Below are 144,179 nucleotides of genomic sequence, written 5' to 3' on the forward strand. Positions count from 1 at the left end.
ATGAGACCTTGGTCTGACTGAATCTCTCTGCGGAGCCCACAGTGAGTAAAGAAAGATACCAACTCCTCCACCTCCCTTTTTACCTTAACACTCCATAATAGAATTGCCTCTGGAAATCTGGTAGACACATCCATTATGGCTAGCAAATAATGGTTTCCACCTTTTTTTTAGATAGGGGAGCGACACAACTAATCATAACCTACGTGAAATGTTCTTCGAATGCAGGAATTGGTAACAAAGGTGCTGGTTTTATTACTGCCTGTGACTGACCTATCGTTTAGAATGTTTGACATGTGCAACAAAAAAAAACCACGTACTTGTGCATTCCAGGCCACTAGAAATGCCTCTGTACCTTAACCTGATTCTTCTGTCCACCTAGGTGACCCCCTGCAGTTAGTTTATGTGCTACCCGTAACACTGTACGTTACTGCTAACACAATATCGTGCACTTCAGCCCATTTCCCTTCTGCAGTAACCTATCGGGGTCTCCATTTTAATTTTATGATTCTATCTTTAAGTTAATAATGTTCGACAATATATTCTGATTCCTTTTCTGTGTGTGTGCATGTGAATGTGTGTGTGAATGTGTGTGTATATATCTGTTGTAAGTCCATGAGCCTTTCTGGACTAAACCCCTCTGCCTGATCCTCTGCCTGTTCAGGTTTTTCCTGCACCGTGACATCAAACAGGGGGTCAGTTCACTAAGCATCAACTCCTTTGGCTTTTCATTTCGGTTTTCCTTCCTGCTCTAACTTATGACAGTGGAATCTTGTTACTACACAGTTTGGAAAAAAGCCTGGGTATTTTTCTTTTAACTCCCCAATTCCCTAGTTTTCCTTTTGCCTTCTCCAACACAAGGGGTGCCACTCCCACCTTGGATCCTGTTAAATTTTTCACAAGAATAAACTATATTCCTGGAAATGACACTCTGTTACTCACTGTCACTGTTACTGCCCCAACCTTGATTTGGCATTCCATCCTGATGTCACACAAGGGAATGCTTAATTTCTAACCCCATTCCACAAATTGTCACGATCTTGATTAATATGACAGAAAGAGTGAAAATACTTTCATCTCTCACTATTCGAGGCCGAGAGAAAGTGAGGGCTGCAGATGCTGGAGGTGAGAGTTGAAAAGTGTGGGGCTGGAAAAGCATAGCCAACCAGGCAGCATCTGAGGGGCAGAAAAGTTGACATTTCAGGCATAAATTCTTCATCAGGAAAGTGGGAGGTGGGGTAAGGGAGGGGGAAGGGGGCCGAGAAATAAATAGGAGAGTGGGAGTGGAGCTGGGTGTACGATAGCTTGGAAGGCGATAGGTAGACGCAGGTGGGGTGTGATGGTGATAGCTCGGAGAGGAGGGTGTTGTGGATAGGTGGTAGGACAACTAGAACCCTCAAACTAGAACCATCATCCACGTTGACTTCACCAAATTCCAAATCTCCCCTCCACCAACCTCTCCCATATCCAACCGTTCAACCTAGCACTGCCCTCTTGAACTGCCCTAACTGGCCATCTTCCTTCCCACCTACCGACTCCACCCTCCAAACCGATATATCACTATTACTCCAACCTACATCTTCTTATCGCCTTCCCGGTGACCCTCCCACCAGCCCAGCTACTGCCCTCGTATTTATCTTTCAGCCCCCTTGTCTCCGCCCCCCCCCCAAATTCCTGACGATGGGTTTCTGCCTGATATTCAATTGTCTTGCTGTCTGGATGCTGCCTGATCTTTTGTGCTTTTCCAGCGTCTCTCTTCTCAACTATTAGAGACTGAGCAGATCCCGCATCTCACAAATTTATAACTTCTTGTCCTTCTCCCCCGATCTTTCTAAGTAAACTTTATCTACAGAGGTGAATTCTTTCAGAGATCAGGTACCGACTCCATACCCAGACCCTGCCTCGGCTGTGCACTCTCCTGCAGCTCCTCGGCTCTACTTGGGGTCTCCTTTACCAGTTTCACTAATGCCACTGGCTTAGCCTCTTCTACCGCATCTTTCCCCAAAGTGCCTTCCTTCAACGACCATCACAGTGTGTCCCAGCTTACTTCAATGAGAACACCTTTTCCCAGTGCCCTCCTTAAACCATCAGCACTGTCATTTTATGTGTTCCACTCCCTTATACTGAGAACACCTGAGGCCTTTCACCTCCTTTCAACCCCTTTGGGCTTCTTTTTTCACCTGTGGTAAACTATTGTGCGCTACTGTTTGCTTTGTAATGTGTGAACTTCCCTTCTCCCAATTTCTATCCCTCATTGCATGTAAATTCTCCCGGAAGCTAAATTTCATCTCATGCACCAATGCATATTTACCTGCCATTTCTGCCGCGCTTCTCGCTTCTTGAACTTTCTGTTCGTGCACATGAATTCTTACCATTTCTGGAAGTGAGTCTTTAAACATCTCCAGCATAATAATCTCCCTTCGAGCCTCACAGGTCTTATCTATTTTTAAGTCCAGCACACAACTATCAAAATGACTGCAGTTAATTCTTTCAGACTTAACATAAGTCTGACCTGGTTCCGTCTCTATTTTTCTGAACCTCTGTCTACATGCTTCTGGTACCAATTCATAGCCAATCAAAATAGCCAATTTGACACCTGCATAATCTCTTGATCCCTCATCTGACAGCTCTACACATACCTCACCAGCTGTGCTTACCAGCTTAGTCTGAACGAGCATTCCCCACAAGTTCACTGGACACGTCATTTGCCGAGTCATTTTTTTCAAATGAAATAAAAAAAGTTTTGACATTTTTCTCACGGAAATATGGCAAGGTACTAATATATTTGTATACATGCCGACGTTCTCCCTTCATCTCCATCCTGTTAATTCAACTTTCTTGTCTAATTCCCAACTTCTGAATCTCAAATTCTCTCTCTCTTTCTTTTTCCTCTCCTCTTTTTTCTCTCTCTGTTTCCGTCTCTTTCTTTATCTTCTAACTTCAGTTGCCATATTTGCAATTTAAGTTTTTTCTAACTCGACTGCACTTGTCTGTTTCTTTGATACATCAAATTGCTTGACCAAATCCATTACGATTTCAGCTTTCCTTTTGTCCCTGGTTAAACCCAATTCCAACCTATTTGCTAATTCTAAGAAATGTCCTGCTTCTGTCTTTCTAAACTTTCTTGGCAAATTTGGGAACCTCTTTAGTAATTTTAAAAGCCTTTTCCCTCACTTTTAATTTAAACAACCACCAGTAAACAAAATTAAACAGATTTTCAGACCGGTTTTATTTGAAGATCTACGTCACTAATTGCAACGTGTTGGAATTTGCTGGGACATTTTGTACCTGAAATCTGTTCAAATCTGTCCCAGTCCATTACGGCATGGCCCCAAACTGTGGAGACATCTATGTCGAGCACTTCTGTTAATTAAAACCACAAACCCAAGAAAGCTCACCTCACCTCGTAATCTGTTAATACATGAGTGACAAAGAACTCCCAAATTCCACTAATAAAAGAAAAATAACAGTTTGTATGTATGCAAGTTAGCTCGCTGTGCTTGAAGGTTTGTTTTCTGATGATTCGATACTATGACTAGGTAACATCATCAGTGAGAGTCTCTGCTGAAGTGCTGGTGGTATGTTGCGCCTCTCTATTTTTAGGTCTTGGGTTCTTAAGATGGGTGATGTCATTTCCAGTTCTTTTGTTTTACAAGAGTAGGTAGATAGGATCTAAATTGATGCGTTTATTGATGGACTTCTGGTCAGAATGCCTTTCCTCTCAGAATGTCCTTGCGTGTCTTAGTATATGTGTACTTTGTCTCAGTCAAAGTGGTGCCCTTCTTTGTCTGTATGTATGGAACATAGTGATAGTGCGTCCTGTCTTTTGGTGGCTAGTTGGTGTTCGTGTATCTGCGTAACACAACAACAGGACAGTTTCAATGGTGGAACAATGATTTTATATGCACTGTTTAATCAATGTGTGTGTGCAGATAAGTAACATTTTTCATATGTGCACAACACATTCTAAATGAATAACGGAGACACAGTTAACAAAAAGTGATGCATATGATGTAAAGAATTTATAAAACATTAAAACATCATTTGATTCTCATCTAAAATGATATGTTCCCTTTCTCTCAACGATCCCTCCTTTTCTGGAATTCTCCACTCCAATCTCTCCTTCTTATCAGGATGTGTTATAAATGCTTGCTTCTGGTGTCCCAACTCATTTCAGTTAATCCCCTTTCTACCAGAATTCAATATGTTGGCCTGTTGGATATTTTCCAAAGCTAGTGTCTGTCATATTATTGGAAATAAAAATTCTGGCATCAGAGCCAGCATTTGAACACATTGCTCTGTTGTCCATGCACTGTACAAAGGACCACAGTGCACAGGAATTGCCAAAACATTGAGGGATATGCATCTACTTCTTTCGATGATCTAGTTTTCTCATTTTTCACATTTCCTCATCTATGTTGTCTCGCTCTTTCTCTCTTTGTATCTAGTTAAGAAATTTACCAATTATTCTTTGCGTCTCTTCTCTCAAAGCTCCTTCTTTCAGTTTATATCTATTGCTCTCTTCTTGATGTAATGTGATTATAAATGTGCAATGTAACTTCAAAGGCATGCGGGAGGAGCTGGCCAGAGTTAATTGGAAGGGGAGCCGAGCTGGGCAGACCATGGAACAGCAAAAGCAGGAATTTCTGGGGATATTTTGGAGGATATCAGAAATTCATCCCAAAGGAGATGAAACATACTCATGGCAGGACAAGGCAACCATGAGTAATAAGGCATCAAACCAAAAAAAGAAACATACAATGTGGTGAAGATGATTGGGAATCCAGAGAATTCATTGGCTCTGAAACTACATAAGGCTGGCATCACTGACACTACAGAGCTCTTAATCATGGTCAGGGAGAGAAACAGAGGAAACGCATTCACTTTAAACACAGAAAATGGTATTACTCAAGGAAAAAGATTCAGATGAATTAAACAATTGAATTAAAATCAGTTAATTGTTTTGCAGAATGTGTCAGATTGAAAGCATGACCCGGGAAGAGGCCCTCAGCAGAATGACAGTATGAAAATGGAAGTGTTACCACATCAGAAACCAGAGTAGGTCACTGAGTACATGACTGATGGGTGAATGGGTCTCGATGTGAACTAAGGGACAGACAGCAGAATTGCATTGCAGATATTGCAGATCAAAACTGCGTATTTATGTAGTGCTGTAGACTACAGCAGCAGGAGAAGCAAAACAGCATTCAACCACAACCTGTAACTTTTAGCCTCGAATAATTTCCTCAGTCTGCCATTGCCATCAATATGATCTATGTTTCAGTAATGACTGTGGGTGAACATGACTGGGTCAGAACCACGTGAACCTAAACCTGATGCTCACCCATTAAAGCTACCACATTTGACCAACAAATCTGATCAAAGCTCCGCAATCCTGTCACATTCTGACATAACTGGTGATGGATGATTAAACAAATGACTGGAGCAAAGGGCTCCACAAATATCCCCACCCTCAGTAATCGAACAGCTCTGTCCATCAGTGTAAAAGACCAGGATGTGGTATCTGCACCACCCTCAGCCAGAAGTGTGGAGTTGATGATCAACCTCACCCTCGCCATGATACCCACAGAATCACAGATGCCCGTCTTCAACCAATTCAATTTGCTGTTCGTGACATGAAAAAACAGCTGAACACAGTACGTACGAAAAAGGCAATGGTCCCTGACCCCATTCCTGTAATAGGACTGAAGACTTGTGCTGCACAACAAGCCGTGTCCCTGGGGAAACTGTTTCAATCCAGCTCCAACTCTGACATCTCCCTGGTAATGTGGAAAATTACTCAACTATGTCCAGTTCCTAAGAGGATTATAATTACAATCTGACCAGTTACCTCCCCCTCAGACCCACCTCGACAGTCAAATTGGTGGGAGTTCTTTTTGACAGAGTTATCAAACAGCACAGAAATAACCTGCTCAGTATGATTTCAGATAGGTCCCCATGTAGAGATGGTGCAGCTGTGGAAAAGTCACTGGATTACTAATCCAGACCAGGCTAATGCACTGGCATCTGGTGGAAGTTAAACACAATTGACAAAATATTAGGATGCAAAATCTGGTGTCCGTAAATAGTGACCTTCAAGCCAATGTCGATTGTTCACACCAATTTGCTTCACAAATGTCCTTTTAGAAAATGAATCTCCCGTGCTTTCCTGGTCTGGCCTAAACGTGACTGCAGACACACAGACATGTGATAAACTCTTCAATGGTCTCTGAATCCGCCAAACAAGACATTCTATTGTATCAAACTCTTCCGAGGTCTAAAGGATAAAACCGGACAGAACACCCGGGCCCAGCCTCAGTATCGGAATAGGGAATGAGAAACACAGTCCTGTTGACCCTGCAGAGACCTCCTTCCTAACATCTGAGAGCTTGTGACAACATTTACAAACTACATAGAAACATCGGGAATGGAGTAGGTCATACAACACATTGAGCCTTCCCCCATTCCAGTTCATGTTCAAATATGTACACACTGCACTTTTCCCACACACTGTACACATCCCTTAATGTGATTAACTGTGGGAAGCTATAAAGTAGGAAGTGCACTCGTCCCTTTGGTCTGTCGAGTTTGCTACCCAATTCAATATAATGATACCTGGCCCTTTATTTCCATATCGTTCTCCTTCTCTCCCACCATTCCTTTACTGTCTCTACGTCCGTATTTATTTTCAGTGTCTTGGCTTCCAGGTTCGAGTGCATTCCCCAGGTTCACCAGTCGCTGAGTGCAGACATTTATTGTCATCTCATTGCAGAATGGTCTGTCTGTACCTAATACTGTGGACCCTTGTTTTAGATACCACAGCCAGGGGAATTATTATCCCTGCTTCCAATCCATCTCACCCTGTCAGAGCTTGATATATCTCACTGAGATCTCCACTCATTTTCCTAAACCCCATAGAATACAGGCCCAGTCGCCCCAACCTCTGCTCCCACAACAAGCCTGTCATCACAAAGATCGGTCTGGTCATCCTTCACTGCTCTCCCTCAATGTCAGGTTTGTCCTTTATTATGTACAGAGACCAAATCTGCACAGAATACTGCACAGTGTTTGAGATAGGGTCACACCAAAGCCCTCTACAGCTGCAGTAAGACACCCTTACTCCTGGACTCAAATCCCCCTGAAATGAAGGTGAGCACATCATTGATCTTCCTATCTGGTTCTTGCTCCTGCAATATTGCTTTCAGTGACTGGTTTACAGGGAGATCCAGATCCTTTGCAATGTTGTAGCTCCCCAGTTGGTAGGGCTATGTACACTGGGCAGCGTGTGAATGCCATTCCCAGTATTGACTTCTGGCTTCAGAACTCACTGCGCTGTAGGGACCTCGGAGGGCCGCGCAGAAGGAAACAACAAAAAGACCCATACGTCGCTTTTTAGATCAACATTTTTCAAACGATCCCTTTTCAAATGAAAAGCTGCCAATCTCTTGTTCCCACTAAAGGGTACACCGTCACCTCTACCCACCTTGCTCTCCTTCTGCCACGTATTTGCCCATTCACTCCTCTTGTCTTAGTCATCTTGAAGCTTTTTTACAACCTCCTCACCCACTCGCAATCCAACATCCTTTAGTTCTCTCAGCAGGTTGGGATATATTGTATTTGATTCCCGCAACCAAATGTTTAATGGTTATTGTGAACAGATGGGACCCGAGCACCGATACCTGTGATACCTCAGCAACCTTCCTCTGTTCAAAAAATCTGGTTTTTCAATTAATTTATTTTGTGAATCTGGGTGTGACTGGCTGGGCCGGCATTTATTTCCTGTCCCTAGTTGCCCCTTGAGAAGGTGGTGGTGAGCTGCCTTGTTGAACCACTGCGGTCCACTGTGGATTCAGTGATAGTAACACCATTGAATGCCAAGGGCAGTGTTTAGATTGCATTTTAGTGGTGATGGTCACGGTCTGGCAATTGTGTGATGTGAATATTACTTGCCACTTGTCAGCCTGGATACTGTCCAGATCTTGCTGCATTTGGACATAGACTGCTTCAGTATCTGATGAGCCACAATGTTGCTGAATATTGTGCAATCATTGGCGAACATCCCCACTTCTGACCTTAGAATAGAGGCAGGTCATTGCTCAAGCAGCCCTGAAGATGTATGGACCTAGGCCACTGCCCGAGGGACTCCTACAGACTTGTCCTGGAGCTGAGTTGACTGACCTTTATCAACCATGACCACCTTCCTACATGTTAGGTATGATTCCAACCAGCGGGGAGTTTCCCTCTGATACCCATTGATTCCAGTTTTGCTAAGGCCCCTTGACACCACACTTGGTCGAAGACAGCCTTGATTTAAAGGGCTATCGCTCTCACCCCACCTCTGTAATTCAGCTCTATTGCCCATGTTTGAACCACGGTAATGAGGTCAGCAGCTGAGTGGCCCTGGTGGAGCCCAAACTGAGCGTCATTGACCAGGGTATTGCTGGGCAGGTGCTGCTTGAAAGCACTGAGACCTTTCACCACTTTACTGATGATCGAGAGTAGACTGATGGGTTGGTAATTGGCCGGATTGGATTTGTTCTGCTTTTTATATACAGGAGACACTTGGGGTAATTTTCCACATAATCAGGGAAATGTAATTGTTGTAACGGTATTGGAACAGCTTGGTGAGGGCAGTGACAAGGTCTGGAGAACAACGTTTCAGTACTATTGACAGAATATTGTCAGAGTATGTACCCTCTAGGGTATCCAGTATCTCCAACTGAATCTAGATATCGCATGGAGTGAATCAAATTGGCTGATGACTGGTAACTGAATTGTTGAGGACCACTGGAGGAGGCTGAGGTGGATCACCACTCAGCACTTCTGACTGAAGATTGTTGCGAATGCGTGAATATTATCTTTTGCACTGAAGTGCTGGGCTTTTCCATCATTAAGGATGGGGATACTTGTGGAATCTCCTACTCCGACGACTTGTTTAATTGTCCATAACTATTCTCAACTAGAAGTGGAAGGACTGCAGAGTTTAGATCTGATCCGTTGCTTGTGGAATCACTTAGCCTGTCTGTCACTTACTGCTTATGCTGTCTGGAGCACAAGTAGTCCTGTTTGGTGACTTCATCAGGCAGACACCTCATTATCAGGTATGCCCGGTGCTGCTCCTGCCATCCTGCACACTCCATTGAACCAATGTTGATCCTCTGGTTTGATGGTAATTGTTGTGAGGAGGATATGCCAGGCCATGAGGTTGTGCGGGAGTACAATTCTGCTGCTATTGATGACCCGCAACACGTTATGGAAACCCAGATAGATCTGTTCGAAGTCTGTCCCAGTTAGCACGGTGATAGTGCCACCTAAAATGGTGGAGGTTATTCTCAATGTGCAGGTGTGACTTTATCTCCACAATAACTATGCAGTGGTCATTCTTACCGACACTGTCATGGACAGATACTTCTGCAACTGGCAGATTAGTAAGGCTGTGGTCAAATATGGCTTTTCCCTCTTGTGGGTTTCTTCACCACCTGCCGTAGACCCAGTCTCTCATTTATATCCTTTAGGATACGGCCAGCTCAATCAGTAATGCTGCTGCTGAACCACTCTTTTTGTGGACATTGACGTCCCTAACCCAGAGTTACCTTAAATTAAACCTTAAATCTTACCTTAAATACAATGTCAGGCTGTTGCTCCACGTGTCTGTTTATTTCTATTCACTGTTTCTTGCCTGCTGTCCCATTCTAGAAACATGACCATATATTTGCCCCAATCCACTAAGATTTGAATTTGCAAATTAGGCTGGGAGCTTTATCAACATTTTTCTGAAAATCCACGTGTTTTACATCCATTGTTTCTCTTTCATTTGTCTCCCAGTCTGTTTCTCAAACATAATTCCCATTTCATAAATCTATGTTAGTGTTGTCTATGACCATTACTTTCAGTCCCAATGATTTCTCCCAAACCATTTATTTACTATGTTCTGTGTTCCATGTACTATTTCGTTTTCCATACCGGACTTGGTTTTCCTGGTATTGTCAGAAAGTTCTGTAAAGACAGAACTGAAGTTGTGGATTCATAGTTTTGCCATTTCCCTGTTTCCCATTCTCCATTCTCTGGTTTCAAACTGGAAAGAAACTGCACTGTTTTTTCATACTTCTCACATTGACATAATTTGACAAGCTATAACAGTTCACTCTCATAACCTTGTGAACATTATCTTCAGAAACCCATCAATTCCTATCTTAAGCTGCTCAGCTCCACATCAGACACGCACAGGAGCATAGTCTCTGTACCAACAGAAATACAGCACGATCTATATTAGTCCCACTTTCCAACACCAGGCACATAGCCTGGAATGTTATGAAAGTTCCAAATGCTCGTCCAAGTACTTTTAACGTTGAGAGGTTAGCCGTGATAATTCCCCACTCAGGAAGTACATTCCAGACCTCAACACCCTCTGGGTGAAAAAAAGTAATCTTTAAATCCTCTCTGAACCTCAAACCCTTCACTTTAAACGTGATGTCCCTTGTTCTTGACACATTGTCTAGAAGGAACAGTTGTTGTCTGTCCACACTGTCCATGCCCCTTGTTAACTTATCCTTCTGAATCACATCCCCCTCAGCCTCTCCGTCCAAAGTAAACAACCCGAGCTTATCTCGCCTCTCCCCATAGCTGATATGCTCCATCCCAGGGAACATCCTGGTGAATCCCCTCTGCAAACCCCTCCAGAACAATCACATCCATCCTGTAATGAGGCTCCCAGAACGACATACAGTACTCCAACGTGGACTAAACCAAGCCCTGTATAGCACTTATAATCTACTCCCTGCTTAATAAACGCTACACCCAAGGTTCAATTCTCAGCTAGTCTATTACCCTGTTCAGTCACATTCAGGGATGTGTGGAGAAATACCCTCTGACCTTCCTAGTGTGCTGCCAATCATTGTGTACACCCCATGTCTGGTTCCTCCTTCCAAAGTACATCACCTCATATTTATCAGGATCACATTCCATCTGCCATTAATCTGCCCATCTGATCATTCCACTTGTATTTTCCTGTAAAATCAGAACTTCCTCCTCAATGCCAACCATTCGGCCAATCTTTGTGTCAAACACAAACTAACTTATCACAATTCCCACCCCTCCACCCACTCCCCCTCCAGATTCACATCTATACCATTTATGAATGCTACAAACAATAAGGGACACAGCACTGATCCCTGTGGTACACCAGGGAACACTGGTCTCCAGTCACACAAACAGCCTTCTCCCACCACCCTCTGTCTCCTGACACTAAGACAAATTTCGTTGTAACTTTTCAAGTTATCCTTGATACTCTGAGATTTTACTTTATGTTTTTCAGTTTCCCATGTGGAACTTTGTCAGAGGCCTTGTTGCAAATCTAAATAAGCGACCTCCTCAAACTAATTCAATCAAATTCATTAGATGTGACTTCACTCTGATAAAGTCATGATGGTTATCCCTGATCAAACCTTGTGACTCTGATTGGAGTTCGATTTTCTCCTTCTCTATTTTCTCCAGTAGTTTCCTGAACAGTGATCTAATACTCGCTCGTCCATAGTTACCTTGGCAAATCTCTACCACCCTTACTGTGAAGTGGAATCATATTAGCTGTTCTCAAGTCCCTCTGGCACCTCCCCTGTGGTCAGATTCCAATTAAAGTTTCCTCCCTTGACTCCAACATTATCCAGACCTGTGGATCGGTCCAATTTTATACCAGACACAGCCTCACACCCCCGCTCGTATTTTACATCAATCTGTTCAAGAGCTTTCCAGTCCATCTTCTCGAATTCTGTACCTGCATCCTCCTTCTCCCAAGTAAAACAGCTGTGATGTTTACATGTAACAATCTATCAATGTTCTCCGGCTTGACACACTGATTGCCCCCCTTTGGTTTCTGATGGATACTAACTATTTGCTGATTATTCTGTTCTACTTGCCCGTGTAGAATACCGTGAGATTCTCCCTAATCTCGCCTGCTTGCCCTTCTCCATGTCTCTCTGTTATTCAGTCCCCTCTATGTTCCTAAGTTTCTAAGTTTCACTACAATCACCTCTCATCTTTTGAAATTCGAGATCACAGGCTGAGTTTCCCCATCAGACGATCTTGCCATTATATGGATTAATCTGGAGAATACCTTTCGCAGTTCCTCTGTAGTCAGTATATTCTATCTTAGATTGGGACTCCAAACGGTACGCAATACTCCAAGTTTAGTCTCAGCAACACTGTATGCAGCTGGTGCACGACATTTTCTATATTCCAATTACATTCACATGAATGTAAACCTAATTTTTAGTTTCCTATTTGCATGCGTTCTTCCCAATTCCTTTCACTTTAACTTTCCTTATGATGTTAGTGGGAGAGTTCTTAATGAAAGATCCTCCTGAATATCCAACGATACGTTATCCACTAGCTCCTTGTTGCCTACGTCCACAAGAATCATCTTCCAACCATTCCAAAAAATGTTTGCCACTTATGGTTTTCATTTCATCGATGCATTATCATCCTCCCCAGTTTTCCAATTACCTTCTATATATCCAGTAACACGTTCTTTGTAATTCAGCCCAAGAGACACCCAACCGCGGAGTTAACTGATCGGTAGTTCACCACTCTCCATCTTCATCCCTTCTTAAACTGTTGGATAATATTTATAACTTTTGCCACATCCAGATTGGCTAAACATCTTTCCGGAATGTATTGGAAAATAACGTGATAATCTGCGATGCATTCAATATGCCGTTTGCTGCTTCCTCTGGAATTCTTGTATGAAGTACATCTGATCTGTCAGATTTATAGATACTCAATCCAGCTTTCTTTTCAAAGATGACCTCAACACTGATAAGAATGGTCTTAGACTTTACTTACACAAGTCCCATGGTCACTTGGTATTTCTGGGAGAATTTCTGGATATTCTGCCTTGAAGATAGACCCAAAGAAATTGTTTCTTTCCCCTGTGATTTCTCTGTTCTCTACAATAAATTACCCTGTCCGCACACCTACTGTTCCACATGTGACCTTGTTTTTAGTTTTGTTTCATACACTGATGTACTTTTTTTTAAAGCAGTCTTTATGTTTTTTTAGCAGTCTTTATGTTTCTCTTCAGCAGTCTTTATGGTTTTCTTTAGCAATCTTTATGTTTTTCTTTTGTTTGCATTCTGTTTCGCTTTTTGATTTCCTTCTCATTTTCTTGGTCATCCTTTACTGGGTCTACATTTCTCTGAATCCACTGGCTTACAACAACACTTGGCATTTTTCTAAGCTGCCTCCTTTGACCTAATAGGTAGTTAAAGGTGAGGCTGAAAGGGTTAGGTCGGAGAGGAGGGTGGACCAGATTGATGGGAAGGAAGATGAACACATTGGAACGTTCAAAAGGGGGAGTGTGCTGAGTTGGAATATTGGACTGGGATAAGGTGGAGTTACGGGAAATGGGGAAACTGGTGAAATCTACATTAATTCCCTGTGGTTGGAGTGTCCCAAGGCAGAAAAGGAACCTTTCTTCATCCATGCTTCGGGTGGTTAGGGTTTGGTGATGGAGGAGGCCCAGGACTCTCATGTCCTTGGAAGAGTGGAAAGGGGCGTTAAAGTGTTTAGCCACAAGGTGGTGGAGTTGGTCAATGTGGCTGTTCCAGCGATGTTCTCTGAAATGATCCACATATGTCTCGCCAATGTAGAGAAGACCACACTGAGTTTAAAGGATGCAGTAGATGAGGTGTTCTGTCTCCCTTCATCACCTATCACTTTCAACACCACCTTCATCTACATATCGCATTCCGAGCTACCTGCCTCCTGCCACATCCACTTCTCATTTATCTCTCAGCTCCCTTGACCCAGAAGCCTCATTCCTGATAAAGGGTTGTGCCCGAAACGTCAATGCTCCTGCTCCTAGTACACTGCCCGACTGTGCTTTACCAGCGCCACTGATCTCCACCATCTGCAGTCCCCAATTTCTCCTCACACCTTCAGGACTTGCATGATTCAGATTTATAACAGTTACTTCAAATAAAACAAACACTACCGAGTACTCAAACAGTATAAAAGAAAAACAATACATTGTGTTCACAGTTCCCAAAAGGTCCTTTACAGCAAAGTTTTCAATTATCTTTTCTGATCATCCAACATCAATTTCTAAATAACCTGATCTCTAGCCCCGTGCTCGACAAAATGTTAATGCCAGATATCTAACACATGCTCATGAAATCCATTTTTCCCAGCATTAGCATTCAGTTGGGTTAACACAGTTTAGATATAATGTAAACAGTACATTATTACTGCAGTACCCACAAATGTGTATATCTCATTTTCCTGTTTTATAACATGTCCAGCATTTGTATAGCAGCTTTCACTTTGATATTTCACTCCCATCAATGTTTCCTTCTGCTTGCTGTTTTTATGCTCCACCTTACAAGATTCTGTAAAATCTGAGTGACGTGGACTTTGGGGAGATTAGTCGTAGAGATCATCTTGCCACATCATTTATGATCTTCTTAAGCATCATTGTGACATTTTCTCTAGATTTCCCGTTATCCTAGTGGAGTAGAGAAGAACAATGATCATTCAACAATGCTCTATATTTGCCCCAGCGTGCTGAGAAGCTCTAACCTGGGTGGGAACCTTACAACAGGCTGGTAAAGCATTGCTGCTGCTGTACAGGATCTTAGTGAGTTCACATCTGGAGTAGTGTGTACAGATTTGGTCTCTTCAATGAAGAAAGGATGTTGTTATATTGGAAGCAGCTCAGAGATGATCCCCTCACCTGATTCCTGCAATGAAGGTGCCAACTTATATTGAAAGGATGATCAGGTTGATCCAATAGCCATTGGAGTTTACAAAAATGAAAGAAGATCTTATTTCAACATAGATGACAGGAAGGAGTCAACAACTGAAGAGAATTACACAGATAGTGGGGGAATCCATTCCGTTCTCCAGCCTGATACACACGAACAACAGAAGGATATTCAGGCCTTTGACACTGTTACACCAGAATAGGACGAGGCTGTTCAGCCCCTGAAGCCGAATGTATATTTCCAGGAGGACAGGAGGAGGCCAATCAGCCCCGTGATTCTATAACACTGGCCCCAGAGTTGGCCATGCAGCACCTGTATCCTATTACACAGCAACAGGATCAGCCCATTCAGCCATCTCAAGTCCGTAACATAGGAACTGAAAGTGGTCACACAGTGACTGGAGATTTGTTACACTGGGATAACAGGAGGCCATTCAGACCCACTGAGTCTGTTGCAAGAGAATTGGATAAGGATAAAAAAAATCTGAGACTTATTTCATGAGAAAGGAGGAGGTAATTCAGACACGTGTCTGTTGTGTGGGAACAAGAGAAGACCAATCTCTCCCTTGGTCCCATCTCTGGGATACATGAGGAGACCGTTCAGTATCTTCACCTATTATGGAGAAATATGAGAAGACCCATCAGACCCTCAAAATGTTACACAGTAACGGGAAGATTCCATAATCCCCCACCCCTCTAACGCATCAACAGGAGGTGGTCATTCTGGCCTTGGAGATGACAACTTGGGAACCCCAGAAAGACTTCATCCCATTGATTTTGTACACCAGCAGGATGTTGAGTCCAGTCAGCCACACATACCGCTTATGTAGCAACTGGATCACATCTCTTAAAACCCTTTTGCCCATCAAACAGGAATTCAAAGAAAACGTAAAGGGTTTAGAAAGGGAAAAACTTATAATAACTGAATACATTAGGGAGTAAAATGTAACAATAAAGTATTGTAATTTAAGGCAAATTATTCGAATCCATTGTTGTGGACATTTGCAAACGTAAACCACAATCCATCGGAGTCAACATGGTTTTACAAAGGATAAATCATGATTGAAGTGTTTTCTTGATTTCTTTAAAGATGTGACAAACAAGGTGGATAGTGGGAATCTTGGAAATGGAATATATCTGGTCTTCGTGAAGGATTCAGATACGTCACTTCTCCAAAGAGTGAGTGGTAAGACCAGACAGCATGGGTTTAGAAATAATTTATTGGTTTGGATGGAGGATTGGATATCGAACAAAATGCAGTCAGATGAATAAACTGTGTCAATTTCTATTGGAAAATGCAATTTGTTGGGTGTCATAGATTTCAGTTCTCATGCTTCAACCATTTGGGATCGATATTATTACTCGGTTGACGGGATAGAAAATACTATAGCTACATTTTCAGATGACACTAACATTGGTGGGAAATTACTTCGGAATGATGATGCAAGAGATTTAAAAACTATATGAATAGATTGGGTGAATGGGCAAACATTTGGCAATGAAAATTAAAGTGGATAAATATGGGGTTATTCAAGTTGGCCAGCCTAATAAAAAGGCAGATGATTATCTAAATGGAGAGAAACTTCAAAGTGCTTAAGTGCAGAGGGAGCTGGGTGTCTGTTTGCATATCACAGAAAACTTGCTTGCGGGTACTTGAAGTAATGAGGAATGCAAGCATAACTTCAGCGTTTATTTATAAAAGGATAGAGTAGAAAGGTAGGGAGTGTTGCTGTAGCTATGCAAGATATTAGTGAGGCTGCAAGTGGAGTACAGTTTGGGTGTCCTGCAGAATGAGGTATTTCCATTGGAGGCAATTCAGAAGAGCTTCATTAGATTGATTCCATATTTGAAGTGTTTGTCTTATGAAGAGAAATTGAGCAGTTTAGGCCTATACTCTCGAGTTTATAAGAATGAAAGGAGAGGTCATTGGGGTCTGTAAAATGCTAAACGTAATTGAAAGTGTAGCTGTTGAATGGATATTTTTTCATGTGGCGCAATCTACAATAAGACACTACAGTTTGAGGATCGAGAGAAAGTAGGGATGTCGAACAGAGGCCGCGATGACACCAGCCATGAACGTATTCCATGGCGGAGCAGTTTCGAAGGGTTGGATTCCTGACTGATGCTCCTTGTTCATATTCAGCTTTACGACTGTGTTACACAGTAATGGGGGAGGATTATGTATCAAACAGGAAGCAGGTACAACGGATAAAACAGTCCAAATCTGTTTGACACAACGTCACCAGTGGAGTCACACAGTGACCAGTGCTGGGTCCTCAACTATTTACAATCTATATCAATGATCAGGAGGATGGAACAGATATACAGATACTGATTTTGGTCATGTTGCTGTGATAAGCAAGAGATTAAATTATCAAGAGAGAGTGGAGGGTCTACAGATAGATACAGAGAGGAAAAGGCAATGGAGAATAATTTGGCAGCTGCAATATAACATGATATAATCTGTCATTTCATTTACAGGAATAATGGAAGGCAGTATGTTACTGAAATGGAGAGGGATTACAGGGATTAATGAGACTGTGTACTGGGGGGTTCACTCAGCCCCGTTCAGACATGGGAGGTTTTGCTCCATCCCTGATCGTCTGCTCCTTGATGGTCCAAGTGACCCCATTGCTCTCCGTACACATGAAATGTTTTGAAGTGTTTGGTTGGTGATGGGGGATGCTATTTTTAAACGTGTATCAAGGGATGGCCTTTATCCAAGATACATTCATTCTTTTATACATAAAGATCTGAAGACGATGGGAATGGCTGCCTGCTTGTGAATGAAGAGGCTGTGGCTGCAGTGAGGACAGCGGTATTCACCAACATGATGCACTGTGATGGGCACGCTGCAAGATTAATACAGACAGTGCTCCTTCAGTTCCTCTACCTCTCCCCATTGACATGGCTACTCCGCAGATACCATGTACACCATCGGGAATCCCATTATACTGGATACACCCGGCAGCTCCCTGCTGAGGGTGAAACAATGTATTTACCTCATCCACCATTTTTATCCTCCGTCACCGAATGGTTACATTGATGGCAACATACTGGGAGATGATGGATATGTCACCCAGTCCTGTTTGAAAGTTCCAGAACATAGATTTTGAATGAAACTGTGACCCGAACAGCCACTGGCAGCACCATCCTCCCCCTGGTGTGAAGCTGCAGGACATGTTAAAGGAGGTGACACCGCTCTGTGACCAGCTCCTTGTTCAGTCAGTGTCCTCTCACACTCTGCTCCTGGGTTAAGTGGAGCTTGGGAAGCTGTTCCTGGAAAATCCGGGGTGGACACAGCAGATCCCTTTCCCCACACACACTGCGTGGTTTCAAAGCTTCCCCTCTCTGCAACCTCTGCTCCATTTGTTGTTCATGTTGCAGATCCAGATGTTGTAATTACAGTCCCCAGGCTCCATCCAAAGTTGGGTCACCAAATCCAAAGGTCACCCTGAATATCTGAGGCAGCTCAGAGCACAACCGCCAGCAAACCATCCCCAGCTGCTGCACTAACATTTCAATAACAGGAGTCAGTTAGAAACCCCTCGTCTATAAGTGTTGTGGACCAGATCAGATTCCCGCAAAATATAATAAGAAGGCCGCTTAGACCCAAACCTTTCCTTATTTTGAATATAGATGTGAAGTATGCTTTCCAGATATGTTGTGACTGGTCAAACCACTCGACGTTAAGCAAAACATAATCTAATTAAATGCTTTAGTTAAAATACAATCAAAGAAAAGAACATTTCCGGATGGCTTATATGTTGGAACAGTTACACAAACAATAGATTCCGTACCTTCTTGGTATACACCGCTTGGCACAACGATATATTCAAATACAGATTCTTACATGCAGTTTTCTGATCCAGGAGAAATCAACATCAACAGAGATCTCAGAGAGAAAAGCAGCTGGGGGTCCTGTATTGAAACTCCGAACATATTTGGGATCCCCAGCAACTTCTGAATGCTGCAGCTAAAAACAAAACGAGGAAACCTGGTCTGGGAGAGCTGGCCACTGCCCTTCCATTGTTACCACCGTTTTAATAAAACCTAAAGGCTTTCTCAGTTATTTACTTAAACTGTTTTCAGACAGAAATTCTTCACCTCTGCCTTAAAAACCTCTCGTCAAAAAAAAAACTAAGATAAAGTAATCTCAAAGTTTGGGAGAAGATTTGTAGCTCGGGTGCTGGTTGTTGTGATTCTGTTCGCCGAGCTGGGAATTTGTGTTGCAGACGTTTCGTCCCCTGTCTAGGTGACATCCTCAGTGCTTGGGAGCCTCCTGTGAAGCGCTTCTGTGCTGTTTCCTCCGGCATTTATAGTGGCCTGTCTCTGCCGCTTCCGGTTGTCAGTTCCAGCTGTCCGCTGTAGTGGCCGGTATATTGGGTCCAGGTCGATGTGTTTGTTGATAGAGTCTGTGGATGAGTGCCATGCCTCTAGAAATTTCCTGGCAGTGCTTTCTTTGGCTTGCCCTATAATGGTAGTGTTGTCCCAGTCGAATTCATGTTGCTTCTCCTCTGTGTGTGTGGCTATCGAGGATAGCTGGTTGTGTCGTTTCGTGGCTAGTTGGTGTTCATGGATACGGATCGTTAGCTGTCTTCCTGTTTGTCCTATGTAGTGTTTTGTGCAGTCCTTGCATGGGATTCTGTACACGACATTGGTTTTGCTCATGTTGGGTATCGGGTCCTTCGTTCTGGTGAGATATTGTCTGAGAGTGGCTGTTGGTTTATGTGCTGTTATGAGTCCTAGTGGTCGCAGTAGTCTGGCTGTCAGTTCAGAAATGCTCCTGCTGTATGGTAGTGTGGCTAGTCCTTTGGGTTGCGGCATGTCCACAAGCTAGGGACACAGCCAGGCAGAACGGATTCAGGATGATCCAGGTAATGATTACAGACGCTCACAGCAGACTACACAAATACAGACAAGAAACTGCGCGTTAAAACCGTTAATTTCAAAAACCACCAATCAGGAAAGGACCTGGACCATAGAACAGGCCGTCGCCATAGGACAGAACAGGTCCACACACCGCAAAAAAAACGTCACTAAAAGAAAAACTGGTCAAACTAACACACAACGAAGAGGACACCACAATACACACCTGGGTTAAAAACCTCTCCCACCGACAGCTCACACACAAGGAAAGAACAAAACTGGCTAATGGGCTCAACTACAACCACAGGGACGCCAAGACAGCAGACTTCCTAGCAGCACTAGAATGCACACTCAGGAATAATGGACTGACAGAAGAGACACAACAGTGAGACAAAATATCGTACATCTGATAACTAGAAAAAGACAAACACAACCTCAACACCAAGGAGAGGGAAGCACTAAAATCACTAAGAAATGATAAGAACATAATCATACTACCAGCAGACAAAGGCAGAATGACGGTCATCCTGGACAAAGCAGAGTACATCCAAAAAGCACAACAACTACTTGCAGATATCAACACCTACCAAAAGCGGGAGTTTGACCCCACCCCACAGCTCACTAATAGGATAAACACACTCAGGAATCTACAAAAAAGCGGACAGATAACCAGGTCTGACCGACAAAGAATGAAACCTGAAAGCAACAACACCCCCAGATTCTATGGACTACCCAAAGTGCACAAACCAGACATCCCACTCAGACCCATAGTATCACTACCAGGGACACCATCACACAAACTGTCCAAAGAATTACAGCAGAAACTGAAACACCTGATCAGCGGATCCAGACAATCTATACAATCGACACAGGAATTCTTGGACATCATCAGAAATAGTCACATAGACAAGGAAGAAACTCTGGTCTCATTCGATGTAACGGCACTCTTCACCTCTATCGACAAAACCCCAGCCAGAGAAACAATAGCCCACCCTTCTAGACAGACATAACAGACAACAGGACGTTAAATCTATCAACAAAGACGGCATACTTAAACTACTGGACTTGTGCCTCACAACACACTTCACATTCAACAACCAGATGTACGAACAAATCAACGGAACACACATGGGCTCACTGATCTCTGGAGTCATAGCAGAAGTGGTAATGCAAAAGTTAGAACAAACAGTCTTATCGCAAATTCAACCCACACTCTGGGTCAGATACGTGGATGACACCTTTGTAATAATGAAAAACACAGAAAGAGAGAACACACACCAGATCATCAACGCCACACTCACAGGAATCCAATTCACTAGAGAGGAAGAAAAGGACAACCAACTCCCATTCCTAGACGTGATGGTACAGAGAACACCGAACGGAGAGTTCACCACAAAGGTTTACAGGAAAGCCACACACACAGACCAAGTCCTAAACTATGAAAGCAACCACCCCAACACACACAAACGAAGTTGCATCAAGACACTATTCAAAAGTGTCACAACACACTGCAGCACACCAGAACTGCAAAAAGAGGAAGAGGAACACCGATACAAGGTATTCGACAAAAACAGATACTCTCGCAATTTCATCAACAGATGCCTAAGGGAAAGACAACGGAACGAGGACATGCTGCAACCCAAAGGACTAACCATACTACCATACATCAGTAGCATTTCCGAACTGACAGCCAGACTACTGCGACCACTAGGACTCATAACAGTTCACAAACCAACAGCCACTCTCAGACAATATCTCACCAGAATGAAGGACCCGATACCCAACATAAGCAAAACCAATGTAGTGTCCATAATCCCATGCAAGGACTGCACAAAACATTACATAGGACAAACAGGAAGGCAGCTAACGATCCGTATCCATGAACACCAAATAACCACGAAACGACATGACCAGCTATGGTTACTAGCCACACACACAGATGAGAAGCAACATGAATTCGACTGGGACAATACTAGCATTATAGGGCAAGCCAAACAGAGAACAGTCAGGCAATTCCTAGAGGCATGGCACTCATCCACAGACTCTATCAACGAACACATCGACCGGGACCCAATAGACTGGCCACTACAGAGGACAGCTGGAACTGACAACCGGAAGCGGCAGGGACAGGCCACTATAAAAGACGGAGGAGACAGCACAGAATCGCTTCACAGGAGGCTCCCAAGCACGGAGGATGTCACCGAGACAGGGAACAAAACGATTGCAGGACAAATTCCCAGCTCGGCGAACAGAACCACAACAGAAAATAACCTTTTTACAGTGATAGTATCCTCACAACTCCATCTTTAATAAAATAATCCATCCATATACAAAGGTGGATTCATTTTAGACCTCCTAATCTTCCTCTATTGGTAGACTGGAATGAATATATATTACATTGAATCTGAGCATACAAATGTTCACAGCTAGTTTCGATTTCAGTCATTTTACTCCTGCCACAGAATGCCTTTTATCTTTTTTCGTCCAAGTCTCCACAACGTGTCAAAACTTACTTTTTCTCGCCCTGTCAACTTTATAATTTCAAGTTGAATGGCAGCAATAATAAACTCAATAAATTTTTTCTCCCTAAACTTCTCCACAAACTTTAAGGGGTCACGATCAGTGATAAAGATTTGTCTCAGGTATGTTATTCGCAATGTAAATGCTGAAATGTTCTAACGCCAACACCAAGCTCAAGGCCTCCTTCCCCATTGGGGAATAAATCTGTTGATGTTTCCACTGGACACTCCAACCACACGTTACATAATGGAGCACTTCTCATCTCTCCAATAGTCCTTCTGAATGACATAGCTCCTCATGTCTCAGCATAAAAGAGTTACATACTTCTGTACCACTTAATGCTGTAATCTCTTTACCTGCTACTCCTGGCCTATGCCAGTAAACCTTACTCTCACAGGGAAATGTTTTAAGAAGACCTCACACATTCTTCTCAATCCCTCACAGAAACCAAACTTTGATTTCTGAACCCAATCATCATCATCAGCCATTTCTAATCTTGCCATTGTAACTCTCTGCCCTTCCACACGAGTTCTCACGACTGCAGGAAGTGAATTGTTGAACTTCTCCAAAATTAGAGTCTCACTCAGAGTGCCAAAGGTTTGTTCTGTTTTTAATACCCTTCCCCACCTTTCAAAATTACTTTGTTTGATTCTTTCAAACACAACGTGCGTTGAACCAGGGATGCTATTTTAGATTCCTGAAACACTGTCGGCTTCTGGCACAAGCTCATATGCACTTCAGATGGTTTTCTTCACCTCCTCCGATGGGGATGCAAATACCTATCAGCTTTGTTTGGATAAACTAAATCCACATGTTCTCTGGCCACTGCACTTGTTTAGCCACTTTCTGAAATGAAATTAAAAAGGCTCCCCCATAATTCTCATCAAATTTAGATAATGCTTGGATGTATTTAAACATATCCTGATCAGGCCTTTGGCTACCATAGGGTTGCTACTACCTCACTATCCTCTAATGGAAATCCATACAAAATGAAGAGGAATTTATAATAACTTAAGTATTGGAAAACTTAACCGAATAATGGATACAGTACGTTCTACAAATGAACTGTTCAATCTATTAACATCACCTCAACACACCCCTTGGCAAAAAGGAACATTCAGATATGCATTCTTGCATACAGTTCTCCAATCCAGGAGGAAACACCATCAAGTGAGGCTTTAGAGAGAGTAGCAGCTCGGGATAATTTACTAAAACTTCCAACCCCTTTGGGACCCCAAGCACACGGTGATTGTTACAGCTACAAGAAAAAACAAACTAGAAAGCCTGGTCTGTGTGAGCTGGCCATTGTTACTACTATTTATTAAAAACGCTAAAAGCCCCGTAAGTTATTTACTTCAGCTGTTTTCAGTCGACAGTTTGGCCTTTAAGACCTCTTACTAAAAAAGAGAAACTAACACTTTATTTAAAAAAGTGACAGCATTGTCAGGCAATTTATATGCCTTGTCCTTCACTCAGTGGGCTTCCTCGTGTTACTGATTGCAAGGTCACCTGAGAGGGACAACCACAGGTCCAGACCAAGTTACAAGGATGTATCTCATAACTTCTGAAACATGCCTGTCCATCGACCATCACATGGGAAGTGAACAACAGCTTGATACACCATTTCAGTATTTCTGAGCTACACAATGCCAGCACTCGATACACGAGGGAGCCAAAGGCCAAGGCCAAGGAAAGATACAGAGGGACAGAGAGATTCACTTTAAAGACAGAAACAGTCAGTTAATTAACTGAAAAGATGTTGTGGAAATATGTGGAAAAAGACAGGGCAGTGGGACTAACTATCGAAGTGAGATCTTCGTGATTAAAATAACAAGAATGAGAACATTGAATAAAGGCATTGTCAGATCAGCTGGAATAGTTTGTTACATCAAGTTCTAAATCTGCTTCACAGAGCACCACACAGAACATAAACTGGGACAAGATGACAGCCCAGCATGGAGAGCTGTGCAGACCATGCTCGTGTGTTGCTCAGTAAACTGCACTATCTGCCCAGCATGAGAGTATTGCAAACTTTACTATCATATGCAAACTATACTCACATCAGATTATTGCCTACAATGGGAAGGTGTGTGTGCGTGTGTGTGTGTGTGTGTGTGTGTGTGTGTGTGTGTGTGTGTGTGTGTGTGTGGTTGAATGCGAAATTCATTGTTTCATTGTTTGAGAAGGAACGCACGTGGAGGAAACTGTTATAAATATGAACAACTGGCAGGCTTTTTATGAATCAACAGAGAGAGAACGAGAGAAGTTTCATGGACAGAATGAATGAGTGTTTGAGAATGTGAAAATAAAGCCATTGCCAGACACAACAGCAATATACATCGGCGTGCACATGAATGACAGATGGATGGGAGTTTGGAGTGAGGTCTAATCAGATTTGTTTCGGCAGGTCTGAAGCCAGGAGCGTCAGCAGCAGATTATTGGCTTCATTAAGCCTGTACTTCATAGCTCAAGGTACAAACAGCAGATGGAATAAACCAGTGAGATATATTCTGGGGTGGTGAGTATTTCAAGTTAGAAATGTTCAGGGTATGGTGTCAAGAATTAGGTCATAGTCAAAGAGATGTCCCACAATTGTGACTTGTCTGCTTCAGCTGCTGCTATTGGCAAGGGCTGGGATGGAAACAGTGGAAGGAAGTGGAGTTTGTAACCAGAGCAGTAGACGGTGACCTCCATGCTCTTAACAGCAAAGGCAATGATACAATGCATTGTGGTTCTCCCCTGAAACTGAATAGATCAACATAGAGACCCGTGAGTAACACTGCCAGAACAGAGAGCGAGACAGTAATTGAACACGTTCATTAATGTAGCTAGTAGTGGTCTGTAGAGTGAATATCTGGATGGAGAGATTCAACAGGAACAATAATAGTGACAAGATGTGTCGACTATATGAAATAACAATAATACAGTCATGACTGGTTTATAAAAAACAAAATCTGGACAGTGATACTCACCAGGAACACCAATGATAGCCAGGAAGGGATAATAAAAGTATTGAATAATGAGAAGAGCGTATAAGATCTGCGATGATAATGACAACCAATAAAATGAAGAAAGATACCAAACATAATCGGATAAGCTCCTGTATATTGTTTGAATATTCCAGTCTAATGTTCTCAGATTCTGATCCATTGTTGGAACATTCCAGTCTAATGTTCTCAGATTCTGATCGATTGGTGGAACATTCCAGTCTAATGTTCTCAGATTCTGATCCATTGTTGGAACATTCCAGTCTCATGTTCTCAGATTCTGATCCATTGTTGGAACATTCCAGTCTAATGTTCTCAGATTCTGATCCATTGTTGGAACATTCCAGTCTCATGTTCTCAGATTCTGATCCATTGTTGGAACATTCCAGTCTAATGTTCTCAGATTCTGTTCCATTGTTGGAACATTCCAGTCTCATGTTCTCAGATTCTGATCCATTGTTGGAACATTCCAGTCTAATGTTCTCAGATTCTGATCCATTGTTGGAACATTCCAGTCTAATGTTCTCAGATTCTGATCCATTGTTGGAACATTCCAGTCTAATGTTCTCAGATTCTGATCCATTGTTGGAACATTCCAGTCTAATGTTCTCAGATTCTGATCCATTGCTGGCACATTCCAGTCTAATGTTCTCAGATTCTGATCCATTGTTGGCACATTCCAGTCTAATGGTCTCACATTCTGATCCATTGTTGGAACATTCCAGTCTAATGTTCTCAGATTCTGATCCATTGTTGGAACATTCCAGTCTAATGTTCTCAGATTCTGATCTCTCCTCACCCTCTCTCTGGATCTGCTGATCCCTGTCAGTGCTGTCAGTGATGGTCCCGCTCATGTTATGGAATAACACATTGAACGCAGCCCATTTATCATTAAAAGATGGAAACCCTCCACTGGGATAATAAGAATCCATGGAGATTGGCATTAATCACACTTACCGAACAAATAGGCTCAGTTAACCTGTTGAAAACAACACTTTTCCCTTACTGGTTTTGGATGGAATGGATGAGGGTTGCTGAGCGATGGATCATAAATCTTTAAATCTTTTAAATCTTTTTATTAACTTGTATATGAGAGTATTAATAGGACACTGCAGGCGTCTATATATGTACCACTCTGTTTACGAAAGGAGGCAGTTATAAAATAACAGATCGACTGCATAAAAAAAATTCGGGTGGGCAAGTTTCTCGATACCTGAACACAAAGTACAGTAATGATTGACCAGAGTGTGGCCACTCCTGGTTTTAATTCCCTGTTGTCAAATCCTTTCATAACCTTGAGATTATTGACACTGCTGCTCAGGAACAGGCCGAAGCAATTCTGTCCCTATGGGCCTCTTACAGAGGGATAGGAGAAGGCCATTCAGCCCATTTTACCCTGTTACTACTTGAAAAGGTGGAAAGCTGGAATATTGGCACATTTTGCTGAAAGAATCATTCGCTGCAGCTTTATGAAGTGTTACTGAGAGGGCACCTGGAGCAAATAGTGTTGTTTGTGTTTCTGTAACTGAGAAGGAATAGATCTCCATTAGATACAGTTTACCAGTTGATCATAATCCATGGCTTGCTATGTTATTTAATGTCTCATCTCTGTTACACAGGGACAGGAGGAGGCCATGAAGCCTCTTGAGTCCATTTCAGAGGGACAAGACGGGATCATTCAGCCTGTCCAGTCTATTACAGAGGGACAGGAGGAGCCTATTCAACCTCTCGAGCCTTTTACAGAGGGGCAGGAAATGTTTATTTAACATTCAAGTCTGTTACACATAAATATTAGTTTTAAACTAGTTGTGGAATAGGAAAGACCTGATGTCAACATTAAAGTTCTATCTTTGAACAAGGCCAATTTTGAAAGTGTTAGGCGAGCCCTGTGAAAGGCTGATTGGAATACCCTATTCACAGGTAAAGGGATGGTTGGAAAATGCAAGGCCATCAAAACTTGGTTTCAGAGAGTCCAGAGCCAACGTGTTCCTATTAGTGAGATGGGTAAGGCTGGTGGGTGCAGGGAGTGCTGGTTGGCTAGATATATTGATGTTATGGTCAAGGTAAGGAAGGAGGCATATGTCAGGGAAACAGAGCTGAGATTAAGTGAATCCAGAGAGGAGTATAAGGGCAATAAGTGTATAGTCAACGGGGAATTCGGGCCAGAAAAATGTGGACATGAGATGGCTTTAGAAATAGGGTTAACAAGGCATTGAAGAAATTCTACACATCCTTTAATTACAAAATATTAACTAGGGAGAGAATAGGGCACCTTAAAGATCAGTAAGGCTACGTATGTGTGGAACCATAGGAGGTGGAAGGGATACTAAACAAGTATGTTTCCTAGTATTTAATGTAGAAGAGGTTACAAGAGTGAGAGAATGAAGAAATACATAGTGATATCTTGAAAAGTATCTATATTACAAGGAGATGTTGGACATTTTAAACATATAAAGGTGAACAAATCCCTGGGACCTGATCAGTTGTATCCCAGAATATTATGGGAAGCTCGGAAAGAATTTGCACAGCGTTTTGCTGATATATCTGTAAGATTGATTTCCACAGGTGAGGTGGAAAAAAAATTGGAGGGTTGCTAACATAGTGTCATTATTTCAGAAATTAAGGAAAACCCAGGTAACTATCGATCGGTGAGCCTGACGTCAACGGTGACTAAATTGTTGGAGGGGATTTTGAGGGAAACGATGTATATGCATTTGGAAAGACAAGGACTGAAGAGGGCTTTGTACATTGGAGATCACGTCTAACTGACTCAATGGAATTTTTTGAGGAAGTGAAGAAGATGATTAATGAAGGCAGGACAGTGGATGTTGTCTTCATGGAATTCAGTAAGAAAACCAAAATGTTCTACATGGTAGACTGGTTAGCAAGGTTAGGCTGCCTGGGATCCAGGGAGAACTCGCAATTTAGGTCAAAACTTTTCTTGAATATCGGAGACAGGGTGTGACAGTTGGAATTTGTTCATTAAACTTGGAGACCTGTGACCAGTGGCGCTGCTCGCAAAGATCAATAGTGGGTCCATTGCCTTTTGTTACTTTACAAATCATTTGCACTTGAGTATATGAAGTATTGTCAGTAAGTTTGTAGATAATTCCAAATTTGGTGGTGTAGTCGACAGTGAGGACTGACCTCTCAGAATATAATGGGAACTTAGTTAGGTGAGCTGAGGAGTGGCAGATGGAGTTTATTTTAGATAAATGCGAGGTGTTGCATTTTGGCAAGAAAAGTCAGGGCCAGGCATACAGGTCGGATCCTGTCGAAAATTGCCAATCAAGGAGAACTCCATAGAAATTATAGAATCCCTACAGTTAGGAAACAGGATTTTCGGCCCATCGAGGCCACTCCGTCCCTCTAAACAGTATCCCACTGGACATACCCCAACCCTATCCCTCTCAGCCTGCATTTCCCATGGCTAATGCACCTTGCCCTCACATCCAAGTGTACTATGCACAATTTAGGATGGCCAACCTACCCTTACCTGTATATCATTATACTGTCGGAGGGAAACATAGCATCCGGAGGAAACTCACACAGACACGGGGAGGATGTGCAAGCTCCACACAGCCAGTCATTCAAGGATGGAATTAAACCCCGATCGCTGCACTGTGAGGCACCTTGTGGTGCAGGTTCTCCGTTCCTTGAAATTGCTGTCACAGGTAGACGGCGCAGTGAAGAAGGCACTTGGTGTTCTTCCCGATATTGGTGCGTGCTTTGAGTCTATGCGTTTGCATGACATGTTGCATCTGTACAGGACATTGATTTGGCCACTTTTGTAATATTGCCTTTAATTCTGGTCACCCTGCTGTCGGAGAGATGTTGTCAAACTTGAAAGGGTGCAGAAGAGATTTAAAAGAATGTTGCAGGCGTTGGAGGGTTGGAGTTACAGGGAGAGTTTGAATAGGCTGGGAGTATTTTCAAGTGTTGAGGCTGAAGGTGGACCTTAAAGAAATTTATAAAATCAGGAGGGGCATAGAAAAAGTAAACAGTCAATGTATTTTCCCAGGATAGACAATTCCAAATAAGGAATATGAAGGCTTAAGGTGAGAGGAGAATGATTTAAAAAGGGAAATGAGGGACAACATTTTCACACAGAGACTGCTGCGTGTATGGATTGAACAGACAAAAGAGGTGGTGGGGGCAGGTACAGTTACACCATTTAAAAGGCATTTGGATGGATACATGCATGGGAAGGGTTTAGAGGGAGATGGGCCAAGTGCTGGCAAGGGAGACGAGATTAATTTAGGATATTTGGTTGGTATAGATAACCAGACCGAAGGATCTTTTTCCATGCTATACATCTCTGAGAGTCTATTGACTCTTGAGAGTTTAACACGGGAACAGGAGGGGGCTATTCAGCTTCTGAATTCTGTAAGTCAGCTGGTTTGCTCAATTACTGACAGTAAAATACAAAAATATATCATTCAGATTTTGATGGTGTTTTACAGAAACAGGAGAAAGGCCTTTAGCCAAGAAAAGCTGTAATGAATGTGAAGAGGCCATTCAGTCCCTCACCTCCATTCCACAGGAGCAGCAGGTGAACACAGAGCTATTGGAGCCTGTTACTCAGGAGCAGGAAGAGGACATCTACTTTCACAAAACTTCGATTAGGAGGGAGTCACTCAGCTGCTGAAGACTGGGATACAGGAACAGGAGGGAGTCACTCAACTGCTCGAGACTGGGACACAGGAACAGGAGGGAGTTACTCCACTGCTCGAGACTGGGACATAGGAACAGGAGGCGGTCATTCAACTGCTCGAGACTGGGACACAGGAACAGGAGGGAGTTACTCAGCTGCTGAAGACTGGGACACAGGATCAGGAGGGAGTCACTCAACTGCTCGAGACTGGGACACAGGAACAGGAGGGAGTCACTCAGCTGCTGAAGACTGGGACACAGGAACAGGAGACAGTTATTCAACTGCTCGAGACTGGGACACAGGAACAGGAGGGAGTTACTCAGCTGCTGAAGACTGGGACACAGGATCAGGAGACAGTCACTCAACTGCTCGAGACTGGGACACAGGAACAGGAGGCAGTCACTCAGCTGCTGAAGACTGGGACACAGGAACAGGAGGGAGTCATTCAACTGCTCGAGACTGGGACACAGGAACAGGAGGGAGTCACTCAACTGCTCGAGACTGGGACACAGGAATAGGAGGCAGTCACTCAACTGCTTGAGACTGGGACACAGGAACAGGAGGCAGTCACTCAACTGCTTGAGACTGGGACACAGGAACAGGAGGCGGTCATTCAACTACTCGAAATTTGGACACAGGGAAATCTAGAGGCTAGAGAGGCCCGAGGATCCTGTTACACAGGAACAGGAGGAGGTAACCCACTCCCCACCAGTATAGGACACTGGGAGAGAAGGGGAGTTTGCTTGGAACAAACATAAATATATGAATAAGTTGCATTCGTGGTCCACACAATCCTGCTCCAACATTCACTAAGACCATGGCTGATCTGATGGTGATTCCCTCATTCCATTTTACGGAGACTGTCCTCTCTGCAGCCTCTGCTCCATTTGTTGGTCATGTTACAGACCCAGATGCTGCAACAACAGTCACCATGACTCATCCAGAGGGTCGGGTCTAACCGGATGAGTCTGGATTTGACGGGTCCAATAACAAGAATGAAAACATAAAATAAAGGTATAGCCAGATGTTTAGTTCTCTCACATTCGCAATCCAACTCACATAACCAGCCCGTCCATTGTATGTTCAGGATGGAGCACTGTGTAGATATGGCTAGCGTACTGCAGAATACAACGCAGCAATGTCCAGAATGGAACTCTGTGCAGCCCTCACCAATGCTGGATCTATAATCATGGGCTAAATGTCCAACGTGGGGAGCTGTGCAGACCGCACTGGTTCATACATATATAAACCCAGGCTGTTGCATTGTTTGGTAACACTGTGTTAGATCACTGCCCAGTGTGGGGAAACATGTAACCAATGCTGAAAGTGACAGGATGTGCAGCCCCCATCCATTTACAGCTCCATATCTCCACTGTACTTTGACAAAGGTGCCATGGATGTGAAAATCACTGCGATGTAGAGATGTAAATGGAAACAGTTTAAATACCAATAGTTCCGTTTCAGGCGAGTATCACACCAGTATTTAAAGTTGAAATACCTGAGATAATATCCAATGAGGTTTCGTGAATGGTGCAAAGTAGTTAGAGGGGGATGGTAATGTTATAGTGATTGCACTATAATCAATAATGTGAATTAGAGGAACAAATATGCAGGGGGACTGGGGAGACTTGCAGGAACAATAGGGTTGTTATAATAGGTGATTTCAATTTTCCTAACATAGACTGGGGCTTCCAGATAGTTAAGAACTTAGGTGGAACGTAATTTGTTGAGTGTGTTCAGCGAAGTTTCCACAATCAATATATAGAGTATCGTACTCGGGAAGAGACAAACACGACCTACTGTTCGGAAATAGGTGAAGGAGATAAAGTGGGGGAGCATTTTGGGAAAAGTGATCAGAGTTGTATTAATTTTAAAATAGTTATGGTAGGGACAAAATTGGTCCACAGATTCAAGTTCTAAATTGGGGCAAGGCGTATGTTGTTGGAATTAGACAGTGGATTGCAGGGGATGATTGGAGTAGTTTGATTCCAGGTAAAAGGATCTCGGGCAAGTGGGAGGGCTTTAAAAGTGAGATAGCTTGAGTTCAAGGTTTCCATTTTCCTGTGTGGGTGAAGGTTATGTGAGACTGGAAGAGAGAACTCTGGATGTCAAGAGATATTGAGGCTTTGACTAGAAAAAAGGAGGCGTGGCTCATGTTCAGGCAGCTCATATCAAGGGAATCCCTGGAGGTATACAGGGGATAGAGGAGTTTACTGAAGAAGGATATCAGCAAGGCCATAAGGGGTTATCAGTTAGTCTTGGCTGAGAAGATTAGAGTGAATCCAAATTCAGTATAGTAAAGATAAAGAGCAACTAGAGAGAGAATAGGATGCTTTAAAATCCAAAACCGGCATGCATGTGTAAAACCTCAAGAGATGGGTGAAGTCCTCAATTTCCCCTCTGTGTTTATCATGAAGAAAGACATGAAGACCTGTGACCTTTGTTGGTTAGTTGTCATATCTTGGTCCTGTCCATATCACAGTAGAGTTGCTGTTGGACATATTAGAATGCACAAAGTCAGACAAATCTCTTGGTCCTGACCAGATATATCTGAGGACACTGTAAGAGGCGAGAGAAAAAGCTTAGGGACCAAGATCCCGGAAGTCTGGACGGTAGCAAATGTTGTGCCCTTATTCAAGAAGGGCTGCAAAAAAAAATCCTAGGAAATATAGACCAGTAAGCTTCACACCTGTTTTCGGTAAACCACTTGAGAAAGTCCTGAGAGATAAGATGTGCATGCATTTGGAAAGAAAGAGTTTGACTTGGAGCCGTCAGCATGGCTTTATGCCTGGCGGATCATACCTTACAAATTTTGTTAGAGATTTTTGAGGAAGTGACCAGGAAGGTCGATGAGAGCAGGGATGCATGTATATTCTATATGGATTTCAGTAAGGCCTTTGCTAAGGTTCCACATAGTAGGCCGCTCTAGAAGGTTAGATCGCATGATATCCAAGGTGAACTGGCAAATTAGACTGAGCTGCCAGTGGAAGTGGTTGAAGTGAGCACACTAACAACATTGAAAAGGCAATTGGACAAATACATAGATAGGAAAGGATTAGATGTATACAGAGCAAAGGCAGAGAAATGGCAGATTGGTAGATAAGGGGCAATTACACCATGGTTTGTTGACGGAGCACGGTGGGCATATTGGATGGGCGAGTACAGAGGGGGAACATTCCCATCCTAGAGGGTGCCACATCAACAGACCCATTGAGCATGGTCTGGGCTGACTACCAAATTCAGTGCAGTATTTGAGGTCTGAAGAAATGTCCAGCAATACAGGACAAGCATCAATAACCTTCTCCGCTCTGTCAGGATAAGGGTCACCGTATTCTGTCTGCTCCCTCACAATCACTGTATATCTGTTATGGCACCGATCCCTGAACAAGGCTCATGATCCCCCACTCTCACTACTGCATGCAACACCTTCTCTCTCTCTCTCTCTCTCTCTCTCTCTCTCTCTCTCCTTTGCAATACCTCCCACACAGTCATAGAATATACTGGAGAATGCCGATTATAGAATGTTCCAGATAATGTTCCAAATATTTCCCAGTTTCAGGAAAATGGCAGTGTCCCAGTTTGTAACACAAAAGAGTCACTTGACTCACCTTAATGATATTAAACCAAAAACAACTTCTAAACACGCCTTGTTACAAATACAATTTCGAGCAGAGAACATTTTTACCCTCAGGCGTTATCTTGACTGTTATCTGAACTGTAACACTTTCCTTATTAAGAATGTTTCTCTTACCCTTTGTCTGTGAATGTTTCTGTCTGTAACAGTTGCACTGCCTCCCACTCAGTTGGCAGGACGGCCGGTTTGTGATGTAAAGGCAGGGCAGCAGCACAGGTTCAGTTCCGCACACTGACAGAGATTACCATGAAGGGGACACTCTCTCAGCCTCACCCCATCACCCGAGATGTGGTGATCCTCAGGACAAACCACCATGAATGGTCTCACTAATGAGAGTTTTTTGGGACTGTATTCTATCAATGTTAGCATTTTAATTTTTAAAAAAAATTTAAAAAGAGATTTTTAATATTATAATACACCAATAACAACACAACTCAAATAACTGAAAAAAATTACATCCAATTGCATGTACACACAAAACAACTTAAAACACTACACAGACAGAAGAAAAAAACAAAACTAAACAATAAATAATGAATAAATAATACAGCTCAGCATAACAAAAGGACAGCTCTCGTTCATCAAGAGCATTAACTGATACACATTTTTATGTTCATAATTCTTCCTCTCTGGGAGTTCAGACATCCAACACAACAGAATATTTTTCCTAGCACAGAAAGTACGGATTGTAAGGATATATATTTTTCCCATATTCATCTGTGGAAAGTACCTTGGGCAGGCCCAGGAAAACAGAAACCAAGTCCATCTCCAATTCAGTCCCCTGGACCCACTCTACCACATCTGACACAGTGCTCCAATATAGATGAAGTCTGCAGCAGACCCACAAGCAATGAGTAAGAGTGCATGTAGTCATTCTGCATTTAGTACATGCTAAAGATCATCCCACTTTGCATTTTGAGAGACAACTTGGGGTCAGATAGACCCTACAAAGAATTTTCAACTGCATGGTATGGGTCCTATTAAAAATCAACATCTTTCGGGCTTTTTCACAAATATGTCTCCGAAGTGGCCTGAACCCCAAATCTCTCGCAGACATCACAAAGCTGCACAGTCTCGTCTGAGTGGACACTCTCCAACTAATGATAAAGGGCACTGACAGAGCGTGTATTCTAAGCAATAAGCGCCCACTTCTCTCTATCGGATCTGTAAGAGTGTGGTAAAAGTGTGTTTTTTTTTAAATCAACTCTCTGATCTGGATAAAAATACAGAAGAGGTCTCTACTAGGTAGTCCATACGTACGAGTTATTTGATCAAATGATATCATTGTTTCTCCGTCAAATAACAAGTGGTGGCTCAGTGGTGAGCATTGCTGCCTCACAGCACCAGGGTTTCGGCTTTGGTTCTGGTCTTGGGTGACTGGCTGTGCGGAGTTAACATTCTCGCCGTGTCTGTGTGGGTTTCCTCCCACAGTACAAAGATGTGCAGGTTAGATGAATTGGTCATTGATAAATCACCCATAGTGTTCAGAGATGTGTAGGTTTGGGCATTAGTCAGGGTAAATATAGGATGGTAGGGGAATGGGTCTGGGTGGGTTACTCTTCAGAAGGTCGAAGTGGACTTGCAGGGCCCAAGGGCTTGTATCCACACTGCAGGGATTCTACTAATTCTAAATCACTCAAGCAAGGTACAGCCCTTCCTGCCCACAGTTTAAACCTGGAATCCATTAACCCCGGATGACAACCCAGCATACCAATTATAGGGGTAAGAAACATGGTTTTGGCTGTATTGCCCTCGATCTGACGCATTGTCATTCATGCTTTAACAATATTGATAATTATTGGGTTATGACAATACTTCATAAATGTTGTCAATTTAGCTAAGAAGAACAGCCTAATAAAGGATCACTTTATCTGATCGGATTCAATATCTCTCAGTATTGACGCTGAGTCCTCAGCAGACCAGGCACTAACATAGGATAAAAAAGAGCTTAATTGATAGCTTTTATCTGGGCGATCTACTCCCCACAATCTGTGGGGTAGTTGCAATTTGGTTAGCTTGATAAAGAGTCGCTTATGCTGCCAAATAAAAGAGCTAAACCAGCCATTATGTCCCCCAAATACCTATGGGGGAAATATCAAAGGAAGCATTCCCACGGGGTATAGTAAATGAGGAAGGACATTCTTTAATAAGAGCTATCCGACCTAGCCAAGAAATTGGAAGTGCCTCCCATCTTTGAAGGTCTTGTTTAGTCTTGTCAAACAAATGGACATAGTTCACGTTCAATTAATGATCAAAGATGGATGTAATGAATATACTGAAATAGAGAACCTCGCCCCCTCCCCCACCCCCGTGACCATTTAAAAGGAAACCAGGATTTGTCCTCATTCAGCTATTTCCCCAAGACCTCCCATAGACAGGGCCTGCAACGTTGTAAAATTAATCTTAAAGCCCGAAAAGGCGACAAGCGAATTATTGCATTGCATCATGTGAGTTGCCGAAATTGCGGGATTTGACAAAAACATAAGGCCATCTGCATACAACATAATTTTATGTGACTTTTATCCCACTTCTGGGCCAGGTATGTTGGGGTAAGATTTCCAATTGTGTAGGATGCCACCGAATCTAAGATTGTTGCAGGGATGGGGAAGAGATCAACCCTCGTGTGCCATTTCTGCGGGTTAAAGAAGAAAATAAAATCCCCACTTGTGAGGTAGATCTGCCTCCAGACATCCACCAGCTCTAGTTCGAGACACACATCCATAACTTGCTTACATTATAACGAGGGTATTGGGGGAGTTTTGGACATTCTGTCCATCGTGGGGCGATAAGACAGTCAAAATCTCCTTCTACAATAATGCGCCATGTTGCAAGATAACTGAATTTGGAAAATGCATCTACCAGGATTTTAAGAGGGTGCACCGGGTGGCAACAAACATTTAAAATACTGTATGAATTCCCGTAGTTCAAGACTTTGAGGATTATGATCCTTCCATGGGTGTTAATACAATCTAGTAATTTAAATGGAAGATTCTTCCTATCCATTATGACTTTTCCCCCACTCTTAGTATTAAAAGACGAGAAATAAACCCGACCAAACCCGCCCTGCTGTAACATCAAATGTTCCTTGTCATCAAGGTGCATCTCCTGCAATAGGACAATTCTCTCTTTTTTAAGACGAGAAAGTATATTTTTCCTCTTAACTGTCAGATGCCCCCCCCCCCCTAATGTTCCAGGTACACCATTTAAGCACATCATTATCCATAACACACTCAGCAACATTTGAACTCTAGAGAATTTCATATCGAATTACACATCGCTGAGCATTAATGACAAAAGACTCATCGTGCCTAAAATCTGTACAAACTAAAACTACTGCAACTAACAAGCTCTCAAAACTTTCCAAAGCTAAAAACATCAAAAAGAACGAAACAAAATCCAAAGTGCCAACGACACTTGATAGGGTTTTTACCCACCCCCCCTTACCCAATGGGGACGCTGACGGTCTAGGTCTGTGTTCTACAACACTGACAAAGGCCCACCTTTTAATTGTATAGGTCCTGCTCTTGTTTGATTTACCAAATGCAATACCTCGCATTAATCCAAACTAAACTCCATCAGCCACTCCTCAGCCCAATGTGTGACATTACTGTCACCTCACCTTCCCCGTTTAATTTTAAATTCCCTCCCCCTCTCCAGGAGGCCTGCACACTCTGGCCTTGATTTTTACAAAGACCCTGAGCTTGGTTTACCTTGTTTGGTGAGGGGGAGGAGGGACAGATTGCAGACACAGTCAGTGGGGTAGGGAGGCTGGACAGTAATCAGCGCCTGGTATCATTTCATGGTTTTAGGAAGAGGGCAGTCACACGTGAGAGTTGGGTAATACTGATCGGTTTTTTGGGGCCAGAAATTATGGCCTTTTTCCGTCTCTGGTGTTCCGTAATGAAAATCTATTCGAGACCCTTCATTGTGCAGAGTGTGTCTGCAGGATTTCTTTCCCTAATATTGCAGACGACAGATAATAGCAATTAAAGCTGTTCATACTTAACTTCGATGATAAAGCACGTACACTCAACAAGGTAAAAACAATGACTGTAGATGCTGGTAACAAGATTCTGGATTCGTGGTGCTGGAAGAGCACAGCATTTCAGGCAGCATCCGAGAGGCAGTAAAATCGACGTTTCGGGCAACAACCCTTCATCAGGAAGGGCTTTTGCCTGAAACGTCAATTTTACTGCTCTTCGGATGCTGCCTGATCTGCTGTGCTCTTCCAGCAGCACGAATCACATATCCTCAACATCCTAGAGTTGAGAAAAATATTTTGCCTTTGTTTAACAATACAAAGTGTTTTCTGTAATTCAGTAATGGTAACCTGATTATAATAAATCCCCACCGAGCTGAATGTGGGCACTAAAATATGACCCAAAATCTGGATATGGTAGTGTCGTGGGTAATGTCCCTGCCTCTGAGCCAGAGGTCTGGATTTGATTCCTGAATGTGCGTGGTGGTGTTCCAAGCTCTAGACTAGAAGTTCTGGATTCAAGTCCTGCCTGTTGTAGATGTATGTCCCAGCATGTCAGAACAGGCTGATGAACAAACACACAGGAGAATAATGTTACAGCTTTATGGGTATTGCCGAGTGGTGCTAGTGTCCCTACCTGCGGGCACAAAGGTCTGGGTGCAAATCCCACAGAAGTGTGTCATAACACACCTGAACAAACTGATTAAAATGGAATTAGAATTGTGACCTGATGGAGAAGGAAGAGGTGTCAGTATTGCATTTCAGAATTTAGGCCCAGGATGATTTGAAGCACAGACATTCGTGTTGATTGGTGTCACATTTCGCAGCAGTAAATGTTTATAAAATCAATATGGTCATGGATAGGGTGAGTAGTCAGGGTTTTTCCCCAGGTTAGGGGCGTCCAAAACTAGAGGGCATTGGTGGAAATTGAGAGGAAAAAGGTTTTGACATGTGCATGTGGAATGAGCTGCCAGAGAAAGTGGTGGAGGCTGGGACAAATACAGCATGTAAAAGGCATCTGGATGCTGACAGACCTGCCGAGGTTTTCCAGCAATTTCTGTATTTGTTGAAAAATGCATTCATTTTAACACAGGTATTCTGAATACATTAAACATTTTATTTTTTAATGACGCAGCGACATATAAACATATCTTGACATAGACCAAGGCCATTTTCTGCTCAGGGTATGGCTCTGTGTATGACAGCAGCAATGATGCACCTACATGGAACAGGGAATGTGATGGAGACATAGTTTGGACAATGTACAAGGAGACCTCCCATGGTCCAGTTTGGGAGAGGATGACATTACTGTGTGATTCAACTCAGAGAGGGAGAAAATGTAATCAGCCTGAGAAGGAACGGCCGATTACTCTCTCTCCTTCATTGTTCCTCATCACAGCAATGTGTGCGAGCTAAAACAAAAAATCTGCAGTCATCGTTACCATTCCTATTTTTATAGAATCCCTACAATGTGCAAACAGGCCCTTCGGCCCAAAAGGTCCATACCAACCTTCCCAGGCTCACTCCCTTACATTTATCCCGACCGATGCATCTAACCTAGAAACCCCTGAACACTTCGGACAAATTATCATGACCAATCCATCTAACCAGCACAACTTTGGACTGTGGAAGGAAACTGGAGCAACCATTAGAAGGGCAGAATATGCAACCCGAGTCTGGAATTGAACGCAAGTCCCTGGTGCTGTGAGGCAGCGGTGCTAACCACTGAGACACTGTGATACCCTTGGGCGATCCCTGGCCAGAATTCATTGGAATCTCTTCACTGCCTAATGCAAAGGGAATTCAGCCAAATCGAACTGTTCCAGGATAAAATCCCATTGCTAGCAGCTTGTGTGAGTAGAATATCTTCAGAAGCAGAATAACATTTTGAACAATCCCTCAATTTTTCCTTATGTCATGAGTTACAATAATATATGGACAAAATGCGTTCAACTTGAAATTGCAGAGATTGTGTGTGTGTGTGTGTGTGTGTTTAGAAAGGGAAATGTCGATTCTGTATTTGCAATATCCAAACAGTTTGCCATTCATCTTTCCACCATAGTTTGAGTAATATTGCTCTGGATCATAAACGTGCTATTTTAGCAGATTAAAGAGCTTCAGGAAAGGATCCAATTACCCGCTGAAGTGTAAACCTACGTGCCCAGGCACAATGTGGACAGGTCATTCACCACTCCCATATATGAGAAGGGATCACTCAGGAGGCCAGCTGGCAGAGTCACCATCAGGTTTACAAATGACATCAGGGGTCCAATTGTGCTGTTATTGCAGGTGTTCATCACATTCAGCAATGAACCATGTTTGGACGCCTGTTTCCAGTGGAGTTCCTCTGTTTCCTGATGTAGATCAACGATTCAGACTTAATTGTAGGAGTCATGATTTAGAAGTTTGCAGAGGATGCAACAATTGGTCGTGTATTTGACTAAGATAAATAATGTCAGGGCCTGCAGAGATGTATCAATCAGGTGGAAAATAAAAACGGCGATTGGAATTGAATCCAGATCAATAAGTGGTAATGAATTTGGGGAGTTGTAACAATAACAGTGAGGATTCTGAGTGGTGAACGGAACAAACAGGAACAAAGAGATCTTGGAGTGGATATTCACTGATCACTGAAGAATTTTGGACAGGGAGCTCAGTTGGTCGAGAGTATTTTTGGATATTTCCTGAAGTTGACCTCAGACTGAGGATGATATTCGATCTTTAGCAACCGCCAGTTTAGGAAACAACTAAAAGAATGAGCACAAGTCTGGTCAATGCAATCATCAACATTTTTAAAAATTGAAAGATAAAGGATGGAGGGCTGAAGTATACCACTTTGACCATCAAGACCGCTTCATCACTCAGTAAATTTACTACTAATACATCTCCAAGTCATGCCAGTATGTGCCTTGGAGGGTAACTTGCAAATGGTAGCGCTTCAGTACATCTTCAACCTTGTCCTCATAGTCGGTACAGTTTTTGAGCATTGAATGTGCTGTCAGCACAGCCTGGATGACTTACTCCACCGCATCTTGTAGGTGGTGCACTCTACTGCAATTGTGCCTTAGCGGTGAGGGTAATAAACATTCAGGTGTTGAACGTGGTACAGTTAAGTGACTGCATTGTCGTGGAGGATGTCCCGTTCCATCAGTGGTATGGAAGCTGCACACATCCAGGCAAATGGAGTGAGTTCGGTTACACATCTAATTTGTGCCTTACAGATGATGCAGGCTTCACGGAGACATGAGTTGTGTTAATAATCAAACGAAGTCGACTGACGGACAATTTTTTGTTGTAGTCTTTATATAGGCGGTCAGGTTTCATTTCTCCTAAATATTTGCTCTGAGGGCAATTACAGGGAGGACTTCAGTTACAACGAAGCCATTGAATGTCAATAGAATATGATTAAATTCTCATTTGTCAAAGTTATCATGACTGTATTTGGTCCATGTGTGGACTAATCCGATTCCAATCGCTATCTGATTTCAAGTTCCAGTTCCCGTGCTGTAAGGGACAGCAGAGATTTACGAGAATGTTGTAAACTTTGGATAAAATGGAGCTTCGGGGAATGATTGGTCAGGCTGGGATTATTCTCGTTGAAACAAAATCGTGGGATCTTGACAGGGTAGATACAGGCAGGTGGCTTGCCCCTTGCTCTGAGGAGGGCACCAGAGGACATAATCTCAGAATGAGATATCGCCCATTTAATTCAGAAATGAAGAGTAATTTCCATACTCAGAGAATCTGTGGTTTTTGTTTGGCAATCGAAGTAGAGGCTAAGTTGTTGGGTATTTTCAAACTGTGTCAGGTACTTAATCAGAAAGATGATGAAGTTTGTCGAGGTAAGTGAGCAGAATGGAATTCAAGATTATCAGATCAACCATGAGTTCGTTGTATGGTGGGGCAGACTCGATGGGCTGAATGGCATATATCCACTTTGTTTAACATTTGGTCTAACGCCAAGTTTTATTCATAAGTTGAGAATTGAGAGTGGATGGGATGAAGTGATAGAAAAGGTTTATCAAACAGATCAGGAACGAAGCTCGTAAGCTCATGAAGAAGAAATGTGCTGTGACCTGGGGGCAACAAATAACACTCTGCACAGCACAGGTGGCTGTTTACAGAAGCTGTGATTGCTGAAGAAAATTGGTCGTCCTTGTACAGTTAGCAAGTCAGTCATCACGCTGCATGTGAAAGAATGAAAGGTTCGTTTCATTGCAGCAGTTTTCTGCGGTTCCAATTCCGACTGTCTGTTTGAAATACTGATCAGATCATTGTGTGGACTGTTAGATTAAAATAATCATGAACAATCCCACTGGATAAACTTGTGCTCCCGATAACTTGTTAGTTATTTCTCTTTCTGTCGATGTAAATTCATAGAAAGACAAGATGGAATGAGGGGCATAAAGAAAAAAATGTGTTCCTTCTCTTTACACCAATTTAATTTACAACTGAATAGAACATCTGCAATCATTCTTTATTTCAACTTTAATGTGGTATTTATTATTCGTGAACCTCCATGCAATGAAGGGCAAGAACAAAGTTCTCGATCCAGTGTATACCAGAGGTGTGAAATGCAAAGTAAAAATGCAATAGTGGTTTGTGGTATTAGTAACCAAAGTGTGACTCCAAACCGTGAATGCGGAGCAGGGTAGTATAATAACCCACCACCGTAATCTCTCGGTCTCCTCAGCACGTTTTGAAAAGGGGTGACATGTGACCTCATCAAGGTTACATGTGGTGAATGTCATGGATGAGAAATTTCTAGAGCTAAATTGAAACCAAAACATTGTGTGTCTGCTTTCACCAGAATTACAATAACAGCAAAATCCAAGAAATAGCCATGTTCGTTGGAATGAACATTTGTCATTGATTCATTCTGAATCAGAACTGTGTTAGAATGAAACAGCGAACAAGAATTTCCCGTCATATTCACACCCACATTTTGCCTTGACTTCAGTGACGTTCTCTCTCACGTGAATAAGTAGATATAAAGGCGAAGTTGTGGTTCAATAGACGTTGTCATATGGCTTAAGTGAATTGGGTTAAATCGCAAGAAACGCTGTTTTGTTCGTTTCATTTTATTAATTAAACTGAAAGTCACACTGTTCATTATAATAATCGGAAGTGAATTAGATTTATCTCATTGGAACGATTAATGATATATGCAAATTTGTTCCAAATTTATTTCAGCTGAAAGAAAATACAGCTTAGAAAAAGAGACGATTAAAATCCAAAAGAAAAAGTTTTGTTGCTCGTGCTTTGGCAGAGTTCAATGATCATGAAATGGACCAAACATCATGGTGATCACATCTTTTAGCTACGTGATTAAAGCAGGAAGTCGATCTCCAAGCAACGATCACTTCCTGTTCATTATGTAATATCTTTCCTTTACAATAAAATAATTCACTGAGTTCCATTTGCAATGCTTCAGGTGGCAAATCTTTCCAAATCCAGGGTATTTGAAACAAAATCATATTCAGCTGTGCATGTTCATGAAATTTCTATACTTTTGAAGTCAACCAACTGAGACATTGTTTCCCCGCGGCTTCCAACTGACTACACCCCACCCCGACAACTTTATCTAGCCACAGGCTATTTCTATACTTGTGAAATTTATTCCTTGTATGTCACCAAATGTGCCTTTCCAAATATTTTGTAAAACAGGTTCTCGGAGTCTCAGCGATTCTGCTCTCATCATTTCTTTGTCCCTCAATGGTTTTGAAGGATTGACGTTTAGATATTTACTAACTTGAACACAAAAACACGAGTCACAAAAATACCAGACACAAAGAAAAGTCACAAAAAGCATTGGCTCGTCACAATAAGACCCTTATGTAAAATATTCTACTCAACAGTAATTCGACGACCGTGAACATCTTCATATCGTTCTTGCAAAGAACACTCTTATTATTCCTAAACTTTTATTATCGTAATTTATTTCGACATTTGTATCAGAACTAGGAAGAAAATGAGAAGAAAATGAGGAGTGAAAGTCAAAATAAATTAAACTTACAGTGTCACTTTTCAGTATTTTCTCTGAATAAGCAGATAAAGATTTTTAATGTGCGAGCTCAAAATGTTTTCACCTACAGTTGTACTAAGCCAAAATTAAGTGATTTTATTTTGCAATACTTCAGCTGGAACCCTGATTGGAAAGCGGCTCGGTATGTTGATGTTCGCATCCTGGGTCATTTGTAATAAAGCATGGTTATTGGTGTTAGTGAAATATTTTGTGCGCAATTACTGAACTCAGATGTAAGAAATCAAGTACATTTATTGAGTGGAATTGTTCACCAAATATTTACTGTGGTTCTTGTTCTCAGGAACAACAAGATACTTCCTCATGTTTTTCTCCTGACCAGGAAGACTTTGTGTGACTGTATGCGCCGTGTCGGTGAGCATTATTTTTCAATTACATTGAGATATTTTACTAATAACGGAAGGGATTAATAATCGTGTGTTAAAGGTCTTAACTAATGTCATATTTTCTTTTAAAAATTACGAGGATTCCGTTGTGCAACAATGATTTGGAGATGCCGGAGTTGGACCGGGGTGGACAAAGTTCAAAATCACACGACACCAGGTTATAGTCCAACAGGTTTGTTTGGAAGCACTAGTTTTCAAGGTGCTGCCTCTGTATCGGGTGATCTGATTCACAGACAGGGCCGAGTAAACCAATGCTTCCAAATAAACCTGATGGACTATAACCAGGTGTTGTGTGATTTTTAACTTCGTGAAACAAACTGAAAAATCACATGTGGTAAGTGAGATATATGCAAAATCGATTTTCAAAGCATTTCATCTTTACAATCAATATGACTCGGCCATTGGAAAAATAAACTGAACTTTCAGGCAGTTCATCAATTGAACATTAAGTAGAAATTTATCTTAATAAAAGACATAGCAATAATGAGATTACTTACAATATTTTATTGTACAATAAAGGTAACCTGAAGAACTGAAGGGTAATAGCAAGTGGCATTTGCTTCATTTTACTGAAGAAAAAAAATCTAAGTTTTTTTCATCTTGCTTGGACGAGAGAATAAGGATAAGTAAATGTGAGGTGTTCAAATATACAATACTGATATGCTAAATGTTTATTGAATCTTTTCTGCAGAATTAAGTTCACAGAATAAACAATATTTGGGCATTCATGATCTGATTGGAATTAAAATTCTTTTGTCCACCATATGCATAATATTTGGATGGAGCAAGGTATTTTGATTTTAAAAACAAATGAATTTCATTTTTAGATATATTAAATTTTGAAAACTACAAAGTCCTCAAACTTAAAATTTAAAGACAATGCAATGTGACACATACTTTTATTAATAACCTGCAGATAAAAGATTGCAGATTGTGAGATTACTAGAAAGAACAACAGACAGAAGCAGATCCAAAACTGGATTTAAAAGCAATGCAAACTCCACTTACTTATATTCTAATCTCCATTCTAAGGTGCTCTGATGCATCTCTGTTAAAGATGAACTCACACCTCTGAGTCTCGTAGGAGAGAGACACGACTAGAGCTCCACAACTGCCTTTCATTATCTTCCCACCAAGGAAGGGTGGGATTATAATCGATTGTTTTTACTCAAATGCAAACGAACCAGTGTTCATTCCGATAATTGTGCTGGGAATTAATTAGACTGTTTCTGTGTAATGGACTGAGAATAAAATGGCAATTCACAATAATGTTGGAACTAATCACATATGCTCTTACTTAAAAATTAATATTATGATAATTGAGAGAAAGATAAATAGACACATCATGCACTTATTGTAAATTCATAAAAATACAACAGCTGTAAATGTTTAAAGTGTTTTTTTCTTATAATAGAAAGGTAATTAGAACATTTAGCAGTAGGACGGAATCTGAAGAAAATGTTATTCACTGTGACTATTCAGCTGCAGAGAACTTCCCCTCCTTCCACAAACGTACAATTTCCAACAATTCCGTATTCACTCTGATTGATAAAGGAAAGAGCAAACACCTGTAAAATCCTTTTTTCTTGTTTACACAAAATGTCACAAATTTGAAATTTTTTTTAGCTTTAAAGTATTTAAATCTTACTGTGAACAGAAATACAATAAATCTTGGCGTTGAAGAACAATATAATCAAACCAAATTAAAATACACATTGATATTCACAATAATTGGAAGAGTGAACACTGCAATTTATTTCCATCAGTTGATGTACTGAGCCACAATTCCAATTTCATACAACATTTGGATTAGGCAATGGTTAGTTATTAGCAATAACAAAATTATTATTATACTCTCAGTGAACTGAATATTATTGAGAATTCTCACATTGCTATTTGAATGAGCAATATGTCGAAATAAACAGTAATTATTGGTGAAATGCCATTAGATATCTCATAATTGATCAGTTTGTGATTACTTTGATTGTAGAAATGATTAGCATTCAAATATTTCCAATGAGCATTGGATGGAAAAGCAATGCTTTTTGGTGTAGACCTGAACGGTTTTGTTTATTGCAGTATAGAACATAGAACATAGAAGAATACAGCGCAGTACAGGCCCTTCGGCCCTCGATGTTGCGCCGATCAAAGCCCACCTAACCTACACTAACCCACTATCCTCCATATACCTATCCAATGCCCGCTTAAATACCCATAAAGAGGGAGAGTCCACTACTGCTACTGGCAGGGCATTCCATGAACTTACGACTCGCTGAGTGAAGAACCTACCCCTAACATCAGTCCTATATCTACCCCCCCTTAATTTAAAGCTATGCCCCCTTGTCATAGCTGACTCCATACGTGGAAAAAGGTTCTCACTGTCAACCCTATCTAACCTCCTAATCATCTTGTACACCTCTATCAAATCACCCCTAAACCTTCTTTTCTCCAATGAAAACAACCCCTAGTGCCTCAGCCTTTCCTCATAGGATCTTCCTACCATACCAGGCAACATCCTGGTAAACTTCCTCTGCACCCGTTCCAGTGCCTCCACATCCTTCCTATAGTATGGGGACCAAAACTGCACACAATATTCCAGATGCGGCCGCACCAGAGTCTTATACAACTGCAGCATGACCTCAGGACTCCGGAACTCAATTCCTCTACCAATAAAAGCCAGTACGCCATATGCCTTCTTCACTGCACTATTTACCTGGGTGGCAACTTTCAGAGATCTGTGTACATGGACACCAAGATCCCTCTGCTCTTCCACACTACCAAGTAGTCTACCATTAGCCCAGTAATCCATCTTTTTATTACTCTTACCAAAGTGAATCACTTCACACTTAGCTACATTGAACTCCATTTGCCACCTTTCTGCCCAGCTCTGCAGCTTCTCTATATCCCGCTGTAACCTGCCATATCCTTTCTCACTGTCTACAACTCCTCCGACTTTCGTACCATCCGCAAACTTGCTCACCCAACCTTCTAACCCTTCCTCCAGGTCATTTATAAAAATGACGAACAGCAATGGTCCCAAAACAGATCCTTGCGGAACACCGCTAGTGACGGCACTCGAAGATGAACCTTTGCCATCAACTACTACCCTCTGTCTTCTTCCAGAGAGCCAATTCCTAATCCAAACCTCCAACTCACCCTCAATGCCATATCTCTGTATTTTCTGCAGTAGCCTACCATGGGGGACCTTATCAAACGCCTTACTAAAATCCATATATACACCACATCTACCGCTTTCCCCTCATCTACCTCCTTAGTCACCTTCTCAAAGAATTCAATAAGGTTTGTGAGGCACGACCTGCCCTTCACAAAACCATGCTGACTATCCTTGATCACATTATTCCTATCCAAATGTTCATTAATCCTATCCCTTACAATTCTCTCTAAGACTTTGCCCACAACAGAAGTGTCGGCACTAAGAAATAATGGATTAAACTGTGAAGCGAATCTCACCTTACTGAATATTTCCAAGTTTTCTAACATGTTTCTAGTTCAATCTTCAGTATACAAAAGGGTAATTTTGGCTCAGCACATCTGTAACGGTAAACATTTCAATATATCTCCACCAAAGTTATTAATCTGACAATTCAGAACAAATATAAAAAAAAATTACCTCTGTAAATGTCATTGACTATATCTATTGATTATAGTCAAGTTCATTCTCTACTTACTTTATTCCTATTTCTGACACCAGGGATTAATATTGATTAGATTAAATGTCATATGAGTGAGACATTAGTTTTCTCTCAATGATCTGTGCAGCACAGGAATAGGTCATTTGGCCCATAACGTTGTGCTGAACATAATGCAAAAGAAACTCACCGCATCTGCCGACCCTTGGTCCATATTCTCCCAAATTATCTAAATGAACATTAAAGAGCCTTAATGCACCTGCCTCCCCCACCATCTCTGGAAGTTCATTCCAGACACCTAACCCCCCCCCCCCCCCCCCCCGTGTAAAAAAAAATTGCTCCTTGAACTGTCTCCCCTAACCTTAAACGCAAGTCACATAGTTTTGACGTTTCAACTCTGGCAAAAACATTCAGAGTGTCAAACCTATCTATGTATCTCATGATTGTATAGACTTACATAAAGTCTTCCCCCAGCCTCTGCCACTCCACAAAAAAGCAGAATGAGTTTTTCTCGCCTCTCCAAATCCAGACAGCATCCTGATAACTGCTCTCTGTACCTTCTCCAAAGCCTCCATACACGTCTTGTAATGTGGCGAACAGAAATGAATACAATCGTTTAAGTATGCCTTAAACAAAGTCTTATAAAATGACTTTGGTTACAACATGACTTCCTGACTCTTGTAACCAGTTCCCTGACCAATAAAGACAAGCATGCCATTTGCCTTCCTTACCACCCTATCTATTTGCATGGTCATTTTCAGGGAGCCATGGTCTTGAACGCCAAGATCCCTTTGAACAACAAAACTGTTCAGGGTCCTGCCATTATACACTTTTCCTTAGTATTCGATCTCCCAAAGTGAAACACCTCACACTTATATGGATTAAACTTCACCTTGAATTTCTCTGCCCATATCTGCAATTTATCTTTTATCCTGCAGTATTCCTTGACAACCTTCTACATTATCCACAACTCCACTGAACTTTGTAATGCCTGCAAACCTATTAACTCACTCAATTCGATTTTAATCCATGTCACTTATATACATTTGTATCACAAACAGAAAAGTTTCAGTACAGATCCCTGTGGAAAAAAAGATGGAAAATGAAGGAAATGCAGAATTATTGAATAAATGCGGTTTTTCAATGACAGAACAATGCTGATGAATAATCTCTAAAGGTGTAATTTTTGTTTTTAAATTAACCCAATATTTTAATTCTCAGTTTACTGATCTTAATAAATACCTAGTAAAAAAAAACTTTGAAAATATTGCATCATTTTAAGTGTTGAGTTCTAACATTAATTGTTAGTTTATTGCCATTTCAATTACCACACCATAATGCATTTTAATCTTAGTAATGAGCACCATACGATTCACATTTCAGTTTAATCCATTATTTCTTATTGCCAGTATCATGAAATATTAACTTTCTTTTCAGGTCAACAGATCTGCAATCCACCAATGGTTTCTCATCCAAAACTCATAATAACTATCTCGTTTTCTTTCATTTGAAATCTCATATTAATGGAAGGAAGATTAATCACCCTTATCAATTAAGAAGTGGCTAACTATTTTTCACATAAATATTTCAGTTCTTTCCAACATATTGCACAATTACATTGCAATAAGGGTTTTATCATCATTCTTAAATTTGCTATCAGCCATTTTAAAACTAATTATCGCAATTTTCAAACCAGTAATTATTGTTGAAATCTAATATCTCCAGCTTTAGATGAGGAATTATGGCTCAGTACATCAACTGATGCAAAACTTATTGCACTCCACAATCTCTTAATCTTACCAAAAATAATTTGAAGTGTGGAACCTTAGTTGGATTGAACTGGCTGTGAGCAAAAATTCATTCTGAAGATGGGTCACTGGACCCAAAGCATTAACTCTGATTTCTCTTCACAAATGCTGCCAGATCTGCTGAGCTATTTTCCAGCAATTTCTGATTTTGTTTCTGATTTCCAGTATCCACCGTTTTTTGCATTCTTGTCTTGATTGTTTTTCATTTCAATGCCAACATTTCTGTTTTCTGATTATTACAATAAGAGCTAACTCTTTTCATGTTAAATATCATTTCAATTTCATGTCTTTCTTCTGTACGCAAAACAGAATTAACAAATGTTTGTTCTCGCAAGGTTTGTGAAGGTTTGTAGCTCAGGTTGAGGTTTAGGGTGTAGGTTTGCTCGCTGAGCTGTAGGTTTGATATCCAGACGTTTCATTACCTGCCTAGGTAACATCATCAGTGGCGACCTCCAAAGCGAAGCGAAGCTGTTGTCTTCTGCTTTCTATTTATATCTTTCTCCTGGATGGGGTTCCTGGGTTTTGTGGTGATGTCATTTCCTGTTCGTTTTCTGCGGGGTTGATAGATGGCATCTAGATCTATGTGCTTGTTTATGGCGTTGTGGTTGGAGTGTCAGGCCTCTAGGAATTCTCTGGCATGTCTTTGCTTAGCATATCCCAGGATAGATGTGTTGTCCCAGTCGAAATGTTTTTTATTACACTGATGATGTTACCTAGGCAGGTAATGAAACGTCTGGATGTCAAACCTACAGATCAGCGAGCAAACCTACACCCAAGATGTTTGTTCTATTACAGTAAAAGTTGAATTCTTAGAAATCACAATTTTGCGAAAATGAGGGAAGTTGTCTTTCTCTAAGTAGACACATTGAATGACTAATTCTTTATTCCCAATTCATATGCATTACAAAACAGTTTAATTTTCATTTCTGTATATGAATAATTTTTTCAAACATATTGAATTATTTGACTATCATGACATTTTTATTTCATTGAGAACAATGTCGCTTCGTTCCATCATTATTAGAAATTACTAATTATTTTAATTGGTCCATTACACACTGAACTGTCTAATAAAATCCTAGTCCAATTATCACAATAAATATCTGAGCAGTTTCCCATAATCATATAATAAGTACATGATTATAGTCCTGCACATCCTGCATGGGAACATTATTGAGTGCTCTGGTAATGTCTGTACTAATACACCAGGAGGCATGGGTTCAATTCCCACCTTCCACAGAGATGTGTCAAAGCACCTCTGAGAGTTGGTGAGAACATATCTAGGTTGTTTATTGAATTGCTTTTCAATCCAACATTTCCTCAACTTGTATCTGTTGTTCATTGCTATGATCACAATATCTGCAATTTATTGGCTTTAGGTCACTAATTAAAATATAAATGGGATTATGCTGCTTCTAAATACCTCTCAACCTTGCAGTATTAAAGATTCTACAGTGTAAGTAATATTTAAATTGAGAGGGGAAAGATCTAAGAAGGATCAGACGGGCAATTTTATTCGTACAATATGTTTGGCACATATGGGTTGAGCTGTGAAAGGAAGGGGCAGCGGCTGGTACAATTACAACATCTAAAAGACTTTTGGACAGTTACATGGATAGAAACCCAGAGGGGTATGGAACAAACACAGGAAAATGGGACGAGTTTCATTTAGGAAACCTGGCCAGCATGCCAAGTTGGGCTGAATGGGCTTTTTCTGTGCTGTGTCAATCTACCATTCTACAATTCAAAGTTGATTGTGATTGGTAAAGGAGAGAACGAGCGGGTGTTAATTCTGTTCTGTGTACAGAAAAAAAAGGAATGAATTTAAATTTTGTCATGTAAAATAGTTCACTCTTATTGTGATTAAAAACACAATGAATGTGAACATTGAAGTGAAATATAATTAAATCAATTCAACTATGTTTCCATGGTTAAAGTAAAAATTGATCTTTACAATGATTGTGAGATTGTACACTGCAATATCTTCACAACAGTTCTTGCACTGAGTCATTATTGCACATTTATACCCCTTACTGAAGTGAACAATTATTAGATATTAGAATTTTGAAAATCTATCTACGCATTTAGAAGAAGGAGCAATTTAATTTTGCTATGTGACTGTGCAATGTGTAGACATGAACAGGAATTATTGCTTTGAAATGCAATTGCAGTTCCCTGAATTTCTAAGGCTGAGATTAATGCGATCATTCAAATCAGTAAAAGTCAGATACTTTCAAAATATGTTGGATGCAAAATCACTGGTTCCATTGTGGGATAGTTGACCTGAAAACAACAATATTGTTACAGTGGATTAATTTAAACAATACATTAAATTAAAATGTGGATCACGTTAGAAACACAAACAAATTATTCTGCAATTATTATAAGGCTAATGAATTCAAAATAAATGCTGTAATCTGAACAAATAAATCGATTCAATATTTTAAAAACACTTTGCTCTGATGTTGATTAGACGTCCATTATGTTCGGTAAACTGAAAACTGAAATATAGTCGCTGGATTGATGGACTGGGAACAATACATGAGCCATTCAGTAATTATTGAAAATAATTTATTTTTGATGAAAAATGCAGACAATACAATTCACAAGTTATTGTGTTTGTTCACCTGAACAAGAGATGTAGGCAACTTCATTTCTCGCAAAAAAAATACAGTAATGCATTTCATTCAATTCAATTAATTGTAGAAACATGTATTTTTAATTTATGTAATTTTATCCTGATCAATGTTCAAACATTAGTATCTGAATTAGGAAGAAAATTATAGGTAAAGGAAGTGAATATCTGAGTGACCACAAGATATAGTCAATGACCTTTGATAGAAAAAGGAATTTGCATGATTTTGTGATTATTGAACATTAATAAGTAATGTTGTAATAAAAATGAAAACAAAATCAACAGTTCCAAAGCAGCTGTTTGTTGTAACAAATTGAACATAAAAACACTTCTGCAGGGCACATGATCTGAAAAAGCAAAAAATCTCTTGACGTGATATATCAGCTAAAAGATACTTTCCTTTTTTTTAAAAAAAGGGTACAACTTTCAAGAATTCAAAAGTTATTGTGTTTGTTGACCTGAACAAGAGATGTAGGTAACTTCATTTCTCACAAAACAAAGTGGTATTGGAACTTTAAAATTTTTTTTAGCAAGAAACACAATGTAGCTTTTAGTGTGATTATTTAAATTAAAATGCATATTCGTATGGAATTGAAATATAATCAAAGCAAATGAAACAGGATTAAAATAAACATCAACACGAATTCCATTATTGAACTAAAAATCAGCTAGCATTGCACTATTACAATAAAAATCAGCATTTGCTATGATTGCAAAACTGTACAGTGCAATGTGTTTACACAAGTCGATGTATGGAAACATGATACTACACTTTGTGATGAATGTACTGGATTGAACTATTATTAAATATTGGATATAAGCAACAATTAGTCTGAAAAACAGTTAATGTCAAACATTAAATTGGTGAGAAATCTGATTTTACTGTGCAACTGTGTAAAGTGTAGACATGAACAGTAATTATTAGGGTAGAATAGCAATCTGACATGACTTAAGGTTTCATATTAATTCCATGATTACTTTGTGTTTTCACATCAAGAAGAGATAACATATTTACTATGAATGCTTGGTTGTTTCATTGGTTGGTTTGTGGATGTTTTAACCTGGATAGAATGACTACATTTTTCATTGTAAGAAATAACATATTAAACTAAAATGGGAATCTCACGATGCTTGTCACGAAGATTTAACTGAATTACCGTCTGGTTAATGGAGTGACAATGAATTTACAATTAATTTTAGTACTCTGGCAAATTAAATGATTCGATATTTTAAAATTATTTTGCTCTAATGCTGATTAGACTTTTTATTGAGATCAGAGACTTGAAGATTAAATTGCTTTTTTGGTGGACTGACAAAAAACATATTAGACATTCAGTGATTATTAATCATTATTGTTTTGTCATTCATAATTCTCAGTTATTCAAGAATTTCTTGCTTTACATTTCTTCCCAAAAAGAAAAATAATTTCATGTAATTTTTCATATCATCAATATTTACAAATTTGAGTCAGAGTTGGGAAGAGAATAAATAGATAAGGAATGTGGGTATCACAGCAAAAAATAGGCAATTGTATTTGGCGCACAATTATTTTCAAAATTTCTCTGAAAAAATGTATAATCGGTTATGCGCAAATGCTTGCAGCTACAAATACAGTGAGCCATAATTACACTTTTGCTGTGATGAATAGTCGAGAAACCTATCACAAACCTTAGTAATATTCAGGAATTTCTTCATCTCAATAAATGTCAGTATTAGCTTGCTCATCTATTAATGATGAAGGGTGATTATTGGTCAGAGAAAGATGTGTGTGAATTATAATAAGGTGCCTATTGCATATCTTTGGATGGGGTGTTATGGTGATGTTTGTTGTGGTTATTCATCCTGGGAAAAATAAGATTATTACAAAGAGATATTCAGTGAACAGTGATTAGATGACCTTGAAAACCATCGTTTGGTATTATGTGCAGTGATTAAGAGTAATTTGATTTCAGTAGCATTGGGCTACTTTGCATGATTTGGCAAATCATTAATAATCTTGTGACAAAATTTTGAGGATGATCATGAGCTGTATTCGATCCATCCAGTGGGTTGGAACAAACATCCTTCACTGTTTTCCTTCCCATGAGAGGCGTGTTATGCTCAGGAACTGGCTGGAAGCCAAGATGCCAGAAAATCTGGTTCAACCTCTCCAATACACAACTCTCAGGCTGGTTGTCACTGGATCCCCGGAACTTTTGTGACCTCTTTTCTGGAGCTGAATGATGCTGGCTCTGTTTGATTTCATTTGAGCAGGTTTCTTTTCGATCAGATTTCTGTGGCTATCGGTGAATTTCAAACATTCAATTTCGGGCCACAGGTCACTTGACCTCAGTCAATAATTAAAATAGAGTTCACTTATTGTGACAGCGATGTGATAATTAACGGTGGCGTTTTAACAAATGAAATGATTAAACATTTTCCAGCAGTTTACACAGACATTAATTAGATATTCATTAAGATATGTAAACTGAGAAGTATAATCTAGTTGCAGGATTACTGAATAGTAAGAAAGATTTAGTTACTGTGTTTTCTAGAAGGAATTGTTTAATCATTCAAATAGGTCAGCTCTTCATGAATTCTACGTACCTTCCATTGGTTTATTTGTAGAGAACACTCATCTATGACTCATTTGATTTGTCTTTTAAACTGTGTTTCAAGATTTCAACGGGACATTGACATTGATCTGAGCTGAGAAGTAGGAGATTGAGTTCAACCTGGAAAAGTGTGAAGAGATTTATTTTCGAATTTTGAATTTGAATGCAGACTATTGAGTGAAATGTAGGATTTTTGGCAGTGTGGAGGAACAGAGGGATCTTGGAGTCCATGTCCATAGATCCCTCAAAGTTGCCACCCAAGGTGACAGGGTAGGTAAGAAGGCACATGTTGTTTTGGATTTCATTAGTGGGGGAAGCATTTAAGACCTGCGAGGTTATGATGCAGGTTTATAAAGCCCTGATTCAATCATACTTGGAATATTGTGTTCAGTTCTGGTCACCTCATTGCAAGAAGGGTGTGGAAGCGTTTGAGAGGGTGCAGAGGAGGTTTACCAGGATCCTGCCTGAAGTAGAGGGCACGTCTTCTGATGAAAGGTTGAAGGAGCTAGGGATTTTCTCATTGGAGCAAAGAAGGATGAGAGGCAACTTGACAGACTGGCTTAGATAGATTGATGAGAGGCTTAGATCGAGTGAACAACCAGAGACTCTTTTTCCCAGGTGGAAATGACTATCATAAGAGGGCATAATTTCAAGGTGAATGGAGGCATGCTTAGTGGAGATGTCAGAGGTAGGCTCCTATTACAGAGTGATGAGTGTGCGGAATGTCCTCCCAGCAGTGGTAGTAGAGTCAGATACAGTAAGTGTATCTAAGTAACTCATGGCTACGTACATGAATGATAGCAAAATGAAGGGAATATAGGTTAGTTTGATCTTAGAAGAGGATAAAAGGTTAGCACATGGACCAAATGTGTTGTACTGTTCGATGTTCTATGTACTGAACTGAACAGTTATTACATATTAGCAACAAATAGATTTTCAAAGCTCTATTAGCGAACATTAGAATAATGATAAATCTCACCTTGCTATTTGACTGAGCTATGTGTGGACATAAACAGGAATTATTGCAGGGAAAAGTAATTAAGGTTTTCAAAATTAATAAATTTGAAGTAACTGAGGTCATTCAAATGGCGGCCTTTGTGGGGAGCCGCAGAAAATGGGGGAGATACTAATTGAGTATTTTGCATCAGTATTTAATGTGGAAAAGGATATGGAAGGGATATAGACTGTCGGGAAATAGATGGTGATATCTTGCACAATGTCCAGATTACAGAGAAGGAAACCCTGGATGTCTTGAAATCGGTAAAGGTGGATAAATCCCCAGGACCTGATCATGTATACCCAAGAACTCTGCGGGAAACTAGAGAAGTGATTGTTGGGCCTCTTGCTGAGATATTTGTATCATCGATAGTCACAGGTGAGGCGTCGAAAGACTGGACTTTGGCTAATGTGGTGCCAACGTTAGGGCAAGAAGGGCAGTAAGGACAAGCCAGGGAACAATAGACCAGTGAGCCTGACCTCGGTGGTGGGCAAGTTGTTGGAGCAAATCCTGAGAGACCGGACGTACATGTATTTGGAAAGCCAAGCACTGATTACGGATAGTCATCATGGCTTTGTGCGTGGGAAATCATATCTCACAAACTTGATTGAGTTTTTTGAGGAAGTAACAAAGAGGCTTGATTTTGGCAGAGCAGAAGATGCGATTTATATGGACTTCAGTAAGGCGTTCTTCCCATAGGAAACTAATTAGTAAGGTTAGATCTCACGGAATATGGGGAGAACTAGCCATTTGGATACAGAACTGGCTCAAAGGTAGAAGACAGAGGGTGGTGGTGGAGGGTTGTTTTTCAGACTGGATGTCTGTGACCAGTGGAGTGCCACAAGGATCGGTGATGGGTCCTCTACATTTTGACATTTATATAAATGACTTGGATGCGAGCATAAGAGGTATAGTTAGTAAGTTTGCAGATGACACCAAAATTGGAGGTGCACTGGAGAGCAAAGAGGGCTACCTCACATTACAACAGGATCTGGACCAGATGGGCCAATGGGCTGAGAAGTGACAGATGGAGTTTAATTCAGATAAATGCGAGGTGCTGCATTTTGGGAAAGCAAATCTTAGCAGGTCTTCTACATTTAATGTTAAGTTCCTAAGGTGTGCTGCTGAACAAAGAGACCTTGGAGTGCAGGTTCATAGCTCCTTGAAAGCGAAGTCGCAGGTAGATAGGATAGTGAAGAAGGCGTTTGGTATGCTTTCCTTTATTGGTCAGAGTATTGAGTACAGAAGTCAGAAGGTCATGTTTTGGGCTGTACAGGACAGTGGTTAGGCCACTGTTGGAATATTTCGTGCAATTCTGGCCTCCTACCTACCGGTAAGAAGTTGTGAAACTTGAAAGGGTTCAGAAAAGACTTACAAGGATGTTGCCAGGGTTGGAGGATTTGAGCTACAGGGAGAGGCTGAACAGTCTGGGGCTGTTTTCCCTGGAGCATTGGAGGCTGAGGCGTGACCATATAGAGATTTACAAACTTTTGAGGGGCATGGATAGGGTAATTAGGCAAAGTCTTTTCTCTGGGGTCGGGGAGTCCAGAACTAAAGATGGTAGGTTTAGGTTGAGATGGGAAGATATAAAACAGACCTACAGGGCAACTTTTTCACACAGAGGGTCGTAAGTGTATAGAATGAGCTGCCAGAGGAAGTGGTGAAGGCTGGTACAATTGCAACATTTAAGAGGCATTTGGATTGGTATATGAATAGGAAGAGTTTGGAGGGATATGGTGGGATTAGATTGTGTTGGGAAATGTGGTCGGCATGGATGGGTTGGAGTGAAGGGTCTGTTTCCATGTTGTATGCCTCTATGACTCGATGACTCTTAATAAGAAAAAAGTCAGATTTTTACGAGTGTTGTATCAGAAATCATTGATTCTTTTGTATGTGTGATGATCTGAAAGAAAATGGATTTTTATATTACTGTATTAGTACAAGGGAACACTAGATTATTTTCAAATATGAAATTCACTGTAATTGTTAGCCAGAATAAGTTAAAGCTTTGTGTAATTATTGTAATGCTGATGACTTAATAATTGTTGTTAGAATTCTGAAAAAAGAAAATGTTATACTATTTGTCCTAAGAGTCAATAAATTAAATTGATATATGAACCACAATATACCTGTTAGCAAAACTAATTTAAATTATTATGCAATTATTGTCAAGGCAATGACTTGGGAGTGTCCGGGTGACACAGTAAAAATTCATCCCGAGGAAAAAGCAGCATGGATCAGGGAGGGTGAGGCAACCATGGCTGACTCGGGAAGTCAGGGAAAGCATACAAGCAACACATCACATGGCAAAGGGCAGTGGGATGTCAGTGAAATGGGAAGCCAAAAAAGAACAATGGAGAACAATGAAGAAAAAACATAAGGAGAAAGAAGATTAAGCATGAGAGAAAGCGAGTGTGCAATATTAAAAACATGATTGCCGGAGTTTCTTTAGTTACATAAAGTTCAAAAGAGAGGCAAAAATGGACATTGTGCCGCTGGAAATTGAGGCTGGAAGAATAGTAATGGGGAACAAAGAAATGGATAAGGAACTGAATAAGTACTTTGCATCAGTCTTCATGGCGGAAGACACAAATAATATCCCAAAATTTCAGGGACAGTCGGGGTGGCGGGAGCGGGTGTGGGGCGGGTGGCGGTGGAACAGAGATGAGTGTGGAATACAAATCATGAACAGATCAGGCTTGGTCTTATTGAATGGTGGAGCAGGCTCGAGGGGCATAATGGTCACCTTCTTCTTCTTTCTCACATGATCCCAGGACTGAGAGCTTTGTTTAAAATTCATTCACTAGGTGTAGGCGCCACTGGCTAGGGCAACATTTATTACCCAGAGAGCATTTAAGAGTCACCAAGGAGAAAATGCTAAAAAATTGAAAAATTTGAAAATAGATCTATTACCTGGACAGATGGACCACGCCCCAGAAGGTGATAGCTGAAGGGATAGTGGAGGCTTTAATTGTGAGCTTTCCGGTATCACTGGAGTCAGGGACTGTCCCAGAGGACAGGAACATTGTTAATATAACCCCCAACCACAAGAAGGGATTAAGGAAAAAGAAGGGAAATAACTGGTTATTAATCCTGGCCTCAGTCATTGGTAAATTTTTGGTAATATTTTATCAGTAATATTTAACGAACTGGTTATTTCAATTATAATGCAATCTCTACAAAAAGACCAAATATTTTTTTGGCGACAACAAATTTTCAAACAACTTCTCTCAATCTATCTCTCCTTCCTTTTCATTTGACAACGTAGGGAGGCATGGAAACACTACAGTAATGTAAGCTATACGTAATACGGTGAGACAGGAAAGCTAGTATGGCTCATGTTGATTCTTGAAACCCACACAGTGAAGCAACACATTCACTGCAAATAAACATTAGACAACATTTCAACCCCACTCATACCAGCATGACAGAAATAAAATGTGGGTCGGTTGGACAGGCTGGTTTTGTTTCAGTTGGAGTGAGGGGTGACATGACTGAAGTATATAAGATCCTGAATGGTTTGATAAGGTGGATGTGGAAAGGATATTTCCTCTTGTGGGTCATTCCTGAACTAGAGGCAACTGCTTTAAAATTGGGTTCACCCTTTCAGGACAGAGATAATGACATTTGTTTCCTCTCAGAAGGCTGTGCAACTTTGGAACTCTCTGCCCCAGAAGGTGGGTTCACTGAGTATTTTTAAGACACCGGTTGATAGATTCGTGTTAAGGTGCATTGGGGCAAGATGGAATAAAAATCACGAACAGATCAGGCTTGGTCTTCTTGAATGGTGGAGCAGGCTCGAGGGGCATAATGGTCACCTTCTGCTTCTTTCTCACATGATCCCAGGACTGAGAGCTTTGTTTAAAATTCATTCACTAGGTGTAGGCGCCACTGGCTAGGGCAACATTTATTACCCAGAGAGCAGTTAAGAGTCAACAATATTGCTGTGGGTCAGGAGTCACATGTCGGCCAGACCAGGTAAGGATGGCAGATTCCTTCCCTGAAGGACATCAGTGACACAGATGGGTTTTTCCTGACAATCAAATAATAGTTTCATGGTCATCAACAGAGCCATAATTTTAGATGATTATTAAATTCAAGGTCCACATATGCTGTAATGCGATTTGAATCAGGGTCCCCAGAATATTCGCTGGGTCTCTGGATTAACAGTTCAGCAATGATAACACGAGGCTGTTACCGAGCTACAAAGGGACAGTTTTACGGGTGGAAACCAAAACCTTGATCAAACTGGATTAAATAAAGGAGTGCTGATAGAATGGAGGAGAGTTGAAAGGATTGGGGGAAGAGAATTACCAAGTTTAGGTTCAAAGCAGCTGAAACTAAAGCCACCAACAGGGAGGAGATGAAAACAAGAAACTCTCATGCAGCTGGAATTGGACAAGTGCAGCTACCTCAGGGAGGTGTGAAACTACACTGGGAGGACAGGGTGAAGGCATGGGTAGGTTTAAAAGCAGTGAACCAAATTTTGAAATCATATTTCTGAACATAATGTCGATGAGGTTAAAATGGAGGTAGATGTCTTACGTGACTTGCTATAAGGACACAGACAGTAGAATCTGAGGTGATCATGAGTGTGTGGAGGTGAATGTGGGAGACAAGCTGGGACTGTATTGGATTAGTCACTGTGAGAGGGAACAAATACTGGATGCAGGGTTTCAGCAGCTGATGGACTGATGCTCAGGTGAGCCATCGGAAACTAAGCAAGTGACCACCATCTAATAGGACAGAGAAACTGATCCATCAGCCTGAAACTGACTGACCACGTGGCTGTCAGTGACTCCAACACAAGTGAATGGAAACATTGCTCAGAGCCTGTTTCTGTAAAATTCAACACAACCAGGAAATGGAAAGTGAATAATTAGCTGAAAACAAAGCCACTGCTCTGTTAGAGTCAAAATCATTCAATGTTCAGTTATTGAATATTACTGACTCTCAGAATATTCTAACCTGCAGAATCACAGTAAAAGGGGAAAGTAAACAACATTCTTGGCAAAGACAGAATGAACCAACTACTTGTATAAAACTAGCTCAAAACAAAGGTGCTGAATCCTCCACAAACTGACAAACACAGGTATATGACAAACACACCATCAGTTCATAGATAGACAATGAAATTCTTCAGAAAAACACTTCCCTGCTTATGGTGTGTGGTAGAAACCATTCTCAGTGAGAACTGCCACTTATTTCCTTTGAAAAGAGTCTCTGTTTCCCTTCAGAAATGCAGGTGTGTCACGCACTTACAGACAAAGGAAACCTGATCTGAGACTCGCAGGTTAATTAAGCTATTAGTGACAGTCCATTGCACACAACAGGAGTTTACACCACAACAGATTCTAGGGAAACCAACAATGAAATGAAAAAGGTGAATTTGTCTTAATAATCATGCAGCCTCTCTCGATCAAATAATTCTAGTCAACTTCCAAACATTTTAAAACTATTAATACCAATGCATACATATTTATTTCCTTTCCTAAGTTTCCTCCAAAAAAATATATCTGACTATTCTCTTCAAAATATATTTTAAATGGTCAATTCATAATCACAATTCATTTCCAATTATTCTTAGAGCAAAACAACTTGCAAACTAAAATAGTTTTCATGTCAATAATGACACTGGAAACTTTGTTATGTAGTTTAACCATATTTCCAAATATTGTTTTGGTTCATTATTGCAGTGAAGCTAAAATTAAAGTCTATTTATTTTCTCTGATGTCCTTCCATTACTTTATTCCCTAATAACAATGCCCACGGTGTAATGGGTGACAAGCATTAAAATAAAGTTGAATTTTCAATGCAAGAACTGGTACAAATAATCACATATTATTCAGTTCATTTATTGTCGTTGATTATCAGAGTTATATTCATTGTATGATCACGTTAAATTCACTTAAATAATCACAGTACAATTCTCACCTCTATAGATATGTCAAAGTGAATGTCAAATTATTAATATTTCAAGTCAAACCAAATTCACATTATGTTCTGTTTTATTCCAGGAATGACGGAATATGTTACATTATTATGGGAAACAGGAACAAGTGAAGGTGGTGGCTCTCAGACAAGAGGCCTTAAAGCCAAAGGGCCAGGTGGTAGTTACAGTGGAGGGGGGGGGGGGGAAGGGAGGTACCTAGTGCCCCGCTCTCCTCAGAAGGCAGAGAGGATGGTGACACTGACTGGAACGGGTTAGATGGTGAAGCGCCCACGTATGGACAGAGGGACGACAATGGGTGGGATGACCCACCACCCTATAAGACCCAGAAGGCCCTGTCTATGGCTCAGCTGTGCATCAAAGCTCAAACTTGGACAGACAGTAGGGAGCAACAAGGGGAACTGACAGAAACGAAACCTGAACCGTTTATCCAGCTGAACGACAGATGTTGGTGAATGAACACCAGCCTGATAGAGAAATGGTAATAATGGGCCTTATTGGGACAATATGGATGAATTAGTAGAGGTACACAGTCTCACCGAAGATGATGTACGGACCCTCCCTCGGGCCAAGATGCCCTGACGTGTACAGCAGAATCTGTCCCTGCAATGAGAGGGTGAGGGTGAGAGTCGGTTCCCCCAATGCACAGCCGATCAGTGGCTCTAGGCATTTACAGATATTACAGGGACACACTGGGAAGGGGACAGGCTGAATGGGCTGAAGTAACCTTAGTGACTCAGGGAGCCAAGGGTAATATCGAGGATCATACAGAGAGGAAGCCTGAGGTGTGTAAGGACCACGGGGGATTACCAAACCCCAACCTGTGATGATGAAATCGGTTTGATGTATTTAAAAGATGACATGGGACACTATTTAACTGTAATTATAAACATGGGACTCCCAGTGGGTGATAATTCTAACCACATTCTGAACTGGGCCATGAGAGCTGAGGCAAATGGAGAAACACAGGGGAATAGCTGCAGTACAGGGAGGGTAATCAGACCCACAATGTTACAAGGGAAGCAGGAAAGGGCACATAGGCAAGGAATGTAGGCACAGAGAGGGAGATAGGTGTTCATATTGTGAGTGGCCTGTGTTCATGTAGGTATATGCATAGCCCATGAATATTCATTGACGTGCTGTTAAGGGGCCAACACTTGCATGATTCTAACACCGGAGCACTTTTGCCTTTTATGCCTCACCCTAAAATTCAAATCCTCCAACCCTAACAACATCCATCTAAGTCTTTTTGGAAACCTTTCAAGTTTCACAGCACCCTTCTGATAGGAGGCAGGCCGGAATTGCACACAATATTCCAAAAGTGGCCTAACGAATGTCCTGTACAGTAACATGACCTCCCACATCCTATACTCAATGCTCACACCAATAAATGAAAACATACTGAACACCTTCTTCATCATCCTATCTGCCTGCAACTTGACTTGCAAGGACTATGAACCTGCAGTCCAAGCTCTCTTTGTTGCGCAAACGTCTTCAGGGCCTTGCCATTCAGTGTACAAGTCCTGCCCTGGTTTGCTATTCCAAAATGCAGCACATCACATTTACCGAAATTAAACCTCATCTGAACAATATCTTATTGTAATCTGAGATAACCTTCTTTATTATCCACACCCCTCCAATTTTGTATGACCTGTAAACTCATTGACGATACCAAATTATTTAAATGAATGACGAAAAAAATCCAGAAATAAACATCCATTACTCTGAGTTTGAATGTGCTCTGTGTAAATCCTGCCCAATGACTCTGTACCAGAGAAAGGCTGCACCTTGCCCCCTACAAAGCTGGTGGCTCCACATGTGTCCAGAGAATTCTTGCCCCGAATAAAGATGGCGGCGCACACTCATGCCTGCAGCCACACTGAGGCAATTCCCCGTTTACTGAAAACATGTGACTGGGACGTTCAAATTTGTGTTTTCTGACGTGCACATTTTGTTTGTAAATCCTCTCCGCTCACACAGAATCTCTCTCACCTCCTGCTGTTCCACAGACAGCCTTGATAATTTTTGTGGGTACCTATTCTCTGCCTGGTTACTCATTTGTCCTTAGTGTATTTGTACAATCACTCTGGATTCTCCTTAAGCCTATTTCCTAAAGCTATCTCATGTCCCCTTTTTGCCCTCCTGGTTTACCTCGAGTATACTCCTACTGCCCCTATACTCCTCCAGGGATTCACACAAACATAGCTCTCTGTACCTGCCATATGCCTCCTTCATTTTCTTGGCCAGGCCCACAATATCTTTCGTCAGGCAGCATTCTTTACACCTACCAGCCTTGGCCATAACAGGAACATACTGTCTGTGTACTCTCATTGTCGCAGGCCTATGGAGGCAATGGCAGATGAGGATAGAGAAGCAATCATTCTCAGTAAAGATGTAATGTTGGGAAAGATAACAGCCTAAATGTAGATGGGTATCCAGGCTCTGATGGAATGCATCCCAGGGACTAAAAGGGATGGTCGGGGTGTGGGGGGGGGGTGTCAGTAACGAATAGACCTCGTGATAATTCACTACCATTTGTTGGATTCTGGGATGGTTTTGACAGACTGGAAGCTGCAAATGTGGTGCCACTATTTTTCAAAAAGGACCCGTTAGCTTAACTTCTGCAGTGGGGAAAAGCTTGAATCTCTCAAGGAAGTAGTAGTGAGATATCTGGGTAGAAATTGTCTCATTGAGCAGACACAGCATGGATTCATGAAAGGCAGGTCACGTTTAACGCATTTACTGGAATTATTTGAGGATACGACGAGTGCATTGGACAAGGCGGATTCGGTGGATGTGGTGTACATGGATTTCCAGAAGGTATTCGACAAGTTGCCACACAAAAGGCTGCTGAATAAGGTAAAAATGCATGGCATTGTGGGTAATGTATTATCATTGATACTGGATCGGTTAACCAACAAAAAATAAAGCATGAGAATAAATGGGTGTTTGGATTAGTGTTGGCACTACAACTGTTTGCAATTTACACAAATGTTTTGGAGTTGAGGACCAAGTGTACGGTGTCAGAGTTCATATTTGATACAAAGATGAGGTAGAGCAATGTCTGCAAGGCCACTGTCAGTCTGCACAGGGATACAGATAGGTTAAGTGAGTGGGTAAGGATCTGGCAGATGGAGTTCAATGTTGGGATATGTGAGGTCATCCATTTTGGTCGGACTAACAGCAAACTGATGATGAAATGGTGAAAACTTGCAGCAGGCTACTGTGCAGAGGGAGCTTGGTGTCCTTGTGCATAAATCACAGGAAGTTGGTTTGCAGGTGCAGCAGGTAATTATGGCAGTGAAGGGAATATTGTCCTTCTTTGCTAGAGGGATGGTTATGCAGCAGCTCTACAGGGTGCTGGGGAGGCCACACCTGGAGTACTGTGTACAGGTTTGGTCTCCTTACATTAGCAAGGATGTGCTGGCACTGGAGGGAGTACAGAGGAGGGTCACTAGTTTGAGTTGGAAGTTGAGGGTTGGTGTATGTGGAGAAATTACAGAACCAGTTTTCTCAATCATTGTAATTTAGAAGAATGGGAGGTTGGATAGGAAACAATAAAATTATGAAGGGAGTAGATAAGACAGAAGCAGGGAGGCTATTTCCACTGGGGGCGGGTCAAACTACAGAGCATTACCTCAAAATAAGGGGGAGCAGATTTAGGACTGAGGTCAGGAGGAGCTTCTTCAGCTAAAGGGTTGTGCATCTGTGGAATTCCCTGCCGAGTGCATCATTTGACGTTATCAACTTGAATGCCTTTAAGGCAAAATGTAGATTTGTGAACAGGAAAAGAATTAAGGGTTATGGTGAGAGAGGAGGAATGTGGAGCTGAGGCCATGAAAAGATCAGGCCTGATCTTATTGAATGGCAGAGCAGGCTTGAGGGACTAGATGAAAGTTCTTGCCTCGTGCAATCAAAATTGGCCTTTGTCCAATTCAGAACCTTAACGTTTAGATCTGGTATATTATTTTCTGTAACTATTTTAAAACTAGTAGAATTATCAGAGACTCCCAAGAGTGTGGAAGCAGGTCATTCAGCCCATCACATTGATACTGACCTGGAGAGCCTCCTAACCTCCCCCTGTAACATTGCATTTCCCAGAGCCACCCAACCTGCACATCCCTGAACATTATGGGCAATTCAGACTGGATAATCTACCAAACCAGCACATCCCTGACACTGTGGGCAATTCAACCTGGACAATCCACCCAACCTGCACATCTTTGGACTGTGGGAGGAAACCAGAGGACTCAGATGAAATCCTTGCAGAAAATCCCAATAAGGTGATTATCCCTTTCTTATTTCCCAGTTCCACCTAAATAACTTCACTGGGCGTACTCCCAGGAATATCTTCCCTAAGCAAAAACATAATGCTATCCCAAATCAAAAATGCCACTCCCCCTCCTCTCTTGTCCCCCTTCCTATTCTCCCTATAGCATCTATACCCTGGAACATTAAGCTGCCAGTCCTATCCATCCCTAAGTGATGCCTCTGTAATTGCTATAATATCCCAGTGCCATGTTCAAAACCATACCCTGAGCTCATCTGCCTTCCCTGTCAGGCCTCTTCTATTGAAGTAAATGCAGTGCAACTGCTCAGTCCGACTTCATTCTGTGCCTTGCCCTTGCCTGCCTTGACTATTTGACTTCTGAACTGTACCAGCCTCAGACATACCTCTATTCTCACTATCTTCTTGGGTTTACACCCACTCCCTCACTGGTTTAATGCCCCCCGAGTATCACCAGCCAGTCTCCCTGCCTAGATATTAGACACCTTCAAATTCAGGTACAATCCATCCTTCTTATGCAGGTCAACTCTACTCCAGAGGAGATCACAACGACCCAAAAAACGTGAATCCTTTTCCCCTGCACCTGCTCCTTAGCCACTTATTGAGCACCTCCTCCTCCTCCTCAGTAATATGGACATTTTTCAAGATGTCACCATTTATTTCCCCACATTCTATATCTACACAGTAAACACGGATGCAAAATACTTGTTTCCTATCTCGCCCATCGCCTGCAGCTCCACACAATGGCTGCCTTGCTGATCTTTGAGGGTCTCTATTTTCTCCCTAGTTAGCCTTTTGTTCCTCATGTATTTACAAAAGCCCTTTGGATTATCCTTAACCCTATTTGCCAAAGCTATCTCATGCCCCTTTTTTGCCTCCTGATTTCCCTCTTAATTATACTCCTATTGCCTTTATACTCAAAAGTTTTTTGGATTGGAATAAATGCAAAATATAACATCCTGACAAAACAAACGAGGGTAGGACTTACACTCAATAGAAGTAGGGCCTTGAGTAGTGATATGGGAACAAAGAGACCGAGGGCTTCAGATCTTTGAAGTGTGTGTTACATGTAGACAGAGTGGTTAAGAAGGTGCTGAGCACACTTACCTTCATCGTTCAGACCTTTGAGTCCAGGAGTTGGGACGTTATGTTGAGGATGTACAGGACGTTGGGGAGGCCTCTTCTGGAATACTCTGTCCAGTTCTGGTTGTGCTGTTATAGGAAGGATATTAAATTGGAGCAGGTTCAGAAGAGATTTACCAGGATGTTTCCATGAATGGAGGGATTGTATTCTAAGGAGAGGCTGGATAGGCTGGGAATTTTTTTCACTGGCATGCACAAGGTTGAGGGGTGACCTTATTAGAGGTTTACAAAATCAGAAAGAGTGTAGATAAGGTGAATAGCCGGGGGAGAGGGAGATTCAAAACTCGGGTGCATTCATTTTGAGAAGAAATTAGAAAGATTTCAGAAAAGACATTAGGGTTTTTTAAAAAAATTATACGTGTGGAATGAACTTCCAGAGGAAGTGGTAGCTGTGAATACAATTACAATATTTAAAAGACCTTCAGATAAGTACATAATAGGAAATATTTGGATGGATGCGGACCAAGCGGAGGCAGGTACAATTAGTTCAGTTTGGAATTATGGTCGGCATGGACTGGTTGGACCACAGGGCCTGTTTCCTTGCTGTATACCATTAGGAGTCTAATCCTCACTAACTCTAAATTCCTCCATCCTCAACTCTCCCGATCACTGTCACCTCATCCAGCCTCACAATTCTTCCTTATTTATATAATTCCTCACCAGCCACAGAACGCTCCCTATCTCATGTCCTCCAGTTTCTCAAATCTCTGCGATAGGTGCCTTTCTTTAGTTCCAGCCTTGAGGATGCCCTCATTCCCTCCGACTGGTTGGAGGACAAACTGGTACGACCTGGTCCTCCAGTATTGCCCTCTGCCCCCTATTGGCCTGCGCTGACATCAATCATCGGGGCCCATTGTGAGGTGAGTGGTGGGATCCTCCCTCTCTCTGCCCTGGGATGAGCTTCAACATTCACAGTAAATGGGGCAGTATCACAGAGCACAGGGGCTGGGGCTATTCAGCCCATTTGGGATGTACCCTCTCCCACTGGAGATGCTGCAAATCTGTCCCAATTCCCTTCCCCTTTGCCCATAGCCCCCCAAATCTTCCCTTAAATAGTAAAATTCCAAATCTGATTATGAATAACTGCTGAGTCTGTGTCCAGCTGCCATTCAGACTGTTCCAGATACTCAGAACTTACTGAATAAAAAAAGTTCACATTCACATTATTTGCCAATTACCTGAAAATAGTTACTAAAATTGTGACATTGTTAACAATTCTCCCCTCTCTCTGCAGATTAGATATCCTAGAAACAAATTTGCACCTGGTCAAAATCACTGCTTAACCTTCTCAGCTCCAAGGACAATTATCTGTGCTTCTGCTAGCTCTCCACAAAAGAGGAACACATCTTATTTTCAGTTATTAGTGTCATAGAGATGTACAGCACAGAAACAGACCTCTGGACCAATTGGTCGATGCCAACTAGGAATCCCCAACAAATGGAGCCCCATTTGGCAGCTCTTGGTCTGTATCATTGGAAACTTTTCCTATTCATGTACCCAATCGAATGCCTTTCAAATGTTGTAATTGTATCAGCCTCCACTACTTCATCTGGCAGCTCATTCCACACATACACCACACACAGCTTGAAAACTTTGCCCCTTAGATCCGTTTTTAATCTTTGCCCTCTCAACTTTAGCCCATGTGATCTTGTTTTGAACCCACCTAACTGGGGGGAAAGACCCTGGCTGTTCACCTTATCCATGCCCTTCATGATTTTATAAATCTCCATGAAGTCACCTCTCAGTCTTTGACTCTCCAGGGAAATTAACCCTGGCCTATTCACCCTCTCCCTGTGGCCCAAATCCTCCAACCCTAGCAAAGTCTTTGTAAATCTTGTCTGAACTCTTTCAAGATTCACAACATCCTTTCCAGAACAGGGAATTTCAAACTTAAAACATAATTCCTGAAATGGCTTAATCAATGTCCTGTCCAGCCACAATTTGACGTCCCAGCTTCTGTAGTCAATGCATTGACCAATAAATATAAGCATACCAAACACCACCTTCACTAGTCTGCCTACCTGTGACTCTACTTTCAAGGAACAATGAACCTGCACTCCATGGTCTCTATGTTCAGCAACATTCCCAAGGACTGTACCACTAAGTGTACAAGTCCTGCTCTGATTTGCCTTTCCAAAATCCAACAGCTTACATTTGTCTAAATTGAACCCAGTCTGCCATTCCTCACTCCAATGGCCCATCTGGTTAAGATTCTGTTGCATTCTGAACTAACCTTCTTCATTGTCTACTAAACCTCCAATTTTGGTGTCTTCTGTAAACCCACTGACCATATCTCATATATTCACATCCAAGTCATTTATTTAAGGATCCATATCCATTCCTGCAGGACAATGCTGCTCACAGGCCTCCAGTCCGCAAAGCAACCATCCATCACCACCCTCTGCCTCCTACCTTCAAGCCAGTCTTGTATCCAAATGGCTAGTTCTCCCAACATTTCATGTTATCTAACCTTGCTAACCAGTCTACTTTGTGGAACATCATTCAATGTCCATATAGACAACGTCCACAGTCTGCCTTCATCAATCATCTTTGTCACATCTTCAAAAAAACTCAATCAAGTTAGAGAGAGAGAATTTCCCACACACAAAGCCAGGTTAACTATCCCTAATCAATCCTCGTCTTTCCAAATACATGTAAATCCTGTCCCTCAGAATCCCTTCCAACAACTTACCTACCACTGACGTTAGGTTGACTGCTCTCTTGTTCCCTGGCCTTTCCTTACCACCTTTTTTAAATAATGGCACCCATCTTCCAGCACCTCCCCTGTCACAAACAATGATATAAATACCTCAGGGAGGGGCACTGCCATCACCTTCCTAGCTTTCCACAAATTTCTGGGATACACCTGATCAGGTCCCAGGGATTTATCCACCTTGCTACTGTTTAAGACATCCAAGTACTTCCTCCTCTGTAATATAGACACTTTTCAAGTTATCACTATTTATTTCTCCAAACTCTCTAGAATAGAATAGCATAGTATTTCTCCCACCTCCTGTTGTTCCAAAAATGGCCTTGTTGATCTTTAAGGGGTCCTATTCTCTGTCTGGTTATTATTTTATCCTTAAAATATTTGTAGAATCTCTTTGGATTTTCCTTAAACTATTTCCTAGAGATATTTCAAGTCCCCTTTTTGCTCTCCTGATTACCCCCGAGTATATTCCTGTAAAAACGTGATCCTGTACTCTCAATTCAGCCGCCTCTGCCATATCTGCTCCCAGGAGAAGCAATTCCACTCCAGGACATCCCAGAAAGGTTTCCTCTTTCAAGGACCGCATTTCCCTCCCACTTGATCAACAATGCACTCCAACGCATATCCTCCACTTCCTGTATCTCCGCCTTCCCCCCACCCCTCCAACAACAATAAGAATATAATCCCCCACTCCTCACCTGCCACCCACTAATCTCCATTAACCTCTGCTATGTCCGCTACCTACAGTCAGACCCCACCACCAGGGATATATCTCCCTCCCCAGCCCTTTCTATCTTCCGCAGAGACCATGGGATCTTTGGTGCTGATGTGCTGCCCCATGGATACCTCAGTCACTCACCCTGCCAAATGGCCAAGTGAGATTATCACTAGATGGATAATCCAGACACCCAGGTAACGTTCTGGGGCCCAGGGTTTGGATCCCGTCACGGCAGTCAATGGAATGTGAATTCAATAAAAATTTGGAATTAAGAATCTATTAAAGACCATGAATCCATTGTTGATTATTGCAAAAAAAAAACCTCATCAGATTCACTAATATCCTTCAAGGAAGGAATCTGCCATCCTTACCTGGTCTGGCCTACATGTGACTCCAGACCCACAGCAATGTGGTTGACTCTTTACTGCCCTTTGGGTCCAGCCAGTGATACCCTCATCCTGTGAATGAATAACAAAGAAAGTCAAGTCTTGTACACAACCATACTATTCTTACAGATAAGTGATCTCTTAGTAAATTTGCTTCTCAACTCCCTGCTGACTATTGGGGAAGTGGGGGGGGCGGTCAATAGTACCATCCCAATAAGGAGATCATCCCTTTCTTATTTCTCAGTTCCACCTGTATAACCTGCCCGGATGTACTCCCAGGAATACCCTCTTGAAGCCCAGCTGTTGTGTTACCCCTTATCAAAAATACCTCTCCCCCTGCTCTGTTGCACCCTTTCTATCTTTGCTATAGCATCTATACAGTGGAACATTAAGCTGCTGGTCCTATCCATCATTAAGTCATGCCTCTGTAATTGCTATAATATCCCAGTGCGATGTTCAAAACCATACCCTGAGCTCCTCTCCCGACCTATCGGGCCTCCTGCATTGAAATAAATGCAGTGTAACTGCGCATTCTGTGCCTTGCCCTTGTCTGCCTTGATTGTTTGACGTCTGAGCTGTACCAGCGTCAGACTGAGCTCTTCCCTCACTCTCTCTCTGGGTTTACCCACATTCCTTCACTGGTTTAATGCCTCCTGAATAGAACTGTTCCCTTCCAGTGCCAGTACAATCCATCCTTCTGATGGACGTCAATTCTACCCCACAACAGATTCCAATGATGCAATAATGTGAACTCTTCTATTCCCATGTCATTGATACCAATACACAACAGCCTCCCCTCAAAATGGTTATTCTCCCCTTTAAGAATATTCTGCTCCCTCTCTAAGACATCCTTATACAAAAATTACACATTCCAATAATAAACCTTACACTCATCAGGTCAGCATAAAAGGATTACAGGACACATTGAAGGTTTGGGGAGACATTTTGAGAGAATGCGATGATTCAAAGGAGAATTTTTAAGCAACAAATGGGATTGATCTGTAACACAATACTCACACACACAATGCGAATATACAGATCCTGATATACTGAGTAATTCAATCAGAGTTTAGCAGAATATTTACTGAGATTACCATCTGAATGTCCATCTGTAATATCCTGTAATACAAGTTTATAAAATCTGTCACTATCAGTTCAAGTTAGAAACTCACACCACCCCCTCCTCGTGGCCCAGGATTACTGTACATATTACCCTAGAGGACATCAGCAGTCAACTCAGGGGGAAATCTGTGGGTTTCTAGGAGATTCCAACTTGAGATCTCATGTGACTGAACACAGAAGTTTTTTGACACATTGGAGAAAATGATCCAAGCGTCAGTGAGATATGTGGAACAAGAATGACTTTCTTTTCTTTCATTCCGTGCTGTGAAAGGCTAATGCCTAACGATGGGCAAGTTGTCTCCATCCTGACCAATGGGTAGGAAGATCCTCTCAATCACTCCAAAGCGTATCCCTAAAAAGATAGCAACTCTGCCTGCTTCCCACTGCCCAGTGCTCCCAGTAAATGTTTGGAAGAATGGGAAGGGGGGATATCTCCTAGAAAAGGCACAACTGTAAAGGTCTAAGAGGATTATGAAAAGGGAGAGATGCACAGGAGAAGGAGGCAACAAGTTGCCAGATGGGGTGTAACTTGGGAAAAATGGTATGTTGCTCATTTTGGAGGAGATAATAAAAGAACAAAGTACTATTTAAATGGTGGAAACTGTAGAAAGCTGCACAACAAAGGGACCGGGGGTAATTGTTCAGGAAACACGGAAAGCTACCACACAGTTACAACAGGGAATCAGGAAGGGGAATCGAATGTTTTGTTTCAAAGGTTTTCATTATTAGAGTTTGGAGTCTCTACCTGAGAGTAACGTGTGGAAGTGCTGGTGAGACCACCATATCTGCAGTAATGAGAGCAGTTTTGGTCCCTTTAGATAAGGAAATGTGTCACTTTATTGGAGGCATTTCAGGGAAGATTCAATGAGATGATCCCTGGTTTGGAGGGATTATCTTTTAAATAAAGGCTGAAAAGGTTGGGACTCTACTCACTGGATTTTGGAGAAAGAGAAGTGATCTCATTGAGACAGATGGGATACTTAAGGGGTTTGACAAGATAAATACTGAGAGGATGTGTCTGAGGGTAAATACTGAGAGGGGAGTCTGAAACCAGATTATGAGTCACGGACTCAAGGGTTCTGTTTTGGATTCAAGTTTAAGGCGACACAGACGCGGGTACGGGGTTTCAGTAGCAATGGAGCTGGGGTGAAGTGGAGAAAAGCAACGTTTAAGAGATTGGAATTCCTGGTGTTTGTGATTGTGTGGATGTCTGATCAGAAGGTCACCTTGGGGTCAGATATAACAGCAATATTGTGAAGAGTGTCGTTCTGCCTCAGAGATTTCCCAGTGAGAGGGAGGGGCTCAGCAGAAAGGCAATGGGTTTAAGCGTGACAATGTTTCATTGGAGGAAACTGCAGCTAATCGAGTAGTGGGAATGTGATAAGCAGTTTGATAACTGAGTAACAGTGGAGTAATGAAGAGGGATGATGGGGAGGGCGAGCTGGGCATCGTCAGTGTACATGTGAAACCTAACACAGTGTTTTTGGATGATATCACCTCCTGGCACTATGTACGTGAGATACAGGAGAGACCAAGGATAGATCGTTGAGGGACACCAAATGCAAGGAATTCAGAAAGGAAAGGGAGAGTGGAGATGGAGCAGGATTTTCCAACAACGGTGAGGTCAAATAGTAGTTTTTCACAGAATGGGAGAGAAAGACATAACCAGAAAAAGACCAACAGACAGAACAAGGAACAAGGAACAATATCTATAAATTGGCGAGGGGGAGTGATGAGGCGGCAGTGGAGGAAAGAGAGTTGGAAAGTGAGTTTTGTGAGATTAGGGTAAAGGGTCAAGGTGAGCTCTGATAAGGCTTGACAAGAGACTGGAGAAAGATGTAGGTTTAGGACATAAACCAGGACCACCACGTGAGGCAGTTTGGCTCAGTGGGCTAGTGGGAGGGAGAGAAACAGCAGATCGGATTCTCTCAGTCTTAGAGATAGAGAAACTCCATGTGCTCCTCACTCGTTGTTGGAGGGGAGGATGGGGGAGACAGGATGATGGACAGTGTTTTACAAAGAAACAAAATCACGGTTAGTGATTTTAAAATGAGTGAACAAACCTGATGTATTTAGCTTTTACCCAGAATATTAAAACAAACGACTGAAGACCTGATTCGAATCCCATCTTGGCAGATGGTGGAATCTGAATTCAAGAAAAAAAAAACAACGTATTAGGAATCTCCTGATCTCCATGAAACCATGTCAATGGCGAAAAAAATCCTGCCAACCTGATAGCGGCCCAGCCAGCTACTCACTGTATTAATCACTGCAAAGTCTCAACACAGGAATGAAACTAACACGGGACCAGAAATTACAACCACAGAATCAGCTCTCTTGATGGTGCAACGTCCTCCTCACTGACATATGGTTTTTGGGGCCAAAACGTGGAGAGCTGTCTCACAGACTAGTCAAGGAACAGCCTGACATAGTCATACTCACGGAATCATCCCTTACAGACAATGACCAGACACCACCATCACCATCCCTAGATATCGAGAGTGTGGTGCTGGAAAAGCACAACAGGTCAGGCAGCATCCGAGGAGCAGGAGAATCGACGTTTCAAGACTAAGCCCTTCATCAGCCTGACCTGCTGTGCTTTTCCAGCACCAGACCCTTGACTCTGATCTCCAGCATCTGCAGTCTTCACTTTCTCCTGAAATCTCTGGATATGTCCTGTCCAACCGGCAGGACAGACCAGGCAGAGGTGGTGGCACATTGGTCTACAGACAGGGAGGATTTGTCCTGGGAGGACACAGCATTGACTCCGGAGACCAGTAGGTCTCATGGCTCCTGCTGATTACCACGTACCGTCCTCCATTGGCTGATGGATCAGTTCTCCTTCATTTTGAACAACACTTGGAGGAAGCACTGAGGAAGTAAAATGGTGTCAAATGTACTCTGGGTACAGGATTTCAATGTCCAATATCGAGACTTGGTATGCAACAGAATTACTGACTGAGCTGGCCAGGTCCTAAAGGGTATAGCTGCTCAACTGAGTCTGCAGCGGGTGGGGAGGGAACCAACAAGAGGGAAAAACATATTGATCTCATTGTTATGAATTGACCAGCTGCAGATATATCTGTCCATGACAGTATCAGTACGAGCGACCATCACACATTCCTTTTGGAGACAAAGTCTTGCCAAGTTGAGAAAAACCTTCATTGTGTTGAGTGGCACTATCATCGTTCTAAATGGGATAGACTTTGAAGAGATGTAGGATCTCAAACTGGGTATCTCTGAGGCACTATGGGACATCAACAGCAGCAGAACTGTACTCCAGCACAATCTGTAATCTCATGGGTTTGTAAATCCCGCTCTCACCCATCACAATGGGCAGGAAAGGAGGGCATGCCAAGAGCAGCACCAGGCATACCTAAAAAATGAAGTGCCAACCTGGTGAAGCTACCAAACAGAACTACCTGCATATTAAACGGCATCAGCAGCAAGCAACAGAGCTAAGTGATCCTACATCCAGTGGAACAGATCGGAGCTCTGCAGTTCTGCCACACCCAGTTGTGAACGGTGATGGACAATTAAACAACTCACTGCAGGAAGCATCACAGATATCCCCACCCTTACTGATGGAGGAGCCTCACACACCATGCACCAGATAAGACAACAGCATTTGCAGCAATCTTCAGCCAGAAGTGCAAAGTGGGATGATCCATCTTAACCAGTGGTTTCTAACATCACAGATGTGAGTTTTAAACCAGTTCGATTCAGTTTGAATAACATCAAGGAATGGTTATGTAGTGCAAAGGCTACATGCCTTGCAAATATTCTGGCAATAATACTGATGGTTTGTGCTCCAGAACTTGCCACCCACCAAGCCACGTACCGCTCCAGCACTGGCATCTACCGACAATGTGGAACATTGCCCAGGGATGTTCAACACAAAAATACAGGGCAACCCAACCCAGGCAATTTCCATCTATCAGTCTACACTCGATCAGCAGTAAAGTGATGGAAGATGTCATCAACAGGGCTACCAAGCAGCAGCTGCTCAGCAACAGTCAGCTGAGTGACACTCCTTTTAGGCCCCACCAGGGCCACTCAGCTCCCGATTGTGTTACCGCCCTGATTCACAACCTGACAACCAGGTGAATCCCAGAGATGAGGTGAGGTCAGTGTGACAATTCAGTCCCACTCCAAGATCACTAATTCTAGCTGATTCCACCCTCATCTCAGCTCATATACTGAAACTCTCATCCTTTGTGTGTTATCTCCAGACTTCATTTTCCAAACACAGTCAGGGCCAGCTTCCAACATTCAATCTCCCTGTAATCTCAGAAAGTCTAAATCTCTGCTTGTTGATTCATCAAAAGGCTCCTAATTAGAATCAACAGCATACAGCCATAGAGATGTACAGCAAGGAAACAGACCCTTCGGTCCAACCCGTCCATGCCGACCAGATACCCCAACCCAATCTAGTCTTACCTGCCAGCAGCTGGCCAATATCCCTCAATTTAAAATTCTCACACATAATTTAATTCCTGGCTGTGATAATCCCTAGCTCCCTGCACCACACACACTTTGAGACCTCGACAACCCATTTTCTTCGAGACTCCAAACCATTTGTTAATTCATTACTTCACCTGTGTGGCTGTTTCTACAGTTGCTGAAGCAGCTTGATCTGAAATTCGCAGCCAAAACCTCACAGGTCTGCTTTCCACCTTTAAGACATCCCTCAAAACCTGCTTTTTGGCAATGTTTTTGGTCACCTGACCTAATATCTCCATCTCTGGCCTTATGTCTAAAGTTCTCAATAGTATTTTTGTGAAATTATAAGCATGATAATAGAAATACAAACAGTTGTTGATTTGGACATTATTTTCAAATCATCATCACTGTTGCTGAATGAATACTCTGTAATGTCTCTTATCCAACCACATTGGAGGAGCACCTTCACCACACAAACTGCAGCTGTACAAGAAAGTCAAACATCACCCTCTCCACAAGCAACAGGGCTTTGGCATTAATCACTGGTATCTGTGGAAGTAGAAACACAGTTAATGTTTCAGGGAGTGCAAAATGGATTACAGGGAATGAAAATGGTGCAGAATTTGATCGTCAGAAATGGAAGGAAAATACACTTGCTTGTTGGAAAAAAAGAATTCTTGACTGTCAAAAATATTCAAGAAAAAAGTAATCTGATAATAGAGCAGTACATGGTCAGGGGCTGGGCCGCAGTGAAAAACTCATTTACAAAGGGTCTATAAAAGTAATAATACAGTAGTAAACAGACCAAAAATACACCCATGGTTCGAGACTGAGGAAGCTTGATATTGACAAAGTGGTCATGAGGGAGCCCAGAGGTGAATCAGAGCAGGATTGGCTGCTCTGATCCCAATGACTCTGTACTGGAGAAAGGCTGCACATGCGCCTGACTGCACCTTGCCCCCTACAAAGATGGCGGCGGTGCACGTGTCCAGTGAATCTTTGTCCCGAATAAAGATGGCGGCGCTCACTCAGCCCTGGAGCCGCGCTGAGGCCATTCCCCATTTACTGCAAACACGGGACTGGGACGTTCAAATTTGTGTTTTCCGACGTGCACAATTTGTTTGTAAAACTTCTCCGCTCATAGCAACACAGTTTTTCTCCCGTTTCCCTGTTTATTTCTTTCCTTCCCGTATCCTTTCTCTCCATAACTTCCCGAACATTCATTACAGCGACTCTGCGCCGCGCGCGAGGGTGATCACATGGTTTAGTTTAGCTCCGCCCTTCATTTACTTTGATTGGTTGGAGGACCAACATCCCGCTCGGTCCTCCAGATCCGCCCACCGACCTTTCATTGGTCCGGTGCTGACATCAATCACCCGCGGGTCACTTTGTTGGCTAGAGCATGCGCAGTGTGTCCTGCTTCAGCTGATATGTTGGGTCATGTGATAGGAGAGTTTCCTGCGACGAAGGGTTCCCTTTGTGTGAGCTCTGCAGTAGATTTCCTTTATTCATGGAGGGAATTGCCTTCCCACTCATGACTGTATAGCTGTGATTGATGAATCAATGCCATCTGAACCAGTACATAAACACCCCATTTTCACAACATCTGAGATCTTCAGCACATTGTATCACGGTCTTCTTTGGAAACAAAAAAAACATGAAATGGAGCCTCAAGGAATCGGAGCAGGAGTAGGGCATTCATCACCTTCAGCTTGTTCCCCCCATTCTATCAGATCATGGCTGGGCCAACCCAGACCTCAACACCTCTTTTATGCTTGATCCGCATAGTCCTCAACTGCTCAATATTTCAAAAATCTATCTGCCCTCTTTTAAAATAAATTGCGATAGAATCACAGATTCCCTACTATGTAGAAACAGGCCCTTCAGCCCAACAAGCCAGAACAACCCTCCGAAGAGTAACCCAACCATTCCCCTCCCACATTTAACTTTCACAATTGTTTGGATGAGAAAATTCTAGTCATTCACTGAGGGTAAAAAATCTTTACTTTTTCTAAAATGAATGTTCCCTTATGTAATGTCCCCTGGTTTGAGACTTCACTGGTGCTAGAAGATCGAGTCAACATCTACCCTGTCAAGCTCCTCAGAATCTTGTTTCCATAAGATCACCCCTGCTTATCTATTCTTGATGGGTCAACCCTTTTATCCTCAAAGCAACTAAGTGAATCTTTTTTGAATGGTCTCCGATGTTAGTTTATCCTTTATTAAATATGGGAGCTAACATTGTATACAGTACTCCAAGTGAGGACTCAGCAACAGCCAGTGTGATTAACCAATCCTCAGTCCATGCTAATACATTCCCCCGATACCATGAACTCCTAAATTGTGCAATTAACTTTTCTGTAGCACCTCATCATTTACATTTTTAAAATCCAAATACAGAACATCATTGGATTGCCCTTTATCACCCTGCTTGTTGTCTCCTCAAGGAACTGTCGTAAATTTGTCAAATATAGTTTCTCTTTCACAAAACCCAGTCTACCATGTTTAATGATAAGCTTTTCTAAATGTCCTGCAATTTCTTTTTTAATATTCGACTCTGTCGATTATTTCAATAGATTTGCTAAGTTTGATTCCCCTCTCTTAAATTAATGCAGACTCTGTCCAATCCTGTCACTGTTCAGTAAGAAACTTGACTGTACTCCAATATAGTTAGTAAATGTATTTGTATTTATTTTTAACAATTGATTACTTATAAATGCTGGACCCATGCAATATCAATGAATTAATGACTCAGAATTTGGGTTATAATTTTTTTTTTGTAAATTCCTTTTCGTACTGTGTTATGCAGGCAGCACCAAATGATCACTCTTAATTGTGAGTAACTTTGAAAATAATATATTTTTAAAATGACATCATAAAATGCTGCCTCATTATTGTGCAAGGAGGATTTTGCATTCAATAGTTTGCAGATAAAATTGAACAGATGTTTGCTGCAATTTGGCCTGACTGCAGGTTACACCAAAGTGGCAACTCTGCTCTCAAATTCTTACTTGACACTGCCCAAGGCGATACTGATGGGACCTCACTTTGCCATTCTTGTTCACCAGCTTTATTTCCAGGTTTAATTCTATAATCATTCTAGAGCTTGTAATTTTAGACAACTTCTCTTTTAGGTACATATGTAAATATCACACAGAAATGTTGCACTGAATGGTACCAAATCTGAAATTAGTCTCTAATCTGACCCTTCTACATATGTATTGGCATAAGTCTATGCCATTAATCTTTCTGAAACCTGTGATTTCTGATGAAGGACTTATGCCCGAAACATCAATTCTCCTGCTTCTCGGATGCTGCCTGACTTGGTTTGCTCATTGGGGAAACTTGCAGGATCTGTAGAAGAACACGTGTTTCAGAGTGTATGCAATAAACCTGAACATTGTTTTTTTTTACAGAGCTTGTGACCCGACTGGAGCAGCAATGAAGCTCGTATTGTTTTTTTAACTTTCCGAGCTTGCCAAATTATTGTTGGTAAATGCAGGTGACTTTATCAAAGCACATTTCACATCCCAGCTAGGAATTTGGTCCCAATTCTATCAGTCCATCCATTCCTATGGATAACAGGTATTTTAAATGTCAGCACTCCAGTTAACTATTTGAATTGAATACTTCAGTGGTTACGTCCTCTTGGATTCTTAATTTCAAATTACTCAATGTGATTTTTTGTCCCCCCTGAATTTGCCAAGCACTGGGCAGTTCTGGAATATTCCAAATATTTACAATAGATGCATTTACACTGTTGAAGGCAACCTGGCAGATTTGAATACCATTCAGGTAGTCAACAACAATACATAAGTAACTTTATGAATTGCTTACTGTTGACCAACAACGTAAGCCAAGTATTAGTGAAACCACAGATTGTCTCCCATGGATTCTCAAATCTAAACAGTGCATTCCAGATATGCTCACTATCACCATCTGGGAGCAGTCTCCCAAAGTGCTCCCAGAATTTAGAAAGCACACACACTGCCCTCCAAAGATAAATCTGCTGTCACAGGCTTCACTCTTATTGTATACAATGACATTTATTGTCCAGTTTTATAATATGACAAATGATTTTACAAACAATTTATAAAATACTTTAAATCCTGAAGAAATGTGATGTCAGCCCTTTGTAGAAGTAAATGGAAAGTGTGATGTTTGCTTGACCTTTGGCTCTATGTATCAGACTGAACTGAACCTTTAGCAAGATGTGGGATGTTTCCCACACACCTTGTTTAAAAATGCAAAGATATGCTCTGAGATTTGAATGTTCAATCAAGTTTAATAAAAATCCTTCCAAAATTGAGTTTGATTTCAGCTCCTTTAAAGAGATATGCTCTTGGCCTTCAATTTTGTGATATGTGATCATTCTTTGGTAAAGGTGGCTGTGTGCAACACTGCAGGATGTTGTGCTGAAATGCCTAATTGGGTGGATGAGCTTTATCACTGGTGTAACTTGGCTAATTTTGAGATAGAATATTATTGTGAGTTAAATCTTGTTTTTAAACTGAGACGTGCTTGTGTAACTCAAGTGTGGAAACTATGCTCATGTTTGCAATGAACCTTTCACTTTTGGAGATTAGTATTTTCCGATCTGTTTTGTAAATAAGGTTCACTATAGAAAGCACAGTGCTGGAGAACCACAGGTCCAGCAGCATCTCTGAGGGGAATAAAATATTGTAAGCTCCAAGTCTCATGACCATTTGTCCGTTCAGACAAAGAGTCACTGAAATTGAAATGTAACATTATTTTTCTCTTCACCGATGCCTTCAGAACTGCTGAGATTCTCCAGCACTTTGTTTCTGGGGTTCAGCTCTCCAGCACCTGCAGTTTATTGTTTTGTTATCGATCCTATGATTTGACTTGGGGAGCTAGAGGCAGCAACTGTGATCAACTAGAATAAAACTCACCAACCACGGAAAACAAACCGGTTCTTTATACTTTGCAAAGCACGACTGTAAATAAGAAATGCAATTAAGCTAATTGCAAGAAGGCATACCACCGGCCTTGTCTCAAACTTGCTACTCATCTCTGAGGACTAATCTGTCAGAATTGTGTTTGCTCGCTTCCTTTGAGATCACAGTCCACAAATGTCCCAGTTCAACTTCCTGGGCCGGGCCCAGTCACCACATTGCAGTGGGGTGGGGAGCTTTGTGTCAGCCTTAATTTTTGTGAATAACAACATTGCAGGTTGAAGCTGACGGTTTTGACGAATATTGTGTCATCAAATTTGGAGGAAATCCTTCCGAATGCATTGATTAAGTGGACTGAGTCTGTTTACATGCAGCCCTGTTAGTAGTGCTGTCATATTCTCAGTTAAGAATCACACAACTCCAGGTTAAAATCCAACAGGTTTAATTGGAAGCACACTAGCTTTCAGAGCGCCACTCCTTCATCAGGTGATTGTGGAGGGCACAATTCTGAGGCACAGAATTTATAGAAAAGATTTAGTGTGATGTAAGTGAAATTATCCATTAAAAAATTCCTTGATTGTCTGTTCAGTCTTTCATCTGTTCGAATACCATGATAGTTTCACTTCTTTCATGGGTAAATCACAAAACCTTTTTTTAAAAGTTGCATTCCTGACAGTGGCCCATCAAATCACTCATTGTATTAATCACTGCACAGTCTCAACAAAGGAATGAAACTGGATGGACTACATTACATCTACCAGTGCACTGGAAATTACAACCACACAATCAGCCATCTTGACCCTGCAACTTCTGCCTCACTGTGGGTCAACAACAGCAGCAGAACTGTTAGGAATAAAAGAATGACTAGGGTAGGAATAGATCCAATCAAGGATAGTAATGGGAAGTTGCGTGTGGAGGCTGAAGAGATTGGGGAGGCACTGAATGAATACTTTTCGTCAGTATTCACTCAGGAACAGGACATTGTTGTCGATATGAATACTGAGGCACGAATAAGTAGAATGGATGGCTTTGAGATATGTAGAGAAGAGGTGTTGGAAATTCTGGCAAGGGTGAAAATAGACAAGTCCCCTGGGCCTGATGGCATTTATCCTAGGATTCTCTGGGAAGCAAGGGAGGAGATTGCAGAGCCATTGGCCTTGATTTTTGTGTCCTCTTTGTCGACAGGAGTAGTGCCAGAGGACTGGAGGCTAGCAAACGTGGTTCCCTTGTTCAAGAAGGGGAGTAGGGATAATCCTAGTAACTATAGGCCAGTGAGTCTCACTTCTGTTGTGGGCAAAGTCTTAGAGAGAATTGTAAGGGATAGGATTTATGCACATCTGGATAAGAATAATGTGATCAAGGATAGTCAGCATGGTTTTGTGAAGGGCAGGTCGTGCCTCACAAACCTTATTGAATTCTTTGAGAAGGTGACTAAGGAGCTAGATGAGGAGAAAGCGGTAGATGTGGTATATATGGATTTTAGTAAGGCGTTTGATAAGGTCCCCCATGGTAGGCTACTGCAGAAAATACAGAGATATGGCATTGAGGGTGAGTTGGAGGTTTGGATTAGGAATTGGCTCTCTGGAAGAAGACAGAGGGTAGTAGTTGATGGCAAAGGTTCATCTTGGAGTGCCGTCACTAGCGGTGTTCCGCAAGGATCTGTTTTGGGACCATTGCTGTTTGTCATTTTTATAAATGACCTGGAGGAAGGGTTAGAAGGTTGGGTGAGCAAGTTTGCGGATGATATGAAAGTCGGAGGAGTTGTAGACAGTGAGGAAGGATATGGCAGGTTACAGCGGGATATAGAGAAGCTGCAGAGCTGGGCAGAAAGATGGCAAATGGAGTTCAATGCAGCTAAGTGTGAAGTGATTCACTTTGGTAAGAGTAATAAAAAGATGGATTTCTGGGCTAATGGTAGACTACTTGGTAGTGTGGAAGAGCAGAGGGATCTTGGTGTCCATGTACACAGATCTCTGAAAGTTGCCACCCAGGTAAATAGTGCAGTGAAGAAGGCATATGGCGTACTGGCTTTTTTTGGTAGAGGAATTGAGTTCCAGAGTCCTGAGGTCATGCTGCAGTTGTATAAGACTCTGGTGCGGCCGCATCTGGAATATTGTGTGCAGTTTTGGTCGCCATACTATAGGAAGGATGTGGAGGCACTGGAACGGGTGCAGAGGAAGTTTACCAGGATGTTGCCTGGTATGGTAGGAAGATCCTATGAGGAAAGGCTGAGGCACTTGGGGTTGATTTCTTTGGAGAAAAGAAGGTTTAGGGGTGATTTGATAGAGGTGTACAAGATGATTAGGGGGTTAGATAGGGTTGACAGTGAGAACCTTTTTCCACGTATGGAGTCAGCTATTACAAGGGGGCATAGCTTTAAATTAAGGGGGGGTAGATATAGGACTGATGTTAGGGGTAGGTTCTTCACTCAGCGAGTCGTAAGTTCATGGAATGCCCTGCCAGTAGCAGTAGTGGACTCTCCCTCTTTATGGGTATTTAAGCGGGCATTGGATAGGTATATGGAGGATAGTGGGTTAGTGTAGGTTAGGTGGGCTTTGATCGGCGCAACATCGAGGGCTGAAGGGCCTGTACTGCGCTGTATTCTTCTATGTACTATGTTCTATGTTCTATGATCCTCTGTTAATGTTTCACTCCCTCCACCCTGATCCTCTGACAATGCTGCACCCCCTCCATACTGATCCTCTGACAATGCTGCACTCGCTAAATACTGACCCTCTGACAATGCTGCACTCCCTTCACACTGGTCCTCTGACAATGCTGCAACCCCTCCACACTGATCCTCTGATAATGTTTCACTCCCTCCACCCTGATCCTCTGACAATGCTGCACTCCCTCCATACTGACCCTCTGACAATGCTGCACTCCCTCCACACTGATCCTCTGACAATGCTGCAACACCTCAATACTGATCCTCTGACAATGCTGCACACCCTCCACACTGATCCTCTGATAATGTTTCACTCCCTCCACCCTGATCCTCTGATAATGCTGCACTCCCTCCACACTGATCCTCTGACAATGCTGCACCCCCTCCATACAGATCCTTTGACAATGCTGCACCCCCTCCACACTGATCCTCTGAAAATGCTGCACCCCCTCCACACTGACCCTCTGACAATGCTGCTCTCCCTCCACACTGACTCTCTGACAATGCTGCACCCCCTCCATACTGATCCTCTGACAATACTGCACCCCTTCCAACCTGACCCTCTGACAATGCTGCACTCCCTCCATACTGACCCTCTGACAATGCTGCACTCAATCCACACTTACTCTATGACAATGCTGCACTCCCTCCATACTGACCCGCTGACAATGCTGCACTCAATCCACACTGACTCTCTGACAATGCTGCACTCCCTCCACACTGACTCTCTGACAATGCTGCACCCCCTCCATACTGATCCTCTGACAATGCTGCACTCCCTTCATACTGACCCTCTGACAATGCTGCACTCCCTCCATACTGATCCTCTGACAATGCTGCACTCCCTCCACACTGATCCTCTGATAATGTTTCACTCCCTCCACCCTGATCCTCTGACAATGCTGCACTCCCTCCATACTGACCCTCTGACAATGCTGCACTCCCTCCACACTGGTCCTCTGACAATGCTGCAACACCTCAATACTGATCCTCTGACAATGCTGCACACCCTCCACACTGATCCTCTGATAATGTTTCACTCCCTCCACCCTGATCCTCTGATAATGCTGCACTCCCTCCACACTGATCCTCTGACAATGCTGCACCCCCTCCATACAGATCCTTTGACAATGCTGCACCCCCTCCATACTGATCCTCTGACAATGCTGCACTCCCTCCATACTGACCCGCTGACAATACTGCACTCAATCCACACTGACTCTCTGACAATGCTGCACTCCCTTCATACTGACCCTCTGACAATGCTGCTCTCCCTCCACACTGATCCTCTGACAATGCTGCACTCCCTCCACACTGACCCTCTGACAATTCTGCACTCTCTCCACACTGACCCTCTGACAATGCTGCACCCCCTCCATACAGATCCTTTGACAATGCTGCACCCCCTCCATACTGATCCTCTGACAATGCTGCACCCCCTCCACACTGATCCTCTGAAAATGCTGCACCCCCTCCACACTGACCCTCTGACAATGCTGCACTCCCTCCATACTGACCCTCTGACAATGCTGCACTCAATCCACACTTACTCTCTGACAATGCTGCACTCACTTCATACTGATCCTCTGACAATGCTGCACTCCCTCCACACTGACCCGCTGACAATGCTGCACTCAATCCACACTGACTCTTTGACAATGCTGCACTCCCTTCATACTGACCCTCTGACAATGCTGCTCTCCCTCCACACTGATCCTCTGACAATTCTGCACTCCCTCCACAATGACCCTCTGACAATGCTGCACTCACTCCACACTGATCCTCTGACAATGCTGCAACACCTCCAGTCTGATCCTCCGATAATGCTGCACTCCCTCTACACTGATCCTCTGACAATTGCGCACGCCCTCCATACTGATCCTCTGACAATGCCGCACTCCCTCCATACCGATCCTCTGACAATGCTGCACCCCCTCCACACTGATCCTCTGACAATGCTGCACTCCATCCATACTGATCCTCTGTCAATGCTGCACATCCTCCACACTGATCCTCTGACAATGCTGCACTCTCTCCACACTGACCCTCTGACAATGCTGCACCCCCTCCACACTGATCCTCTGACAATGCTGCACCCCCTCCACACTGACCCTTTGACAATGCTGCACTCCATCCATACTGATCCTCTGACAATGCTGCACATCCTCCACACTGATCCTCTGACAATGCTGCACTCACTCCACACTGACCCTTTGACAATGCTGCACTCCATCCACACTGATCCTCTGACAATGCTGCACTCACTTCATACTGATCCTCTGATACTGCTGCACCTGCTCCACACTGATCCTCTGACAATGATGCACTCAATCCACACTGACTCTCTGACAATGCTGCACTCCCTTCATACTGATCCTCTGATAATGCTGCACACCCTCCACACTGATCCTCGGACAATGGTGCACTCCCTCCACACCGACCCTCTGACAATGCTGCACTCCCTCCACACTGATCCTCTGATAATGCTGCACTTCCTCCACACTGATACTCTGACAATGCTGCACTCCCTCCACACTGACCCTCTGACAATGCTGCATTCCCTCCATACTGACCCTCTGACAATGCTGCACTCCCTCCATACTGATCCTCTGAGAATGCTGCACTCCCTCCACACTGATACTCTGACAATGCTGCACTCCCTCCATACTGACCCTCTGACAATGCTGCACTCCATTCATACTGATCATCTGATAATGCTGCCCCACCTCCACACTGATCCTCTGACAATGCTGCACTTCCTAAACACTGATACTCTGACAATGCTGCACTCCCTCCACACTGACCCTCTGACAATGCTGCACTCGCTCCACACTGATCCTCTGACAATGCTGCACCCCCTCCAGACTGATCCTCTGACAATGCTGCAACCCCTCCACTCTGATCCTCTGATAATGCTGCACTCCCTCCACACTGATCCTCTGACAATGCTGCACTCCCTCCATACTGACACTCTGACAATGCTGCACTCCCTCCACACTGACTCTCTGGCAATGCTGCACTCCCTCCACACTGATCCTCTGACAATGCTGCACTCCCTCCACACTGACTCTCTGACAATGCTGCACCCCCTCCATACTGATCCTCGGACAATGCTGCACACCCTCCATACTGATCCTCTGACAATGCTGCACCCCATCCACACTGACCCTCCGACAATGCTGTACTCCCTCCACATTGACCCTCTGACAATGCTGCACCTCCTTCACACTGATCCTCCCTCAATGCTGCATTCCCTCCAAACCGTTCTCTGACAATGCTGCACTCCCTCCACATTAATCCTCTGACAATGCTGCACTCCCTCCACACTGATCCTCTGACAATGCTGCACTCCCTCCACAAAGACCCTCTGACAATTATGCACATCCTCCAACTGATTCTCTAACAATGCTGCACTCCCTCCACACTGACCCTTTGACAATGCTGCACTCCATCCATACTGATCCTCTGACAATGCTGCACATCCTCCACACTGATCCTCTGACAATGCTGCACTCTCTCCACACTGATCCTCTGACAATGCTGCACTCACTCCACACTGACCCTCTGACAATGCAGCACTCACTTCATACTGATTCTCTGATACTGCTGCACCTGCTCCACAGTGATCCACTGACAATGATGCACTCAATCCACACTGACTCTCTGACAATGCTGCACTCCCTTCATACTGATCCTCTGATAATGCTGCACACCCTCCACACTGATCCTCTGACAATGCTGCACTCCCTCCATACTGATCCTCTGACAATGCTGCACTCCCTCCACACTGATCCTCTGATAATGCTGCATTTCCTCCACACTGATACTCTGACAATGCTGCACTCCCTCCACACTGACCCTCTGACAATGCTGCACTCGCTCCACACTGATCCTCTGACAATGCTGCACCCCCTCCAGACTGATCCTCTGACAATGCTGCACTCCCTCCATACTGACCCTCTGACAATGCTGCACTCCCTCCACACTGACTCTCTGACAATGCTGCACTCCCTCCATACTGATCCTCTGACAATGCTGCAGCACCTCCATTCTGAGCATCTGAGAATGCTGCACCCCCTCCACACTGATCCTCTGACAATGCTGCACTCCCTCCACCCTGACCCTCTGACAATGCTGCACCCCCTCCATACTGATCCTCTGACAATGCTGCACACCCTCCATACTGATCCTCTGACAATGCTGCACCCCCTCCATACTGATCCTCTGACAATGCTGCACCACCTCCATACTGATCCTCTGACAATGCTGCACACCCTCCATACTGATCCTCTGACAATGCTGCACCCCCGCCACACTGATCCTCCGACAATGCTGTACTCCCTCCACATTGACCCTCTGACAATGCTGCACCTCCTTCACACTGATCCTCCCTCAATGCTGCATTCCCTCCAAACCGATTCTCTGACAATGCTGCACTCCCTCCACACTGATCCTCTGACAATGCTGCACTCCCTCCACACTGATCCTCTGACAATGCTGCACTCCCTCCACAAAGGCCCTCTGAAAATTATGCACATCCTCCAACTGATTCTCTAACAATGCTGCACTCCCTCCACACTGATCCTCTGACAATGCTGCACTCCCTCCAAACTGATCCTCTGACAATGCTGCGATCCCTCCACACTGACCCATTGACAATGCTACACCCCCTCAATACTGAACCTCTGAAAATGCTGCACTTCCTCCACACTGACCCTCTGACAATGCTGCACTCCCTCCACACTGACCCTCTGACAATGCTGCACGCCCTCCACACTGACCCTCTGACAATGCTGCACTCGCTTTACACTGACCCTCTGACAATGCTGCACTTCCTCCACACTGATCCTCTGACAATACTGCACTCACTCCACATTGACCCTCTGACAATGCTGCACCTCCTTCACACTGATCCTCCCTTAATGCTGCATTCCCTCCAAACCGATTCTCTGACAATGCTGCACTCCCTCCACACTGATATTCTGACAATTTTGCACTCCCTCCACACTGATCCTCTGACAATGCTGCACTCCCTCCACAAAGACCCTCTGACAATTATGCACATCCTCCAACTGATTCTCTAACAATGCTGCCCTCCCTCCACACAGATCCTCTGACAATGCTGCACTCCCTCCACACTGACCCTCTGACAATGCTGCACTCCCTCCACACTGACCCTCTGACAATGCTGCACGCCCTCCACACTGACCCTCTGACAATGCTGCACTCGCTTTACACTGACCCTCTGACAATGCTGCACTTCCTCCACACTGATCCTCTGACAATGCTGCACTCCCTCCACACGAACCCTCTGACAATGAAGCACTCCCTGCACACTGACCCTCTGACAATGCTGCACTCCCTCCACACTGATCCTCTGACAATACTGCACTCCCTCCACACTGACCCACTGACAAGGCTGCACCCCCTCCATACTGATCCTCTGACAATGCTGCACCGCCTCCACACTGACCCTCTGACAATGCTGCACTCCCTCCACACTGATCCTCTGACAATGCTGCACTCCCTCTTCACGGACCCTCTGACAATGCTGCACTCCCTCCACACTGATCCTCTGACAATGCTGCACTCCCTCTACACGGACCCTCTGACAATGCTGCACCCCCTCCACACTGACACTCTGAAAATGCTGCACTCCCTCCACACTGATCCTCTGACAATGCTACACTGCCTCCATACTGATCCTCTGACAATGTTGCACACCCTCCACACTGATCCTCTGATAATATTTCACTCCCTCCACCCTGATCCTCTGACAATGCTGCACTCCCTCCACACTGATCCTCTGACAATGCTGCACTCCCTCCAACACTGACCCTCTGACAATACTGCGCCCCCTCCACACTGATCCTCTGATAATGCTGCACTCCCTCCACACTGATCCTCTGACAATGCTACACTCCCTCCATACTGATCCTCTGACAATGCTGCACACCCTCTACACGGACCCTTTCACAATGTTGCACTCCCTCCATACTGACTCTCTGACAATGCTGCACCCCCTCCATACTGACCCTCTGACAATACTGCACCCCCTCCACACTGATCCTCTGATAATGCTGCACTCCCTCCACACTGATCCTCTGACAATGCTGCACTCGCTCCACACTGATCCTCTGACAATGCTGCACACCCTCCATACTGATCCTCTGACAATGTTGCACCCCCTCCACACTGATACTCTGAAAATGCTGCACTCCCTCCACACTGATCCTCTGACAATGCTGCACTCCCTCTACACGGACCCTTTGACAATGTTGCACTCCCTCCACACTGACTCTCTGACAATGCTGCACTCCCTCCACACTGACTCTCTGACAATGCTGCACCTCCTCCATACTGATCCTCTGAAAATGCTGCACCCCCTCCAAACTGATCTTTGACAATGCTGCACCCCCTGTACACTGATCCTATAATAATGCTGCACTCCCTCCACACTGACTCTCTGACAATGCTGCACCCCCTCTACACTGATCCTCTAATAATGCTGCACCCCCTCCACACTGATCCTCTGACAATGCTGCACTCCCACCGCACTGCTCCTCTGATAATGCTGCCCTCCCTCCGCACTGACAATGCTGTACTCCCTCCACACTGATCCTCTGACAATTCTGCACCCCCTCCATACTGATCCTCTGACAATGCTGCATCCACTCCACGCAGATCCTTTGACAATGCTGCTCCCCCTCCACACTGACCCTCTGACAATGCTGCACTACCTCCATACTGACCCTCTGACAATGCCGCCCTCCCTCCACACTGAGCCTCTGACAATGCTGCACTCCCTCCAGACTGACCCACTGACAATGCTGCACTACCTCCATACTGACCTTCTGACAATGCTGCCCTCCCTCCACACTGAACCTCTGACAATGCTGCACCCCGTCCAGACTGATCCTCTGACAATGCTGCACCCCCTCCACACTGATCCTCTGACAATGCTGCAGTCCCTCCATACTGACCCTCTGACAATGCTGCACTAAATCCACACTGTCTCTCTGACAATGCTGCACTCCCTTCATACTGATCCTCTGATAATGCTGCACCCCCTCCACACTTATCCTCTGACAATGCTACACTCCCTCCACACTGACCCACTGACAATGCTGCATTCCCTCCATACTGACCCTCTGACAATGCTGCACTCCCTCCATACTGATCCTCTGAGAATGCTGCACTCCCTCCACACTGATACTCTGACAATGCTGCACTCCCTCCATTCTGACCCTCTGACAATGCTGCACTCCATTCATACTGATCATCTGATAATGCTGCCCCACCTCCACACTGATCCTCTGACAATGCTGCACTTCCTCCACACTGTCGCTCTGACAATGCAGCATTCCCTCCAAACTGACCCTCTGACAATGCTGCCCTCCCTCCACACTGAACCTCTGACAATGCTGCACCCCGTCCAGACTGATCCTCTGACAATGCTGCAGTCCCTCCATACTGACCCTCTGACAATGCTGCACTAAATCCACACTGTCTCTCTGACAATGCTGCACTCCCTTCATACTGATCCTCTGATAATGCTGCACCCCCTCCACACTTATCCTCTGACAATGCTACACTCCCTCCACACTGACCCACTGACAATGCTGCATTCCCTCCATACTGATCCTCTGATAATGCTGCACCCCCTCCACACTTATCCTCTGACAATGCTACACTCCCTCCACACTGATCCTCTGACAATGCTGCACCCCCTCCAGAATGATCCTCTGACAATGCTGCACACCCTCCACACTGATCCTCTGATAATGTTTCACTCCCTCCACCCTGATCCTCTGACAATGCTGCACTCGTTCCACACTGATCCTCTGACAATGCTGCACAGCCTCCACACTGATAGGATAGGATTTATGCACATCTGGATAAGAATGATGTGATCAAGGATAGTCAGCATGGTTTTGTGAAGGGCAGGTCGTGCCTCACAAACCTTATTGAATTCTTTGAGAAGGTGACGAAGGAGGTAGATGAGGGGAAAGCGGTAGATGTGGTATATATGGATTTTAGTAAGGCGTTTGATAAGGTCCCCCATGGTAGGCTACTGCAGAAAATACAGAGATATTGCATTGAGGGTGAGTTGGAGGTTTGGATTAGGAATTGGCTCTCTGGAAGAAGACAGAGGGTAGTAGTTGATGGCAAAGGTTCATCTTGGAGTGCCGTCACTAGCGGTGTTCCGCAAGGATCTGTTTTGGGACCATTGCTGTTTGTCATTTTTATAAATGACCTGGAGGAAGGGTTAGAAGGTTGGGTGAGCAAGTTTGCGGATGATACGAAAGTCGGAGGAGTTGTAGACAGTGAGGAAGGATATGGCAGGTTACAGCGGGATATAGAGAAGCTGCAGAGCTGGGCAGAAAGGTGGCAAATGGAGTTCAATGTAGCTAAGTGTGAAGTGATTCACTTTGTTAAGAGTAATAAAAAGATGGATTTCTGGGCTAATGGTAGACTACTTGGTAGTGTGGAAGAGCAGAGGGATCTTGGTGTCCATGTACACAGATCTCTGAAAGTTGCCACCCAGGTAAATAGTGCAGTGAAGAAGGCATATGGCGTACTGGCTTTTCTTGGTAGAGGAATTGAGTTCCGGAGTCCTGAGGTCATGCTGCAGTTGTATAAGACTCTGGTGCGGCCGCATCTGGAATATTGTGTGCAGTTTTGGTCGCCATACTATAGGAAGGATGTGGAGGCACTGGAACGGGTGCAGAGGAAGTTTACCAGGATGTTGCCTGGTATGGTAGGAAGATCCTATGAGGAAAGGCTGAGGCACTTGGGGTTGTTTTCTTTGGAGAAAAGAAGGTTTAGGGGTGATTTGATAGAGGTGTACAAGATGATTAGGGGGTTAGATAGGGTTGACAGTGAGAACCTTTTTCCACGTATGGAGTCAGCTATTACAAGGGGGCATAGCTTTAAATTAAGGGGGGGTAGATATAGGACTGATGTTAGGGGTAGGTTCTTCACTCAGCGAGTCGTAAGTTCATGGAATGCCCTGCCAGTAGCAGTAGTGGACTCTCCCTCTTTATGGGTATTTAAGCGGGCATTGGATAGGTATATGGAGGAGAGTGGGTTAGTGTAGGTTAGGTGGGCTTTGATCGGCGCAACATCGAGGGCTGAAGGGCCTGTACTGCGCTGTATTCTTCTATGTACTATGTTCTATGTTCTATGATCCTCTGTTAATGTTTCACTCCCTCCACCCTGATCCTCTGACAATGCTGCACCCCCTCCATACTGATCCTCTGACAATGCTGCACTCCCTACATACTGACCCTCTGAAAATGCTGCACTCCCTTCACACTGGTCCTCTGACAATGCTGCAACCCCTCCACACTGATCCTCTGATAATGTTTCACTCCCTCCAACCTGATCCTCTGACAATGGTGCACTCCCTCCATACTGACCCTCTGACAATGCTGCACTCCCTCCACACTGATCCTCTGACAATGCTGCAACACCTCAATACTGATCCTCTGACAATGCTGCACACCCTCCACACTGATCCTCTGATAATGTTTCACTCCCTCCACCCTGATCCTCTGACAATGCTGCACTCCCTCCATACTGACCCTCTGACAATGCTGCACTTCCTCCACACTGGTCCTCTGACAATGCTGCAACATCTCAATACTGATCCTCTGACAATGCTGCACACCCTCCACACTGATCCTCTGATAATGTTTCACTCCCTCCACCCTGATCCTCTGATAATGCTGCACCCCCTCTACACTGATCCTCTGACAATGCTGCACCCCCTCCATACAGATCCTTTGACAATGCTGCACCCCCTCCATACTGATCCTCTGACAATGCTGCACCCCCTCCACACTGATCCTCTGAAAATGCTGCACCCCCTCCACACTGACCCTCTGACAATGCTGCTCTCCCTCCACACTGACTCTCTGACAATGCTGCACCCCCTCCATACTGATCCTCTGACAATGCTGCACCCCTTCCAACCTGACCCTCTGACAATGCTGCACTCCCTCCATACTGACCCTCTGACAATGCTGCACTCAATCCACACTTACTCTCTGACAATGCTGCACTCACTTCATACAGATCCTCTGACAATGCTGCACTCCCTCCATACTGAGCCGCTGACAATGCTGCAACCCCTCCACACTGATCCTCTGATAATGTTTCACTCCCTCCACCCTGATCCTCTGGCAATGCTGCACTCCCTCCATACTGACCCTCTGACAATGCTGCACTCCCTCCACACTGGTCCTCTGATAATATTTCACTCCCTCCACCCTGATCCTCTGATAATGCTGCACTCCCTCCACACTGATCCTCTGACAATGCTGCACCCCCTCCATACAGATCCTTTGACAATGCTGCACCCCCTCCATACTGATCCTCTGATAATGCTGCACTCCCTCCATACTGACCCGCTGACAATGCTGCACTCAATCCACACTGACTCTCTGACAATGCTGCACTCCCTTCATACTGACCCTCTGACAATGCTGCTCTCCCTCCACACTGATCCTCTGACAATGCTGCAACCCCTCCACACTGATCCTCTGACAATGCTGCACCCCCTCCATACTGATCCTCTGACAATGCTGCATCCACTCCACGCAGATCCTTTGACAATGCTGCACCCCCTCCACACTGACCCTCTGACAATGCTGCACTACCTCCATACTGACCCTCTGACAATGCTGCCCTCCCTCCACACTGAGCCTCTGACAATGCTGCACTCCCTCCAGACTGACCCACTGACAATGCTGCACTACCTCCATACTGACCTTCTGACAATGCTGCCCTCCCTCCACACTGAACCTCTGACAATGCTGCACCCCGTCCAGACTGATCCTCTGACAATGCTGCACTTCCTCCACACTGTCGCTCTGACAATGCAGCATTCCCTCCACACTGATCCTCTGACAATGCTGCACTCCATCCATACTGATCCTCTGTCAATGCTGCACATCCTCCACACTGATCCTCTGACAATGCTGCACTCTCTCCACACTGACCCTCTGACAATGCTGCACCCCCTCCACACTGATCCTCTGACAATGCTGCACCCCCTCCACACTGACCCTTTGACAATGCTGCACTCCATCCATACTGATCCTCTGACAATGCTGCACATCCTCCACACTGATCCTCTGACAATGCTGCACTCTCTCCACACTGATCCTCTGACAATGCTGCACTCACTCCACACTGACCCTCTGACAATGCTGCACTCACTTCATACTGATCCTCTGACAATGCTGCACTCCCTCCATACTGACCCGCTGACAATGCTGCACTCAATCCACACTGACTCTTTGACAATGCTGCACTCCCTTCATACTGACCCTCTGACAATGCTGCTCTCCCTCCACACTGATCCTCTGACAATTCTGCACACCCTCCACAATGACCCTCTGACAATGCTGCACTCACTCCACACTGATCCTCTGACAATGCTGCAACACCTCCAGACTGATCCTCTGACAATGCCGCACCACCTCCAGTCTGATGCTCCGATAATGCTGCACTCCCTCTACACTGATCCTCTGACAATTGCGCACGCCCTCCATACTGATCCTCTGACAATGCCGCACTCCCTCCATACCGATCCTCTGACAATGCTGCACCCCCTCCACACTGATCCTCTGACAATGCTGCACTCCATCCATACTGATCCTCTGTCAATGCTGCACATCCTCCACACTGATCATCTGACAATGCTGCACTCTCTCCACACTGACCCTCTGACAATGCTGCACACCCTCCACACTGATCCTCTGACAATGCTGCACCCCCTCCACACTGACCCTTTGACAATGCTGCACTCCATCCATACTGATCCTCTGACAATGCTGCACATCCTCCACACTGACCCACTGACAATGCTGCTCTCCCTCCACACTGATCCTCTGACAATGCTGCACATCCTCCACACTGATCCTCTGACAATGCTGCACTCACTTCATACTGATCCTCTGATACTGCTGCACCTGCTCCACACTGATCCTCTGACAATGATGCACTCAATCCACACTGACTCTCTGACAATGCTGCACTCCCTTCATACTGATCCTCTGATAATGCTGCACACCCTCCACACTGATCCTCTGACAATGGTGCACTCCCTCCACACCGACCCTCTGACAATGCTGCACTCCCTCCACACTGATCCTCTGACAATGCTGCACCCCCTCCACACTGATCCTCTGATAATGCTGCACTTCCTCCACACTGATACTCTGACAATGCTGCACTCCCTCCACACTGACCCTCTGACAATGCTGCACTCGCTCCACACTGATCCTCTGACAATGCTGCACCCCCTCCAGACTGATCCTCTGACAATGCTGCAACCCCTCCACTCTGATCCTCTGATAATGCTGCACTCCCTCCACACTGATCCTCTGACAATGCTGCACTCCCTCCATACTGACCCTCTGACAATGCTGCACTCCCTCCACACTGACTCTATGGCAATGCTGCACTCCCTCCACACTGATCCTCTGACAATGCTGCACTCCCTTCACACTGACTCTCTGACAATGCTGCACCCCCTCCATACTGATCCTCGGACAATGCTGCACACCCTCCATACTGATCCTCTGACAATGCTGCACCCCCTCCACACTGACCCTCCGACAATGCTGTACTCCCTCCACATTGACCCTCTGACAATGCTGCACCTCCTTCACACTGATCCTCCCTCAATGCTGCATTCCCTCCAAACCGTTCTCTGACAATGCTGCACTCCCTCCACATTAATCCTCTGACAATGCTGCACTCACTCCACACTGACCCTCTGACAATGCTGCACTCGCTCCACACTGATCCTCTGACAATGCTGCACTCTCTCCACACTGATCCTCTGACAATGCTGCACTCACTCCACACTGACCCTCTGACAATGCTGCACTCGCTCCACACTGATCCTCTGACAATGCTGCACCCCCTCCAGACTGATCCTCTGACAATGCTGCACTCCCTCCATACTGACCCTCTGACAATGCTGCACTCCCTCCACACTGACTCTCTGACAATGCTGCACTCCCTGCATACTGATCCTCTGACAATGCTGCAGCACCTCCATTCTGAGCATCTGAGAATGCTGCACCCCCTCCACACTGATCCTCTGACAATGCTGCACTCCCTCCACACTGACCCTCTGAAAATGCTGCACCCCCTCCATACTGATCCTCTGACAATGCTGCACACCCTCCATACTGATCCTCTGACAATGCTGCACCCCCTCCATACTGATCCTCTGACAATGCTGCACCACCTCCATACTGATCCTCTGACAATGCTGCACACCCTCCATACTGATCCTCTGACAATGCTGCACCCCCTCCACACTGATCCTCCGACAATGCTGTACTCCCTCCACATTGACCCTCTGACAATGCTGCACCTCCTTCACACTGATCCTCCCTCAATGCTGCATTCCCTCCAAACCGATTCTCTGACAATGCTGCACTCCCTCCACACTGATCCTCTGACAATGCTGCACTCCCTCCACACTGATCCTCTGACAATGCTGCACTCCCTCCACAAAGACCCTCTGAAAATTATGCACATCCTCCAACTGATTCTCTAACAATGCTGCACTCCCTCCACACTGATCCTCTGACAATGCTGCACTCCCTCCAAACTGATCCTCTGACAATGCTGCGATCTCTCCACACTGACCCATTGACAATGCTACACCCCCTCAATACTGAACCTCTGAAAATGCTGCACTTCCTCCACACTGACCCTCTGACAATGCTGCACTCCCTCCACACTGACCCTCTGACAATGCTGCACGCCCTCCACACTGACCCTCTGACAATGCTGCACTCGCTTTACACTGACCCTCTGACAATGCTGCACTTCCTCCACACTGATCCTCTGACAATGCTGCACTCCCTCCACACTAACCCTCTGACAATGAAGCACTCCCTCCACACTGACCCTCTGACAATGCTGCACCCCTTCCACACTGATCCTCTGACAATACTGCACTCACTCCACATTGACCCTCTGACAATGCTGCACCTCCTTCACACTGATCCTCCCTTAATGCTGCATTCCCTCCAAACCGATTCTCTGACAATGCTGCACTCCCTCCACACTGATATTCTGACAATTTTGCACTCCCTCCACACTGATCCTCTGACAATGCTGCACTCCCTCCACAAAGACCCTCTGACAATTATGCACATCCTCCAACTGATTCTCTAACAATGCTGCCCTCCCTCCACACAGATCCTCTGACAATGCTGCACTCCCTCCACACTGACCCTCTGACAATGCTGCACTCCCTCCACACTGACCCTCTGACAATGCTGCACGCCCTCCACACTGACCCTCTGACAATGCTGCACTCGCTTTACACTGACCCTCTGACAATGCTGCACTTCCTCCACACTGATCCTCTGACAATGCTGCACTCCCTCCACACGAACCCTCTGACAATGAAGCACTCCCTGCACACTGACCCTCTGACAATGCTGCACTCCCTCCACACTGATCCTCTGACAATACTGCACTCCCTCCACACTGACCCACTGACAAGGCTGCACCCCCTCCATACTGATCCTCTGACAATGCTGCACCGCCTCCACACTGACCCTCTGACAATGCTGCACTCCCTCCACACTGATCCTCTGACAATGCTGCACTCCCTCTTCACGGACCCTCTGACAATGCTGCACTCCCTCCACACTGATCCTCTGACAATGCTGCACTCCCTCTACACGGACACTCTGACAATGCTGCACCCCCTCCACACTGACACTCTGAAAATGCTGCACTCCCTCCACACTGATCCTCTGACAATGCTACACTGCCTCCATACTGATCCTCTGACAATGTTGCACACCCTCCACACTGATCCTCTGATAATATTTCACTCCCTCCACCCTGATCCTCTGACAATGCTGCACTCCCTCCACACTGATCCTCTGACAATGCTGCACTCCCTCCACACTGACCCTCTGACAATACTGCACCCCCTCCACACTGATCCTCTGATAATGCTGCACTCCCTCCACACTGATCCTCTGACAATGCTACACTCCCTCCATACTGATCCTCTGACAATGCTGCACACCCTCTACACGGACACTTTGACAATGTTGCACTCCCTCCATACTGACTCTCTGATAATGCTGCACCCCCTCCATACTGACCCTCTGACAATACTGCACCCCATCCACACTGATCCTCTGATAATGCTGCACTCCCTCCACACTGATCCTCTGACAATGCTGCACTCGCTCCACACTGATCCTCTGACAATGCTGCACCCCCTCCATACTGATCCTCTGACAATGTTGCACCCCCTCCACACTGATCCTCTGAAAATGCTGCACTCCCTCCACACTGATCCTCTGACAATGCTGCACTCCCTCTACACGGACCCTTTGACAATGTTGCACTCCCTCCACACTGACTCTCTGACAATGCTGCACCTCCTCCATACTGATCCTCTGAAAATGCTGCACCCCCTCCAAACTGATCTTTGACAATGCTGCACCCCCTGTACACTGATCCTATAATAATGCTGCACTCCCTCCACACTGACTCTCTGACAATGCTGCACCCCCTCTACACTGATCCTCTAATAATGCTGCACCCCCTCCACACTGATCCTCTGACAATGCTGCACTCCCTCCGCACTGCTCCTCTGATAATGCTGCCCTCCCTCCGCACTGACAATGCTGTACTCCCTCCACACTGATCCTCTGACAATGCTGCACCCCCTCCATACTGATCCTCTGACAATGCTGCATCCACTCCACGCAGATCCTTTGACAATGCTGCACCCCCTCCACACTGACCCTCTGACAATGCTGCACTACCTCCATACTGACCCTCTGACAATGCTGCCCTCCCTCCACACTGAGCCTCTGACAATGCTGCACTCCCTCCAGACTGACCCACTGACAATGCTGCACTACCTCCATACTGACCTTCTGACAATGCTGCCCTCCCTCCACACTGAACCTCTGACAATGCTGCACCCCGTCCAGACTGATCCTCTGACAATGCTGCACCCCCTCCACACTGATCCTCTGACAATGCTGCAGTCCCTCCATACTGACCCTCTGACAATGCTGCACTAAATCCACACTGTCTCTCTGACAATGCTGCACTCCCTTCATACTGATCCTCTGATAATGCTGCACCCCCTCCACACTTATCCTCTGACAATGCTACACTCCCTCCACACTGACCCACTGACAATGCTGCATTCCCTCCATACTGACCCTCTGACAATGCTGCACTCCCTCCATACTGATCCTCTGAGAATGCTGCACTCCCTCCACACTGATACTCTGACAATGCTGCACTCCCTCCATACTGACCCTCTGACAATGCTGCACTCCATTCATACTGATCATCTGATAATGCTGCCCCACCTCCACACTGATCCTCTGACAATGCTGCACTTCCTCCACACTGTCGCTCTGACAATGCAGCATTCCCTCCAAACTGATCCTCTGACAATGCTGCACTCCCTCCACACTGATCCTCTGACAATGCTGCACCCCCTCCAGAATGATCCTCTGACAATGCTGCACACCCTCCACACTGATCCTCTGATAATGTTTCACTCCCTCCACCCTGATCCTCTGACAATGCTGCACTCGTTCCACACTGACCCTCTGACAATGCTGCACTTCCTCCACACTGGTCCTCTGACAATGCTGCAACACCTCAATACTGATCCTCTGACAATGCTGCACTCCCTCCACACTGACCCTCTGACAATGCTGCACGCCCTCCACACTGACCCTCTGACAATGCTGCACTCGCTTTACACTGACCCTCTGACAATGCTGCACTTCCTCCACACTGATCCTCTGACAATACTGCACTCACTCCACATTGACCCTCTGACAATGCTGCACCTCCTTCACACTGATCCTCCCTTAATGCTGCATTCCCTCCAAACCGATTCTCTGACAATGCTGCACTCCCTCCACACTGATATTCTGACAATTTTGCACTCCCTCCACACTGATCCTCTGACAATGCTGCACTCCCTCCACAAAGACCCTCTGACAATTATGCACTCCCTCCACACTGACCCTCTGACAATGCTGCACGCCCTCCACACAGATCCTCTGACAATGCTGCACTCCCTCCACACTGACCCTCTGACAATGCTGCACTCCCTCCACACTGACCCTCTGACAATGCTGCACGCCCTCCACACTGACCCTCTGACAATGCTGCACTCGCTTTACACTGACCCTCTGACAATGCTGCACTTCCTCCACACTGATCCTCTGACAATGCTGCACTCCCTCCACACTGATCCTCTGACAATACTGCACTCCCTCCACACTGACCCACTGACAAGGCTGCACCCCCTCCATACTGATCCTCTGACAATGCTGCACCGCCTCCACACTGACCCTCTGACAATGCTGCACTCCCTCCACACTGATCCTCTGACAATGCTGCACTCCCTCATCACGGACCCTCTGACAATGCTGCACTCCCTCCACACTGATCCTCTGACAATGCTGCACTCCCTCTACACGGACCCTCTGACAATGCTGCACCCCCTCCACACTGACACTCTGAAAATGCTGCACTCCCTCCACACTGATCCTCTGACAATGCTACACTGCCTCCATACTGATCCTCTGACAATGTTGCACACCCTCCACACTGATCCTCTGATAATATTTCACTCCCTCCACCCTGATCCTCTGACAATGCTGCACTCCCTCCACACTGATCCTCTGACAATGCTGCACTCCCTCCACACTGACCCTCTGACAATACTGCGCCCCCTCCACACTGATCCTCTGATAATGCTGCACTCCCTCCACACTGATCCTCTGACAATGCTACACTCCCTCCATACTGATCCTCTGACAATGCTGCACACCCTCTACACGGACCCTTTGACAATGTTGCACTCCCTCCATACTGACTCTCTGACAATGCTGCACCCCCTCCATACTGACCCTCTGACAATACTGCACCCCCTCCACACTGATCCTCTGATAATGCTGCACTCCCTCCACACTGATCCTCTGACAATGCTGCACTCGCTCCACACTGATCCTCTGACAATGCTGCACACCCTCCATACTGATCCTCTGAAAATGCTGCACTCCCTCCACACTGATCCTCTGACAATGCTGCACTCCCTGTACACGGACCCTTTGACAATGTTGCACTCCCTCCACACTGACTCTCTGACAATGCTGCACCTCCTCCATACTGATCCTCTGAAAATGCTGCACCCCCTCCAAACTGATCTTTGACAATGCTGCACCCCCTGTACACTGATCCTATAATAATGCTGCACTCCCTCCACACTGACTCTCTGACAATGCTGCACCCCCTCTACACTGATCCTCTAATAATGCTGCACCCCCTCCACACTGATCCTCTGACAATGCTGCACTCCCACCGCACTGCTCCTCTGATAATGCTGCCCTCCCTCCGCACTGACAATGCTGTACTCCCTCCACACTGATCCTCTGACAATGCTGCACCCCCTCCATACTGATCCTCTGACAATGCTGCATCCACTCCACGCAGATCCTTTGACAATGCTGCACCCCCTCCACACTGACCCTCTGACAATGCTGCACTACCTCCATACTGACCCTCTGACAATGCTGCCCTCCCTCCACACTGAGCCTCTGACAATGCTGCACTCCCTCCAGACTGACCCACTGACAATGCTGCACTACCTCCATACTGACCTTCTGACAATGCTGCCCTCCCTCCACACTGAACCTCTGACAATGCTGCACCCCGTCCAGACTGATCCTCTGACAATGCTGCAGTCCCTCCATACTGACCCTCTGACAATGCTGCACTAAATCCACACTGTCTCTCTGACAATGCTGCACTCCCTTCATACTGATCCTCTGATAATGCTGCACCCCCTCCACACTTATCCTCTGACAATGCTACACTCCCTCCACACTGACCCACTGACAATGCTGCATTCCCTCCATACTGATCCTCTGATAATGCTGCACCCCCTCCACACTTATCCTCTGACAATGCTACACTCCCTCCACACTGATCCTCTGACAATGCTGCACCCCCTCCAGAATGATCCTCTGACAATGCTGCACACCCTCCACACTGATCCTCTGATAATGTTTCACTCCCTCCACCCTGATCCTCTGACAATGCTGCACTCGTTCCACACTGATCCTCTGACAATGCTGCACAGCCTCCACACTGATAGGATAGGATTTATGCACATCTGGATAAGAATGATGTGATCAAGGATAGTCAGCATGGTTTTGTGAAGGGCAGGTCGTGCCTCACAAACCTTATTGAATTCTTTGAGAAGGTGACGAAGGAGGTAGATGAGGGGAAAGCGGTAGATGTGGTATATATGGATTTTAGTAAGGCGTTTGATAAGGTCCCCCATGGTAGGCTACTGCAGAAAATACAGAGATATTGCATTGAGGGTGAGTTGGAGGTTTGGATTAGGAATTGGCTCTCTGGAAGAAGACAGAGGGTAGTAGTTGATGGCAAAGGTTCATCTTGGAGTGCCGTCACTAGCGGTGTTCCGCAAGGATCTGTTTTGGGACCATTGCTGTTTGTCATTTTTATAAATGACCTGGAGGAAGGGTTAGAAGGTTGGGTGAGCAAGTTTGCGGATGATACGAAAGTCGGAGGAGTTGTAGACAGTGAGGAAGGATATGGCAGGTTACAGCGGGATATAGAGAAGCTGCAGAGCTGGGCAGAAAGGTGGCAAATGGAGTTCAATGTAGCTAAGTGTGAAGTGATTCACTTTGTTAAGAGTAATAAAAAGATGGATTTCTGGGCTAATGGTAGACTACTTGGTAGTGTGGAAGAGCAGAGGGATCTTGGTGTCCATGTACACAGATCTCTGAAAGTTGCCACCCAGGTAAATAGTGCAGTGAAGAAGGCATATGGCGTACTGGCTTTTCTTGGTAGAGGAATTGAGTTCCGGAGTCCTGAGGTCATGCTGCAGTTGTATAAGACTCTGGTGCGGCCGCATCTGGAATATTGTGTGCAGTTTTGGTCGCCATACTATAGGAAGGATGTGGAGGCACTGGAACGGGTGCAGAGGAAGTTTACCAGGATGTTGCCTGGTATGGTAGGAAGATCCTATGAGGAAAGGCTGAGGCACTTGGGGTTGTTTTCTTTGGAGAAAAGAAGGTTTAGGGGTGATTTGATAGAGGTGTACAAGATGATTAGGGGGTTAGATAGGGTTGACAGTGAGAACCTTTTTCCACGTATGGAGTCAGCTATTACAAGGGGGCATAGCTTTAAATTAAGGGGGGGTAGATATAGGACTGATGTTAGGGGTAGGTTCTTCACTCAGCGAGTCGTAAGTTCATGGAATGCCCTGCCAGTAGCAGTAGTGGACTCTCCCTCTTTATGGGTATTTAAGCGGGCATTGGATAGGTATATGGAGGAGAGTGGGTTAGTGTAGGTTAGGTGGGCTTTGATCGGCGCAACATCGAGGGCTGAAGGGCCTGTACTGCGCTGTATTCTTCTATGTACTATGTTCTATGTTCTATGATCCTCTGTTAATGTTTCACTCCCTCCACCCTGATCCTCTGACAATGCTGCACCCCCTCCATACTGATCCTCTGACAATGCTGCACTCCCTACATACTGACCCTCTGAAAATGCTGCACTCCCTTCACACTGGTCCTCTGACAATGCTGCAACCCCTCCACACTGATCCTCTGATAATGTTTCACTCCCTCCAACCTGATCCTCTGACAATGGTGCACTCCCTCCATACTGACCCTCTGACAATGCTGCACTCCCTCCACACTGATCCTCTGACAATGCTGCAACACCTCAATACTGATCCTCTGACAATGCTGCACACCCTCCACACTGATCCTCTGATAATGTTTCACTCCCTCCACCCTGATCCTCTGACAATGCTGCACTCCCTCCATACTGACCCTCTGACAATGCTGCACTTCCTCCACACTGGTCCTCTGACAATGCTGCAACACCTCAATACTGATCCTCTGACAATGCTGCACACCCTCCACACTGATCCTCTGATAATGTTTCACTCCCTCCACCCTGATCCTCTGATAATGCTGCACCCCCTCCACACTGATCCTCTGACAATGCTGCACCCCCTCCATACAGATCCTTTGACAATGCTGCACCCCCTCCATACTGATCCTCTGACAATGCTGCACCCCCTCCACACTGATCCTCTGAAAATGCTGCACCCCCTCCACACTGACCCTCTGACAATGCTGCTCTCCCTCCACACTGACTCTCTGACAATGCTGCACCCCCTCCATACTGATCCTCTGACAATGCTGCACCCCTTCCAACCTGACCCTCTGACAATGCTGCACTCCCTCCATACTGACCCTCTGACAATGCTGCACTCAATCCACACTTACTCTCTGACAATGCTGCACTCACTTCATACAGATCCTCTGACAATGCTGCACTCCCTCCATACTGACCCGCTGACAATGCTGCAACCCCTCCACACTGATCCTCTGATAATGTTTCACTCCCTCCACCCTGATCCTCTGGCAATGCTGCACTCCCTCCATACTGACCCTCTGACAATGCTGCACTCCCTCCACACTGGTCCTCTGATAATATTTCACTCCCTCCACCCTGACCCTCTGATAATGCTGCACTCCCTCCACACTGATCCTCTGACAATGCTGCACCCCCTCCATACAGATCCTTTGACAATGCTGCACCCCCTCCATACTGATCCTCTGATAATGCTGCACTCCCTCCATACTGACCCGCTGACAATGCTGCACTCAATCCACACTGACTCTCTGACAATGCTGCACTCCCTTCATACTGACCCTCTGACAATGCTGCTCTCCCTCCACACTGATCCTCTGACAATGCTGCAACCCCTCCACACTGATCCTCTGACAATGCTGCACCCCCTCCATACTGATCCTCTGACAATGCTGCATCCACTCCACGCAGATCCTTTGACAATGCTGCACCCCCTCCACACTGACCCTCTGACAATGCTGCACTACCTCCATACTGACCCTCTGACAATGCTGCCCTCCCTCCACACTGAGCCTCTGACAATGCTGCACTCCCTCCAGACTGACCCACTGACAATGCTGCACTACCTCCATACTGACCTTCTGACAATGCTGCCCTCCCTCCACACTGAACCTCTGACAATGCTGCACCCCGTCCAGACTGATCCTCTGACAATGCTTCACCCCCTCCACACTGATCCTCTGACAATGCTGCAGTCCCTCCATACTGACCCTCTGACAATGCTGCACTAAATCCACACTGTCTCTCTGACAATGCTGCACTCCCTTCATACTGATCCTCTGATAATGCTGCACCCCCTCCACACTTATCCTCTGACAATGCTACACTCCCTCCACACTGACCCACTGACAATGCTGCATTCCCTCCATACTGACCCTCTGACAATGCTGCACTCCCTCCATACTGATCCTCTGAGAATGCTGCACTCCCTCCACACTGATACTCTGACAATGCTGCACTCCCTCCATACTGACCCTCTGACAATGCTGCACTCCATTCATACTGATCATCTGATAATGCTGCCCCACCTCCACACTGATCCTCTGACAATGCTGCACTTCCTCCACACTGTCGCTCTGACAATGCAGCATTCCCTCCACACTGATCCTCTGACAATGCTGCACTCCATCCATACTGATCCTCTGTCAATGCTGCACATCCTCCACACTGATCCTCTGACAATGCTGCACTCTCTCCACACTGACCCTCTGACAATGCTGCACCCCCTCCACACTGATCCTCTGACAATGCTGCACCCCCTCCACACTGACCCTTTGACAATGCTGCACTCCATCCATACTGATCCTCTGACAATGCTGCACATCCTCCACACTGATCCTCTGACAATGCTGCACTCTCTCCACACTGATCCTCTGACAATGCTGCACTCACTCCACACTGACCCTCTGACAATGCTGCACTCACTTCATACTGATCCTCTGACAATGCTGCACTCCCTCCATACTGACCCGCTGACAATGCTGCACTCAATCCACACTGACTCTTTGACAATGCTGCACTCCCTTCATACTGACCCTCTGACAATGCTGCTCTCCCTCCACACTGATCCTCTGACAATTCTGCACTCCCTCCACAATGACCCTCTGACAATGCTGCACTCACTCCACACTGATCCTCTGACAATGCTGCAACACCTCCAGACTGATCCTCTGACAATGCCGCACCCCCTCCAGTCTGATGCTCCGATAATGCTGCACTCCCTCTACACTGATCCTCTGACAATTGCGCACGCCCTCCATACTGATCCTCTGACAATGCCGCACTCCCTCCATACCGATCCTCTGACAATGCTGCACCCCCTCCACACTGATCCTCTGACAATGCTGCACTCCATCCATACTGATCCTCTGTCAATGCTGCACATCCTCCACACTGATCATCTGACAATGCTGCACTCTCTCCACACTGACCCTCTGACAATGCTGCACCCCCTCCACACTGATCCTCTGACAATGCTGCACCCCCTCCACACTGACCCTTTGACAATGCTGCACTCCATCCATACTGATCCTCTGACAATGCTGCACATCCTCCACACTGACCCACTGACAATGCTGCTCTCCCTCCACACTGATCCTCTGACAATGCTGCACATCCTCCACACTGATCCTCTGACAATGCTGCACTCACTTCATACTGATCCTCTGATACTGCTGCACCTGCTCCACACTGATCCTCTGACAATGATGCACTCAATCCACACTGACTCTCTGACAATGCTGCACTCCCTTCATACTGATCCTCTGATAATGCTGCACACCCTCCACACTGATCCTCTGACAATGGTGCACTCCCTCCACACCGACCCTCTGACAATGCTGCACTCCCTCCACACTGATCCTCTGACAATGCTGCACCCCCTCCACACTGATCCTCTGATAATGCTGCACTTCCTCCACACTGATACTCTGACAATGCTGCACTCCCTCCACACTGACCCTCTGACAATGCTGCACTCGCTCCACACTGATCCTCTGACAATGCTGCACCCCCTCCAGACTGATCCTCTGACAATGCTGCAACCCCTCCACTCTGATCCTCTGATAATGCTGCACTCCCTCCACACTGATCCTCTGACAATGCTGCACTCCCTCCATACTGACCCTCTGACAATGCTGCACTCCCTCCACACTGACTCTATGGCAATGCTGCACTCCCTCCACACTGATCCTCTGACAATGCTGCACTCCCTCCACACTGACTCTCTGACAATGCTGTACTCCCTCCATACTGATCCTCTGACAATGCTGCACCCCCTCCACACTGACCCTCCGACAATGCTGTACTCCCTCCACATTGACCCTCTGACAATGCTGCACCTCCTTCACACTGATCCTCCCTCAATGCTGCATTCCCTCCAAACCGTTCTCTGACAATGCTGCACTCCCTCCACATTAATCCTCTGACAATGCTGCACCCCCTCCATACTGATCCTCTGACAATGCTGCATCCACTCCACGCAGATCCTTTGACAATGCTGCACCCCCTCCACACTGACCCTCTGACAATGCTGCACTACCTCCATACTGACCCTCTGACAATGCTGCCCTCCCTCCACACTGAGCCTCTGACAATGCTGCACTCCCTCCAGACTGACCCACTGACAATGCTGCACTACCTCCATACTGACCTTCTGACAATGCTGCCCTCCCTCCACACTGAACCTCTGACAATGCTGCACCCCGTCCAGACTGATCCTCTGACAATGCTTCACCCCCTCCACACTGATCCTCTGACAATGCTGCAGTCCCTCCATACTGACCCTCTGACAATGCTGCACTAAATCCACACTGTCTCTCTGACAATGCTGCACTCCCTTCATACTGATCCTCTGATAATGCTGCACCCCCTCCACACTTATCCTCTGACAATGCTACACTCCCTCCACACTGACCCACTGACAATTCTGCATTCCCTCCATACTGACCCTCTGACAATGCTGCACTCCCTCCATACTGATCCTCTGAGAATGCTGCACTCCCTCCACACTGATACTCTGACAATGCTGCACTCCCTCCATACTGACCCTCTGACAATGCTGCACTCCATTCATACTGATCATCTGATAATGCTGCCCCACCTCCACACTGATCCTCTGACAATGCTGCACTTCCTCCACACTGTCGCTCTGACAATGCAGCATTCCCTCCACACTGATCCTCTGACAATGCTGCACTCCATCCATACTGATCCTCTGTCAATGCTGCACATCCTCCACACTGATCCTCTGACAATGCTGCACTCTCTCCACACTGACCCTCTGACAATGCTGCACCCCCTCCACACTGATCCTCTGACAATGCTGCACCCCCTCCACACTGACCCTTTGACAATGCTGCACTCCATCCATACTGATCCTCTGACAATGCTGCACATCCTCCACACTGATCCTCTGACAATGCTGCACTCTCTCCACACTGATCCTCTGACAATGCTGCACTCACTCCACACTGACCCTCTGACAATGCTGCACTCACTTCATACTGATCCTCTGACAATGCTGCACTCCCTCCATACTGACCCGCTGACAATGCTGCACTCAATCCACACTGACTCTTTGACAATGCTGCACTCCCTTCATACTGACCCTCTGACAATGCTGCTCTCCCTCCACACTGATCCTCTGACAATTCTGCACTCCCTCCACAATGACCCTCTGACAATGCTGCACTCACTCCACACTGATCCTCTGACAATGCTGCAACACCTCCAGACTGATCCTCTGACAATGCCGCACCCCCTCCAGTCTGATGCTCCGATAATGCTGCACTCCCTCTACACTGATCCTCTGACAATTGCGCACGCCCTCCATACTGATCCTCTGACAATGCCGCACTCCCTCCATACCGATCCTCTGACAATGCTGCACCCCCTCCACACTGATCCTCTGACAATGCTGCACTCCATCCATACTGATCCTCTGTCAATGCTGCACATCCTCCACACTGATCATCTGACAATGCTGCACTCTCTCCACACTGACCCTCTGACAATGCTGCACCCCCTCCACACTGATCCTCTGACAATGCTGCACCCCCTCCACACTGACCCTTTGACAATGCTGCACTCCATCCATACTGATCCTCTGACAATGCTGCACATCCTCCACACTGACCCACTGACAATGCTGCTCTCCCTCCACACTGATCCTCTGACAATGCTGCACATCCTCCACACTGATCCTCTGACAATGCTGCACTCACTTCATACTGATCCTCTGATACTGCTGCACCTGCTCCACACTGATCCTCTGACAATGATGCACTCAATCCACACTGACTCTCTGACAATGCTGCACTCCCTTCATACTGATCCTCTGATAATGCTGCACACCCTCCACACTGATCCTCTGACAATGGTGCACTCCCTCCACACCGACCCTCTGACAATGCTGCACTCCCTCCACACTGATCCTCTGACAATGCTGCACCCCCTCCACACTGATCCTCTGATAATGCTGCACTTCCTCCACACTGATACTCTGACAATGCTGCACTCCCTCCACACTGACCCTCTGACAATGCTGCACTCGCTCCACACTGATCCTCTGACAATGCTGCACCCCCTCCAGACTGATCCTCTGACAATGCTGCAAACCCTCCACTCTGATCCTCTGATAATGCTGCACTCCCTCCACACTGATCCTCTGACAATGCTGCACTCCCTCCATACTGACCCTCTGACAATGCTGCACTCCCTCCACACTGACTCTATGGCAATGCTGCACTCCCTCCACACTGATCCTCTGACAATGCTGCACTCCCTCCACACTGACTCTCTGACAATGCTGCACCCCCTCCATACTGATCCTCGGACAATGCTGCACACCCTCCATACTGATCCTCTGACAATGCTGCACCCCCTCCACACTGACCCTCCGACAATGCTGTACTCCCTCCACATTGACCCTCTGACAATGCTGCACCTCCTTCACACTGATCCTCCCTCAATGCTGCATTCCCTCCAAACCGTTCTCTGACAATGCTGCACTCCCTCCACATTAATCCTCTGACAATGCTGGACTCCCTCCACACTGATCCTCTGACAATGCTGCACTCCCTCCACAAAGACCCTCTGACAATTATGCACATCCTCCAACTGATTCTCTAACAATGCTGCACTCCCTCCACACTGACCCTTTGACAATGCTGCACTCCATCCATACTGATCCTCTGACAATGCTGCACATCCTCCACACTGATCCTCTGACAATGCTGCACTCTCTCCACACTGATCCTCTGACAATGCTGCACTCACTCCACACTGACCCTCTGACAATGCTGCACTCGCTCCACACTGATCCTCTGACAATGCTGCACCCCCTCCAGACTGATCCTCTGACAATGCTGCACTCCCTCCATACTGACCCTCTGACAATGCTGCACTCCCTCCACACTGACTCTCTGACAATGCTGCACTCCCTGCATACTGATCCTCTGACAATGCTGCAGCACCTCCATTCTGAGCATCTGAGAATGCTGCACCCCCTACACACTGATCCTCTGACAATGCTGCACTCCCTCCACACTGACCCTCTGAAAATGCTGCACCCCCTCCATACTGATCCTCTGACAATGCTGCACACCCTCCATACTGATCCTCTGACAATGCTGCACCCCCTCCATACTGATCCTCTGACAATGCTGCACCACCTCCATACTGATCCTCTGACAATGCTGCACACCCTCCACACTGACCCTCTGACAATGCTGCACCTCCTTCACACTGATCCTCCCTCAATGCTGCATTCCCTCCAAACCGATTCTCTGACAATGCTGCACTCCCTCCACACTGATCCTCTGACAATGCTGCACTCCCTCCACACTGATCCTTTGACAATGCTGCACTCCCTCCACACTGACCCTCTGACAATGCAGCACTCACTTCATACTGATTCTCTGATACTGCTGCACCTGCTCCACAGTGATCCACTGACAATGATGCACTCAATCCACACTGACTCTCTGACAATGCTGCACTCCCTTCATACTGATCCTCTGATAATGCTGCACACCCTCCACACTGATCCTCTGACAATGCTGCACTCCCTCCATACTGATCCTCTGACAATGCTGCACTCCCTCCACACTGATCCTCTGATAATGCTGCACTTCCTCCACACTGATACTCTGACAACGCTGCACTCCCTCCACACTGACCCTCTGACAATGCTGCACTCGCTCCACACTGATCCTCTGACAATGCTGCACCCCCTCCAGACTGATCCTCTGACAATGCTGCACTCCCTCCATACTGACCCTCTGACAATGCTGCACTCCCTCCACACTGACTCTCTGACAATGCTGCACTCCCTCCATACTGATCCTCTGACAATGCTGCAGCACCTCCATTCTGAGCATCTGAGAATGCTGCACCCCCTCCACACTGATCCTCTGACAATGCTGCACTCCCTCCACCCTGACCCTCTGACAATGCTGCACCCCCTCCATACTGATCCTCTGACAATGCTGCACACCCTCCATACTGATCCTCTGACAATGCTGCACCCCCTCCATACTGATCCTCTGACAATGCTGCACCACCTCCATACTGATCCTCTGACAATGCTGCACACCCTCCATAGTGATCCTCTGACAATGCTGCACCCCCGCCACACTGATCCTCCGACAATGCTGTACTCCCTCCACATTGACCCTCTGACAATGCTGCACCTCCTTCACACTGATCCTCCCTCAATGCTGCATTCCCTCCAAACCGATTCTCTGACAATGCTGCACTCCCTCCACACTGATCCTCTGACAATGCTGCACTCCCTCCACACTGATCCTCTGACAATGCTGCACTCCCTCCACAAAGGCCCTCTGAAAATTATGCACATCCTCCAACTGATTCTCTAACAATGCTGCACTCCCTCCACACTGATCCTCTGACAATGCTGCACTCCCTCCAAACTGATCCTCTGACAATGCTGCGATCCCTCCACACTGACCCATTGACAATGCTACACCCCCTCAATACTGAACCTCTGAAAATGCTGCACTTCCTCCACACTGACCCTCTGACAATGCTGCACTCCCTCCACACTGACCCTCTGACAATGCTGCACGCCCTCCACACTGACCCTCTGACAATGCTGCACTCGCTTTACACTGACCCTCTGACAATTCTGCACTTCCTCCACACTGATCCTCTGACAATACTGCACTCACTCCACATTGACCCTCTGACAATGCTGCACCTCCTTCACACTGATCCTCCCTTAATGCTGCATTCCCTCCAAACCGATTCTCTGACAATGCTGCACTCCCTCCACACTGATATTCTGACAATTTTGCACTCCCTCCACACTGATCCTCTGACAATGCTGCACTCCCTCCACAAAGACCCTCTGACAATTATGCACATCCTCCAACTGATTCTCTAACAATGCTGCCCTCCCTCCACACAGATCCTCTGACAATGCTGCACTCCCTCCACACTGACCCTCTGACAATGCTGCACTCCCTCCACACTGACCCTCTGACAATGCTGCACGCCCTCCACACTGACCCTCTGACAATGCTGCACTCGCTTTACACTGACCCTCTGACAATGCTGCACTTCCTCCACACTGATCCTCTGACAATGCTGCACTCCCTCCACACGAACCCTCTGACAATGAAGCACTCCCTGCACACTGACCCTCTGACAATGCTGCACTCCCTCCACACTGATCCTCTGACAATACTGCACTCCCTCCACACTGACCCACTGACAAGGCTGCACCCCCTCCATACTGATCCTCTGACAATGCTGCACCGCCTCCACACTGACCCTCTGACAATGCTGCACTCCCTCCACACTGATCCTCTGACAATGCTGCACTCCCTCTTCACGGACCCTCTGACAATGCTGCACTCCCTCCACACTGATCCTCTGACAATGCTGCACTCCCTCTACACGGACCCTCTGACAATGCTGCACCCCCTCCACACTGACACTCTGAAAATGCTGCACTCCCTCCACACTGATCCTCTGACAATGCTACACTGCCTCCATACTGATCCTCTGACAATGTTGCACACCCTCCACACTGATCCTCTGATAATATTTCACTCCCTCCACCCTGATCCTCTGACAATGCTGCACTCCCTCCACACTGATCCTCTGACAATGCTGCACTCCCTCCAACACTGACCCTCTGACAATACTGCGCCCCCTCCACACTGATCCTCTGATAATGCTGCACTCCCTCCACACTGATCCTCTGACAATGCTACACTCCCTCCATACTGATCCTCTGACAATGCTGCACACCCTCTACACGGACCCTTTGACAATGTTGCACTCCCTCCATACTGACTCTCTGACAATGCTGCACCCCCTCCATACTGACCCTCTGACAATACTGCACCCCCTCCACACTGATCCTCTGATAATGCTGCACTCCCTCCACACTGATCCTCTGACAATGCTGCACTCGCTCCACACTGATCCTCTGACAATGCTGCACACCCTCCATACTGATCCTCTGACAATGTTGCACCCCCTCCACACTGATACTCTGAAAATGCTGCACTCCCTCCACACTGATCCTCTGACAATGCTGCACTCCCTCTACACGGACCCTTTGACAATGTTGCACTCCCTCCACACTGACTCTCTGACAATGCTGCACCTCCTCCATACTGATCCTCTGAAAATGCTGCACCCCCTCCAAACTGATCTTTGACAATGCTGCACCCCCTGTACACTGATCCTATAATAATGCTGCACTCCCTCCACACTGACTCTCTGACAATGCTGCACCCCCTCTACACTGATCCTCTAATAATGCTGCACCCCCTCCACACTGATCCTCTGACAATGCTGCACTCCCACCGCACTGCTCCTCTGATAATGCTGCCCTCCCTCCGCACTGACAATGCTGTACTCCCTCCACACTGATCCTCTGACAATTCTGCACCCCCTCCATACTGATCCTCTGACAATGCTGCATCCACTCCACGCAGATCCTTTGACAATGCTGCACCCCCTCCACACTGACCCTCTGACAATGCTGCACTACCTCCATACTGACCCTCTGACAATGCCGCCCTCCCTCCACACTGAGCCTCTGACAATGCTGCACTCCCTCCAGACTGACCCACTGACAATGCTGCACTACCTCCATACTGACCTTCTGACAATGCTGCCCTCCCTCCACACTGAACCTCTGACAATGCTGCACCCCGTCCAGACTGATCCTCTGACAATGCTGCACCCCCTCCACACTGATCCTCTGACAATGCTGCAGTCCCTCCATACTGACCCTCTGACAATGCTTCACTAAATCCACACTGTCTCTCTGACAATGCTGCACTCCCTTCATACTGATCCTCTGATAATGCTGCACCCCCTCCACACTTATCCTCTGACAATGCTACACTCCCTCCACACTGACCCACTGACAATGCTGCATTCCCTCCATACTGACCCTCTGACAATGCTGCACTCCCTCCATACTGATCCTCTGAGAATGCTGCACTCCCTCCACACTGATACTCTGACAATGCTGCACTCCCTCCATACTGACCCTCTGACAATGCTGCACTCCATTCATACTGATCATCTGATAATGCTGCCCCACCTCCACACTGATCCTCTGACAATGCTGCACTTCCTCCACACTGTCGCTCTGACAATGCAGCATTCCCTCCAAACTGACCCTCTGACAATGCTGCCCTCCCTCCACACTGAACCTCTGACAATGCTGCACCCCGTCCAGACTGATCCTCTGACAATGCTGCAGTCCCTCCATACTGACCCTCTGACAATGCTGCACTAAATCCACACTGTCTCTCTGACAATGCTGCACTCCCTTCATACTGATCCTCTGATAATGCTGCACCCCCTCCACACTTATCCTCTGACAATGCTACACTCCCTCCACACTGACCCACTGACAATGCTGCATTCCCTCCATACTGATCCTCTGATAATGCTGCACCCCCTCCACACTTATCCTCTGACAATGCTACACTCCCTCCACACTGATCCTCTGACAATGCTGCACCCCCTCCAGAATGATCCTCTGACAATGCTGCACACCCTCCACACTGATCCTCTGATAATGTTTCACTCCCTCCACCCTGATCCTCTGACAATGCTGCACTCGTTCCACACTGATCCTCTGACAATGCTGCACAGCCTCCACACTGATAGGATAGGATTTATGCACATCTGGATAAGAATGATGTGATCAAGGATAGTCAGCATGGTTTTGTGAAGGGCAGGTCGTGCCTCACAAACCTTATTGAATTCTTTGAGAAGGTGACGAAGGAGGTAGATGAGGGGAAAGCGGTAGATGTGGTATATATGGATTTTAGTAAGGCGTTTGATAAGGTCCCCCATGGTAGGCTACTGCAGAAAATACAGAGATATTGCATTGAGGGTGAGTTGGAGGTTTGGATTAGGAATTGGCTCTCTGGAAGAAGACAGAGGGTAGTAGTTGATGGCAAAGGTTCATCTTGGAGTGCCGTCACTAGCGGTGTTCCGCAAGGATCTGTTTTGGGACCATTGCTGTTTGTCATTTTTATAAATGACCTGGAGGAAGGGTTAGAAGGTTGGGTGAGCAAGTTTGCGGATGATACGAAAGTCGGAGGAGTTGTAGACAGTGAGGAAGGATATGGCAGGTTACAGCGGGATATAGAGAAGCTGCAGAGCTGGGCAGAAAGGTGGCAAATGGAGTTCAATGTAGCTAAGTGTGAAGTGATTCACTTTGTTAAGAGTAATAAAAAGATGGATTTCTGGGCTAATGGTAGACTACTTGGTAGTGTGGAAGAGCAGAGGGATCTTGGTGTCCATGTACACAGATCTCTGAAAGTTGCCACCCAGGTAAATAGTGCAGTGAAGAAGGCATATGGCGTACTGGCTTTTCTTGGTAGAGGAATTGAGTTCCGGAGTCCTGAGGTCATGCTGCAGTTGTATAAGACTCTGGTGCGGCCGCATCTGGAATATTGTGTGCAGTTTTGGTCGCCATACTATAGGAAGGATGTGGAGGCACTGGAACGGGTGCAGAGGAAGTTTACCAGGATGTTGCCTGGTATGGTAGGAAGATCCTATGAGGAAAGGCTGAGGCACTTGGGGTTGTTTTCTTTGGAGAAAAGAAGGTTTAGGGGTGATTTGATAGAGGTGTACAAGATGATTAGGGGGTTAGATAGGGTTGACAGTGAGAACCTTTTTCCACGTATGGAGTCAGCTATTACAAGGGGGCATAGCTTTAAATTAAGGGGGGGTAGATATAGGACTGATGTTAGGGGTAGGTTCTTCACTCAGCGAGTCGTAAGTTCATGGAATGCCCTGCCAGTAGCAGTAGTGGACTCTCCCTCTTTCTGGGTATTTAAGCGGGCATTGGATAGGTATATGGAGGAGAGTGGGTTAGTGTAGGTTAGGTGGGCTTTGATCGGCGCAACATTGAGGGCTGAAGGGCCTGTACTGCGCTGTATTCTTCTATGTACTATGTTCTATGTTCTATGATCCTCTGTTAATGTTTCACTCCCTCCACCCTGATCCTCTGACAATGCTGCACCCCCTCCATACTGATCCTCTGACAATGCTGCACTCCCTACATACTGACCCTCTGAAAATGCTGCACTCCCTTCACACTGGTCCTCTGACAATGCTGCAACCCCTCCACACTGATCCTCTGATAATGTTTCACTCCCTCCAACCTGATCCTCTGACAATGGTGCATTCCCTCCATACTGACCCTCTGACAATGCTGCACTCCCTCCACACTGATCCTCTGACAATGCTGCAACACCTCAATACTGATCCTCTGACAATGCTGCACACCCTCCACACTGATCCTCTGATAATGTTTCACTCCCTCCACCCTGATCCTCTGACAATGCTGCACTCCCTCCATACTGACCCTCTGACAATGCTGCACTTCCTCCACACTGGTCCTCTGACAATGCTGCAACATCTCAATACTGATCCTCTGACAATGCTGCACACCCTCCACACTGATCCTCTGATAATGTTTCACTCCCTCCACCCTGATCCTCTGATAATGCTGCACCCCCTCTACACTGATCCTCTGACAATGCTGCACCCCCTCCATACAGATCCTTTGACAATGCTGCACCCCCTCCATACTGATCCTCTGACAATGCTGCACCCCCTCCACACTGATCCTCTGAAAATGCTGCACCCCCTCCACACTGACCCTCTGACAATGCTGCTCTCCCTCCACACTGACTCTCTGACAATGCTGCACCCCCTCCATACTGATCCTCTGACAATGCTGCACCCCTTCCAACCTGACCCTCTGACAATGCTGCACTCCCTCCATACTGACCCTCTGACAATGCTGCACTCAATCCACACTTACTCTCTGACAATGCTGCACTCACTTCATACAGATCCTCTGACAATGCTGCACTCCCTCCATACTGACCCGCTGACAATGCTGCAACCCCTCCACACTGATCCTCTGATAATGTTTCACTCCCTCCACCCTGATCCTCTGGCAATGCTGCACTCCCTCCATACTGACCCTCTGACAATGCTGCACTCCCTCCACACTGGTCCTCTGATAATATTTCACTCCCTCCACCCTGATCCTCTGATAATGCTGCACTCCCTCCACACTGATCCTCTGACAATGCTGCACCCCCTCCATACAGATCCTTTGACAATGCTGCACCCCCTCCATACTGATCCTCTGATAATGCTGCACTCCCTCCATACTGACCCGCTGACAATGCTGCACTCAATCCACACTGACTCTCTGACAATGCTGCACTCCCTTCATACTGACCCTCTGACAATGCTGCTCTCCCTCCACACTGATCCTCTGACAATGCTGCAACCCCTCCACACTGATCCTCTGACAATGCTGCACCCCCTCCATACTGATCCTCTGACAATGCTGCATCCACTCCACGCAGATCCTTTGACAATGCTGCACCCCCTCCACACTGACCCTCTGACAATGCTGCACTACCTCCATACTGACCCTCTGACAATGCTGCCCTCCCTCCACACTGAGCCTCTGACAATGCTGCACTCCCTCCAGACTGACCCACTGACAATGCTGCACTACCTCCATACTGACCTTCTGACAATGCTGCCCTCCCTCCACACTGAACCTCTGACAATGCTGCACCCCGTCCAGACTGATCCTCTGACAATGCTGCACTTCCTCCACACTGTCGCTCTGACAATGCAGCATTCCCTCCACACTGATCCTCTGACAATGCTGCACTCTCTCCACACTGATCCTCTGACAATGCTGCACTCACTCCACACTGACCCTCTGACAATGCTGCACTCACTTCATACTGATCCTCTGACAATGCTGCACTCCCTCCATACTGACCCGCTGACAATGCTGCACTCAATCCACACTGACTCTTTGACAATGCTGCACTCCATCCATACTGATCCTCTGACAATGCTGCACATCCTCCACACTGATCCTCTGACAATGCTGCACTCTCTCCACACTGATCCTCTGACAATGCTGCACTCACTCCACACTGACCCTCTGACAATGCTGCACTCACTTCATACTGATCCTCTGACAATGCTGCACTCCCTCCATACTGACCCGCTGACAATGCTGCACTCAATCCACACTGACTCTTTGACAATGCTGCACTCCCTTCATACTGACCCTCTGACAATGCTGCTCTCCCTCCACACTGATCCTCTGACAATTCTGCACACCCTCCACAATGACCCTCTGACAATGCTGCACTCACTCCACACTGATCCTCTGACAATGCTGCAACACCTCCAGACTGATCCTCTGACAATGCCGCACCACCTCCAGTCTGATGCTCCGATAATGCTGCACTCCCTCTACACTGATCCTCTGACAATTGCGCACGCCCTCCATACTGATCCTCTGACAATGCCGCACTCCCTCCATACCGATCCTCTGACAATGCTGCACCCCCTCCACACTGATCCTCTGACAATGCTGCACTCCATCCATACTGATCCTCTGTCAATGCTGCACATCCTCCACACTGATCATCTGACAATGCTGCACTCTCTCCACACTGACCCTCTGACAATGCTGCACACCCTCCACACTGATCCTCTGACAATGCTGCACCCCCTCCACACTGACCCTTTGACAATGCTGCACTCCATCCATACTGATCCTCTGACAATGCTGCACATCCTCCACACTGACCCACTGACAATGCTGCTCTCCCTCCACACTGATCCTCTGACAATGCTGCACATCCTCCACACTGATCCTCTGACAATGCTGCACTCACTTCATACTGATCCTCTGATACTGCTGCACCTGCTCCACACTGATCCTCTGACAATGATGCACTCAATCCACACTGACTCTCTGACAATGCTGCACTCCCTTCATACTGATCCTCTGATAATGCTGCACACCCTCCACACTGATCCTCTGACAATGGTGCACTCCCTCCACACCGACCCTCTGACAATGCTGCACTCCCTCCACACTGATCCTCTGACAATGCTGCACCCCCTCCACACTGATCCTCTGATAATGCTGCACTTCCTCCACACTGATACTCTGACAATGCTGCACTCCCTCCACACTGACCCTCTGACAATGCTGCACTCGCTCCACACTGATCCTCTGACAATGCTGCACCCCCTCCAGACTGATCCTCTGACAATGCTGCAACCCCTCCACTCTGATCCTCTGATAATGCTGCACTCCCTCCACACTGATCCTCTGACAATGCTGCACTCCCTCCATACTGACCCTCTGACAATGCTGCACTCCCTCCACACTGACTCTATGGCAATGCTGCACTCCCTCCACACTGATCCTCTGACAATGCTGCACTCCCTCCACACTGACTCTCTGACAATGCTGCACCCCCTCCATACTGATCCTCGGACAATGCTGCACACCCTCCATACTGATCCTCTGACAATGCTGCACCCCCTCCACACTGACCCTCCGACAATGCTGTACTCCCTCCACATTGACCCTCTGACAATGCTGCACCTCCTTCACACTGATCCTCCCTCAATGCTGCATTCCCTCCAAACCGTTCTCTGACAATGCTGCACTCCCTCCACATTAATCCTCTGACAATGCTGCACTCCCTCCACACTGATCCTCTGACAATGCTGCACTCCCTCCACAAAGACCCTCTGACAATTATGCACATCCTCCAACTGATTCTCTAACAATGCTGCACTCCCTCCACACTGACCCTTTGACAATGCTGCACTCCATCCATACTGATCCTCTGACAATGCTGCACATCCTCCACACTGATCCTCTGACAATGCTGCACTCTCTCCACACTGATCCTCTGACAATGCTGCACTCACTCCACACTGACCCTCTGACAATGCTGCACTCGCTCCACACTGATCCTCTGACAATGCTGCACCCCCTCCAGACTGATCCTCTGACAATGCTGCACTCCCTCCATACTGACCCTCTGACAATGCTGCACTCCCTCCACACTGACTCTCTGACAATGCTGCACTCCCTGCATACTGATCCTCTGACAATGCTGCAGCACCTCCATTCTGAGCATCTGAGAATGCTGCACCCCCTCCACACTGATCCTCTGACAATGCTGCACTCCCTCCACACTGACCCTCTGAAAATGCTGCACCCCCTCCATACTGATCCTCTGACAATGCTGCACACCCTCCATACTGATCCTCTGACAATGCTGCACCCCCTCCATACTGATCCTCTGACAATGCTGCACCACCTCCATACTGATCCTCTGACAATGCTGCACACCCTCCATACTGATCCTCTGACAATGCTGCACCCCCTCCACACTGATCCTCCGACAATGCTGTACTCCCTCCACATTGACCCTCTGACAATGCTGCACCTCCTTCACACTGATCCTCCCTCAATGCTGCATTCCCTCCAAACCGATTCTCTGACAATGCTGCACTCCCTCCACACTGATCCTCTGACAATGCTGCACTCCCTCCACACTGATCCTCTGACAATGCTGCACTCCCTCCACAAAGACCCTCTGAAAATTATGCACATCCTCCAACTGATTCTCTAACAATGCTGCACTCCCTCCACACTGATCCTCTGACAATGCTGCACTCCCTCCACACTGATCCTCTGACAATGCTGCGATCTCTCCACACTGACCCATTGACAATGCTACACCCCCTCAATACTGAACCTCTGAAAATGCTGCACTTCCTCCACACTGACCCTCTGACAATGCTGCACTCCCTCCACACTGACCCTCTGACAATGCTGCACGCCCTCCACACTGACCCTCTGACAATGCTGCACTCGCTTTACACTGACCCTCTGACAATGCTGCACTTCCTCCACACTGATCCTCTGACAATGCTGCACTCCCTCCACACTAACCCTCTGACAATGAAGCACTCCCTCCACACTGACCCTCTGACAATGCTGCACCCCTTCCACACTGATCCTCTGACAATACTGCACTCACTCCACATTGACCCTCTGACAATGCTGCACCTCCTTCACACTGATCCTCCCTTAATGCTGCATTCCCTCCAAACCGATTCTCTCACAATGCTGCACTCCCTCCACACTGATATTCTGACAATTTTGCACTCCCTCCACACTGATCCTCTGACAATGCTGCACTCCCTCCACAAAGACCCTCTGACAATTATGCACATCCTCCAACTGATTCTCTAACAATGCTGCCCTCCCTCCACACAGATCCTCTGACAATGCTGCACTCCCTCCACACTGACCCTCTGACAATGCTGCACTCCCTCCACACTGACCCTCTGACAATGCTGCACGCCCTCCACACTGACCCTCTGACAATGCTGCACTCGCTTTACACTGACCCTCTGACAATGCTGCACTTCCTCCACACTGATCCTCTGACAATGCTGCACTCCCTCCACACGAACCCTCTGACAATGAAGCACTCCCTGCACACTGACCCTCTGACAATGCTGCACTCCCTCCACACTGATCCTCTGACAATACTGCACTCCCTCCACACTGACCCACTGACAAGGCTGCACCCCCTCCATACTGATCCTCTGACAATGCTGCACCGCCTCCACACTGACCCTCTGACAATGCTGCACTCCCTCCACACTGATCCTCTGACAATGCTGCACTCCCTCTTCACGGACCCTCTGACAATGCTGCACTCCCTCCACACTGATCCTCTGACAATGCTGCACTCCCTCTACACGGACACTCTGACAATGCTGCACCCCCTCCACACTGACACTCTGAAAATGCTGCACTCCCTCCACACTGATCCTCTGACAATGCTACACTGCCTCCATACTGATCCTCTGACAATGTTGCACACCCTCCACACTGATCCTCTGATAATATTTCACTCCCTCCACCCTGATCCTCTGACAATGCTGCACTCCCTCCACACTGATCCTCTGACAATGCTGCACTCCCTCCACACTGACCCTCTGACAATACTGCACCCCCTCCACACTGATCCTCTGATAATGCTGCACTCCCTCCACACTGATCCTCTGACAATGCTGCACACCCTCTACACGGACCCTTTGACAATGTTGCACTCCCTCCATACTGACTCTCTGATAATGCTGCACCCCCTCCATACTGACCCTCTGACAATACTGCACCCCATCCACACTGATCCTCTGATAATGCTGCACTCCCTCCACACTGATCCTCTGACAATGCTGCACTCGCTCCACACTGATCCTCTGACAATGCTGCACCCCCTCCATACTGATCCTCTGACAATGTTGCACCCCCTCCACACTGATCCTCTGAAAATGCTGCACTCCCTCCACACTGATCCTCTGACAATGCTGCACTCCCTCTACACGGACCCTTTGACAATGTTGCACTCCCTCCACACTGACTCTCTGACAATGCTGCACCTCCTCCATACTGATCCTCTGAAAATGCTGCACCCCCTCCAAACTGATCTTTGACAATGCTGCACCCCCTGTACACTGATCCTATAATAATGCTGCACTCCCTCCACACTGACTCTCTGACAATGCTGCACCCCCTCTACACTGATCCTCTAATAATGCTGCACCCCCTCCACACTGATCCTCTGACAATGCTGCACTCCCTCCGCACTGCTCCTCTGATAATGCTGCCCTCCCTCCGCACTGACAATGCTGTACTCCCTCCACACTGATCCTCTGACAATGCTGCACCCCCTCCATACTGATCCTCTGACAATGCTGCATCCACTCCACGCAGATCCTTTGACAATGCTGCACCCCCTCCACACTGACCCTCTGACAATGCTGCACTACCTCCATACTGACCCTCTGACAATGCTGCCCTCCCTCCACACTGAGCCTCTGACAATGCTGCACTCCCTCCAGACTGACCCACTGACAATGCTGCACTACCTCCATACTGACCTTCTGACAATGCTGCCCTCCCTCCACACTGAACCTCTGACAATGCTGCACCCCGTCCAGACTGATCCTCTGACAATGCTGCACCCCCTCCACACTGATCCTCTGACAATGCTGCAGTCCCTCCATACTGACCCTCTGACAATGCTGCACTAAATCCACACTGTCTCTCTGACAATGCTGCACTCCCTTCATACTGATCCTCTGATAATGCTGCACCCCCTCCACACTTATCCTCTGACAATGCTACACTCCCTCCACACTGACCCACTGACAATGCTGCATTCCCTCCATACTGACCCTCTGACAATGCTGCACTCCCTCCATACTGATCCTCTGAGAATGCTGCACTCCCTCCACACTGATACTCTGACAATGCTGCACTCCCTCCATACTGACCCTCTGACAATGCTGCACTCCATTCATACTGATCATCTGATAATGCTGCCCCACCTCCACACTGATCCTCTGACAATGCTGCACTTCCTCCACACTGTCGCTCTGACAATGCAGCATTCCCTCCAAACTGATCCTCTGACAATGCTGCACTCCCTCCACACTGATCCTCTGACAATGCTGCACCCCCTCCAGAATGATCCTCTGACAATGCTGCACTCCCTCCACACTGATCCTCTGATAATGTTTCACTCCCTCCACCCTGATCCTCTGACAATGCTGCACTCGTTCCACACTGACCCTCTGACAATGCTGCACTTCCTCCACACTGGTCCTCTGACAATGCTGCAACACCTCAATACTGATCCTCTGACAATGCTGCACTCCATCCACACTGACCCTCTGACAATGCTGCACGCCCTCCACACTGACCCTCTGACAATGCTGCACTCGCTTTACACTGACCCTCTGACAATGCTGCACTTCCTCCACACTGATCCTCTGACAATACTGCACTCACTCCACATTGACCCTCTGACAATGCTGCACCTCCTTCACACTGATCCTCCCTTAATGCTGCATTCCCTCCAAACCGATTCTCTGACAATGCTGCACTCCCTCCACACTGATATTCTGACAATTTTGCACTCCCTCCACACTGATCCTCTGACAATGCTGCACTCCCTCCACAAAGACCCTCTGACAATTATGCACTCCCTCCACACTGACCCTCTGACAATGCTGCACGCCCTCCACACAGATCCTCTGACAATGCTGCACTCCCTCCACACTGACCCTCTGACAATGCTGCACTCCCTCCACACTGACCCTCTGACAATGCTGCACGCCCTCCACACTGACCCTCTGACAATGCTGCACTCGCTTTACACTGACCCTCTGACAATGCTGCACTTCCTCCACACTGATCCTCTGACAATGCTGCACTCCCTCCACACGAACCCTCTGACAATGAAGCACTCCCTGCACACTGACCCTCTGACAATGCTGCACTCCCTCCACACTGATCCTCTGACAATACTGCACTCCCTCCACACTGACCCACTGACAAGGCTGCACCCCCTCCATACTGATCCTCTGACAATGCTGCACCGCCTCCACACTGACCCTCTGACAATGCTGCACTCCCTCCACACTGATCCTCTGACAATGCTGCACTCCCTCATCACGGACCCTCTGACAATGCTGCACTCCCTCCACACTGATCCTCTGACAATGCTGCACTCCCTCTACACGGACCCTCTGACAATGCTGCACCCCCTCCACACTGACACTCTGAAAATGCTGCACTCCCTCCACACTGATCCTCTGACAATGCTACACTGCCTCCATACTGATCCTCTGACAATGTTGCACACCCTCCACACTGATCCTCTGATAATATTTCACTCCCTCCACCCTGATCCTCTGACAATGCTGCACTCCCTCCACACTGATCCTCTGACAATGCTGCACTCCCTCCACACTGACCCTCTGACAATACTGCGCCCCCTCCACACTGATCCTCTGATAATGCTGCACTCCCTCCACACTGATCCTCTGACAATGCTACACTCCCTCCATACTGATCCTCTGACAATGCTGCACACCCTCTACACGGACCCTTTGACAATGTTGCACTCCCTCCATACTGACTCTCTGACAATGCTGCACCCCCTCCATACTGACCCTCTGACAATACTGCACCCCCTCCACACTGATCCTCTGATAATGCTGCACTCCCTCCACACTGATCCTCTGACAATGCTGCACTCGCTCCACACTGATCCTCTGACAATGCTGCACACCCTCCATACTGATCCTCTGACAATGTTGCACCCCCTCCACACTGATCCTCTGAAAATGCTGCACTCCCTCCACACTGATCCTCTGACAATGCTGCACTCCCTGTACACGGACCCTTTGACAATGTTGCACTCCCTCCACACTGACTCTCTGACAATGCTGCACCTCCTCCATACTGATCCTCTGAAAATGCTGCACCCCCTCCAAACTGATCTTTGACAATGCTGCACCCCCTGTACACTGATCCTATAATAATGCTGCACTCCCTCCACACTGACTCTCTGACAATGCTGCACCCCCTCTACACTGATCCTCTAATAATGCTGCACCCCCTCCACACTGATCCTCTGACAATGCTGCACTCCCACCGCACTGCTCCTCTGATAATGCTGCCCTCCCTCCGCACTGACAATGCTGTACTCCCTCCACACTGATCCTCTGACAATGCTGCACCCCCTCCATACTGATCCTCTGACAATGCTGCATCCACTCCACGCAGATCCTTTGACAATGCTGCACCCCCTCCACACTGACCCTCTGACAATGCTGCACTACCTCCATACTGACCCTCTGACAATGCTGCCCTCCCTCCACACTGAGCCTCTGACAATGCTGCACTCCCTCCAGACTGACCCACTGACAATGCTGCACTACCTCCATACTGACCTTCTGACAATGCTGCCCTCCCTCCACACTGAACCTCTGACAATGCTGCACCCCGTCCAGACTGATCCTCTGACAATGCTGCAGTCCCTCCATACTGACCCTCTGACAATGCTGCACTAAATCCACACTGTCTCTCTGACAATGCTGCACTCCCTTCATACTGATCCTCTGATAATGCTGCACCCCCTCCACACTTATCCTCTGACAATGCAACACTCCCTCCACACTGACCCACTGACAATGCTGCATTCCCTCCATACTGATCCTCTGATAATGCTGCACCCCCTCCACACTTATCCTCTGACAATGCTACACTCCCTCCACACTGATCCTCTGACAATGCTGCACCCCCTCCAGAATGATCCTCTGACAATGCTGCACACCCTCCACACTGATCCTCTGATAATGTTTCACTCCCTCCACCCTGATCCTCTGACAATGCTGCACTCGTTCCACACTGATCCTCTGACAATGCTGCACAGCCTCCACACTGATAGGATAGGATTTATGCACATCTGGATAAGAATGATGTGATCAAGGATAGTCAGCATGGTTTTGTGAAGGGCAGGTCGTGCCTCACAAACCTTATTGAATTCTTTGAGAAGGTGACGAAGGAGGTAGATGAGGGGAAAGCGGTAGATGTGGTATATATGGATTTTAGTAAGGCGTTTGATAAGGTCCCCCATGGTAGGCTACTGCAGAAAATACAGAGATATTGCATTGAGGGTGAGTTGGAGGTTTGGATTAGGAATTGGCTCTCTGGAAGAAGACAGAGGGTAGTAGTTGATGGCAAAGGTTCATCTTGGAGTGCCGTCACTAGCGGTGTTCCGCAAGGATCTGTTTTGGGACCATTGCTGTTTGTCATTTTTATAAATGACCTGGAGGAAGGGTTAGAAGGTTGGGTGAGCAAGTTTGCGGATGATACGAAAGTCGGAGGAGTTGTAGACAGTGAGGAAGGATATGGCAGGTTACAGCGGGATATAGAGAAGCTGCAGAGCTGGGCAGAAAGGTGGCAAATGGAGTTCAATGTAGCTAAGTGTGAAGTGATTCACTTTGTAAAGAGTAATAAAAAGATGGATTTCTGGGCTAATGGTAGACTACTTGGTAGTGTGGAAGAGCAGAGGGATCTTGGTGTCCATGTACACAGATCTCTGAAAGTTGCCACCCAGGTAAATAGTGCAGTGAAGAAGGCATATGGCGTACTGGCTTTTCTTGGTAGAGGAATTGAGTTCCGGAGTCCTGAGGTCATGCTGCAGTTGTATAAGACTCTGGTGCGGCCGCATCTGGAATATTGTGTGCAGTTTTGGTCGCCATACTATAGGAAGGATGTGGAGGCACTGGAACGGGTGCAGAGGAAGTTTACCAGGATGTTGCCTGGTATGGTAGGAAGATCCTATGAGGAAAGGCTGAGGCACTTGGGGTTGTTTTCTTTGGAGAAAAGAAGGTTTAGGGGTGATTTGATAGAGGTGTACAAGATGATTAGGGGGTTAGATAGGGTTGACAGTGAGAACCTTTTTCCACGTATGGAGTCAGCTATTACAAGGGGGCATAGCTTTAAATTAAGGGGGGGTAGATATAGGACTGATGTTAGGGGTAGGTTCTTCACTCAGCGAGTCGTAAGTTCATGGAATGCCCTGCCAGTAGCAGTAGTGGACTCTCCCTCTTTCTGGGTATTTAAGCGGGCATTGGATAGGTATATGGAGGAGAGTGGGTTAGTGTAGGTTAGGTGGGCTTTGATCGGCGCAACATCGAGGGCTGAAGGGCCTGTACTGCGCTGTATTCTTCTATGTACTATGTTCTATGTTCTATGATCCTCTGTTAATGTTTCACTCCCTCCACCCTGATCCTCTGACAATGCTGCACCCCCTCCATACTGATCCTCTGACAATGCTGCACTCCCTACATACTGACCCTCTGAAAATGCTGCACTCCCTTCACACTGGTCCTCTGACAATGCTGCAACCCCTCCACACTGATCCTCTGATAATGTTTCACTCCCTCCAACCTGATCCTCTGACAATGGTGCACTCCCTCCATACTGACCCTCTGACAATGCTGCACTCCCTCCACACTGATCCTCTGACAATGCTGCAACACCTCAATACTGATCCTCTGACAATGCTGCACACCCTCCACACTGATCCTCTGATAATGTTTCACTCCCTCCACCCTGATCCTCTGACAATGCTGCACTCCCTCCATACTGACCCTCTGACAATGCTGCACTTCCTCCACACTGGTCCTCTGACAATGCTGCAACACCTCAATACTGATCCTCTGACAATGCTGCACACCCTCCACACTGATCCTCTGATAATGTTTCACTCCCTCCACCCTGATCCTCTGATAATGCTGCACCCCCTCCACACTGATCCTCTGACAATGCTGCACCCCCTCCATACAGATCCTTTGACAATGCTGCACCCCCTCCATACTGATCCTCTGACAATGCTGCACCCCCTCCACACTGATCCTCTGAAAATGCTGCACCCCCTCCACACTGACCCTCTGACAATGCTGCTCTCCCTCCACACTGACTCTCTGACAATGCTGCACCCCCTCCATACTGATCCTCTGACAATGCTGCACCCCTTCCAACCTGACCCTCTGACAATGCTGCACTCCCTCCATACTGACCCTCTGACAATGCTGCACTCAATCCACACTTACTCTCTGACAATGCTGCACTCACTTCATACAGATCCTCTGACAATGCTGCACTCCCTCCATACTGACCCGCTGACAATGCTGCAACCCCTCCACACTGATCCTCTGATAATGTTTCACTCCCTCCACCCTGATCCTCTGGCAATGCTGCACTCCCTCCATACTGACCCTCTGACAATGCTGCACTCCCTCCACACTGGTCCTCTGATAATATTTCACTCCCTCCACCCTGATCCTCTGATAATGCTGCACTCCCTCCACACTGATCCTCTGACAATGCTGCACCCCCTCCATACAGATCCTTTGACAATGCTGCACCCCCTCCATACTGATCCTCTGATAATGCTGCACTCCCTCCATACTGACCCGCTGACAATGCTGCACTCAATCCACACTGACTCTCTGACAATGCTGCACTCCCTTCATACTGACCCTCTGACAATGCTGCTCTCCCTCCACACTGATCCTCTGACAATGCTGCAACCCCTCCACACTGATCCTCTGACAATGCTGCACCCCCTCCATACTGATCCTCTGACAATGCTGCATCCACTCCACGCAGATCCTTTGACAATGCTGCACCCCCTCCACACTGACCCTCTGACAATGCTGCACTACCTCCATACTGACCCTCTGACAATGCTGCCCTCCCTCCACACTGAGCCTCTGACAATGCTGCACTCCCTCCAGACTGACCCACTGACAATGCTGCACTACCTCCATACTGACCTTCTGACAATGCTGCCCTCCCTCCACACTGAACCTCTGACAATGCTGCACCCCGTCCAGACTGATCCTCTGACAATGCTTCACCCCCTCCACACTGATCCTCTGACAATGCTGCAGTCCCTCCATACTGACCCTCTGACAATGCTGCACTAAATCCACACTGTCTCTCTGACAATGCTGCACTCCCTTCATACTGATCCTCTGATAATGCTGCACCCCCTCCACACTTATCCTCTGACAATGCTACACTCCCTCCACACTGACCCACTGACAATGCTGCATTCCCTCCATACTGACCCTCTGACAATGCTGCACTCCCTCCATACTGATCCTCTGAGAATGCTGCACTCCCTCCACACTGATACTCTGACAATGCTGCACTCCCTCCATACTGACCCTCTGACAATGCTGCACTCCATTCATACTGATCATCTGATAATGCTGCCCCACCTCCACACTGATCCTCTGACAATGCTGCACTTCCTCCACACTGTCGCTCTGACAATGCAGCATTCCCTCCACACTGATCCTCTGACAATGCTGCACTCCATCCATACTGATCCTCTGTCAATGCTGCACATCCTCCACACTGATCCTCTGACAATGCTGCACTCTCTCCACACTGACCCTCTGACAATGCTGCACCCCCTCCACACTGATCCTCTGACAATGCTGCACCCCCTCCACACTGACCCTTTGACAATGCTGCACTCCATCCATACTGATCCTCTGACAATGCTGCACATCCTCCACACTGATCCTCTGACAATGCTGCACTCTCTCCACACTGATCCTCTGACAATGCTGCACTCACTCCACACTGACCCTCTGACAATGCTGCACTCACTTCATACTGATCCTCTGACAATGCTGCACTCCCTCCATACTGACCCGCTGACAATGCTGCACTCAATCCACACTGACTCTTTGACAATGCTGCACTCCCTTCATACTGACCCTCTGACAATGCTGCTCTCCCTCCACACTGATCCTCTGACAATTCTGCACTCCCTCCACAATGACCCTCTGACAATGCTGCACTCACTCCACACTGATCCTCTGACAATGCTGCAACACCTCCAGACTGATCCTCTGACAATGCCGCACCCCCTCCAGTCTGATGCTCCGATAATGCTGCACTCCCTCTACACTGATCCTCTGACAATTGCGCACGCCCTCCATACTGATCCTCTGACAATGCCGCACTCCCTCCATACCGATCCTCTGACAATGCTGCACCCCCTCCACACTGATCCTCTGACAATGCTGCACTCCATCCATACTGATCCTCTGTCAATGCTGCACATCCTCCACACTGATCATCTGACAATGCTGCACTCTCTCCACACTGACCCTCTGACAATGCTGCACCCCCTCCACACTGATCCTCTGACAATGCTGCACCCCCTCCACACTGACCCTTTGACAATGCTGCACTCCATCCATACTGATCCTCTGACAATGCTGCACATCCTCCACACTGACCCACTGACAATGCTGCTCTCCCTCCACACTGATCCTCTGACAATGCTGCACATCCTCCACACTGATCCTCTGACAATGCTGCACTCACTTCATACTGATCCTCTGATACTGCTGCACCTGCTCCACACTGATCCTCTGACAATGATGCACTCAATCCACACTGACTCTCTGACAATGCTGCACTCCCTTCATACTGATCCTCTGATAATGCTGCACACCCTCCACACTGATCCTCTGACAATGGTGCACTCCCTCCACACCGACCCTCTGACAATGCTGCACTCCCTCCACACTGATCCTCTGACAATGCTGCACCCCCTCCACACTGATCCTCTGATAATGCTGCACTTCCTCCACACTGATACTCTGACAATGCTGCACTCCCTCCACACTGACCCTCTGACAATGCTGCACTCGCTCCACACTGATCCTCTGACAATGCTGCACCCCCTCCAGACTGATCCTCTGACAATGCTGCAACCCCTCCACTCTGATCCTCTGATAATGCTGCACTCCCTCCACACTGATCCTCTGACAATGCTGCACTCCCTCCATACTGACCCTCTGACAATGCTGCACTCCCTCCACACTGACTCTATGGCAATGCTGCACTCCCTCCACACTGATCCTCTGACAATGCTGCACTCCCTCCACACTGACTCTCTGACAATGCTGTACTCCCTCCACATTGACCCTCTGACAATGCTGCACCTCCTTCACACTGATCCTCCCTCAATGCTGCATTCCCTCCAAACCGTTCTCTGACAATGCTGCACTCCCTCCACATTAATCCTCTGACAATGCTGCACCCCCTCCATACTGATCCTCTGACAATGCTGCATCCACTCCACGCAGATCCTTTGACAATGCTGCACCCCCTCCACACTGACCCTCTGACAATGCTGCACTACCTCCATACTGACCCTCTGACAATGCTGCCCTCCCTCCACACTGAGCCTCTGACAATGCTGCACTCCCTCCAGACTGACCCACTGACAATGCTGCACTACCTCCATACTGACCTTCTGACAATGCTGCCCTCCCTCCACACTGAACCTCTGACAATGCTGCACCCCGTCCAGACTGATCCTCTGACAATGCTTCACCCCCTCCACACTGATCCTCTGACAATGCTGCAGTCCCTCCATACTGACCCTCTGACAATGCTGCACTAAATCCACACTGTCTCTCTGACAATGCTGCACTCCCTTCATACTGATCCTCTGATAATGCTGCACCCCCTCCACACTTATCCTCTGACAATGCTACACTCCCTCCACACTGACCCACTGACAATTCTGCATTCCCTCCATACTGACCCTCTGACAATGCTGCACTCCCTCCATACTGATCCTCTGAGAATGCTGCACTCCCTCCACACTGATACTCTGACAATGCTGCACTCCCTCCATACTGACCCTCTGACAATGCTGCACTCCATTCATACTGATCATCTGATAATGCTGCCCCACCTCCACACTGATCCTCTGACAATGCTGCACTTCCTCCACACTGTCGCTCTGACAATGCAGCATTCCCTCCACACTGATCCTCTGACAATGCTGCACTCCATCCATACTGATCCTCTGTCAATGCTGCACATCCTCCACACTGATCCTCTGACAATGCTGCACTCTCTCCACACTGACCCTCTGACAATGCTGCACCCCCTCCACACTGATCCTCTGACAATGCTGCACCCCCTCCACACTGACCCTTTGACAATGCTGCACTCCATCCATACTGATCCTCTGACAATGCTGCACATCCTCCACACTGATCCTCTGACAATGCTGCACTCTCTCCACACTGATCCTCTGACAATGCTGCACTCACTCCACACTGACCCTCTGACAATGCTGCACTCACTTCATACTGATCCTCTGACAATGCTGCACTCCCTCCATACTGACCCGCTGACAATGCTGCACTCAATCCACACTGACTCTTTGACAATGCTGCACTCCCTTCATACTGACCCTCTGACAATGCTGCTCTCCCTCCACACTGATCCTCTGACAATTCTGCACTCCCTCCACAATGACCCTCTGACAATGCTGCACTCACTCCACACTGATCCTCTGACAATGCTGCAACACCTCCAGACTGATCCTCTGACAATGCCGCACCCCCTCCAGTCTGATGCTCCGATAATGCTGCACTCCCTCTACACTGATCCTCTGACAATTGCGCACGCCCTCCATACTGATCCTCTGACAATGCCGCACTCCCTCCATACCGATCCTCTGACAATGCTGCACCCCCTCCACACTGATCCTCTGACAATGCTGCACTCCATCCATACTGATCCTCTGTCAATGCTGCACATCCTCCACACTGATCATCTGACAATGCTGCACTCTCTCCACACTGACCCTCTGACAATGCTGCACCCCCTCCACACTGATCCTCTGACAATGCTGCACCCCCTCCACACTGACCCTTTGACAATGCTGCACTCCATCCATACTGATCCTCTGACAATGCTGCACATCCTCCACACTGACCCACTGACAATGCTACTCACCCTCCACACTGATCCTCTGACAATGCTGCACATCCTCCACACTGATCCTCTGACAATGCTGCACTCACTTCATACTGATCCTCTGATACTGCTGCACCTGCTCCACACTGATCCTCTGACAATGATGCACTCAATCCACACTGACTCTCTGACAATGCTGCACTCCCTTCATACTGATCCTCTGATAATGCTGCACACCCTCCACACTGATCCTCTGACAATGGTGCACTCCCTCCACACCGACCCTCTGACAATGCTGCACTCCCTCCACACTGATCCTCTGACAATGCTGCACCCCCTCCACACTGATCCTCTGATAATGCTGCACTTCCTCCACACTGATACTCTGACAATGCTGCACTCCCTCCACACTGACCCTCTGACAATGCTGCACTCGCTCCACACTGATCCTCTGACAATGCTGCACCCCCTCCAGACTGATCCTCTGACAATGCTGCAAACCCTCCACTCTGATCCTCTGATAATGCTGCACTCCCTCCACACTGATCCTCTGACAATGCTGCACTCCCTCCATACTGACCCTCTGACAATGCTGCACTCCCTCCACACTGACTCTATGGCAATGCTGCACTCCCTCCACACTGATCCTCTGACAATGCTGCACTCCCTCCACACTGACTCTCTGACAATGCTGCACCCCCTCCATACTGATCCTCGGACAATGCTGCACACCCTCCATACTGATCCTCTGACAATGCTGCACCCCCTCCACACTGACCCTCCGACAATGCTGTACTCCCTCCACATTGACCCTCTGACAATGCTGCACCTCCTTCACACTGATCCTCCCTCAATGCTGCATTCCCTCCAAACCGTTCTCTGACAATGCTGCACTCCCTCCACATTAATCCTCTGACAATGCTGGACTCCCTCCACACTGATCCTCTGACAATGCTGCACTCCCTCCACAAAGACCCTCTGACAATTATGCACATCCTCCAACTGATTCTCTAACAATGCTGCACTCCCTCCACACTGACCCTTTGACAATGCTGCACTCCATCCATACTGATCCTCTGACAATGCTGCACATCCTCCACACTGATCCTCTGACAATGCTGCACTCTCTCCACACTGATCCTCTGACAATGCTGCACTCACTCCACACTGACCCTCTGACAATGCTGCACTCGCTCCACACTGATCCTCTGACAATGCTGCACCCCCTCCAGACTGATCCTCTGACAATGCTGCACTCCCTCCATACTGACCCTCTGACAATGCTGCACTCCCTCCACACTGACTCTCTGACAATGCTGCACTCCCTGCATACTGATCCTCTGACAATGCTGCAGCACCTCCATTCTGAGCATCTGAGAATGCTGCACCCCCTACACACTGATCCTCTGATTATGCTGCACTCCCTCCACACTGACCCTCTGAAAATGCTGCACCCCCTCCATACTGATCCTCTGACAATGCTGCACACCCTCCATACTGATCCTCTGACAATGCTGCACCCCCTCCATACTGATCCTCTGACAATGCTGCACCACCTCCATACTGATCCTCTGACAATGCTGCACACCCTCCACACTGACCCTCTGACAATGCTGCACCTCCTTCACACTGATCCTCCCTCAATGCTGCATTCCCTCCAAACCGATTCTCTGACAATGCTGCACTCCCTCCACACTGATCCTCTGACAATGCTGCACTCCCTCCACACTGATCCTTTGACAATGCTGCACTCCCTCCACAAAGACCCTCTGAAAATTATGCACATCCTCCAACTGATTCTCTAACAATGCTGCACTCCCTCCACACTGATCCTCTGACAATGCTGCACTCCCTCCAAACTGATCCTCTGACAATGCTGCGATCTCTCCACACTGACCCATTGACAATGCTACACCCCCTCAATACTGAACCTCTGAAAATGCTGCACTTCCTCCACACTGACCCTCTGACAATGCTGCACTCCCTCCACACTGACCCTCTGACAATGCTGCACGCCCTCCACACTGACCCTCTGACAATGCTGCACTCGCTTTACACTGACCCTCTGACAATGCTGCACTTCCTCCACACTGATCCTCTGACAATGCTGCACTCCCTCCACACTAACCCTCTGACAATGAAGCACTCCCTCCACACTGACCCTCTGACAATGCTGCACCCCTTCCACACTGATCCTCTGACAATACTGCACTCACTCCACATTGACCCTCTGACAATGCTGCACCTCCTTCACACTGATCCTCCCTTAATGCTGCATTCCCTCCAAACCGATTCTCTGACAATGCTGCACTCCCTCCACACTGATATTCTGACAATTTTGCACTCCCTCCACACTGATCCTCTGACAATGCTGCACTCCCTCCACAAAGACCCTCTGACAATTATGCACATCCTCCAACTGATTCTCTAACAATGCTGCCCTCCCTCCACACAGATCCTCTGACAATGCTGCACTCCCTCCACACTGACCCTCTGACAATGCTGCACTCCCTCCACACTGACCCTCTGACAATGCTGCACGCCCTCCACACTGACCCTCTGACAATGCTGCACTCGCTTTACACTGACCCTCTGACAATGCTGCACTTCCTCCACACTGATCCTCTGACAATGCTGCACTCCCTCCACACGAACCCTCTGACAATGAAGCACTCCCTGCACACTGACCCTCTGACAATGCTGCACTCCCTCCACACTGATCCTCTGACAATACTGCACTCCCTCCACACTGACCCACTGACAAGGCTGCACCCCCTCCATACTGATCCCCTGACAATGCTGCACCGCCTCCACACTGACCCTCTGACAATGCTGCACTCCCTCCACACTGATCCTCTGACAATGCTGCACTCCCTCTTCACGGACCCTCTGACAATGCTGCACTCCCTCCACACTGATCCTCTGACAATGCTGCACTCCCTCTACACGGACCCTCTGACAATGCTGCACCCCCTCCACACTGACACTCTGAAAATGCTGCACTCCCTCCACACTGATCCTCTGACAATGCTAAACTGCCTCCATACTGATCCTCTGACAATGTTGCACACCCTCCACACTGATCCTCTGATAATATTTCACTCCCTCCACCCTGATCCTCTGACAATGCTGCACTCCCTCCACACTGATCCTCTGACAATGCTGCACTCCCTCCACACTGACCCTCTGACAATACTGCACCCCCTCCACACTGATCCTCTGATAATGCTGCACTCCCTCCACACTGATCCTCTGACAATGCTACACTCCCTCCATACTGATCCTCTGACAATGCTGCACACCCTCTACACGGACCCTTTGACAATGTTGCACTCCCTCCATAATGACTCTCTGATAATGCTGCACCCCCTCCATACTGACCCTCTGACAATACTGCACCCCCTCCACACTGATCCTCTGATAATGCTGCACTCCCTCCACACTGATCCTCTGACAATGCTGCACTCGCTCCACACTGATCCTCTGACAATGCTGCACCCCTTCCATACTGATCCTCTGACAATGTTGCACCCCCTCCACACTGATCCTCTGAAAATGCTGCACTCCCTCCACACTGATCCTCTGACAATGCTGCACTCCCTCTACACGGACCCTTTGACAATGTTGCACTCCCTCCACACTGACTCTCTGACAATGCTGCACCTCCTCCATACTGATCCTCTGAAAATGCTGCACCCCCTCCAAACTGATCTTTGACAATGCTGCAACCCCTGTACACTGATCCTATAATAATGCTGCACTCCCTCCACACTGACTCTCTGACAATGCTGCACCCCCTCTACACTGATCCTCTAATAATGCTGCACCCCCTCCACACTGATCCTCTGACAATGCTGCACTCCCTCCGCACTGCTCCTCTGATAATGCTGCCCTCCCTCCGCACTGACAATGCTGTACTCCCTCCACACTGATCCTCTGACAATGCTGCACCCCCTCCATACTGATCCTCTGACAATGCTGCATCCACTCCACGCAGATCCTTTGACAATGCTGCACCCCCTCCACACTGACCCTCTGACAATGCTGCACTACCTCCATACTGACCCTCTGACAATGCTGCCCTCCCTCCACACTGAGCCTCTGACAATGCTGCACTCCCTCCAGACTGACCCACTGACAATGCTGCACTACCTCCATACTGACCCTCTGACAATGCTGCCCTCCCTCCACACTGAGCCTCTGACAATGCTGCACTCCCTCCACACTGATCCTCTGACAATGCTGCACCCCGTCCAGACTGATCCTCTGACAATGCTGCACCCCCTCCACACTGATCCTCTGACAATGCTGCAGTCCCTCCATACTGACCCTCTGACAATGCTGCACTAAATCCACACTGTCTCTCTGACAATGCTGCACTCCCTTCATACTGATCCTCTGATAATGCTGCACCCCCTCCACACTTATCCTCTGACAATGCTACACTCCCTCCACACTGACCCACTGACAATGCTGCATTCCCTCCATACTGACCCTCTGACAATGCTGCACTCCCTCCATACTGATCCTCTGAGAATGCTGCACTCCCTCCACACTGATACTCTGACAATGCTGCACTCCCTCCATACTGACCCTCTGACAATGCTGCACTCCATTCATACTGATCATCTGATAATGCTGCCCCACCTCCACACTGATCCTCTGACAATGCTGCACTTCCTCCACACTGTCGCTCTGACAATGCAGCATTCCCTCCAAACTGACCCTCTGACAATGCTGCACTCCCTCCACACTGATCCTCTGACAATGCTGCACCCCCTCCAGAATGATCCTCTGACAATGCTGCACACCCTCCACACTGATCCTCTGATAATGTTTCACTCCCTCCACCCTGATCCTCTGACAATGCTGCACTCGTTCCACACTGACCCTCTGACAATGCTGCACTTCCTCCACACTGGTCCTCTGACAATGCTGCAACACCTCAATACTGATCCTCTGACAATGCTGCACACCCTCCACACTGATCCTCTGATAATGTTTCACTCCCTCCACCCTGATCCTCTGATAATGCTGCACCCCCTCCACACTGATCCTCTGACAATGCTGCACCCCCTCCATACAGATCCTTTGACAATGCTGCACCCCCTCCATACTGATCCTCTGACAATGCTGCACCCCCTCCACACTGATCCTCTGAAAATGCTGCACCCCCTCCACACTGACCCTCTGACAATGCTGCTCTCCCTCCACACTGACTCTCTGACAATGCTGCACCCCCTCCATACTGATCCTCTGACAATGCTGCACCCCTTCCAACCTGACCCTCTGACAATGCTGCACTCCCTCCATACTGACCCTCTGACAATGCTGCACTCAATCCACACTTACTCTCTGACAATGCTGCACTCACTTCATACAGATCCTCTGACAATGCTGCACTCCCTCCATACTGACCCGCTGACAATGCTGCAACCCCTCCACACTGATCCTCTGATAATGTTTCACTCCCTCCACCCTGATCCTCTGGCAATGCTGCACTCCCTCCATACTGACCCTCTGACAATGCTGCACTCCCTCCACACTGGTCCTCTGATAATATTTCACTCCCTCCACCCTGATCCTCTGATAATGCTGCACTCCCTCCACACTGAACCTCTGACAATGCTGCACCCCCTCCATACAGATCCTTTGACAATGCTGCACCCCCTCCATACTGATCCTCTGATAATGCTGCACTCCCTCCATACTGACCCGCTGACAATGCTGCACTCAATCCACACTGACTCTCTGACAATGCTGCACTCCCTTCATACTGACCCTCTGACAATGCTGCTCTCCCTCCACACTGATCCTCTGACAATGCTGCAACCCCTCCACACTGATCCTCTGACAATGCTGCACCCCCTCCATACTGATCCTCTGACAATGCTGCATCCACTCCACGCAGATCCTTTGACAATGCTGCACCCCCTCCACACTGACCCTCTGACAATGCTGCACTACCTCCATACTGACCCTCTGACAATGCTGCCCTCCCTCCACACTGAGCCTCTGACAATGCTGCACTCCCTCCAGACTGACCCACTGACAATGCTGCACTACCTCCATACTGACCTTCTGACAATGCTGCCCTCCCTCCACACTGAACCTCTGACAATGCTGCACCCCGTCCAGACTGATCCTCTGACAATGCTTCACCCCCTCCACACTGATCCTCTGACAATGCTGCAGTCCCTCCATACTGACCCTCTGACAATGCTGCACTAAATCCACACTGTCTCTCTGACAATGCTGCACTCCCTTCATACTGATCCTCTGATAATGCTGCACCCCCTCCACACTTATCCTCTGACAATGCTACACTCCCTCCACACTGACCTACTGACAATGCTGCATTCCCTCCATACTGACCCTCTGACAATGCTGCACTCCCTCCATACTGATCCTCTGAGAATGCTGCACTCCCTCCACACTGATACTCTGACAATGCTGCACTCCCTCCATACTGACCCTCTGACAATGCTGCACTCCATTCATACTGATCATCTGATAATGCTGCCCCACCTCCACACTGATCCTCTGACAATGCTGCACTTCCTCCACACTGTCGCTCTGACAATGCAGCATTCCCTCCACACTGATCCTCTGACAATGCTGCACTCCATCCATACTGATCCTCTGTCAATGCTGCACATCCTCCACACTGATCCTCTGACAATGCTGCACTCTCTCCACACTGACCATCTGACAATGCTGCACCCCCTCCACACTGATCCTCTGACAATGCTGCACCCCCTCCACACTGACCCTTTGACAATGCTGCACTCCATCCATACTGATCCTCTGACAATGCTGCACATCCTCCACACTGATCCTCTGACAATGCTGCACTCTCTCCACACTGATCCTCTGACAATGCTGCACTCACTCCACACTGACCCTCTGACAATGCTGCACTCACTTCATACTGATCCTCTGACAATGCTGCACTCCGTCCATACTGACCCGCTGACAATGCTGCACTCAATCCACACTGACTCTTTGACAATGCTGCACTCCCTTCATACTGACCCTCTGACAATGCTGCTCTCCCTCCACACTGATCCTCTGACAATTCTGCACTCCCTCCACAATGACCCTCTGACAATGCTGCACTCACTCCACACTGATCCTCTGACAATGCTGCAACACCTCCAGACTGATCCTCTGACAATGCCGCACCCCCTCCAGTCTGATCCTCCGATAATGCTGCACTCCCTCTACACTTATCCTCTGACAATTGCGCACGCCCTCCATACTGATCCTCTGACAATGCCGCACTCCCTCCATACCGATCCTCTGACAATGCTGCACCCCCTCCACACTGATCCTCTGACAATGCTGCACTCCATCCATACTGATCCTCTGTCAATGCTGCACATCCTCCACACTGATCATCTGACAATGCTGCACTCTCTCCACACTGACCCTCTGACAATGCTGCACTCCCTCCACACTGATCCTCTGACAATGCTGCACCCCCTCCAGAATGATCCTCTGACAATGCTGCACACCCTCCACACTGATCCTCTGATAATGTTTCACTCCCTCCACCCTGATCCTCTGACAATGCTGCACTCGTTCCACACTGACCCTCTGACAATGCTGCACTTCCTCCACACTGGTCCTCTGACAATGCTGCAACACCTCAATACTGATCCTCTGACAATGCTGCACACCCTCCACACTGATCCTCTGATAATGTTTCACTCCCTCCACCCTGATCCTCTGATAATGCTGCACCCCCTCCACACTGATCCTCTGACAATGCTGCACCCCCTCCATACAGATCCTTTGACAATGCTGCACCCCCTCCATACTGATCCTCTGACAATGCTGCACCCCCTCCACACTGATCCTCTGAAAATGCTGCACCCCCTCCACACTGACCCTCTGACAATGCTGCTCTCCCTCCACACTGACTCTCTGACAATGCTGCACCCCCTCCATACTGATCCTCTGACAATGCTGCACCCCTTCCAACCTGACCCTCTGACAATGCTGCACTCCCTCCATACTGACCCTCTGACAATGCTGCACTCAATCCACACTTACTCTCTGACAATGCTGCACTCACTTCATACAGATCCTCTGACAATGCTGCACTCCCTCCATACTGACCCGCTGACAATGCTGCAACCCCTCCACACTGATCCTCTGATAATGTTTCACTCCCTCCACACTGATCCTCTGACAATGCTGCACCCCCTCCAAACTGATCTTTGACAATGCTGCACCCCCTGTACACTGATCCTATAATAATGCTGCACTCCCTCCACACTGACTCTCTGACAATGCTGCACCCCCTCTACACTGATCCTCTAATAATGCTGCACCCCCTCCACACTGATCCTCTGACAATGCTGCACTCCCTCCGCACTGCTCCTCTGATAATGCTGCCCTCCCTCCGCACTGACAATGCTGTACTCCCTCCACACTGATCCTCTGACAATGCTGCACCCCCTCCATACTGATCCTCTGACAATGCTGCATCCACTCCACGCAGATCCTTTGACAATGCTGCACCCCCTCCACACTGACCCTCTGACAATGCTGCACTACCTCCATACTGACCCTCTGACAATGCTGCCCTCCCTCCACACTGAGCCTCTGACAATGCTGCACTCCCTCCAGACTGACCCACTGACAATGCTGCACTACCTCCATACTGACCCTCTGACAATGCTGCCCTCCCTCCACACTGAGCCTCTGACAATGCTGCACTCCCTCCACACTGATCCTCTGACAATGCTGCACCCCGTCCAGACTGATCCTCTGACAATGCTGCACCCCCTCCACACTGATCCTCTGACAATGCTGCAGTCCCTCCATACTGACCCTCTGACAATGCTGCACTAAATCCACACTGTCTCTCTGACAATGCTGCACTCCCTTCATACTGATCCTCTGATAATGCTGCACCCCCTCCACACTTATCCTCTGACAATGCTACACTCCCTCCACACTGACCCACTGACAATGCTGCATTCCCTCCATACTGACCCTCTGACAATGCTGCACTCCCTCCATACTGATCCTCTGAGAATGCTGCACTCCCTCCACACTGATACTCTGACAATGCTGCACTCCCTCCATACTGACCCTCTGACAATGCTGCACTCCATTCATACTGATCATCTGATAATGCTGCCCCACCTCCACACTGATCCTCTGACAATGCTGCACTTCCTCCACACTGTCGCTCTGACAATGCAGCATTCCCTCCAAACTGACCCTCTGACAATGCTGCACTCCCTCCACACTGATCCTCTGACAATGCTGCACCCCCTCCAGAATGATCCTCTGACAATGCTGCACACCCTCAACACTGATCCTCTGATAATGTTTCACTCCCTCCACCCTGATCCTCTGACAATGCTGCACTCGTTCCACACTGACCCTCTGACAATGCTGCACTTCCTCCACACTGGTCCTCTGACAATGCTGCAACACCTCAATACTGATCCTCTGACAATGCTGCACACCCTCCACACTGATCCTCTGATAATGTTTCACTCCCTCCACCCTGATCCTCTGATAATGCTGCACCCCCTCCACACTGATCCTCTGACAATGCTGCACCCCCTCCATACAGATCCTTTGACAATGCTGCACCCCCTCCATACTGATCCTCTGACAATGCTGCACCCCCTCCACACTGATCCTCTGAAAATGCTGCACCCCCTCCACACTGACCCTCTGACAATGCTGCTCTCCCTCCACACTGACTCTCTGAC

The sequence above is a fragment of the Chiloscyllium punctatum genome, chromosome 34 (genome assembly GCF_047496795.1).
Source record: "Chiloscyllium punctatum isolate Juve2018m chromosome 34, sChiPun1.3, whole genome shotgun sequence".
NCBI classification, from domain to species: Eukaryota; Metazoa; Chordata; class Chondrichthyes; order Orectolobiformes; family Hemiscylliidae; genus Chiloscyllium; species Chiloscyllium punctatum.